The following is a 108263-nucleotide window of genomic DNA, read 5'->3' on the forward strand; positions in this document are numbered from 1 at the left end:
TTCCCTTATTACTTTGGAAAAAATAGCTTGTGGTATACACATTTTCAGATTGGGCATGCTTTTTCAAGAACACATCCCTCAGTAGACATGTGCCCTAAATAGGGCAACTTGGCTGGCCTTCTTGATCCTATATTTGGGTGGGGTTCAAGCTTCTGAACATTATTGTTATTATTATTATTATTTTAGAGATGGGGTTTCACCATGTTGGCCAAGCTGGTCTCGAACTCCTGGTCTCAAGTGATCCACCCACCTCGGCCCCCCAAAGTGCTGGGATTACAGGCGTGAGCCACCACGCCCGGCCGCTTCTGAACATTATTAAGTTCAATCTCAAAATTTCTGCCTTTACCAGAATCCCAAGGAGTCCATGAAGTGCTAACTGAATAGCCTCCTTTGGAGTGCAGTTACCATGGGGGACAAGCACTGACTGAGGCCTCCTGTGGCCCTTCTAGGGAAGCCTGTTCCTTGGTATATTTTAATTTTAGTTTTTTTGGAGACAGAGTCTCCCTCTCTCTCTCTCAGGTTGGAGTGCAATGGTATGATCTCAGCTCACTGCAACTTCTGCCTCCTGGGTTCAAGCTATTCTCCTGCCTCAGCCTCCCAAGTGGCTGGGATTACAGGCACGCACCACCACACCCAGCTAATTTTTGTATTTTTAGTAGAGACGAGGTTTCCCCATGTTGGCCAGGCTGGTCTCCAACCCCTGACCTCAGGTAATCTGGCCTCTCAAAGTGCTGGGATTATAAGCATGAACCACCACACCCATTCCCCTTGGTATATTTTGAAGGTAGCATTTCAAATCCGTGAAAAAAAAAATAGATTAGTCAGTAAAGTTGGCTATCTCCTTGTCTTAGTCTTTTCCTGCTATTGTAACAAAATACCATAGACCAGGTAATTTACAAATAACAGAAATGTATTTCTCACAGTTTTGGGAGCTGGGAAGTTCATGATCGAGGTGCCAGCAGGGTCAGTATCTGCTAAGGACCGCTCTGTGCTTCTTGTTGCAGTGTCCTTCAGGAGACTAATGCTGTCCTCACACGGCAGAAGAGACTGGAGAACGAGGCAGCTCTCTGAGCCTCTTTATAGTGCCATTAATCCCATCCATGAGGGCTAAGCCATCCTGGCCTAATCACCTCCCAAAGGCCCCACCTCTGAATAGTTTGGGGTTTGAGTTCCAACATATGAATTTTGGAGGGACACATGCATTCAAATCATATCACCACCTGAGGAAAAAAAGATTTAAATCATGTGAAAAAAAAAAAGGTCCAGGCATAGGAAAGACATATATTTAAACAAAAATCAAACCCGAGGCTGAGCACAGTGGCTTGGCCGGCTCATGCCTGTAATCCTAGTACTTTCAGAGGCCAAGGTGGGCAGATCACCTCAGGTCAGTAGTCAAGACCAGCCTGGCCAATATGGTCTCTACTAAAAATACAAAAATTAGCTGGGTGTAGTAGTGCATGCCTGTGACCTCAGCTATTCCGGAGGCTGAGGCATGAGAATCACTTGAACCTGGGAGGCAGAGGTGGCAGTGAGCTGAGATCATGACACCACACTCTAGCCTGGGCAACAGAGCAAGACTCCATCTAAAAAAAAAAAAAGGCCGGTCGCAGTGGCTCACGCCTGTAATCCCAGCACTTTGGGAGGCTGAGGCAGGCGGATCACCTGAGGTCAGGAGTTCAAGACCACCCTGGCCAACATGGTGAAACCTCATCTCTATTTAAAAAAAAAAAAAAAAAAATATATATATATATATATATATATATATATATATATAACATAACCCATTTTTTGATAAAAATCCCTTTGTTCCCATAACCCCAAATTATCTAGAGATTTAGTCCATCTGCATGTATAGTCCACAGAAAAAAAGAAGTATAAATGTTTAAATCAAACTGATAATAGTGGTTTTCCTAAAAAACTTCTAACTTTCAGGGTATGGAATTTCTGTATTGTTTATCTGCCATGAACATCTAGTATTTAAGAAAATGAATCGTGGCTAATTTAGGAGAAAGGAAATACATGTTGGAAAAATACTAGCACCTCAAAAAATCAATAGGAACTGGAAGATCAGCCTCACAGAATCAGTAGGCGGAAACCAAAGTAGCTCTGCCAACTTTTGCAAACGCCTCTCTAAGGCTGTGATAAACCATCTTTACTCCTTCATGAGTTGGCAGCCAGGGTGAGTTTTCTCGACTGGCCCAGCATGGGTCCCAGGCCCATCCTCCAGCTTTAGGTAGGTTCAGAACTGGAAGGATCTCTCCACTTCAGATTCCATGTTGGGAGGCAAGCACCTAAATTTGCCTGCTCACTAAAAACTACTTTCATCAGAGGAGATGTAACTCCTGAAAAGTAATCAAAGAGAAGTTAGAAAAGGGACCTAAATTCAGGGCTGGCACCAGGTGACAGATGGGCTACAGTTCACCTCTTGGGCTGCTTGACCTCCACAGCCGCCCTTCTGGAACTACTGGGAGGCAAAGTCACGAAACAAGATTGGCAGATTGGGGCCTGAGACAGGCCACAACTTGGTGCCTGGGAAGGACATTTCTAAATCTCTGGAGTATTTTTCAACCTATGAAGACCACCGTGGCTTCTATTTCCTCTCTTTCCTTCCTCCCTTGTTTTCTCAGCATGGCTTTCCCATGAATCACAAAGACACTCAAGCATCTAGAAATCAGAGCCTTTCTATGTGTGGAAGCAGTAGTTTAAGAGGTAATGGGGCAAATGCCAGGCTCAATGTGAAGCCACTGGCTCTGAAAATAAGGGAAACTGCTCCAGGTTCCAAGCTGGGACCACGGAGAAACACGGTGGTTAGTCTAAGACATCTTATTGAGCAGGATTTGCTTATAATTTTTAAAAATTGTTATTTACTATTTGATACTGTCAAAGGAGTATATGTAACGTCCTCATAAATTCGGATGGGCTGGGTGTGGTGGCTCATTCTTGTAATCTTAGCACTTTGGGAGGCCAAGGTGGGCAGATCATTTAAGGTCAAGAGTTTGAGACCAGCCTGGCCAACATGGCAAAACCCTATCTCTACTAAAAATACAAAAATTAGCTGGGTGTGGTGGCAGGCTCTGGTAGTCCCAGAGATTCGCGACGCTGAGGCAGGATAATCACTTGCAACTGGGAGGTGGAGGTTGCAGGGAGCCAAGATCACGCCATTGCATTCCAGCCTGGGTGACAAGAGCGAGACTCTGCCTCAAAAAAAAAAAAAAAAAAAAAAAGAGTCTGGATAAAAAATGAAATCCAGTATATTCTATTAACTAGAGATTCACATAAAACTTAATAGGAAAGAACAGAAAATAATAGAAAAAGTCATACAAGGCAGACACTGACAGCAACCACAAGCAGCTGGTGTATCCATCTTCATATCAGAAAGTAGAATTTTGGGCAAGCATTACCATGATCAGGGCCTGCTTTGCTTCCAAGGGATCAGAGGTCACCAGATGGAGCCTAGTTTCCACACATCCTTGGCTTCACTGGAGAAGGTGAGCTCCATGCAGAAAGTCACTGCCTGTCCTACACCCTGCTCTGCTGACCACAGATGGAGAGGACTGAGCGTTGTGGAAATCCTTTCCTTCCTCCCCCTTGCTCTAGCCTCCTGTTTCCTCTCAGGAGCCACATCTTCCCACACTACTTCCCATTCCTTTTTGTTTGTTTTTCAGATAGAATTTTGCTCTTTTTGCCAGGGCTGGAGTGCAATGGCACGATCTTGTCTCACTGCAACCTCTGCCTCCTGGGTTTAAGTGATTCTCCTGCCTCAGCTTCCTGAGTACCTGGGATTACAGGTGTGCACCACATTGCCCAGCTAATTTTTGTATTTTTTTGGTAGAGATGAGGGGGTTTCACCACGTTGGCCAGGCTGGTCTTGAACTCCTGACCTCAGATGATCTGCCCGCCTTGGCCTCCCAAAGTGCTGGGATTACAGGCGTGAGCCATTGTGTCTGGTGAGCCTCACTTTCTTAATCTGTAAATTTAGGAAATGAATCCAGTCTCTCAGGGCCATTGTGACTATCTGACAATGACTTGTCTACCCTTGGTGGACCCTAGGGGTTAGCATGGGTGCAGAACCAGACAGGGAACATAGAGCTTACATCTGTCAGGTGACAGACATGAATAAAATAATGACGCAAATAGATTTTCTTTTTTTGAGACGGGGTTTCTCTCTGTGATTCAGGCTGGAGTGCAGTGTTGCAATCTCATTTCACTGCAGCCTTGACTTCCCAAGCTCAAGCAATCCTCCCACCTCAGCCCCCTGAGTAGCTGAGACTACAGATGTGCACCACCGTGAATGGCAGCTAATTTTTTGTATTTTTTTGTAGAGATTGGGTTTCACCATGTTGCCCGGGCTGGTCTCAAACTCCAGAGCTCAAGGGATTCCCCCTCCTGAGCCTCCCAAAGTGCTGGGATTACAGGCATGAGCTACTAAACTGGGCTGCAAATAGATGTTATTGTGATGGACAGTATCATTGACATGAGATGTCTCTCTGCCAGCAGAATCCAGCTCTGTTCCCTCTTCTCCTATTTCCTTTCAAGCAGTCAAAGATAAGCACAGTTGGTCAAAGTGGTGAAAACAAAGGGCCGGGCTCCGTGGCTCACGCCTATACTCCCAGCACTTTGGGAGGCCGAGGCGGGTGGATCACGAGGTCAAGAGATTGAGACCATCCTGGTCAACATGGTGAAACCCTGGCTCTATTAAAAATACAAAAATTGGCCGGGCGCGGTGGCTCAGCCTGTAATCCCAGCACTTTGGGAGGCCGAGGCGGGTGGATCACAAGGTCGAGAGATCAAGACCATCCTGGTCAACAGAGTGAAACCCCGTCTCTACTAAAAATACAAAAAACTAGCTGGGCATGGTGGTGCGTGCCTGTAATCTCAGCTTCTTAGGAGGCTGAGGCAGGAGAATTGCCTGAGCCCAGGAGGCGGAGGTTGCGGTGAGCCGAGATCGCGCCATTGCACTCCAGCCTGGGTAACGAGAGCGAAACTCCGTCTCAAAAAAAAAAAAAAAAAAAATACAAAAATTAGCTGGGCATGGTGGCGTGCGCCTTTAGTCCCAGCTACTCAGGAAGCTGAGGCAGGAGAATTGCCTGAACCCAGGAGGCGGAGGTGGCAGTGAGCCAAGATCGTGCCATTGCACTCCAGCCTGGGTAACAAGAGCGAAACTCCATCTAAAAAAAAACAAAAAAACAAAAAACAAAGTGGTGAAAACAGATTCTATTCAGTGCCTACTGGCGGTACGGGAAAGGATAAGCTCCATTCTGACTTGGGTGGAGATGATCTCAGTATTTAAAAGGGAGAATGAGGGAGGGAGGCAAATGCTCAAGCAGAAGGGTAAAAAATTAGAAAGAGTTGGGCATTGTCAATGCAGCTAGACCAGCTGTGTCTGCTGGTGGCAGTTATCAAAGTTAGGATTCTGTCCTCCCACAGAGACTGGAAAGCCCCATCCTTCCATGATTACATTTCAAAGGAAAGGCTTTCAGGTCTTTGAGAACTTCTGAGCTGTCAGAGATACATATATGTCTCAAAGGGACAGAGGAAGGATTTGTAACTGTAAGTCTTTTTGGCCAGTCCTCTAAGAAAGGGAGGTCTGAGCCGGGCGCGGTGGCTCAAGCCTGTAATCCCAGCACTTTGGGAGGCCGAGGCGGGTGGATCACGAGGTCAAGAGATCAAGACCATCCTGGTCAACATGGTGAAACCCCGTCTCTACTAAAAATACAAAAAATTAGCTGGGCATGGTGGTGCATGCCTGTAATCCCAGCTACTCAGGAGGCTGAGGCAGGAGAATTGCCTGAACCCAGGAGGCGGAGGTTGCGGTGAGCCGAGATTGCGCCATTGCACTCCAGCCTGGGTAACAAAAGCAAAACTCCGTCGCAAAAAAAAAAAAAGAAAAGGAGGTCTGGAGCCTATGGTCAGGTGTCTCCTGGAACAGTCAATTCTCTTGGCGGCCTTGAGCTTTCTCAACAGGCAATTTAATGGGGCACTGGGTTCATCCTAAGGACACAACTTTAGGCTGCCCGAAGCCACGCCAGCCTTTGGTCTTCTCTTTGGGTGGAGTTTAGATGCAGTCTTTGTGTGCTGAGAGTTCTGCAGTTCTCAAGGCCCTTCTCCAACCCCTTTCCTTCTCCCCTCTGCCCCAAGTGGCTCCTCACTGTGTGGAAGGCAGCTGGGGGCAGGGCAGTGTTTCTCTCTGCTCTTGGCATGTAGCCTAACCCCAGGCATAAGCTTCTGCCTTGGGCTGGGTGGTTCTCCTACATTTCAGGAGGTTGGCCCCAGGGGCGCTGTAGAGCCGGGGCCCGGGGCCCTGGCACTAGTTGGGGCAGTACTGGTCCTGCTGCCTCACTCTCATCATGGTGATGCTCCTGCAGCAGGGGGAGTCCACCATCTTTTCCTAGGTTTTCTTTATTCCTGCTGCAAGCCCCAGTTGAAACACCACAGCATATGCTTTCTCAGGACAGGCCACACTGTGCCACCTCTGTGTGCCCATACCTTAGTATCCTCAATTTCCTCACACTGTGTGGTGTTATAGACTGAACTGTGTTTGCCTCAAGTTCCTATGTGGAGGCCCTAACTCCTAGTACCTCAGAATGGGACTATATTTAGAGGTAGGGCCTTTAAAAAGGGAAATATGCTCATGCCTATAATCCCAGCACTTTGGGAGGCCGAGATGGGTGGATCACCTCAGGACTGGAGCTCGAGACCAGCCCGGCCAACATGGGAAACCCCATCTCTACTAAAACTACAAAAAAAGGCTGGGTACAGTGGCTCACATCTGTAACCCCAGCATTTTGGGAGGCCAAGGCAGGCGGATCACCTGAGGTCAGGTGTTTGAGACCAGCCTGGCCAACATGGGAAACCCCATCTCTACTAAAAATACAAAAACATTAGCCAGGGGTGGTGGCACAGGCCTGTAATCCCAGCTACTTGGGAGGCTGAGGCAGGAGAATTGCTTGAACCTGGGAGGCGGAGGTTGCAGTGAGCCTAGATCACACCACTGCACTTCAGCCTGGGCAACAGGAGTGAAACTCCATCTCAAAAAAAATTTAAATTAAAAATTAAATAGCCGGGCGTGGTGGCTCACGCCTGTAATCCCAGCACTTTGGGAGGCTGAGGCGGGTGGATCATGAGGTCGAGAGATCGAGACCATCCTGGTCAACAAGGTGAAACCCCGTCTCTACTAAAAATGCAAAAATTAGCTGGGCCTGGTGGCGCGTGCCTGTAATCCCAGCTACTCAGGAGGCTGAGGCAGAGAATTGCCTGAACCCAGGAGGCGGAGGTTGCGGTGACCTGAGATCGCGCCATTGCACTCCAGCCTGGGTAACAAGAGCGAAACTCCATCCCCCCCAAAAAAAAAAAATTAAATAAAGGGCTAAATATGATAAAAGGAGGCTGTTAGAGTGGGCCCTAATACAATATAACTGGTGTCCTTATAAGAAGTGGCCACCACTTCTTACAGGCCCTATCTTTTTAAAGGCCCTATCTCTAAATATAGTCCCATTTACAGCACGCACGGAGAGACACCAGCGGTGCACACTTGCACAGAGAAAAGGCCACGGAAGGATACATTGAGAAAGCGGCCATCTGCAAGCCGAGGAGGGAGACCACAGGAGAAATCAAAATTGCCAGCACCTTGACCTTGTGATCCTGGCCTTTAGAACTGTGAAAAAATAAAATCTCTGTTGTTTAAGCAACATGGCTTGTGGTATTTCTAATAAACTAACACATACGGTATGTCTCTATTTTCAGAGTGGGGGCGCCCAGGCCAGAGGCTGTGTCTCCCTTTTCTTTGTTCTGCCCTTCCCTACCCCGTGGGGGCCTACAGCCTAGTGGGCCAGGTTAGGCAGTCATCTCCCTACTCCGTGAGAATCTCCTGCAGGGCCCAGTGGCCCTGTCACCACATGATGTCCCCTTGGGTATCCTAGTGTGGCAGGCCAGGTTTCCATTAGTGGCCAGAGCAGCCAAGTTTCCACTAACCCTTTACTGTAATTTTGATGAAGGCGTACGTTAGACATTAAAGAACTGAAGAAACTGGTGCCTGAGTATGAGGGCTGTGTGAAAACACATGCTCTGAATGAAGAGACCCCCAAAGAGGCTTTGTGTGAGCAACAGGGCTGTTTATTCACCTGGGTACAGAAAGGCTGAGGCCGAAAAAGATAGCAGTGAAGCGTGGTGGGATAGGAGTTGATTTTATAGGTTTGGGATGGGCAGTGGAAAGTTACCGAAGTCTTTACAGTTGGTGGTTTTTTGCAAGCTGAGAGGGGGTCCTTGGGTGTAGAGTCACCAGGTTGGCCAAGGTCTGTTAAAGCCCGGTTGCCTTGTCAACTGAGGCTGGAATAAGAAACAATAGAAGAATGTCAGGTTAGTTAGGCGGTGCAGGGATTGATTGTTTCTTCCAGGAACTCATCTGGGGTGTGCCTCCAGGTCACAGAGATTACCATGCTGTTCATGGCGTGGTCAGACCTTACAGGCTACAATGAGAGAACAAACCCATTAAGTCCCCGCCTGGGCTTTCTTAGTTAGTTACTAATGTCTGATAGAATAATAACTTTTTTTTTTTTTTTTTTTTAAGACGGAGTCTTGCTCTGTCACCCAGGCTGGAGTGCAGTGGTGGGATCTCAGCTCACTGCAACTTCTGCCTCCTGGGTTCAAGCGATTCTCCTGCCTCAACCTCCCAAGTAGCTGGGATTACAGGCCTGCACCACCATGTCCAGCTAATTTTTGTATTTTTAGTTGAGATGGGGTTTCCCATGTTGGCCAGGCTGGTCTCAAACTCCTGACTTCTGGTGATCCGCCTGCCTTGGCCTTCCAAAGTGCTGGGGTTACAAACACGAGCCACTGCGCCCAGTCAACAAAGCACTGTTTTTTGAGACAGTTTCGCTCTTGTTACCCAGGCTGGAGTGCATTGGCGCAATCTCGGCTCACCGCAACCTCCGCCTCCTGGGTTCAGGCAATTCTCCTGCCTCAGCCTCCTGAGTACCTGGGATTACAGGCACGCGCCACCATGCCCAGCTAATTTTTTGTATTTTTAGTAGAGACGGGGTTTCACCATGTTGACCAGGATGGTCTCGATCTCCTGACCTCGTGATCCACCCGCCTCAGCCTTCCAAAGTGCTGGGATTACAGGCGCGAGCCACCGCGCCTGGCCCAACAAAGCATTCTTATATGTATTTCTTGTACTAGGGTCCACCTAAGACTAAGAAACTTTCCAAGGCTCGAGAGAAAGCTTTCCGGACCCCAGACCCTACTTCAAAATTAGATACAGACTGAATGAAACATTCTCTTTACAGGTGCACTCCCACAGGTAGGTATGGAGCTTAGGATGTACATAAGCACTGGAGAAAAACTTGTACCTGAGTTGGCGTGATAAGTTACTTTGACCTCCTCGTAACGGGTTGCAAAAATAAACTCCCTTGGGAGGCCAAGCCTGGTGGATTACCTGAGGTCAGGAGTTCGAGACCAGCCCGGCCAACATGGTGAAACTGTGTCTCTACTAAAACTACAAAAATTAGCTGGGCATGGTGGCGCATGCCTATAATCCCAGCTACTCCGGAGCCTGAGGCAGGGGAATCACTTGAATCCAGGAGGCAAAGGTTGCAGTGAGCCTTGGCGACAGAGTGAGAGTCTATCTGAAATAACAAACTAACCCCTTCCCCAGTCTGTCTGCATCTTGTTACTGGACCATGAGAACAAGCAGCCGGACTCCGTTCTTTCTGGAACACAAGAGCAGAGCAGGTTCCTCAGCCTTTTGTTCTCTGTCCTAATCCCTCAAGAAGACCTCAGGCAAGATGTAGACTGAAAAGCAGATGGATCGTGTGGATACAGCAGGGAGGAGGCTGTCTGTGAACTAAGAGGTGGGCCCACAGCAGACATTGAATCTAAGAGCACCTTGATCCTGGACTTCCAAACTCTAGAACTGTGAGAGAGAATTTCTGTTGTTTCAGTCAGCCACTCTACGGTATTGTAGCAGTGGAGCTGATTTAAGACAGGGTCCCCTAAAAAAAAAACAACAAAAAAAACGCCGGGCGTGGTGGCTCATGCCTGTAATCCAAGCACTTTGGAGGCCAAGGCGGGCAGATCACCTGAGGTCGGGAGTTCAAGACCAGCCTGACCAACACAGTGAAACCCTATCTTAAAAAAATAAAATAAAATAAAATAAATAAATAAAAGACAGAGTCCCTTTCCCCATGGCCTGGACCCCCACTTACCCTTCTTGGTGCAGACGAAATGGCAGCATTTGGGAGGCATGTGGGCCAGAGGGTGCTGCCTTTGGGCTGTCTCCACTTCACCTAGGGGGTCAGGGATCCAAGGACCTGCCCAGGAAAGGGAAAAAGGGTAAGAATGAGAAACAGTCAGCCCAGGGTTCTAAACTGAGATGTCTTTCGAGCCACCTTTCTACATTAATCAACAGCCCTTTACCCTCATTGATCCTAAATACCAACTCCCCTCTTGTCTAAGAGACCTGAGGAAAGGGCGCTTACCCTCACAATCTGCAGCCTAAGCGCTGTGTTCCTTGGCATAGGCTCACCAGTCTGTAGGGTAGGAAAGGCTTTTTATAGGAGAGAAGCTGGAATAAGTAACTGGCTGGATTGGGGTTTCAGAAAGGTCATCTGATCCTCAGTAGGCTGTAAAACTGTGGTCCACAGGACCTTATATCCCAGCTTTTGTTGTTGTTGTTTAAAGACAATATGTTGGCCAGGTGCAGTGGCTCATGCCTGTAATCTCAACACTTTGGGAGACCGAGGCAGGTGGATCACTAGGTCAGGAATTCAAGACCAGCCTGGCCAAGATGGTAAAACCCTGCCTCTACTAAAAATAAAAAACTAGCTGGGTATGGTGGCAGGCACTTATAATCTCAGCTACTTGGGGGGCTGAGGGAGAATTGCTTCAACCTGGGAGGCAGAGGTGCAGTGAGCTGAGATTGCACCACTGCACTCCAGGGGCAACAGAGCAAGACTCTAGCTCAGAAAAAGAAAAAAAAAAAAAAAGAAAGAAATCATAAATAGGGTGGCACATGCCTGTAATCCCAGCTACTCAGGAGGCAAGAGGGTCACTTGAATCTAGGAGTTTGAGGCTGTAGTGAGCTATGAGTGCACCTGTGAATAGCCACTACACTCCAGCCCGGGCAACAGAGTAAGACCCTGTCCCAAACAAAAACACAATACTAAAAACATTATTATTATTTTTAGTTATGGGGGCTGGCTCTGTCACCCAGGCTGGTCTTGAACTCCTGACCTTAAAGGATCCTCCTACCTCAGCTGGGATTACAGGTGTGAGCCACCATGTCCGGCTGAAAACATTATTAACACTCCTTTTCCTCCATAACCACACTGTCCCAAAAAAACCTGTTTCAAAGAGGAAACAAAAACTGAAATGTCACCTTCTTTGGAATATAAAGGAAAACACATTTTATATCAATATACTTTGTACCAACTATGTATGAAACTCATACAAGTTACAGTCTAAGCAAAATTCATAGCATTAAGTGCCTTTATTAATAATAATGGCAGGGCTGGGTATGGTGGCTCATGCCTGTAATCCCAGCACTTTGGGAGGCCAAGGCAAGTGGATCACCTGAGGTTAGGCATTTGAGATCAGCCTGGCCGACATGGTGAAACCCCATCTCTACTAAAAATACAAAAATTAGCTGGGCAAGATGGCGTGTAACTGTAATCTCAGCTACTCGGGAGGCTGAGGCAGGAGAACTGCTTGAACCCAGGAGGCACAGTTTGCGGTGAGCTGAGATCGTGCCACTGCACTTCAGCCTGGGCAACAGAGTAAGGCTCTGTCTCCAAAAAAAAAAAAAAAAAGAAAAGAAAAGAAAGAAAGAAAAAAGAAATAATAATAGCAGAACTAAAAGGCTGTTGTGCCTCCCATATTGCCCCTTGAGGACCAAGCTGTCAGGAATGTCTCTCAGCTGGAAGGGGTGTTGGATGCTGATAGCTCACAGCTAAGTTCCTCTCCACAAATTGCCTTCAGCAGACAAGAGCTGGCTATCACAATGTGTTGCTTCCTTGCCAAAACCAGTTTATGTCCAATGGCTAGTCATTCACGGGTACAAAGGCCTGGCCCTCTGACCTTACTTTGGTCTGACTCAGAAGGACCATTCCTCCTCTGGTGCTTATTGTGAGGTTGTCCGAGGCCTCTGTGGTGGGGCAATTAAGGCACTTGTTTGACGTGTAAAATTTAAGGGGGCACTCCAAAACTCATTTTTTTTTGTTTTGTTTTGTAGAGATGGGGTTTCACCATGTGGGCCAGGATGGTCTTGAACTCCTGACCTTGTGATCCACCTGCCTCGGCCTCCCAAAGTGCTGGGATTACAGGCGTGACCCACTGTGCCTGGCAAAACTCAATTTTTTTTTTTTTTTTTGACGGAGTTTCATTCTTGTTACCCAGGCTGGAGTACAATGGCGCGATCTCGGCTCACCGCAACCTCCGCCTCCTGGGTTCAGACAATTCTCCTGCCTCAGCCTCCTGAGTAGCTGGGATTACAGGCACGTGCCACCACGCCCAGCTAATTTTTTGTATTTTTAGTAGAGACGGGGTTTCACCACATTGATCAGGATGGTCTCGATCTCTTGACCTTGTGATCCACCCGCCTCGGCCTCCCAAAGTGCTGGGATTACAGGCGTGAGCCACCGCGCCCGGCTAAAACTCAATATTTTTAAAAGTCAGAATTAAGGCACAAAAGAAGCAATGATGAAAAAAATAAAAATTTAAAATAAGGATAGGACCTATCTGCATTTCATTTTCTTCTGCCTTCCCCTGATCAGCTTTTGATCCATTTTGATTAACTGGATTGTTGAGTTAAACTCAGTGGGCAAATTTGGATTGCAATTAATATAAGCTAATATGTGGATTTGAATATGCTAGGTATTTTGTCTTTATCACTTATAAAATGCACAGTTAACTAGTTTCAAGGTTGTGTACTGTTTTTAGACAATAAGAGAAAGTAATAAAAGAAAGCCTAGGAAGAGAATGAATTATATAGTTCATAAGTTCCTGTGGTTATTTATTGATCAACAATTATTATTGTTATTATTATTTTGAGACAGAGCCTTGCTCTGTCACCAGGGCTGGAATGCAGTGCCGCCATCTCTGCTCACTGCAACCTTCACCTCTCGGGTTCAAGCTATTCTACTGGCTCAGCCTTCCGAGTAGCTGGGATTACAGGCGCCCACCACTACACCCAGCTAATTTTTTTGTGTTTTTAGTAAAGACTGGGTTTCACCGTGTTGGCCAGTCTGGTCTCAAAACTCCTGACCTTGTGATTTGCCTGCCGTGGCCTCCCAAAGTGCTGGGATTACAGGCGTGAGCCACCACACCCAGCCAATCAACAATTATTTATTGAGTATGTACAGGTACAGTGTGCCAAGCACTAATCTACAACACTGGAAACAAAACAGAGTAGGCTCCTTGCCTTCAAGAAGCTATGTTCAAAGAATAGATTAGGCATTCCCTTAAGGTACTAATGAATTGGAGAGAAGCCCACTGTATTCCCATTTTCCTTTCCCTCCTAGCTAAACGTCTTTTGTTCTAGCTCCAGAAAGTTTAGTGTATCCTGGTGCTAAAGATAAATTAAGGCCAGGTGCAGTGGCTCATGCCTGTCATCCTAGCACTCTGGGAGGCCAAGGCAGGCAGATTGCTTGAGTCTAGGAGTTTGAGACTAGCGTAGGCAGCAGAGTGAAACCCTGTCTCTACAAAAGATACAAAAATTAGCCAGGCATGGTGGTACACACCTGCAGTCTCAGCTACTTGGGAGGCTGAGGTGGAAGGATGGCTAGAACCTAGGAGGTAGAGGCTGTAGCGAGCCATGGTAGCACCACTGCACTCCAGCCTGGGTGACAGAGTAAGACGCTGTCTCAAAAAAAAAAAAAAAAAAAAAAAGATAAATTAAGTGCTTAATAAAGTGCTTCTGAGAATTTTCTTTTTCCTCTGACACTGGCCTTTTATCTTCCATCAAAGTTTAATATTGTCTAAGTATAAGAATGGCTGCAAAATCCTCTACAAATAAAAGCAGCCGGGCGCGGTGGCTCAAGCCTGTAATCCCAGCAATTTGGGAGGCTGAGGCGGGTGGATCACGAGGTCGAGAGATCGAGACCATCCTGGTCAACATGGTGAAACCCCGTCTCTACTAAAAATACAAAAAATTAGCTGGGCATGGTGGCACGTGCCTGTAATCCCGGCTACTCAGGAGGCTGAGACAGGAGAATTGCCTGAACCCAGGAGGCGGAGGTTGCGGTGAGCCGAGATCGCGCCATTGCACTCCAGCCTGGGTAACAAGAGCGAAACTCCATCTCAAAAAAAAAAAATAAATAAAAGCAAACCCCATGAGTACACACACGAGATTTCTTTTTCAGTTCTTTTTTTTTTTTTTCTTGAGACGGAGTTTCGCTCTTGTTACCCAGGCGGGAGTGCAATGGCGCGATCTCGGCTCACCGCAACCTCCGCCTCCTGGGTTCAGGCAATTCTCCTGTCTCAGCCTCCTGAGTAGCCGGGATTACAGGCACGTGCCACCATGCCCAGCTAATTTTTTGTATTTTTAGTAGAGACGGGGTTTCACCATGTTGACCAGGATGGTCTCGATCTCTCGACCTCGTGATCCACCCGCCTCAGCCTCCCAAATTGCTGGGATTACAGGCTTGAGCCACCGCGCCCGGCCCCTTTTTCAGTTATATTGTTCATACAGGCATAAGCAAAAAATTTGAGAGATAAGAGTCTCATGATAGTAAATCTTGACCCATGATCTTGAGAAAAAGCTGCCTACAGCTTTCTGATAACTTTAGGATCATATCATTTGGATTAGGTAAGAATTCTCAGAACAGAACTCTAACAAAATGAATGACTGGTTTATAAAATTGCTAACCCAAACAGGACAATAATTAATTGAAGGCCAGGTGCAGTGCCCCATTCCTGTAATCCCAGTACTTTCAGAGGCCAAGGCAGGCAGATTTCTTGAGTCCAAGAGGTTGACGTCTACCTGGGCAACATGGGGAAATCCTGTCTCTACAAAAATTACAAAAATTAGCAGGGCATAGTGATGCATGTCTGTAGTCCCAGCTACTTGGGAGGCTGAGGTGGGAGATGAGGTGGGAGAATTCCTTAAAGCTTCCATTATTAAGCTTTTCAGGAGTCATGGAAGAGATAAAATGTTCCAAATTAAATGTGTGTGTATGTATGTGTGTGAATGGGTGTGTGTGATGACTGTTCTAAATTACTAAGAGTTTATTACCAATGTGTGGTTTGTCAAACCCATAATCCTGGTAAGATGAACACAACTTCAAGTACATTTCTGCTACCTCATAGGTCATTTAAACTTTCCTAGAAGAATTTTATTCAATTGTCATTTTCAGTGCAAGTTTTCTGGTTTAGTGATAAAAGTATTAATACTTGCTTCATTGGACAAGTTGTAAAACAGTTTATTTATTTAATTTATTTATTTGAGTTGGAGTTTCACTCTTATCTCCCAGGCTGGAGTGCAGTGGCATGATCTTGCCTCACCGCAACCTTCGCCTTCCCAGTTCAAGCGATTCTCCTGCCTCAGCCTCCTGAGTAGCTGAGATTACAGGCATGCACCACCATGCCTGGCTAATTTTTGTATTTTTTGTAGCATTTTTGTATTTTTAGTATTTATGCCAAAGTGTATTTTCACCAGGTTAAAAAAAAAACTTTCAGGGCCAGACACGGTGGTTCACGCCTGTAATCCCAGCACTTTGGGAGGCCGAGGGATTGAGGCATGAGACACCGCTCCAGGCCGCAAAAGGCATACTTTATAATAAAGTCCAAGGATAATGGAAAGAGAAGACATTAATGTAGCATGTTTTTGGGCGACAATTGGATATACAAACTATCTTTGACTTGTTTCTGGACCTCTGCTTTCTTCTGCAACCTACAGCCAACTACCATGGTGTCCATCTATTATTAGGGGCCAGTAAATAGCTCATTAATTCACACTTATTCTCTTCGATTGATGTGTCAGACTGTGGGGGCCACTTAATTCCCATTCCAGATTCTTGGGAAAGGAATTTAATTGGGTTCAGCTTAGGTCAGGGGCTTACTGAAAGAGCAATCAACTGGGGCCCGAGGACAGGGTATACTGTGTGAATGAGGCTTCTCTTTCTGCAAATTTGTCAGAGGCGGACCGGACTAGCTACATACAGGTAATTTGCAGAGCCCTGTGCAAAATGAAAATGCTGGGCTCCCTTGTTCAAAAGTTTCATTATTGTTTCCAGAAGTTTGGAATTACGGACAATACTGCAATTAATAACCTTGTGTATATGTATTTTTCCATTGTTGGAGACCTAGCCCGAGCTTCTGCCGTTCTTTCCGTTTTCTGATGAGTCACAGCATTTATAGTAGGAATGTGTTCATATAAAATTTGCTCTTTCGCTGGATACCATCAATCGGACTTCTCTAACTGCTTTGGGTATCTCATCGGAGTTCTTCTGTATGACTGAGCTCCGGGAAACTCCGTCCACCCCTCATTCGAATTATTTTTCACCAGCGTCCCGGTCAACGCTGGGTAAACGGTAAAACCTGACATAATAAGGTTTTTGTTATCCTCACATAAACAGGCCTTAACATATGTTATCATACCTTTCGGTAGGATCAATGGCATATCTTTAGAAATGAGAAATAATTTTCACGAAACTGAAACCCCCTGCAACGCCTCCTACACACAGGGTCAGTACGCGCCTTGACGCAGTCAGCGGCGCTGCACACCCGAGCACTAGGGGACGACCTCCCTGCTTTCCTGCGTTAGTAGGACTGGCCCGGAACCTTTCCTGCTGAATCTGAGGTAGCCCGCCCGGACAACGCCGCTGAACACACAACACAGCAAGGGCTAGTAAGTAGGTTAACTGTATGCCTGGAATTTCTAGCTCACCTACTTGTTCTAGGAGCAAATAGCCTTAAGTTCTCTCGCTATTTAAAGTCACTAGTGACAATAACATTTTTGTAACTCAGCAAAGATCATAATTAATTGTTTCCGAGGGAGTTTACACTTGCTCTTGGTCAGGCATATATTTGGGCAGCCCACCCGAAACGAACAAGGAAGGCGGGGGAAGAAAGCGGAAGCCGCGGGGCCTTCTAAGTCCGAAAGTCTCCGGAGCTTGCGCCAGGCTAGTTGCGGCGCCCACCACTTAGACGCAAGTTGCTGAAGCCGGCCGGGGAGAAGGCGTTGTTGCCGGAGCTAAGACCGGGCGGCCACAGTCCGCAGGGATGAACCTCGAGTTGCTGGGTGAGAAGAGTTATGGCTGCGTTTAAGAGAAGCGTTGGGTACTGGAAAGGAGGGAACCCGGGCGGGAGGGGAGTCAGACTGCAACCTGAGGGACACTGTCCTGCAATGAAACATTGGGCTCATCTGATGTGGAGCAGCAACAGGAGGAAGCCCAGCTTCTGCCCGAGTAGATTGCATTGCCCCTCCCGATGCTACTTTCATATCAATTATGGAGCTATGGGGACAGGCAGTTTGTGACTTAGTTTTCATTATAAGGATCGCAGGTGCTAAAGTAGCCCAGAGCAGGCAGAGCTAGAGTTGTTGGAGATGGAATTTGAAGTGAGGCTTGGGATGAAGCATTGAAGACTTGTCAGGGAATTGGGTTCCTGGACAGGTTAATCTTTTTGTAGAAACGAGATGTCTAAGGAGGAGACTTGGAGATCTTCTGGTAGGAGCATTAAGCAAGTAAATGGCATAGTTGACACTGGAATCCAATAATTCTGACTTCCTGTTTAAGGTCCTTTACTAGGGACCATGTGTAAAACACTTAGGTGCGAAATACGGAGGCAACTGCCTTTTGTCACCCTCACTTTGAGTCATTTCCTCCTTACCTCCTATCCAGATTGTTTAAAAACCGTAGGTCCTTTCTCCTGGACTTCCAATAGGTGACATTTAGCATGGTAAACTAGGGATGTCTGAGGTTTTCAGATATCTCTGCACGACTTGCTGTTCCTTCTAGGTTTCTCTTAAAACAAAAATCAGAAGTTGTGTTAATTGTCAAAAGGGCTACAAAGATACTTAACAAAATGGTCTTTGCCCTTAAAGAGCTTTAAATTAAACAGGGAGTTTAAGGTGATTATGTAAAATAGCTGTAGTATAATGGAGAATGTAGGCAGGCCTGAAAAAGTCATTACCAATTGCTATGAATATTTGGAAGAGAGAGTGAATGTCTTTGGGGCAAAGGAAGAAAGTGAACCAGGAAAAACAAACCCCCAAAACCTGTGGAGGAGTTGGAGTTTTAAGTGGATTTTTTTTTTTTTTTTTTTTTTAAACGACAGTCTTGTTCTGTCACCCAGGCTGCAGTGCAGCAGCGGCACAATCTTGGATCACTGCAACCTCTGTCTCTTGGGTTCAAGTGATTATCATGCCTCAGCCTCCTGAGTAGCTGGTACTACAGGTGCACACTGCCACACCTGGCTAATTCTTGTATTTTTAGTAGAGGTGGGATTTCACTATGTTGGCCAGCCTAGTATTGAACTTCTGGCCTCAAGCAGTCCATCCACCTTGGCCTCCCAAAGTGTCCGGGCTTAAGTGGATTTTTATGGTGGTAAAATATCAACAGGCCGAAGTATGAAGATATGGGGAGGGATGCTCAATAGGAATGTAAGGCATCAGTGAGAGAAGACCTGAAGAATTTTCCTGCTTGGCCAGGTTGTGGATAAAGAGGATGTAGATAAATAGATGGGGTTGGTTGCCATCTATTTTGTGTTGGCCCTTGAATGCCTAGCTGAAAAGTTTGGGCTTTTTAGGGAAGGCAGGGTAGATGCATTGAAGGGTTTTGACTTAGTAAGTAACTCAGTTAGAGCTATGAGTCTGTATGGTTTGTCTGACAGCGATGTGGCGTTGAGTTTTGGAGAACCGGTTTGGAGGACTAGATTACATGAGTGATAAGGAAGGCCTAAGCTAGGACGTAGAAAAGACATTGAGGAGGTAAGGATGACAAATTTGAGAAGAGATTGCATATAGTGGCGATGAGTAAGAGAATGATGTGAAAAATGATGGGAGCAAATAAAGGTGCTGTTGATAAAGTGTTAGGACATTGGGCAAAGACAGCTTTGGATATGTCATGTGTGGTCTAGGGGTCAGGAGATAGGTTTGGATTTATGGGAGAGACCTGTAATCTTACAGATGGGCTCATTGAAACCTTGGCGAATAGAGGACATGATGAAGGGAAAAGTGGGGAGGAACAGAAAAGAAAATTGCCGAGCACACAATCTGTAGTTAGGGGCTAAGAGGAGGGATAAGTGATGATAAGTTAGCTAACAGTTATAAAGTACTTACTCTGAGATAGGCACATTTTCAAGTGCCTTCCCTATATAATTCCACGTAGAGGAAGAAGAGAGTACAGATTGGCGTGGTGTCTTCACAGAAGTCAGTCAAAGCAGTTGAGTTCTGAGGGCTGAGAATGGGTTGCTGTGTTTAGTCCTTTGGCAGCTTGGGACCCCTCAGCAGCTGGAACAGAAGCCAGATTACAATGATTTTAGAATGATGTGGGAGACAGAGCAAAAGGTTGACCCTTAATTTTTAAAAATTGAAGGATGGAAGAAAGGTGATAACGCTACTACTCTGAAAGAGTAGCAGGGTCTTGCAAGCCTTTTCTTGAATGATGCAGAAGATTAATTAGGATGAACTTAGGAAGGAATATTTATTTTTATTTATCTTTTGAGATGGAGTCTTGCTCTATTGCCCAGGCTGGAGTGCAGTGGTGTGATCTCAGCTTACTGCAGCCTCTGCCTCCTGAGTTCAAGTGATTCTCCTGCCTCAGCCTCCTGAGTAGTTGGGATTACAGGTGCCCGCCACCATGCCTGGCTAATTTGTTGTGTTTTTAGTAGAGATGGGGTTTCACTATGTTGGCCAGGATGGTCTAGAACTCCTGATCTCATGGTCCGCCCACCTCAGCCTCCCAAAGTATTGGGATTACAGGCGTGTATTTTTAATGTGGTTACGCAAGTGGCTTCTAGGTAAAATACTAATTTTACTTCTGCAACCACTTTTTGAGCCCCTGATGTGTATTCACCAGCATGCACTGGAGATATAGTTAAATAAGATTGTTTGTCCAGCTTATTTTTATCACAAATCATGGCAAGAAATACATATTCTGTCACAGCTTATTATATATATGTACTTATACCCACACGTGTAAATTTCTCAGAATTATACTTAATCCTTGTTATGTTCAGTGTCCTCTGATATTTTCTAATCTATTGAAAATATCTAATTTTCTAACTCTCTAAATTAATTCTTCCAACTCACTAATTTATCCATTTATGGTGGATTGTATCCTACTGTTTGGAAAACATTGAAATAATATACCGCTTTGCCCTTGTAAATAAATAGAGCTAAGGGGAGAGACAAACAAGTAACTGTGTATAATGTGTAACCACAATAAATGAATGAACTATGAGAATCCAGCTGAAAGCAGTAATGAGCAGTTGAGGCTGGTGTGGTGACTCAAGCCTGTAATCCCAGCACTCTGGGAGGTCGAGGCAAGTGGATCACCTGAGGTCAGCAGTTCAAGACCAGCCTGGCCAACATGGTGAAACTGCCTCTCTACAAAAATACGAAAATTAGCTGGGTGTGGCGGCATGTGCCTATAATCCCAGCTACTCAGGAGGCTGAGGCAGGAGAATCACTTGAACCTGTGAGGCGGAGGTTGCAGTGAGTGGAGATTGCACCATTACACTCCAGCCTGTGGGATGAGCTTGAACTTTGTCTCAAAACAAATAAATAAATAAATACACACATATACATACACACAGAAGAAAGTCTCCCCATCCCATATTTTAAGTGGGGTTTATCCTTGTATACCTTTTTCCTTGCTTACATAAACATGTTTACACAAAAATTTGTATGCACTTGGCTGGGTGTAGTGGCTTATGCCTGTAATGCCAGCACTTTGGGAGGCTGAGGCAGGCGGATCACTTGAGGTCAGAAGTTCGAGACCAGCCTGGCCAACATGGTGAAACCTTGTCTCTACTAAAAATACAAAAAATAGCCAGGCTTGGTGGCACGTTCCCGTAATCCCAGCTGCTTTCAAGGCCGAAGCAGGAGAAGCTCTTGAACCCAGGAAGCAGATGTTGCCATGAGTGAAATCGCACCACTGCATTCCAGCCTGGGCGTCAGAGTGACACTCCATCTCAAGCCAAACCAAAACAAAAAAAGAAATAAAGAGAATTTTGTGTTTAATCAACTACCAGATATTGTTGCAACCTAAGTGCTGTTATTAGGAAGGAGTGTGATTGCTGCTTTTAATGAAGGTATCAGAGAGTAATTGTGATAATTTGACTGATAAGAATTGACTCTTGCCTTTCCTTGCCCTTATATTAGTAAATATGGAAATAAATTGTGAAATGCTCACAAGGTGTGATGGAGAAAGACTATTGCTAACTGGAATATGTCAACAGTTCTCAAACATTTTAGTATCAGATTCCCATTATACTTTTAAGAAGTTGAGGACCCCCAAAGAGATTTTGTTTATGTAGGTGATATCTGCCTACCAGTGTTTACCAATTTAGAAGTTAAAACTGAGATAATATTTTTAAAGTATATTATTTAGAAATAACCATAATAAATCCATTACATGTTTATGTAAGTAGTTATTTTGTTTTCAAAAACAAAAAGCATTTTGTGGGGAAAATGCCATTATCTTGACATTTTTACTAATTTCTTGAATGCCTGAATAGAAGTTGGGGGGCTTCTTTTTTGTTTTGTTTTGTTTTGTTTTGTTTTGTTTTTGAGACGGAGTTTCGCTCTTGTTACCCAGGCTGGAGTGCAATGGCGCAATCTCGGCTCACCACAACCTCCGCCTCCTGGGTTCAGGCAATTCTCCTGCCTCAGCCTCCCGAGTAGCTGGGATTACAGGCACGCGCCACCACGCCCAGCTAATTTTTTGTATTTTCAGTAGAGACGGGGTTTCACCATGTTGACCAGGATGGTCTCGATCTCTTGACCTCGTGATCCACCCGCCTCGGCCTCCCAAAGTGCTGGGATTACAGGCTTGAGCCACCGTGCCCGGCCTAGTTGGGGGGCTTCTTACATCTGTTTCCGCCTTTGCTCTGTTACAATATCACAGGTTATATCCAAGATAATGAGAGTAAACAAGTCATCTTAGCAGGATCTTGAAAATCAGTGTGGCCTTATGGAGTGCCTGAAAGGGCCTCAGATCCCCCTTTCGCTTTGTCAGCCACTGCTGTATACTGTTTGTGAGTTGTATGATCCCTGCTATGTGGCACATGTTCCATCAACTCTTTCTTTGCTTTGTTGCAGAGTCCTTTGGGCAGAACTATCCAGAGGTAAGAGTATTGTTTTGTGGTGATTTTAGGAACATAGTAACTTCTTGGTGTTGATGTTAGAACAGAAAATGCTTTTTGATCCTTATGTTTTGACAAAAAGCATCAAGTGTGATAATATATCTTTTCTTATGATAAGGAACTAGTGTATAATTTTGATCAGGAGGAAATAAGGAATGTGGGCTAGAAACCCTACCATGATGTTGTAATCTTACAGTTCATTTTCCTTTAAATTAAAGAAAAACTTGCGCTGCAGGGTTTTTCACAAACAATACCATCATAGGTTTTTTTTATGTGCTTTTCTTGTTTTTGATCAGTGTTTTTACATAGTAATCAAAATATATGCTCTAAGTGTGCTTTACTTTTTTTTTTTTTTTTTTTTTTTTTTTTATTTGAGACGGAGTTTCGCCCTTGTTACCCAGGCTGGAGTGCAAAGGCGCTATCTTGGCTCACCGCCACCTCCGCCTCCTGGGTTCAGGCAATTCTCCTGCCTCAGCCTCCTGAGTAGCTGGGATTACAGGCACGCGCCACCATGCCCAGCTAATTTTTTGTATTTTTAGTAGAGACGGGGTTTCACCATGTTGACCAGGATGGTCTCGATCTCTTGACCTCGTGATCCGCCCGCCTCGGCCTCCCAAAGTACTGGGATTCCAGGCTTGAGCCACCGCACCCAGCCTGTGCTTTAGTGTAAAACGATTTTGTAACACTTAAATGTTTGAGGATAGACATTGTGGTTATTTTAAACAGCTTGATATTGATATGAAAGAATTTGACTTCTCTGGTGTTATGCATATAGGCGATTCCAGGCTTTTTGGTTGTTGTTTTAAATTCTTTTTCTTGGAATAAATTTTCAGAATTATGGCTGCATCAATAGATGTGACATTTTAAAAACTTGTGTTATATTTTGCCCATTTGCCTTCCAGAAAGTTTATACAAAGTTATAGTAGTGATATAAGGGATTGATCACATCTGTTTCTACAATCTGTGGTTATCTTTAATAAATGTTTCTTCATTTTGGCTATTTTAATAGAAATAAGACACAGAGAAGTTATTTTGGTATACAATATAATTTATATTCAATAAACATATCACAAATGATAATCTTTAGGAAATAATTTGAATACCTGGCTGTTTTTGTCTCTCGTATTTGTTTCAATTTTTAGGAAGCTGATGGAACTTTGGATTGTATCAGCATGGCTTTGACTTGCACCTTTAACAGGTGGGGCACACTGCTTGCGGTTGGCTGTAATGATGGCCGAATTGTCATCTGGGATTTCTTGACAAGAGGCATTGCTAAAATAATTAGTGCACACATCCATCCAGTGTGTTCTTTATGGTAAGAAATTTTTTAATTAATATGTTAAATATGAGTTAGGAGAATGAATAACTATGTATTTGCTAATCTCATCGTAGATATTTTAGTACTTAGATTTTTAAATATTCAGCCATTAGTAATATAGTTTCTCATGGTTTATGTAGATCCTGAGTCCATGGTGTTCTTGAAGCACCTTTCTTGGGATAAATTCATTGTATATGAATCTGTATTAGGTGCTAAGAATATCTCAATACTGAAATGAGATTTTCAGATTGTAATTGTAGTATCATTGTGATACTAACTTTTCATTTAGAGTAAAAAGTCTCGGTTAGGACAGAAGCTTGGAAGTTATTGAGTTCAGCTTTGTCCAGGTTACTGAATTTCAGTAGTTTTAGTGATCACAAGTATGACTATTCCTTCAGTGAAATATAGTTATTAAGGCTTTGTGGCAAATGTAAAAACAGTTGAAATCTACTGTTACATAAATTCCCATTGATTTCACTCTTACTCTCTGAAACCATTTGCTTCAGAAAATTTTATTTTGGGGCAGCATTTTTTTAAAAATGAACTTGGGGCCAAAAAAAAGAACCTAATCAGATCAAGGTTAATTAAATTCTGTCTCCTTTTGTCTAAATGGTATTATAAAGCACTGGTTTGGGAGGAGGCATGAATCATGTAAAGTTTGGCCAGTAATGTATTGGTGGCTTAGGCCACAACTTTTTTCTAATAATCCAGGAAACCCTGGACTGGATGATTCTTTAGGTTCCTTTCACTGCCTTTGTGTTTCTTTTTGGTTGTATTCTTGCAATAAAGATTTAAATAGATACACATATTTTTAACAGTTTAAGAGGGTGTGTGTGTGTGTGTGTGTGTGTGTGTGTGTGTATATATGTATACATATATTTCACGTAACATAAAATTTACCCAAAGTGTACAATTCACAGGTTTTTATATATTCAGAGTTATGCAACCATCATCATAATATAATTTTAGACCTCTGGCTAGATACACTGGCTCATGCCTGTATAATCCCAGTGCTTTGGGAGTCCAAAACGGGAGGATCCCTTGAGCTTAGGAGACCAGCCTGGGCAACATAGTGAGACCTCATCTCTATGAAAAGTAAAAAAAATTTAGCCAGGCGTATGGTGCACATCTGTAATCCTGGCTACTTACGAGGCTGAAGTGGGAGGATCACTTGAGCCCAGAAGTTCTGGCTGAAATGAGCCATGATTGTGCCACTGCAGTCTAGTGCCTGGGCGACTATAAACCTTATCTCTAAAAAAAAAAAAAAAAAACTAAAAAATTCTTACCTATTAAAAATAGGTGTTTTTTTGTTATGTAGTAATATATACTTATTCTAGAAAATCATGGAAAATAAAATAGAAATAACAAGTATTTTCTGTAGTCCTAGTAACCAGATACTATTGCTTTCTACCTACAGCTTTTTTGTTGTTGTTTCTTTGTTTTGCTGTTGTTGAGACAGGGTATTGCTCTGTGGCTCAGACTGGAATGCAGTGGCTAGTCACAGGCATGATCACAGTTCACTGCAACCTTGAAATCCCAGGCTCAAGCGATCCTCTCAAGTAGCTACAGATGTGTGCCACCATGCCTGGCTAATTAAAAAAATTTTTTTTATTTTTAAGAGACAGGGTTTTGCTGTGTTGCTCAGGCTCATCTTGAACTCCTGGTCTCAATCGGTCCTCCCACCTCAGCCTCCCAAAGTGCTGGGAGTACAGGTGTGAGCCACCATGCCTGCCCAGTTTCTAGATAAGATTTTTTTTTTTTTTTTTTTTGAGACAGAGTTTCACTCTTGTTACCCAGGCTGGAGTGCAATGGTGCGATCTCGGCTCACTGCAACCTCCGCCTCCTGGGTTCAAGCAATTCTCCTGCTTCAGCCTCCTGAGTAGCTGGAATTACAGGCATGTGCCACCATGCCCAGCTAATTTTTTGTATTTTTAGTAGAGATGGGGTTTCACCATGTTGACCAGGATGGTCTCGATCTCTTGACCTTGTGATCCACCTGCCTCGGCCTCCCAAAGTGCTGGGATTACAGGTGTGAGCCACTGCACCTGGCCTTCTAGATAAGATTTTTAAAGCATAGTTTGTAATTGTGCTAGATTCTTAGTTTGTTTTTTCCCTCCTAATACTGTCTAGACTTTTTTTTTTTTTTGCTTGAGTAGCTTTTAACAACTTTTTAATGAGTATATATTGTCTGATAGATAAACCATAATTTACTTAACTGTTTTCTGGTTGTTTTCCTTAATTACATAATGTTTAGTGAATGTCTTTGTGCCTAAAGTTTTTCTTACATATTCATTCATTGAGCAGGTGTTGACCATGAGTTATGAACTAGGTGCAATGTTAGGCTCTGGGGACACAGAAACAAATGAGAAATTCTTGATGATTAGTGGGAGGTGCATTTGCATACAGGTACATGTAATAAAGCTTCATACGTCCTGTACATGAACTATAGTTGAGATTTAGTGGAAGTAAAAGCGCAAAGAAAGAAGTTATCAATTGTAATGGAGGGGAATAATGGTAGAAAAGTCACCATAGATGAGATAATTTACAACTTTATTTTATTTTGAGATGGAGTCTTGCTCTGTTGCCCAGGCTGGAGTGCAATGGTGTGATCTCAGCTCACTGCAGCCGCCCTCCATCTCCCGGGTTCAAGCAATTCTCCTGCCTCAGCCTCCCGAGTAGCTGGAATTACAGGTGCACACCACTATGCCCAGCTAATTTTTATATTTCTAGTAGGGATGAGGTTTCACCATGTTGACCAGGGTGATCTCGAACTCCTGACCTTAGGTAATCTACTTGCCTCAGCCTCCCAAAGTGCTAGGACTACAGGCGTGAGCCACTGCGCCTGGACAGATAATTTATAACTTTAAATTTGTAAGATAAGTAGATATTTGCCACACATATTCCAAGCAGAGGGCACTGCACAGGCAAAGGCATATCAGCTTGAAACAAGTATGGTACGATGGGGAACTACAGGTATCAGGATAGCTGGATTGTGGTATGGGAAATATGATATGACTAGAGCCAAGGGAAACCGAGATCCTCATGGAGAACCTCATCGCCATACTCATGAATTTGAACTGTATGTACTGTGAAGTCATTAAAAGATTTTGGCAGGAAAGTAACATGATGGGTTTTTATTTTAGGAGGATCTTCAGAGCAGCAAGTAGAAAAGAGATCGAAGGTGCAACAGTGAGTGAAGATAGAACTGCTGTGGTGTAGGCTAGAGACGATGAATGTTGCAGTAAGAAAGGAGTCAAGTTAGATGTGAGAAATGGTAGAAATAAGAGGACTTAGTCATTAATTAGATTGGGATGTGAGCGAAGTGGAAAAGTTAAGGTGATTCTTAGGTTTCTGGCTTGGTTTAAGAAATGGAAGATTTGAGGGGGAAGAGGTAAGTTGACATTATGGTTGCGTTTCTCCTATTATTTTCATGGTAGTTGATTGCAAATATTTGTGTTAGAGTATCTTCCCTGTAACAAGGTAAGTGCTGTGAGAATATGAACCTTGTGTGCCATTTCACTGCTATGTTCTCAGCTTCTAGCATTGTACCTGATACATAGTAGGCATTCAGATACTTGTTGGATGAATGGGAGATGTTCCAACAAGCATCTGAGATGCCCAGCGGGCATTTGGTCTATGGTTTGTCATTACAGTAGACTTCCAGAAGTGTGTTATTAGTCAGAGGATATAGAGTGAGAGATTTTTCAACCCCTCTCTATACTTGATTATTTAAAAAAAATTTATATATACATTTTTGAGACAGAGTCTTTCTCTGTTGCCCAGGCTGCAGTGCAATGGCGTGATCTTGGCTCTCTGCAACCTCTGCCTCCCAGGTTCAAGCGATTATCCTGCCTCAGCCTCCCAAGTAGCTGGGATTACAGGTGCCCACCACCATGCCTGGCTAATTTTTGTATTTTTAGTAGAGGCAGGATTTCACCATGTTGGCCAGGCTGGTCTTGAACTCCTGACCTCAGGTGATCCGCCTGCCTTGGCCTCCCAAAGTGCTAGGATTACAGGCGTGAGCCACTTCACCCGACCATTTAAAAATATTTTTAAAAATTAAAACAATATATAAATATGCAAAGTAAAAAATGAAATTCTTTTGTCTACTTCGTGGGGTAACTACTGTTACAGAGTATGGAATGATCTATCTATAAGCTATCTGTATCTCTTTCTAGGTAGAAAAAAATTAGTACATATATTCACATTATGTTTTTTTTAAAAATGTGGTTTGTTCTGTAGTTTGCTTTTTCCACTTAGCATATAGTAAATATTTTTCTGTGTCTCATTATTTTAAATAGTTGTGTATATAGAATATTGCATAGTATACATGCATCATAGTTATTTAAATGTTCTTTATTTGAGCATATTAGGGACGAAATTTTACCAAGAGAAGTTCTGGGTAGGTGTGATAGCTGACTTCAACTATTATAGTTGATGTGTGAAAGAGATGAAATAGCCCAGGATATAGAAGCCGAACTGGTGGGTACTGGCTGGGTGCAGTGGCTCATGCTTGTAATCCCAGCACTTTGGGAGGCCAAGGCTCACAGATGACTTGAGGTCAGGAGTTCGAGACCAGCCTGGCCAATATGGTGAAACCCCGTCTCTACTAAAAATACAAAAATTAGCTGGGCGTGGTAATGCGTACCTGTAATCCCAGCTACTCAGGAACCTGAGGTGGGAGAATCACTTGAACCAGTGAGCTGAGATCTGACTGGGTGACAGAGCAAGACCCTATCTCAAAAACAAAAACCCTAAAAAGAAAACAGAACTAGTAGGTAGTGAGCAGAAGTTAGTTAGCTATAGGGAAACAAAAGTTAACTCCGAGTAGAGAAGAGCTGTCAAGCAAAGGTGCCATGGATAGGATTGACTGCCCAGGAGAGAGCTGTCTGAGAGCTGTTCCTGCCTGAGCTTCCCGCCCTGCTTTTTAGGATGCTGCAGAAGAAATCAAAGCGCTGGATGGGGGCCATAGGTGGATCTAAATGATCTTTTAGACTTCACGCGGAATCAGTAGAGACCCATCTGTCTTTGGGAAAGAAGCTGTAAGAAAGTTTGATAATCCCTAATTTTTTTTTTTTTTTTTTTTTGAGACGGAGTTTTGCTCTTGTTACCCAGGCTGGAGTGCAATGGCGCGATCTCGGCTCACCGCAACCTCCGCCTCCTGGGTTCAGGCAATTCTCCTGCCTCAGCCTCCTGAGTAGCTGGGATTACAGGCACATGCCACCATGCCCAGCTAATTTTTTTGTATTTTTAGTAGAGACGGGGTTTCACCATGTTGACCAGGATGGTCTCGATTTCTTGACCTCGTGATCCACCCGCCTCGGCCTCCCAAAGTGCTGGGATTACAGGCTTGAGCCACCGAGCCCAGCCAGTCCCTAATTTTTAAGCTTATGGAATTTGGAGTTGAAGAATAAATTATTTTCTTAGTTTTTACTTTTGTTTATAACTTAATTTTTAGTTAGATTTCCCTCCATTATGACAGAAATACAAGCTTGCTGTGAAAGAAAACAAAACTTATAGTGCAGTAGCAGTAGGTTTTTGTTTTTTTTTTAACCCACCCACCCCCTAGTACAGAAGAGTTTAGAGGGAAAACGGAATCATAGCTAACATTTTGTTCTGTAGTCAAATTGTGCTAAAAGGCTTACAAGAATAGCAACGAAACCTGTTCCTTTTTTCTCCTCACTTCCAGTCTTGTGCTGTTCCCAGTGGACTTCTATTTTTGGGGGTTATTTCTTCTGCTGTTTAGTTTTGTATTTATAATATAACGTGTATTGCTTTTTCTTGGTTTGTTAATTTCAGAAATTGGGTTTCCTGTTACAGTGTATTTGAATTTTAACTTTCCCTTTTATACTCCCATCATCATCATCCATCCAGCTATTGGCATTTTTATCGTGCAGCTTTGCGTGTTAGTGCCTTTAGGCCTCGTTGGAGTTGACATTCTCTGGAAGGATCCGCTATTTGCCTAACTATAGGTATTCTAGAGCCAGTAGAAGAGAGACGCCAGAGTCCTTTTGTGTGCAGGCTTTAACTTAATCCCTCTATATTTACTTCCTCGGTTTAACCCCTGCCTTCCTCTGTTCCTGGAGTCCTAAGTCTGGGAGTATGTTTGTCTTGTCTCTGATATAAATAATATTTTTTGAGCACTTATTATATACGGGCATTGAGTACTTATTATGTGCCAGGCTAAGAATTTTATATGTATTAATTTAAATTCTCTCAACAGCTTTCTGCAGATATTTGTTTTTATTCCTGTGTTATAGAAGAGGAAATGGAAATGCATAAAACTTAAGTAACTTGCCTAAAATCACACAGCTAGGAGGTGGTAATGTCTCGGCTTGAGCAGAAGTCTGACTTTTGAGCCATGTTCTTAACCATGGAGATTATATTGCCTGCTAAGTTTCTCAATAGTTTCTCCTCTTGATTTCAAAATCTGGATAAATTACCGGATTTGGGTTAGGTTTTTCCTTGTTCCATTTGTTTTTTGTTTTTGTTTCCTGCCTACCTGTGGGTTACTTGGACAAGTTTGTAGAATTTCCTTTTATCTGTAGTGTTTATGAGTGTATATCCTTGTGTAGCATTAGTGGTTACTAGGTTTTACATCATACATTTATAACTTACTACAGTCTACTGGTGATAAGTTGTATTGGTGAATATTTTACCAGTTTAAGTGAAGTGTAGAAACCTTACCTTCCTGTCATCCCCTTGTCCTTTCTTGTGTATAATAGTCTTAAATGTTTGCTCTACGTACGTTGAGACCCACATAAGACAGTGTTAAAATGTATGTTTCAAACATCAAAATTCAAAAAGAGAAAAATTAATTTTTTTTTCTTTTTCTTTGAGGTGGAGTTTTGCTCTTGTTGCCCAGGCTGGAGTGCAATGGTGCAATCTTGGTTTACTGCAACCTCTGCCTCCGGGGTTCAAGTGATTCTCCTGCCTCAGCCTCCTGAGTAGCTGGGATTCCCGTGCCATCACACCCGGCTAATTTTGTATTTTTATTAGAGATGGGATTTCACCATGTTGGCCAAGCTGGTCTCAAACTCCTGACCTCAGGTGATCCACCTGTCTTGGCCTTCCAAAGTGCTGGGATTACAGACATAAGCCACTGTGCCCGGCCGAGAAAAAGTAATTTTATCTACCCATATTTTTATACTCTTTTCATTGTTCATTTTTCCTTCCTGATATTCTAAACTCTTCGTTTAATCTTTTCCAGACACGATTTAGCCATTCTTTAGAGTGTGTCTGCTGGCAGCAAATGTTTCAGTTTACGCATTTATTCGTAGGATGACAGTTCTTTTCTTTCAGCACTTGAAAAATGTGCCACTTCTTTCTGGCCTCCATGGTTTCTGATGAGAAATCACCTGTCATTCACTTTGTTGTTCCCCTATAGGTAAGGCATGATTTTTCTCTTGCAGATTTCAAGATTTTTATGTATTGTCTTTAGTTTTCAGAAGTTTGCCTGTATTTCTTGGAGTGGATTTCTTTGGGCTCATCTTAGTTGATGTTTTTGAATCTGTAGGTTTTATATCTCTTGCCACATTTAGGAAAATTTCAGCCATTATTTCTTCAAGTACCTTAACATTCCAGTCTGTATTCTGTCCTTCCAGGACTCTGATGACATGAATATTAGATCTTTTGTTATAGTTCTACAGGCCCTGTATGTGTATATGTGTGTGTGTGTATATGTATGTGTGTGTGTATATGTATCTGTGTGTGACTGTGTATATATATGTTATTTTATATATAATTATATATGTTACTCTGTGTGTGTGTGTGTGTGTGTGTGTGTTTGTGTATGTATATTAGTCTATTTTCTCTCTATTAAGATTGGGTAGTTTTTATTCCATCTTCCAGTTTGCTGATTCTTTCCCTTTTTTAACTCCATTGGCTGCTGAATTCAGCTATTGAGTTTATTTCTCTTACTATATTTTTCAGTTCCAAAATTCACATTTGGGTCTTCTCTGTATCTTCTATTTCTTTGCTGAGATTTTTTTGAGTTTTTTTTTTCCAGTGTTTGAGGATGTTAATAATTGTTTGTTGAAGCATTTTTATGATGGCTGCATTGTAATTTTTGTCAGGTAATTCTAACATGTCATCTCTGTATTAGTGTCTGTTGACTGTCTTTTCTTTTCTTATTCAAATTGATATTTTCTTTGTTCTTGAGTGGTTTTCAGTTGAAACCTGAGCACTTTGGATATTACGAGACTGTAGATCTTATTTATTTTTTATTTTTTCTTGAGACTAAGTCTCACCGTATCACCCAGGCTGGAGCTCAGTGGCACCATCTTGACTCACTGCAGTTTTTGCCTCCCAGGTTCAAGTGGTTTTCCTGCCTCCGCCTCCTGAGTAGCTGGGACTACAGGCACACACCATCCTGCCCAGTTAATTTTTTGTATTTTTAGTAGACATGGGGTTTTACCATGTTGGTCAGGCTAGTCTTGAACTCTTGGCCTCAGGTGATTCGCCCACCATGGCCTCCCAAAGTGCTACAGTGTTACAGGTGTGAGCCACTGCGCCCTGCCTATAGATTTTATGTAAATCTTCTAGATGAGCAGACGTCCTCTGATACTGCACAGGGGAATGGAGTCTCACTATTATTGCCAGAGAGAGTGAAAGTCCAGGTTTCTTCTTACTTGGCCTCATTACTGCTGGGCGGGATTGGAAGTTTAGGTTCTCCACTAGGTCTCTGCTGATACCAGCCTGTCTGGGAAGGATAGGAATTCCTTGTTTCTTCTCTCTAGATGGCCTCCTCTGACACCATGGTGGTGTGACCTCATCACTGCAAGTCTGATTCCCTACTGAGCCTTCTCTGACACCGCTCCAGTGAGGGGGGGAGGGTGCCTCGTTATACCTGGATAAAGGGGAAGTCTAGGCTATCTGCTTGAACCTGGCTAAGAGGGGAATTTGCAGTTCTTTTCTGTGATGTTTGGCGGGAGTAGATTGGTTATTGTCTTAAAGTTTTCCGTCTTGCCAGGCTGTCCTTTCCTGGTTCCTCAGCTGGAGAAAGCAAGCTCTTCTTGGAGCTTTTTGTGTGTGCCCACTGGTATTACCAGGTTGTTGGTTTCTCCTTCACCCAGAATGGGGTACATGAGGCAAAAACAAAATTTGAGAATTTCACTCCTGTGTCATCCTTCAGATTCTGCAGTCTCTGGCTTGCCTGCCCTTTTGTCTACCTTTCAGAACCTTTTTTGTCTGTTTTATATATGATGTCCAACGTGTTTAACTGTGCTTAGCAGGAGGAATTAATTCTTTCTCAGTTCCTTTTCAAATTGTTTTAAATAACAGGTACTTACCCCTTTTTTTGTTTTGTTTATACCATGATGGTACTACTTCTGAGATAATTTCAGAAAGTTCAAATATATCAACCCTGAAAGGCCAGCTGATTTTAGACCCTTCTAAGATGTTTTTTATTTCACTGAGTCACTTTATAGTTTTATCTTGAAATATTATGAGCTTCTATTACTACTAGGTAAGAAAATATAATGAAAACATTCTTATTTATTGCCTAGTTGGAAAAGCTTGTGGATTTGAGTATATGTAGAACAAAATCAAAAACATTGTTGATCTGTGCAGTTGTAGCAATGCGTGTGACTTACACAGTTTATGCAGGAGAGTGGTATGATATACTTAGAAAATGTGCTAAACTACCGCTTTTTTCTTCTCAGCTGGAGTCGAGATGGTCATAAACTCGTGAGTGCTTCCACTGATAACATAGTGTCACAGTGGGATGTTCTTTCAGGCGACTGCGACCAGAGATTTCGATTCCCTTCACCCATCTTAAAAGTCCAATATCATCCACGAGATCAGTATGTTTAAGCTATTTCTCCCTGGGGTGGGATCTAATTCTATATGGATTAGCTCTGGGCTCGTGACAGTTTTAGTTTATGGTTTTAGAAGGCAAATATACATCTCTTCAAACCTTCTACATAAAATAACCTTGCTGTCTAGGTTGGCTCTGCTGTATACATTTTTTTTTTTTTTTGAGACAGGGTCCCCACTCTGTCACTTCAGGCTGGAGTGCAGTGGTGTATTCTTGGCTCACTGCAACCTCTGCCTCCTGGGTTCAAGCGGTTCTTCTGCCTCAGTCTCTCGAGTAGCTAGGACTACAGGTGCATGCCACCTTGCCTGGCTAATTTTTGTATTTTTAGTAGAGATGGAGTTTCCCCATGTTGGCAAGGCTAGTCTTACCTGACCTCGTGATCCACCTGCCTTGGCTGCCTCCCAAAGTGCTGGGATTACAAGTGTGAGCCATGGTGCCTGGCTCTGAACACATTTTTTTTTTTTTTTTTTTTTTTTACATTCTAACTTTTTTGATATGGAGTCTCATTGCAATGCTCAGGCTGGAGTACAGTGGCGCAGTCTGGGCTCACTGAGGCCTCCGCCACCTGGGTTCAAGTGATTGTCCTGCTTCAGTCTCCCGAGCAACTAGGATTACAGGCAGCTGCTGCTACACCTGGCCGATTTTTGTATTTTTAGTAGACACAGGGTTTCGCCATGTTGGCCAGTCTGGTCAACTCCTGACCTCAAGTGACCCACCTGCCTCAGCCTCCCAAAGTGCTGGGATGACAGGCATGAGCCACCATGCCTGGCCTACTGAATACATTTTAAGGAGAGTATATTATATAATTAAAAACTGACCAATGTTAAGACTTTAAGAATGGGCAAAGGTGGGCATAAGAATAATTGGGCCGGCCGGGCGCGGTGGCTCACGCCTGTAATCCCAGCACTTTGGGAGGCCGAGGTGGGTGGATCACGAGGTCAAGAGAGCGAGACCATCCTGGTGAAACCCCGTCTCTACTAAAAAAAAAATACAAAAAAAAAATTAGCTGGGCATGGTGGCGCATCCCTGTAATCCCAGCTACTCAGGAGGCTGAGGCAGGCGAATTGCCTGAACCCAGGAGGCGGAGGTTGTGGTGAGCCGAGATTGCGCCATTGCACTCCAGCCTGGGTAACAAGAGTGAAACTCTGTCTCAAAAAAAAAATAAAATAAAATAATTGGGCCTTGCTGTGGGAGGGACTTTTTCCTCCTTCATTATTTGGATTTCTTTAGTGGAGGAAACAGTTCAATATTAAAACTGCATTTTAAAAAAAGAGTTACTCACCATTCCGTCACCTAGGCATAACTGTTCATTTCTCTGGATTCTTTCTTAGTTGAGTTCTCTTTAAGTATACATCTTATTAAATAGTGCCTCATAGTTGAATACATACTAAATGTACATAAATATGCATTTATAATCAGTATTTTACTTTTCCCCTCTATTTCATATTTTAGTCGTTTATTACTTTTTATTATTATTATTTTTAATGATTACGTTGTATTTCATCAGGACTAATTTTACTCAGTCTTTGCCCTGTTATAGATATGTGGATTTTATGGTTTTTCACTGTTTCAAATTTGCTTGGGCTGGGAGAGATGTTGAGGGCATGGAAGGGGTTCAGGAGAAAGGACAGGGAATCAGCCTGCTGATACCAAAGCAACAGCCAACGTACTGTTCGTATTTTTAAACAGGAACAAGGTTCTCGTGTGTCCCATGAAATCTGCTCCTGTCATGTTGACCCTTTCAGATTCCAAACATGTTGTTCTGCCGGTGGACGATGACTCCGATTTGAACGTGGTGGCATCTTTTGATAGGCGAGGGGAATATATTTATACGGGAAACGCAAAAGGCAAGGTAGGTCTAGAAGCTGAGAAATCGGGCATCTTCTGCGTTGGCCCATGTAATGTTTACTTGTTTTGTTTCCTTTGAAATTTTTTTGTATTCTTGGACTAACCATGGCTCCTTTCTGCAGCAAATATGGTCTTATTTTTTTCCATCCCTTAATAAGAATGTTTGTTCTTTGGATTTAGAGTGGTCAGAGATTATTTGACCTGGAAAACCATGGAAAGACCTTTACTGGATGCTAGTAATGAAGGGCCATTATGAAATTATAAAATTTAAATGTCATGTAATCAACTGGAGCACTGCTAATCAAAATGTCTTAATACCTGGTTTTATGAAAGATTGTATAATTGGCCAGGCGCAGTGGCTCACGCCTGTAATCCCAGCACTTTGGGAGGCCAAGGCAAGTGGATCACGAGTTCAGGAGTTCAAAACCAGCCTGGCCAAGGTAGTGAAACGCCATCTCTACTAAAAATACAAAAATTAGGCGTGGTGGCATGTTCCTGTAATCCCAGCTACTTGGGAGGCTGAGGCAGAGAATTGCCTGAACCCAGGAGGCAGAGGTTGCAGTGAGCTGAGATTGTGTTATTGCACTCCAGTCTGGGTGACAGAGCAAGACTCCATCTCAAAAAAAAAAAAAAAAAAGATTGTATATTTCAGGCCTGCTTAACTTACAGTACTTACTGAGACTTATTATCCTCCTTTTCCCTTTTTTGTTAAACTTCTTCCCTTGCCTTTTGGAATGTGTAGGCCTTTTCTCTGGAATACGTTGTAGTAGAAGGTGTTTGTTCTGTGGAATAAGAAGTCAGGTGATCTTTAAAGGTTCTTTTCATGCTTAGAATAGTTCCGTTGAGCATCTTGATTTATTTTCATTTTTTGACAAGGGCACATGAGCTAGTATAATTTTATGCCTGTTTTGGAAAGGCAATTTTTTTGTTTGTTTGTTTTTTATTTTTATTTTTTGTTTTGTTTTGTTTTGAGACGGAGTCTCACTCTTGCCCAGGCTGGAGTGCAATGCATGATCTCAGCTCACTACTACCTCCACCTCCCAGGTTTAAGAGATTCTCCTGCCTCAGCCTCCCGAGTAGCTGGGATTACTCCTGATCTCAAGTGATCCACCCACCTCAGCCTCTCAAAGTGCTGGGATTACAGGTGTGAACTGCCATACCTAGCCTTAGAAAGGCAGTTTTTAAAAAATTGTGATAATACACACACAGCCTACATTTTTTTGTGTGTGATAAAATACACACAAATTTTACCATTTCAGCCGTATTTAACCAAACAATTCAGTGGCATTAAAGTACTTTCACTTGATTGTGCAATATTCACCACCATCTATCTTTAGAACTCTTTTCATCTTGTAAAACTGGAATTCTGTACCTATTGAATAATAATTTCCCATTTCCCTTCTACCCTATCTATGTCTTTATGAATTTCACTACTCTAAGTACCTCATATAAGGGGAATCATATAGTATTTGCCCTTTTGTGACTGGCTTATTGCACTTAGTTTAATGTCCTCAAGTTTCATCCATGTCAGAATGTCCCTCCTTTTAATATTATTGAGTATTATAGGTTCAATAATACTCCATTATATATCTATATATGTAACTTCTGTGTATACGGCTCATCTGTCAGTGGATGCTCAGGTTGCTTCTACATTTTGGCTCTTGTGAATAATGCTAAGCATCATATTTTAAGAATAGATTTTCTTTAAGGAAGCAAAACAGCAATCTCAGTTAATCAGGTTAAATATATGGGAATAGAGACATTTGCATTTTTATCCAGTCTCCATGTAATTTTAGAAACAAGCCAGATCTAATTACTGTTAGTTATTGAAACACTTACTTACTTCCCCCCTCCTTTAAACTTTAGATTTTGGTCCTAAAAACAGACTCTCAGGATCTCGTTGCTTCCTTCAGAGTAACAACTGGAACAAGCAATACCACAGCCATTAAGTCGATTGAGTTTGCCCGGAAGGGGAGGTGAGTGAAGTCTTGCCTTTTTAGGGACAGTTTTAAGAGTGAGTAGAGTGCAAAAATACATGGAGATGTGCAGTTTACATGTATATTAAACTTAAAAAAAAAAATATGTACTTAAAGTTGTTAGAAACTCACAATATCTGGTTTTTGAGTTCATAACATTTCCTGCAGTAGTTACATCCTCCTTATCTGGAGGTCATCAGGCAGTTACTTTATAGAAAAGGTAAGTAAATGGTCAGTGCTTAGAACCAAAATGCCTGGCATGTAGTAAGCACTGGGTATATATTAACTATTAATATCATCAGAACTTATGTCATCGAATTCACATTTGATGACATGAGTTCTGAATTGACTGAATTTACCCTTTTAATTTTGGATGTTATTCTGGTAAGTTTGGTTACCTAGTTCAAAGTAGAATATATCAACAGAAATAAGAAATAAGTTGTCAGTAAGAGGTAATAGGCCTCCTATTTTGTTTTGGGACACCCATGCATGACTTAGAGCAGGGGACCCCAGCCCCTGGGCCACGGACCAGTACTGGCCTGTTAGGAACTGTGCTGCACATGAGAAGGTGAGCACTACCACGTGGGCTCCACCTCCTTTCGGATCAGCCGCAATATTAGATTCTCATAGGAGCGAGAACCCTATTTTGAACTGCATATTTGAGGGATCTATGTTGTACGCTTCTTACGAGAATCTAATGCTTGATGATCTGAGGTGGAACAGTTTCATACGAAACCATAACCCTCCTGCCAGCCTGGTCCATGGAAAAATTGTCTTCCACAAAACCAGTCCCTGGTACCAAAAATGCTGGGGACAGCTGACATAGAGGATATTAACGTTCAGAATTCTCTTGAATTAAGAAAAAGCTACAGTCAGTGAAGTCTAAGAAAGTGAAATAACTAATATATAGATTTTTAAGATTTCTAATGTCATAGTAAAAATGATGTTTTAAAATGACATATTTAGCTTATTACCTCATTTAGAAGAATAAAACAGATCAGAGAAATGAAGTATTTGTATCTGTTTTATAATAAACTTGTGAATATAGCAAGATGGTTTCAGTAGAGAGGTCTTGGAACTTAGTTAATAGTGACAGTTTGTGTATTTTGGGTTCAGGGACACACAGGAAGTATGAAACATACTCTCACTTCAAATTATATTTTGGTTTGGAAGATGGCAAGTAGATATGTAAATATTCTAGTCTGTTACTTAGATTTTTTTCTCAGTTCTTCCCCAGTTTATTAGTTGTTTTGTGGTACTAAGAAACAGATTTCTGACCTCTGGTGTTGATATTTTTATTCTTCCTGTAGTTGCTTTTTAATAAACACAGCAGATCGAATAATCAGAGTTTATGATGGCAGAGAAATCTTAACATGTGGAAGAGATGGAGAGCCTGAACCTATGCAGAAATTACAGGATTTGGTGAATAGGTACGTATCCCAGTCTAGAAGAGTATGTGATCATTTATGACCTGGGCTTGAGTTCCAGCTCTCCTTGGTACTTTCCTTGTCTTTTAGGACCCCATGGAAGAAATGTTGTTTCTCTGGGGATGGAGAATATATAGTGGCAGGTTCTGCCCGGCAGCATGCCTTATACATCTGGGAGAAGAGCATCGGCAACCTGGTGAAGATTCTCCATGGGACTAGAGGAGAACTCCTCTTGGATGTCGCTGTAAGCACATTAGGACATTGCTTGTTAGTCACAGAATCCAGAAAATCTGGAATCTGTTCTTAAAACCTATTTTTCTTTTTTTCACTAAAATTTAGTGGCATCCTGTTCGACCCATAATAGCATCCATTTCTAGTGGAGTGGTATCTATCTGGGCACAGAATCAAGTAGTAAGTATTCTAGTTTACTTGCTTTGAAACTAGATACCCCTTCTTTTTATCAAAGAACCTTATACGTAGGAAGCTAAAAACTACCTTGTTTATTTTCTTTTGCATATGAATCACACAACCTGATTAAATAGGTTCAGTGCATCTAGTTGCACTTTATTTTGGTGGGAAGGTCTTGGTCCCAAGTTGGTTTTTTTTTTGAGACGGATTTTTGCTCTTGTTACCCAGGCTGGAGTGCAATGGCGCGATCTTGGCTCACCGCAACCTCCGCCTCCTGGGTTCAGGCAGTTCTCCTGCCTCAGCCTCCTGAGTAGCTGGGATTACAGGCATGTGCCACCATGCCCAGCTAATTTTTTGTATTTTTAGTAGAGACAGGGTTTCACCATGTTGACCAGGATGGTCTCGATCTCTTGACCTCGGGATCCACCCGCCTCAGCCTCCCAAAGTGCTGGGATTACGGGTGTGAGCCACCGTGCCTGGCCCCCAAGTTGATTTTCTAGCTCTTTTCCGGGAGAAACTCTAGTGAACTTTCTTTTTTTTTTTTGAGACAGAGTCTCACTCTTTCACCAGGCTGGAGTGCAGTGATGCGATCTCGGATCCCTGCAACCTCCGCCTCGGGTTCAGGTGATTCTTCTCCCTCAGCCTCCTGAGTAGCTGGGACTACAGGTGTACGCCACCACGCCGAGTTATTTTTGTATATTTAGTAGAGACAGGGTTTCACCATGTTGGCCAGGATGGTCTCAATCTCTTGATCTCGTGATCCATCCACCTTGGCCTCCCACCTTGACCTCCCAAGGTGGGCGGATCACAAGGGATTGTGGGGGTAAGCCACCACGCCCAGCCTCTAGTGAACTTTCTGTTGCATTTTTCTGTTGCTTATTTGAGATATGTTTTTCTTTTGCTTTTCTTACTTTCAGCTCAGTTTCTGTTTTACATCTTAATTTTACTTTGAACACCTTTAAACTATGTTTATAATCAGTGTACTTATAAGAAAATTTAACATTTTACCTCAGAATTCCTAAAGCAAGTAAAGAAGGCAGTGAATCAAAAGAGCTACAGTGAATAACTTAGAATGTTTAAGATAGGAAATACCTAAGCTAGTAAAACCTGTGGATACTCATTTTTTTCTTACCTGCGAAATTTAAGAATTGTGAATTCCTTTCATGCTCAGATGTTTCATTTTATCATTAATGTGTAGATTACAGATTATTGCTTTCACATATGGTTAAGCAGTATATTTTGTTGTATAGGAAAACTGGAGTGCATTTGCTCCAGACTTCAAAGAATTGGATGAAAATGTAGAATATGAAGAAAGAGAATCAGAATTTGATATTGAAGATGAAGATAAGAGCGAGCCTGAGCAGACAGGTAATATTTCTCAATTGCAGATAGGATTTCTTAAAGGGAAAATGATTGCTTTACTTAATATTCTTCATTTGTATTGTAAATTTATTTCAGCACTTTGTCTAAAATGGCCACCTGCCTCGCTTTTTTTTTTTTTTTTGAGATGGAGTTTTGCTCTTGTTGCCTAGGCTGGAGTGCAATGGCGCAATCTTAGCTCACTGCAACCTCCACCTCCCGGGTTCAAGTGATTCTCCTGCCTGAGTAGCTGGGATTACAGGTGCCTGCCACCACACCTGGCTAATTTTTTTTTACATTTTTAGTAGAGACAGGGTTTCACCATGTTGGCCAGGCTGGTCTGGAACTCCTGACCTCGGGTAATCTGCCCGCCTTGGCCTCCCAAAGTGCTGGCATTACAGATGTGAGCCACTGTGCCTAGCCTATGAATCACTGTGTCTGGCCCCTGTTTTTCTTTAAGCTTATACAGTCTTCGCAGTATTTAGAGAGCCTTAATTTATAAGGTGTTAACTAATGGCTTATATGGGTATTACCAGGGCTCAAGCAGCTCTTTTAACATATCATTGTATATTTCCTGATTAATTGCAGATGACTAAGTGAGGATGTACATGCAGCACCTAGCAAAGAAGTCACTGTGCTAAGAGTGCTCAGCTTGTCTCGTGTATGCTGTCACTCCTTTGTCAGTAAGAGAAGGGTTAAGAGCCTGGGCTCTGAAGTCAGACTGCCTTGGGCATAATACTACTTAAACTGAATTTCCTCATGTGTAAGATAGGGATAATAATGGTACCTGCTTTTTAGGGTTGTGGGAGTAAGTGAAATAATTCATGTAAAGCACTTAGTATATACCTGGGCCATAATAAGCACTAAGATGTTAATTTCTATTATGATTATGACTGTGATTTTATCTCTTCTGAATTTCTAGATAGGAGCTCCTTGAAAATTCAGATTTGCCTTTTTTTTTTTTTTTTTTTTTTTTTTTGAGACGGAGTTTCGCTCTTGTTACCCAGGCTGGAGTGCAATGGCGCGATCTCGGCTCACCGCAACCTCCGCCTCCTGGGTTCAGGCAATTCTCCTGCTTCAGCCTCCTGAGTAGCTGGGATTACAGGCACGTGCCACCATGCCCAGCTAATTTTTTGTATTTTTAGTAGAGACGGGGTTTCACCATGTTGACCAGGATGGTCTCGATCTCTCGACCTCGTGATCCACCCGCCTCAGCCTCCCAAAGTGCTGGGATTACAAGCTTGAGCCACTGCGCCCGGCCAGATTTGACTTTTTATCCCCATATTGTCTAACATAGGGCTTTATAACATAGTAAGGTTTGTGTGGGTGAATGCTTAAGATGCCCAATTGTCAGTGAGTAGTTACTAACTTCTGAGTCACTTGATGGTGCCAGGAACCAGGGGAATGGAAGTGAGGTTGGTTCTCTTTAGTTTGAAAGTGCTAGTCGTCACTTTTGTGATATTAGATAACCTGCATGCCTAATGTGTTTAGGAGGACCTCCAGGGAAGCACAGTGTTCTAGATTATAGGGTTATGTTCTGTCAAACCTTCCCAGATTTCCACATAAATTGTTCCTCCTTCCCATATGCTGAGTACATTAGGTATACCATTACTGTATTAAATTGAAACTGTGTCTGTCTTCCCAGTTAGACTATGAAGCTTTTACTGAAAAGCTGTTCCCGACTTTTTCTGGGTCATTGCACTATTTTCACTGCCTAGCATAGGATGGAAATCCAACACATAGTTGTTAAATGATTAAAGTGAACTGTTTGGTTTTCCTGTTTCTCTGGTACTTCCGCTTTTGAAAATCTTTAAGCTGCAAATAAAAAGCAGTTTTTCACTTCTCAAACACCTCCTGTGTTTTTTTCCTGCAGGGGCTGATGCTGCAGAAGATGAAGAAGTGGATGTCACCAGCGTGGACCCTATCGCTGCCTTCTGTAGCAGGTGAGCCGGTCTGGAAGGCTGGGCACCTTGGCTACTGCTGCCCCTGGTCTCTTGGGGAGTACTCCACAGTTCCACTGGCTATCCCTTTGGTTTCGTCTGCTTATTAACTAAAAGAGATAGCTCATTTGATGTATAAGAAATATAATATAGTCTTTCTTCTCTAGTCCTATTTTCCCTTCACTTCTCCCTGATAGAGAATTTTAAGGAACCAAAATAATCATTTATCCTGTTTATTTTTATCATCAATTTTATCAATTACATTGTCTGATTCCCTTTTATTCATCTTGGGTTTCTTAAAGTTCTAGATCCATATCTGTTGCTTATGCTTAAGGTGATAGAGGAAGGGCTCATGGTTTAAGCAACTATCTCCTCTTTTTTCCAATCCCTTGTCTGCTCCTGCTCCAAATAGTGATGAAGAGCTGGAAGATTCAAAGGCTCTATTGTATTTACCCATTGCTCCTGAGGTAGAAGACCCAGAAGAAAATCCTTACGGCCCCCCACCGGATGCAGTCCAAACCTCCTTGATGGATGAAGGGGCTAGTTCAGAGAAGAAGAGGCAGTCCTCAGCCGATGGGTCCCAGCCACCTAAGAAGAAACCCAAAACAACCAACATAGAACTTCAAGGAGTACCAAATGATGGTAAGAGCTGTGTCTTGTTCCTCTGGCCTGGCAGATGCCACTCTGTACTCCCCAGCTCAATCTGGTAATTTCCTGTTTGAGTGATTTTACCTTAAAGAAATCTTCCCATGAGTCTATTTTATAGTGCTTTACCACTTTGTAATTGCATCTGTGTTCACTTCTCTCTTAACATGGAGAAATTCTGCCCTTCAGTACTTTTGCCTAAGATGCTGCATTTAATTCTTCTGACCGTAGGCTGAGTTTATTATACCATTCTTTTAAATTTTTCCCCAAAGAGTGGTTTTACTAGGTGTAAAGTACTGTTTAGACTTGGACAATCCTTTCATTCTTCTTGGCAAAAAAAAATTTTTTTTTTTGACACGGAATCTTGCTCTGCCACCAGGCTGGAGTGCAGTGGTGCAGTCTTGGCTCACTGCAACCTCCGCATCCTGGGTTCAAGCAGTTCTTCCGCCTCAGCCTCCCGAGTAGCTGGGACCACAGGTGTGTGCTACCATGCCCGGCTACTTTTTTGTATTTTTAGTAGAGACGGGGTTTCACCATGTTGGCCAGGATGGTCTCGATCTCTTGACCTCGTGATCCGCCTACCTTGGCCTCCCAAAGTGCTGGGATTACAGGCGTGAGCTGCTGTGCCCGGCCTCAGCAAAATTTTATAGTCTAACTTGGGAAGTCTTTATTATCACGTTTTAGGATAGGTAGAGATAGATGGAGGTGTGGTGTGTTTACTATTGAGCATCCTCCTTCCCCTGCCCCCCCCCAGGTTTTTTTTTTTTTTTGAGACAGGGTCTCGCTCTGTTGCCCAAGCTGCAGTGCAGTGACATGATCTCGGCTCACTGCAACCTCTGCCTCCTAGGTTCAATCAGTTCTCCTGCCTCAGCCTCCTGAGTAGCTGGGACTACAGGTACCACCACACCCAGCTAATTTTTGTATTTTTAGTAGAGACGGGGTTTTGCCATATTGGCCAGGCTGGTCTCAAACTCCTGACCTCAGGTCATCTGCCCACCTCGACCTCCCAAAGTGCTGGGATTACAGGTGTGAACCACTGCGCCTAGCCCTTCCTCTTCTCTTTTAGCCAACTGCAGATCACATTTTGCAACTACTTATTTTCCTGATGCTATTGATTCGTGTGTCTGTTCTGTTTCAGACACTGTTGGGTTTATATTACCATTGCTGACTCTTATATCAACTGCACATTGTTTTACCTGCTTTTTTTTTTTTTTCTCTATCTTAAAAGTCTCTAGTGGAATTATCTGCTTTTTAAAGGAGAAAATTTAAACTTAGGTTATGTGTAAAAGGTTCTGTAACAGGCCCAAAGTCTCACAGCAAGTGGTGGAGTCAGGATTCTCACTCTAGTCTGTCTGGTTCCAAAGCCCATTCTCTCTCTGCTGTCACATGCCTCTCTGTGTATGTGTGTGTGTGTGTGCACGTGTGTGTGTTTTCCTTCTTATTCTGGCTTGATTTGATAGTATCAGTGCATATTTCAATTTCTTGTTCAATTTAGAGTTACTGTGGTTGGCATGAACATATAAGCCAGGAATGTTCAGTCTTTTGACTTCCCTGGGCCACATTGGAAGAATTATCTTGGGCCACATATAAAATACACTAACTAATGATACCTGATGAGAATTTTTAAAAATAAAAAAAAAAATTCATAATGTTTTAAGAAAATTTATGAATTTGTGCTGGGCTGCATTCAAAGCCCTCCTGGGCCCCACATGTAGCCTGTGGGCCACAGGTTGGACAAGCTTGATAAAGGCCGTGTTTGCCTTTGGCCAAGCAACTACTTCTCATTTAATGGCCATTCTTTCGTAGTTACAGAAATAAGACAGACCTTTCTCTTTATTGATTAACCTGGGACACAAAGCAACATTCTTTGCTCAACAAAGTTGTGGTTGGGGTGATGGGACTGGTGTCATGTGGGTTCCTTTCCATGCCTGTCTGTCCTACAGAAGTCCATCCATTACTGGGTGTGAAGGGGGATGGCAAATCCAAGAAGAAGCAAGCAGGCCGGCCTAAAGGATCAAAAGGTAAAGAGAAAGATTCTCCATTTAAACCGAAACTCTACAAAGGGGACAGAGGTTTACCTCTGGAAGGATCAGCGAAGGGTAAAGTGCAGGCGGAACTCAGCCAGCCCTTGACAGGTAAGGACACACTGAGAGCACTGTCTGGCTTGCTTCGTGGCCTTGCTTTGTATAGCCCTTGACTTCATTTAACTGCAGCCTTTTTTCCCCTTCCCTTCCCTCCTTTTTCCCAGCGGCAGATCATCTCAGAATTTTAAGCTGCTGCTAAGGGCAGGCTAAACCAGATTGGGCTTAATTCAGTGGCTCTTTACCTTGGGTCTGTAAATAGTTTTCAAGAAATCTACATTCCCCTGATGTTACATGCAAAATATTATGTGAATATTTTTCTGGGGAAGATGTCCATACCTTTTCTCAGATTCCTATAGGAATTCATCACCCAAAAAAGGGTAAGAACCCCTGGTTTAATTCATTTCTTCGTCCATATTTTCTCTTAGATTTTTTTGTTTGTTTTGTCTCAAATGAAAGAGGCAGACAAGTAGCCAGAAATACTAGTTTGTTTTATGTAGCCCTTGACTGGTTCACTGTAGCATCTTTTCTCTCCCTCTTCAAATTGTTCAAATCCCATAGGTATTGTCTTTCTCTCTCCCAGTAGTCCAGAAGCAATAATGAAGTTGTTGGTAGTACCATCATGTTAAGAAAGGAAATGCGGTTTGTTTTGGTTTTTGCTTTTTTTTCCCCCAATATCTGAAAATAGGAGTAGATTACCAAAAAGAGAGAAACTACAGTATCTGTGTAGCTTTTTAACTTCTAAGCCTTTTGATACATACGATTTGGGTTTTTTCACTTTTGTATTACTGAGGGATTTTTATTGGGGGACAGAAAACAATTTCAATTTCTTACCAAATATCTGTGAACCTAGGCCAAATGGTCTCTTGTTTAGAAAATGTTAATCAAATTAGAGTGTAAACATTGGGCTTTGGAAATTTTTTTTTTTTTTCTTTATATAGAAACACTGCTTTAGTTAATACAGTATTCTCAATTTTCTTGTGGCTAGTTTGGTAGACTCAAAGATAGGATTGATACAACCACGTGTCTGGTTGTATTCAGGCTCCCCCTGACTTTAAAATTTTAATCTAAGTGTGTTCAAATGTGATAAGGACTATAGTGCAAAACAGAATTCTTTTGTTTAATTTTCAACTTATGTCAGTTAATCATTGTCTATAAACATGAATTCTCTTGCAGAAAAGCTGAAATAGACTCAGTTACTCATCATTTTGAGCATTCCACCTCAAGCTTACTAGATTAAGACTTTAGTTTTTCATAGCTCAGTACTATACCACTGAGTACCAATATTTTTTTCTCAACATTTATAACCTTAAGTGATCCACCTGCTTTGGCTTCCCAGAGTGCTGAGATTACAGGCATGAGCCACCACACCTGGCCTGTTTGTACATATTGCAAAGTATCCTGGAGCAGTCATGTGGGCATTGCCAGCAAAGATTACAGATTGGCTGGGCGCGGTGGCTCATGCCTGTAATCCCAGCACTTTGGGAGGCTGAGGTGGGCAGATCACAGGGTTGGGAGATCAAGACCATCCTGGCTAACATGGTGAAACCTCGTCGTCTTTATTTAAAAAAAAGATTGCAGATTGACTAGATATAAATAAAAACAATCCTTCCAAACCCACTTCTTGCACAAACTGATGCCACTACAGAAGAAACACAATGTAAAGTTTAAATAGGTTTCCCTGGCCCAGAGAGCTAAAATGTGGCCAAACTTAATTAATTAAAACGCTTTTTAGGACATAGTCTCCTAGCTTCTTAAAACCTATGTATCCTAATTATGTGTTTTTCAAAAGGAAATGTATGGTAAATAAACCATTTCACTTTTTTAAAAAACTTCAGCTGGGTCTTGGTGCAGTGGCTCATGTCTGTAATTCTGGCACTTTGGGAGGTTGAGGCAGGAGGATTTCTTGAGCCCAGGAATTCAAGACCAGCCTGGGCAACATGGTGAGACCTAATCTGTATAAACGCCAACCAGGCCGGGCACAGTGGCTCACGGCTGTAATCCTAGCACTTTGGGAGGCCGAGGTGGGTGAATCACCTGAGGTCAGGAGTTCAAGACCAGCCTGGCCACCAAGGTGAAACCCCATCTTATAAACAAACAAATAAATAAATAAATAAATAGCAAGCCAGCCAAACAAACAAAAAACCTTGAGCTGGGTGCAGTGGCTCATGCCTATAATCCCAACACTTTGAGAGGCCAAGACAGGAGGATTGCTTGAACCCAGGAGTTTGAAACCAGACTGGGAAACAAAATAATCAAAACATTAGTCAGGTGTGCTGCACACTGGTGGTGCACCTAGTAACATAGGAGGCTGAGGCAGGAGGATTGCTTGAGCCCAGGAGTTTGATATTGCAGTGAGCTATGCTCACGCCATCGCACTCCAGCCTGGGCAACAAAGTGAGACCCTGTCTCGAAGAATAAAACCAGACAGGTGCAGTGGCTCATGCCTATAATCCCAGCACTTTGGGAGGCTGAGGTGGTCATGTTGCTTGAGCTCAGTAGTTTGAGACCAGCCTGTGCAACATAGACCCTGTCTCTACAAAATAAAAAAGAAAAATTAAAAAAAAAAAAAACCAAAAAACTCCAAAAACCTCAAGAGGATATTGAGGGGTAGTTTCAAGACTTCCACAGAAGGACTACATTCGGTTTTATTGACCAGCTGCAGTGTGGTTTGGATCTTTGTGAAGGTTGAACATTTTGGGGAGAGTGATGAAACTTGGTATCACAGAGAATTCCATCAAAAGTCTGTTTTAGGACAACCTACCATGTTTTTATGTGGGATTGTTTGGGTCAGGATAGGGCCTCACCCAAACATGGTCATCTTGGAGGGCCCTGAGCAAGCCAAGTCAGACTGGTACCTGCTGCTGCTTTGCATATGGCCCATCAAGACCACTGAAGAAAACTCTGGCATTTGGATCTCATATTCTTCCATACCTTGGAGATTTTCAGTAAAAGGCATTATATAGTAATTGGGTAGATTTTCCACTGGGTATTAAGAAAGGAAACCTGATCCAGAACGTCTGAGGCCAAACCATCTTCAAAAATCACACCAGTCTGAGGGTTGTATTTGTAGATGAAAGGTTTTAGCCCCCTGCCCCATGGACAACTTTTACATTTGAGCCAGATTATTCAAAGGCAGGATTATAGTTTGTAGGCCATGTTACTACCCAAGTTAGATGAGTGACATCTGTTTGTTAATATCCACAGTTGACCAGTTATTATAGAAACGGTTGCATAAACTGATTCGCCCTAACAAAGCTACCGTAGTCTGTTGTATGTTGCAACTGGAGAATATGCTTTTCTGTGTTGAGTGAGGACCCAGAGTGGAGCTTGGTGAGGGTAACCCCGAGCTTGGGACTTTTTGGAAGGACCAGGGTGACATAGTCTGCACCATCTATCAAATGCTCCTCAATTACTTCAGATACTCTCTAGAGGACAGTCCTGAGACCAGAAACTCGAGATGCGAGCAGAATCAGCAGTTTCCTAGTTGCCTGTGATCGCTCAAGGATGGCCCAAGAGCTAGGGCTCCTTGGCAGTAAACATCAGTAGTAAAGTGGGATGAAGGTGTGGTCGGTTACATACATGTTCTAAAGGCCTCATAAGATGGTAGACTTGGAGGGGTTGGTGCATGCCTGGGTCTGTTGGAGATGGCAAGGGCCAAAGTGAGCAGAAGTGACACTTTGGGAAGTGGACGGCACCATGTAGATTTCCCTGTCTTGGGCTGCGCCACACCACTGCCCTGGTGCCAGGCCCATCGCCCCAGAGCTCTGAACCACCTCCAAGCCACTTACTGAATCTGTGACTTTTTCTTTTTTAATGCTTGGTAGTTTAGTTTTCTTTCTTTTTCTCCTTCCTTCCTCCCCTCTCTTCCCTCCCTCCCTCCTTTCCTTGTGAAGACTAGTTGATGAATTCCTGCTAGAATCAGGGTAGTCTTTCTTACTCTATGGGATCTTATTAGCTAACTAAGGTAGGGTTGGAAATCATGGTCCCGTGTTCTCTTAGGCCACCCTTGATTGGGCTGCTACTGGAAAGTACCAGTAATGGCAGGTCATTTTGAGCTGAGTTTTCGTACCTGTTATATTCTTGGAGATTTCCTTTTCGTTGCAGCTAAATCATGTGTTTCCTTGGGGGCAGTTCCTGCTTCAGGTCTTTAAATTGGCTGGAGTCTTCTGTATTGTTATTTCTGTGTGTCTCATCTTGCTCATGGTACTGCTTGCTCTGGTTTTGATTTGTTGCCTGATGCCTCAACAAGCTTTTGTTTTGTTTGACTTTTGTTTATTTGTTTTGTCTATTCAGAAGAATAAAGACTGTATAGAAACATGAGCTGCCCTCAGCTAACCAGTATAAGGTCATCTTGAGTGCCCATTACTAATGCTGTTGATTAGTGATCAAACCACTTTCTCCTATTATAATTTAGGTTTGAAATGGCAATGTTGTATTCATTTTTACACCATTAAAACTAAATTGGTCAAGGTACCTGTGGGAACAGTTGGTGGAAATTGCCTTAAAGTGGTAAAGGCATAATATTGAATCTTGTGGAGTGGATTTTTCTATCTCAAGAGGTTTTTAAAAAATCAATGCAAGGAATTCATTGTGATTTATATTGAGAGAAATCTGAAAAACAGATGCTAACTAAGCTTTTAATCTGACTGAACTATGAAAAGTTTAAATTTGATTTTTTTTTTTTTTTTTTTTTTTTTTTGAGATGAAATCTCACTCTGTTGCCCAAGCTGGAGTGTAGTGCTGAGATCTCGGCTCACCACAACCTCCACCTCCTGGATTCAAGCTATTCTCCTGCCTTAGCTTCCCAAGTAGCTGAGACTTCAGGCATGTACCACCATGCCTGGCTAATTTTTTTGTATTTTTAGTAGATAGGGTTTCACTATGTTGGCCAGGCTGGTCTTGAACTCCTGACCTCGTGATCTGCCCTCCTTGGCCTCCCAAAGTACCAGGATTACAGGTGTGAGCCACCAGGCCTGGCTAAGTTTGATTTTTAACAACGTAACATTCAGTAGAGAGTTTGTATCTCATTGTAACTTCAATCTGTTCTCAGGCACATGTGAATATATTTTTATTGCCAGTTTTCATTTGTGCAGGAACTTTAAAAATCATGTTAAAAGCAAAGTTATATAAATGGGTACTTTTCTTTCATAATTTGGTGATTATTTTTTAACCATTTTACCTTCAAGTGGCATGCTCTCTGCCATTCCAAATGACATCTGGGAGGATTTTCTTCACTTTGTTCTCTTTTTACACTTCCTAGTTAATATTTCACAGCGGTTCATTTAAGGATGCCTCTTAGAGGTTGAGCAGTTTCTATGGAATAATCAGGGAAGTGTTCATTTCATTTTACTATTCAGGATATTATTTATTGATCATCGTTATTGATCATCGTTGGTGTGTCGAAATGTGTAGCTGAACATTTCACCGTATTTGGGATTCTAAGGTGATAAGTATGTCACTTAAGGAACTGTGGTGCTGGGAAGAGGGTGTCTTGCTCATCTGTTAATCACTTGGTGTAGTACCCTAAAATTTCTTCTCCTCTACTTTTTGCACGTTTTGGAATGTTAAGCATTATTTGTTAGCACCTTAGAGAATGATTAGCAGCTTAGAAAAAATGTAGAACTCTGATCATTTTGCTTTTCCCCCCCACCCTTTGGGACAGTACTGAGGAAAGTATTGGTGGGTGGTGGGGTTGGATTTGGATTGTTTGTTGTTCAGTAAAGAGTAACTGGGAGTTGGAGTTGGTTATGACTTTTCTTAAAAAGGGGAAATTCTTGGTCCATGTGTGCTTGTAATGTATCATCCAGCGTTCAGTATTTCTGTTCTTACAAGTAAATGGTCTAAATTGAAGCTAAAAGAAGTCTTTTTGTGTCTGATCTCTTTAGCAGGAGGAGCAATCTCAGAACTGTTATGAAGACCCTCGAAGTTCTTCATTCTTTCCCACTTTGCCATCATGTGGTATCTGGACACTGTGGTCAGTCATTTGAAAATTGACTTTAATTTAAAACAAAGGCCTGTGCCTCCCACCCAGGAGGTGGAAGGAGTGAATTTTATGTTTAAATGAAGAAGTGAATTATTGAAGAAGAGTATACGTCCCTTCCCTTCCCTTTCAAGCATCAGTCCAAATAGGCTCTCAGGAATGAAGATTTGTGAAGACATCAGATAGGAATTTTGACTCATTTAAACTTTGATGCTTAGTTATGTTGCTGGAGGAAAGATACCTATGTTTTGCTCATCTAACTTTATTGTACCCAGCGTCATTTTGACATGCCATTTCCTGTCTCCCATTTGCCTTCTGTCCTCAGTGCATGTCCTCGAGTGACTTCGTATCTGAAATTTTGCTATTGGTATCCTAGGAAAACTTTTGTTGCATACTTTCATTTTAAACTTATCCTCTCCCCAGATACTTCCTCTGTTTCCATATTGTGTGCAAAGGATGGGCAGAAAAGAAAGTGCTTCAAAGATTTCGAATTTTCAGAAAGGGAACAATGAAGGCCCTCTCTTCCTACTATACCACATTTTGCGCAAGAAGCTGGGCTGTAACAATTCAGGATTTTCCCTTGTTTTCCTCTCGTTGCCTCTTTCCCTCCAATATTGGTTGACTGTCATTAATCATGGTTTTTGAAGATAGCTAGTTTGATCCATCTCCAGCAAAGAATCATCAGTAGTTTATATTGCTTTACCTGTGCTGGCTTCCAGAGATGGATACAAACCAAGGTGTCTCTCAACAAGCTACTTTTTTACTGGGGTTGGGGTATCTATGCAAGGAGTAAAGTAAAGCCGTCCAGAATCAAAGCAGCAACAGCATAGTTCAAATCAAAGATCAAGGTGAATTTTTTTTATCACTTCCTGTGGAAATCTGTCCTCATCAGTCATTGTATTTTTCCCTTCCTATACCTATGCTCCTTTTTCTTACTGTGTTTTCAGTCACTTCCTTTCTGTGAAAGGTTGCTTAGCTTTTTTTTTTTTTTTTTTTTTTGACATTTGTTGTTCTTTATATAAAAATAGCAGATTAGATAGATGTATACATTAGGTGTTTGAAATTCCCTGAAAATCCTGTCAGGAAACCAGGTGTGGAAAGGGCTCAGTAGCTTCTCTGAGTGGAGTTTATAGCTGACTGGAAGTGCTTAACCTGGATTGTTTTTTTTTTTTATTTTATTTTTTTCCAGTATTTTAAGAGGAGAATTTAAATACTGTGCTTACTGTGAAACATATCAGTCGGTGGGCCGGGCGCGGTGGCTCACGCCTGTAATCCCAGCACTTTGGGAGGCTGAGGTGGGTGGATCACTTGAGGTCAGGAGTTTGAGACCAGCCTGGCCAACTTGGTGAAACCCCGTCTCTACTAAAAATATAAAAATCAGCCGGGTGTGGTGGCGTATACCTGTAGTCCCAGCTACTTAGGAGGCTGAGGCAGGAGAATCACTTGAACCTGGGAGGCAGAGGTTGCAGTGAGCCGAGATCACACCACTGCCCTCTAGTCTAGGTGATAGAATGAGACTCCATCTCTAAATAAATAAATAAATAAATAAATAAATAAATAAGTTGGTGGATGCTCCTATAGGTGGCCAAACACATTGATTACCTTTTAGATTTTAGCATAGAAATCAAAGTAGAGCACATCAGTAAGAGCCTCTTTGTCCTACTCCGTCATTTAGAACCAGTATATTCAGTAGTTGAAGAGAGAGCTCTTCCTCAGTCAGTTGCAAAATGTCTATATTTTTAGATGCTGCTACTTTTTTTCTTAAATACCCATTTTGAGACTGTCATGAGTCAGGCTAGTGGTTGAGATTGGTAGGGGGTTCACTAGACATGTTTTTGTTTTACAGACATTGTATCCATTCCAGTCCTCTGCACTGTACACTGCAGCAGTGTGCAAACTATGGGACTTAGAGGGTTTCTGCCATATTTCCACGTGTGAAGTAGCTTGGTTTCCTCTGCCTGTGCATTTGGATGTTTGTGCTCTGTCCACTTCCTAAACTGGCTACCGAGAAAATCTTCAGCCCTGTCAAATTGTCTTTGACAGTAGCTCCTAATAATTATTTATGCTTTCGGAATTTTTTTCAACTTTTGAAGCCTTCTATCCATTTCAGTTTGAATTTCTTGATTTGTACAATATATGTATATTCTCTTCTTCCTTTTTGTCATCCCTGCCCTGCCACTCCCAACATTTTGTTTTTAAAAATACTCTGGGCTGTGCGCGGTGGCTCACGCCTGTAGTCCCAGCACTTTGGGAAGCCGAGGCAGGTGGATCACCTGAGGTCAGGTGTTCGAGATCAGCCTGGTCAGCATGGTGAAAACCCATCTGTACTAAAAATACAAAAATTAGCTGGGTGTGGTGGTGGGTACCTGTAATCCCAGCTACTCGGGAGGGTGAAGCAGGAGAATTGCTTGAACCCGGGAGGCAGAGATTGCAGTGAGCTGAGATCATGCCACTGCACTCCAGCCTGGGCGGCAGAGCAAGACTCCATCTGGAAAAAAAAAAAAAAAAAAAAAAAAAATCTGTAGTTTTGTACAAGATGAGACTTAGCCTTGGGTACTTCTTGCTGAAGCTTTAATGCTTTGTAAATAAAATTGGATGTTTATTAAAGAACAGGTGTAGATGTTTATTTGTAAACACTGCTCACTTCTGAAACTCACTGGCTACTTTGCTTTAGTACAAAGGAAAATGTGCTTTCCTGTGCTGATATTAGATCTTTCGGTGTGGAAAGATAGATGTAGAAAGAGTAGGGAGTGGAGGATAGGTCCATTTCTGCCTCTCGATGAGATTATAAATAAATAATGCAAGCAGAAAAGTTGTTGTTCGAAGAGATCGTCTAGGAATGATCTCTCTTCCTTCCAATTCTATAACTCAGTAGAGTTTTGTAATTACTCTGAAGAGCCCGTAGGGCTAGGCATTATGGAGGTTACAAAAATGCATGCTAGGAAGTTCCTGCCTTCCAAGGATCTTTCTTCAAGTCTAAGTAAGTACGGTTAAATTCTTATTAGCCTTTTTCTTTTTTTTAATGAAGTAGCTTTAAAATTCATTAAATGCTTATTGTCTCCTAAAGATAAGAAGTTTCACAAAGTCTATTTAAATCTTTAATGTCAAACTTGAGTGTCTACTTATTAATCTTTTATGTGATTGAGAACTCCATCTTTGACATCATAGCTGTTTCATAGCAACCTTAACCTAAGTGAGTGATGAGCTCTGTTCTGTAAGGGTAGAGGGAGTAGTAGACCAAGAGTCAGGGAGCATCGTGCATCCTCTCACCCAAAATACATCTTCAGTATCCTTGGGAAGGAAGAGTGCCTAAAAGGGGGAGAGGAGCTGCCTTTAACATAACCTTAAACATTCTGATTTGAAAAGGTCATCCTGGCCCTTGTCTTTATGAATTTCCATTTCTGTTTAAAATTCCTTACCCATTGAACTGTGTTTCACACTTTACAAAGTGTTTTCACATACAGTATATCATTCAATGCTCTAAGTGACCTTCCTCAGATAGGCAAGGAAGTCTTAAGTTACAAAGGAGGAAACAGAAATTCAGGAAGGGTAAGTTACTTGCCTCCCAGTCCAGAGTTCTTAATCCTTTTTATAGGAGGTTTAGGAGCATTAAAGTCAATAATTCAAGTTAACCTTCCTTTTTGTAGACTTAATATTTGTTTTATTTAGTGACATTTAACTGGAGCTTTTGAAACCCTTAATTTAGATCCTAGTTTATACAGGGCAAGGGTAATGGGTGAGGAAGAGTAACTTCACTGTACATTTGAGGTAATTTGGAAATTTCCCTCTGTTTCTGAAGTCTTTTCTTCTTGTCTTCCCAAGAGGTGGATTTAAAGTCATTAAACGAACATAGAAAGGGCCAGGTGCAGTGGCTCATGCCTGTAATCCCAACACTTTGGGAGGCTGAAGTGGCTGAAATTGCTTGAGCCCAGGAGTTGGAGACAAGGCTGGGCAACATGGTGAAACCCCGTATCTATAAAAAATACAAAAATTAGCTGGGCGTGGTAGGCTACACTTGTAGTCCCAGCTACCCAGGAGGCTGAGGTTGGAGGATCGCTTGAGCCTAGGAGGTTGAGGCTGCAGTGAGCTTTGATCATGCCACTGCACTCCAGCCTGGGTTGACAGAGTGTGATCCTGTCTCGAAAAAAAAAAGTGAAAAGAATGAAGACTTGTCAGGTGGTTATTCATAACGATAGATAGTAAAGCACCACCAGTGCGATTTTTTTCCTGCGTTGTGGCCTCACCTGTTAATAACAGGTGAGGACTGGACTTTTATTTATTAAATTGTCTTGTTTTATTGACAATACATGCATCCTATCTTTTGACTTTGAAGGATATCTCATGTCAAGGGAATCAACTTACGATACTGTAGAGGATTCAGCGGGAATACCTTGGGGGCACTAGCTGCGGGTGGCACAATGGCTACCGAGACATGAAGGCTTTGGCCACTAGTTTCGCCCTTGGGAGCCTGGGGTTGGCCTTCTACCTGCCTTTGGTGGCTACTACACCTAAAACACTGGCCATCCCTGAGAAGCTTCAAGAAGCTGTGGGGAAAGTTATCATCAATGCCACAACCTGTACTGTCACCTGTGGCCTAGGCTATAAGGAGGAGACTGTCTGTGAGGTGGGCCCTGATGGAGTGAGAAGGAAATGTCAGACTCAGCGCTTGGAATGTCTGACCAACTGGATCTGTGGGATGCTTCATTTCACCATTCTCATTGGCAAGGAATTTGAGCTTAGCTGTCTGAGTTCAGACATCCTAGAGATTGGACAGGAAGCTTTCCGGTTCACCTGGAGACTTGCTCGAGGTATCATCTCAACTGACGATGAGGTCTTCAAACCTTTCCGAGCCAACTCCCACTTTTTGAAGTTTAAATATGCTCAGGAGTATGACTCTGGGACATATCGATGTGATGTGCAGCTGTTAAAAAACTTAAGACTTGTCAAGAGGCTCTATTTTGGGCTGAGGGTCCTTCCTCCTAACTTGGTGAACCTGAATTTCCATCAGTCACTTACTGAGGATCAGAAGTTAATAGATGTGGGATTGGAAGTTAATCTGGACAACTACTACAAGCCTCACCGCCCAGAGTGGAAAAAGAAGGTGGCGTCAGCCTTGGGAATAGGAATTGCCAGTGGAGTGGTTGGTGGTGTGTTGGTGAGGATTGTCCTCTGTGTGCTGAGGGGGGACCTGCAGCAGTGACACCCTCAAGAGTTTAACAGCCTTGCCCCTGAAGGACTGGCTGCCCAGGAAGCCAAGCTAGCTTTTTAGGGGAGTGTTCCAGCTGTTATTAGTGGATCAGCTAAGAGTCAAGTCTCCCACAGCCAAAAGAAGGAGTGGGAGAAGTAGAGGGGACATCTTGGCTGTTACGGGCAGTAATCCAACTTCCTTACATCCTGTGGATCTCTTCCTGATCTTCCCTGCCCATTGGGTACCCAGGAAACTGCGAGCATTGCCTGTGTTCCTGGGAAGAGTTCTGAGAAGCTTGCATTCATTTTCTACCCTTTATAACTTGGATGGCTCCCCACCTCCATTTCCCCTCTTCTGAGTTCTGTATTCATGTAGAGGGATGTATTCAGCTTTTCTAGTGAACATTTGTTTCTTCAATAAAAGTAATTCACAGTAGCTGTATGGAAACCTCACTTTTTCTTTTCTGGTTTTTAGTTTCTTGTATTTGTTTAAATTGTCCCATCATCAGTCTGGCTTCATTTTTCCTCAGGTTTCTTAGAACAGACATTAAACCAACTGTCTGCTCTTGGGGACGGAGGATGCAATGCTTAAGCCTATGGCAGGGGTTGTTAGTAGTGACATCCATCTCAGGTGTGTAACAGTCACTAAATGTTAACAAATTGCCTGTTCTGCCCAGATAAATCCCGTTTGGTATTAAATTGAATTTCTTGGCAAAACGCTGGATCCCTCACCAGGTGGGTTTCCCCTTACCAACCTGACAGCACCTTGGCTTGCCTCCGCTCTAATCAGGGCTTTCATTGCCCCGAAGCTTGTATTTCTGGGAAGGTCAGAGGTTGGTTTCTTACAGCAGCCAAGGCCCCCAGGGTAGGATTAGTACTTTGATTCCTCCATAGGAAATCTAGTCTTAAGACTCTGAGGCCATTCGGACTATGTCTGAGATAATTGGCTTGTGGAATCATCAGGGAAAAGGCTCTTGGCCACCAGCCGAGCCAATTCTACTGAGAGAATTACAGCATTTCTTCGTCTCACTTTTCTCTGGCTACAGAAGGATGTAGCAGAAACCAAAGACCAATGATCCTCTAGATATGTGTCAGAATCATCTGGATGACCTTGTGAAAAATAAAGGTTCTTGAGCTCTAATCCAGAAAATGCTAATTCAGTTGAAATTATAGTCAAAGGATCTCTATTGTTTCCTTTACTTTTAACTTGTAAAAATTTCAGACCCATAGAAAAGCCGAAAGAAGTATTTGGTTGCCATCCATAGATCCTTTACCAAAATTCACCAGGTAATAACATTTTGTCACAGTTACCTTTCTCATTATAGATTGATTTTGCTAAACCACTTGAAAGCTAGTCACAGACATTGCAATTCTTTACTCTTTTTTTTTTTTTTTTTTTTTCTGAGATGGAGTTTGGCTCTTGTTGCCCAGGCTGTAGTGCAATGGCATGATCTTGGCACTCTGCAGCCTCTGCCTCCTGGGTTGAAGCAATTCTCCTGTCTCAGCTTCCCAAGTAGCTGGGATTACAGGCACGCACCACCATGCCCAGTTAATTTTGTATTTTTAGTAGAGACAGGGTTTCACCACGTTGGCCAGGATGGTCTCAATCTAACATCGTGATCTGCCTGCCTCGGCCTCCCAAAATGCTGGGATTACAGGCGTGAGCCACCACACCTGGCCTGCAACTCTTTCCTCCTAAACCGTGTATGATATTCTCTGTAATCACAATATCTTTATCACACTAAGAAAATTAATTTTTTTTTTTTTTATGAAGTTTTGCTCTTGTCGCACAGGTTGGAGTGCAGTGGTACGGTCTCAACTCACTGCAGCCTCCACCTTCCAGGTTCAAGTGATCTTCCTGCTTCAGCCTCCTGGGTAGCTAGGATTACAGGCACCAGCCACCACGCCCAGATAATTTTAAAAATATTTTTAGTAGAGACAGGGTTTTGTCATATTGTCCAGGCTGACCTCAAACTCTGAGCTCAGATGATCCGCCTGCCTCAACCTCCCAAAGTGCTGGGATTACAGGCGTGAGTCACTGCACCCAGCCAAAATTAACAATTTCTTAATCTTATATATAGCTTAAACAAGTTGAGCATTCCGAATATGAAAACCTGAAATCTCTAATGCTCCAAAACTTGAAACTTTCTGAGTACCAACATGGTGCTCAAAGGAATTGCTTATTGGAGGAGCTTAGATTTTGGATTTCTTAGATTTGGGATGCTCAACCTGTAAGTATAATGCAAAGACGCAAAAATCTGAAATATTTCTGGTCCTACACATTTTGGATAAAGGATACTCAACCTGTATTCAGTTTTCCCCCATATCCAAAATCTTAACAGCATTTTAATTTTTTTTTTTTTTTTGAGACGGAGTTTCGCTCTTGTTACCCAGGCTGGAGTGCCATGGCACGATCTCGGCTCACCGCAACCTCCGACTCCTGGGCTCAGGCAATTCTCCTGCCTCAGCCTCCTGAGTAGCTGGGATTACAGGCACGTGCCACCACGCCCAGCTAGTTTTTTTGTATTTTTAGTAGAGACGGGGTTTCACCATGTTGACCAGGATGGTCTCGATCTCTCGACCTCATGATCCACCCGCCTCGGCCTCCCAAAGTACTGGGATTACAGGCTTGAGCCACCGCGCCCGGCAGCATTTTAATTTTTTTGATCCAGAGTCAAAGGTTCACGTGTTAACATTTCTCTTAAGGGTCTTATTTTACAACAGACCCCATCCCTCCACACACATTCCTTTGTCTTTCATGACATTGATTTTATTGAATAATTTAGCTAGAACAGTTGTCTTGGATAAAGTTCCATAATTTATATTTACCATTTCCTCATGATTCATAAGGAATGCCTCTTAAATTTGACAAGAGCCCTATGTAGATATATACTTACTGCATCACATTACAAGGCTCATGTTAAAGGCCCACATTTTTCTTTTTAGAGACAAGAGTCTCATTGTTGCCCAGGCTGGAGTGCAGTGGCTCAGTCTCAGCTCACTGTAACCTCTGCCTCCTGGGTTCAAGTGATTCTCGTGCCTCAGCCTCTTGAGTAGCTGGGACTACAGGTGTGCCACCATGCCTGGCTAATTTTTATATTTTTAATAGAGGCAGGGTTTTGCCACGTTTGCCTGACTGGTTTCGAACTCCTGATCTCAGGTGATCCATCTGCCTTGGCCCCTCAAAGTTCTGAAATTACAGGTATGAGCCCCTGTGTCCAGCCAAGGTTGACCCACTATTGATAATAAGCTTGATCATTTGGTTAAGGTGGTGATGGCCAGATCTCTCCACAATGTGTGTGTGTATTTTCCCATTTGTAATTCATAGTCTGTGGGCTAATACTTTATATGGCTCTCCAAAAACTGTTCACTTATTTCGGCATCCATTGTTTTTGCCTTGTTCATCGTTACATGTTGGGGACTGCAAACTAGCAATTCTTTATGTCTGTCTTATCTATATTAGCCTGCATTTCTCTCTTTCTGTCTCTCTCTCTTTTTAATCATCAGCAGTGTGAAATAGCCTGCATTTCTCTAAAGGAGAGCTTGCCTTTTTTGTCTTCTTTTTATTTTGAGGTCTCAATAGATTCTTTTTATTCAGTGAACTATATATAATCCATTATTTCTCTTTAACTTTTTAGGTTTAGGAGTACATGTGCAGGATTGTTGCATAGGTAAACGGTATGTCATGGGGGTTTTGTGTACAGATTATCATTTTTTTGATGTTCAAATTGTCCCCAATTTTGGCCAGTAGGAGTCCCCTCAGGCAAACTCTTTTGCCCTTTTGCTGTGGTTCTAGTACAACACATTATCTCAGGTTCACATTTGGACTCTCCTTACCCCACCCCTGAATCCGCTGTTTCTCCAAGGAGCCCTGGTTCTTCTTAGTGTGGGGAGTAGCATTGAGAAACCAAGATCTGCAATGTTGGGTGTGCTCATTGCTATTGGGAGTCATTGCGCCTAGGCTCTCGGTGTCCTAGATGTGTATCAATCATGAGTTCAGAGCATCTATGTTGTTTAAGGTTGTTAGGTGGTTCTGATACATAGCTAAGGTTGAGAACCACTGACCGAAGCCCACCCAGGCATAGGGAGTAATTTTAATATTGCTCTTACTGTTTTGAGACAGAATCTCACTCTGTTGCCCAGGCTGGAGTGCAGTGGTGCGATCTCGGCTCACTGCAACCTCTGCCTCTGGGTTCAAGCGATTCTCCTGCCTCAGCCTCCCAAGTAGCTGGGACTACAGGCGCGTGCCACCACGCCCGGCTAATTTTTTGTATTTTAGTAGAGATGGGGTTTCACCACATTGGCCAGGATGGTCTTGATCTCCTGACCTTGTGATCCATCTGCCTTAGCCTCCAAAAAGTGCTGGGATTACAGGCATGAGCCACTGCGCCTGGCCCTGTTGCTCTTATTTTAAAAAAATATCTTAAATTTTACACACACCCTTTTCCCCATTCTATCTACCTCAGAGGGGATGGATTTCAGAAGATCTGGGTTCAGGTCCTGGTTCTGCTATTGATGGTGTAAGGGAGCAAGCTACCTGACATCATCATTGAAATAGGTGATTGTGAGGATCCAGTGAGATCCTGTGAAGTAAAGTGAAGTACTGGACATGAATTCAGGAGTATACTGATGATGCATTCAGTATGGGACAGCTTGCTGAGACATTCAGGAGATAGCTTGTGTACTTGAAGCAAGCAATCTTGACATTAGAAGACCATAAAACAATGTCCTACTTTATATGTAATGAATTCAGCATGACATCGCTGAGGAGAGAGGAGGACTGAGGGTTACTATGTCCCATTTTCCAGATGGAGAGACTGAGACCCAAGAAGAGCTAAATAACTTTTCGTTGCAGCCAGCAGTCAAGCATGGAATGGACTATTGCACAGCTGTGGCATTATAACTCTCTGTGCATTGGACTCTTGAGTTTTGACTCTAAGGATGTGAAGGGATTGAGCAGAGAAGAGAACAAAAGATGTCCAGTTGTGTTAGCAAAGCAAAACCTGTTGAATTCTGTGCAAGTATTCTACCTCTGCAGGGTCAGGAGATGCTGACTGGACTAATATTTGGGTTTTAGATTGGCCAGTGTTCCCACATGCCCTCTGGGGGCAAAGTGGAAGGGATGACCCTTTTGCGGTATCATTCTGGTGTCCGTATGGATCCCTTCCGGAGGCTTGCTGTCAGCCTGGGCTTCCAGGCACACAGCTAAGCACTGAGTACTGGGGCCTCCAATCACCATCTCCCTCTTCCCTGAAAAAAGCTGGGGGCATAGCCAGCATGGGGCCCTACCTGCTTTGCACTGAAAGACAAAACCCAGAGCTGTGGAAGTGTGTCCCCACACACATCTTCATCTATAATAAAAGTTTGATAGGCCAGGCACGGTGGGTCATGCCTGTAATCCCAGCACTTTGAGAGGCCGAGGTGGGTAGATCACCCGAGGTCAGGAGTTTGAGACCAGCCTGACAAACATGGTAAAACCTTGTCTCTACTAAAAAATACAAAAATTAGCTAGGTGTTATGGCATGTGCCTGTAATCCCAACTATTCTGGAGGCTGAGGCAGGAGAATCTCTTGAACCCAGGAGATGGAGGTTGCAGTGAGCTAAGAGCATGCCATTGCACTCCAGCCATTGCACTCCATTGCAGTGAGCTAAGATTGTGCCATTGCACTCCAAGAACGAAACTCTGTCTCAAAAAAAAAAAAAAAGTTTGATAAACGGTTACTGAATGTGTGAGAAAGTGTGGCTGGAAACCGACTAGTAACTCAAACCTTGTGGCTGCCATGAGCCAAGAGTAGAGGCAGCAGCCTCTTCTCACCAGCTATCATTAATATCTCTGCAGGGAGGCTTTCCTTTGGGACCATTGAGTCGGCACCTCAGAGATGTCTTAAAAATTGGGGAACCCCGGGCCGGGCGCGGTGGCTCAAGCCTTTAATCTCAGCACTTTGGGAGGCCAAGGCAGGTGGATCACGAGGTCAAGAGATCGAGACCATCCTGGCCAACATGGTGAAATCCCGTCTCTACTAAAAATACAAAAAATTAGCTGGGCATGGTGGCGCGTGCCTGTAATCCCAGCTACTCAGGAGGCTGAGGCAGGAGAATTGCCTGAACCCAGGAGGCGGAGGTTGCGGTGAGCTGAGTTTGCGCCATTGCGCTCCAGCCTGGGTAACAAGAGCGAAACTCTGTCTCACAAAAAAAAAAAAAAAAAAGAAAAAAATTGGGGAACCCTGAAACAGTACCATCACATAAGCATTGTTTACTGCCAATTCTAGCCAAGTGCCTGCTTGTGCTCTGCTTAGACCTGCCTTAAGATCTTGGCCTAATTTTTTCCCCCTCCTGGGACCGAGTGAAGCAGTACAGACTGTATGTTGTAACTTCCTTACATTTCACTGTGTGGTGATAAAAGCCTCTGGAGTGACAGAACAGGACAGGGAGGTGTGCTTTAGCCTGATGATAAAAACACCCACACCTGGTGCCACCTGCCTCAACAGGTTGAGAAACCATCTTTATTTAAGAACTGCCTGCTACCAGAGTCAATAAATAACTATCATTACAAGAAGTACAAGAGAGAAACAGTAGACCACTGGGAATGGTTCCATTTTAACCAACACTGAGTCAAGCCGAAGAAGCCCTAGCCTTTGCCAAGCTGTGCAGGCCCTGGCTGGGACAGGTAAGTTGGAGGCGTCTTAGGGCCGAGGCAAGATGTATCCCATCTAAGGGCACTGTCATAGGTCCCACAGGCTGTCTGGGGCTCTGGCCAAAGCTATCTGACCCATTTTGTTTCTCTTGTTTTCCTTCATGTCCTGTCTTCCCAAAGCCTATGACCATAGACACAAGTCCACAGGTGTCCCACAGCTACCAGGTACCTGTTTCCATGGAGCTTTTTGGAGGCACATAGAAAAATGTCCATCTAATCCATTTTATGTTAAGGGCCTCTCCGGCAACCTCCATCACATCCAGGAGGAAGCCTAGGGTAGGTCTCACCCAGGGAGACAGAGCACCACTGTCATGCCCGTGGCCACAGGTTTGAGGATACTGCGTCTCCGACGGATGAGCCAGTTGGCAGTCCCGTTCTGACACTAGGCAGAGAAAAGATTCCTCTATAGCTGGGGGAGAGGTAGAGGGAGTCAAACATTCTTAGCCATCTTGGGCTCTTGCCCAGAGTACAGGCTGGCTGGTCCTTGGGGTGCCCTAAAGAGGCAGCATATGCTGGGCTAAGCACTGGGCTGTAACCAGAATTCCTGGGTGAGTCCCCTTAATGGCCTCCTCTAAGGTGCAGGGCCACAGCAGATGGGATCTCCAAGACCCTTCCTGGGCCAAACACTTTGATTCTAAGAGTCTCATCTCTGGATGGACACTTGGAGCATCTCCTATCCCTCCAATCACAGTTTCACCTATCCTAGACCCCTTGTCAACAGCTGTCAAAATTCCTCAAACGTCCCTAAAAAAGAAGCGTCTTATTCCAGGGCCTCCTGGAATGTGGAAGGTCATTCCAGAAGCTTTTTCTGATGCCTAACCTCAGTCTCTCCTGTTGTTATTTTATGAAAAGAAAAAGACACCCCCACCTACCCCCATGGCCTTGCCACTCCCTGGCACCATTTGTATCATTTACTGCCCTGAATGAAAGCAGATCACCTGACCTTGCTGGGCCCTGAAAATCTGGAGAGAGATGCCCTCCCTCTGAGGCTGGGTATATACCTGGACCTGTTAGAGCAGCAAGGACCTCGGAGCCAGGGCAAAGGGTTCTGTAAGGGGAGCCCAAATGTATGCAGAACACAGGGCACTTGTCTCCCTGGGCCCTGAAGACGTCCTTACGGGTTGTTCCTGCACCTAGTCCCCAAGGCGTTTGCTGGCCACTAAGTTGTGCGGTAAAATACTTGTTTGTGGCTGTCCGTCTTGCTGCCTCGCTGGGGCTTGATGTGTGAGAGGAGATAACTCAGAACCGTGGTCTCATGACCACGGCGAAAATGAGCCACCCTCTCAACTCCCCCAGGCCATCTGAGCAGAGAACACAAAAATCAGAGAACCCCTGGGCAGGAGGGGACTCTGAAAAGCATCTAATCTAGGCTTCTGCAAGCGAGTTCATGTGCATCTCACTCTAGCAAGAGGTTGTTGCCTTTTACAAGCTTGCATGTTCTTAGGTCACCTACTGTTTTATTAAACCTTATTTAGTACTCTACCTGAACTCTCAGTTTGCAGGAACATCTATTTTACTGCAGTTTTAGCCCCCAAACAAATTCTACCTGCACAGTGGTTTGGTTTTCCTGGGGCTCAGTTTTCCCTGGATAAAACCCCTTCGTGGGTCTCCCAGCAGGTCTGCCTTCCTCCCCCTTTTAGTGGACCTCATTAGCATTAAGGTACTTAGTCGTGAGTTAAGTATCGTTGGCCTCAAGCAAGCTTAGGGGCTGCAGGCTCCGGCTTCACTGGTTAGGTCCTATGCCAAACCAGCTCCTCCCTCAGCCCAGCAACTGGACACCTGTCCCCTGCTTCCTGTGATGCAGCCTGAGGCAATAAAGAATGAATTGGCTAAAGCTTGGAAGGAAGTTTTGTTCAGCAATCCCTTTCTGATAGAGAACCAGGCACAGGCCACGTCATGGCCAGAGGGGGACCAGGAGGGATGCTAGGCCAAGTTTGGGCTCCCTATCGGGAAGAATGGTCGCATAGCTGAGCCCCTAGCACCCTTGCTTGGGAAGAGGTGAGGAAGATTTGATTAGCCAGCTCCAGGAAAGCGGACCTGGGCTGGGGGGTGTGTGGGTAGGGTGCAGTGGGGGTTTGGTAGTGGCAGGCAGGGAAAAGGCATGTGAGCTTATATTTCTTAAAAATTGTAGTGGATAAACATCAACATAAACCTGCCCAGGAAAATAGAGCAGGACTTAAAAGTTTAAAAAACCATAACAAAATAGAGCTCTAACTGTAAACTACAGAAAACAGGCTCAGAGCTTCCGGGGCCACGTGCCCTTCAAGACGCCTGTCCCGCTGCTCCCTGCGAAGGGCCACCTGTCAGAGCACGGGCTATGGGGTTTCCTGGTTGTGCTGCTCTTGCCTAGGGAATCTGCCCTTGCTTTGGCCTCTTTTCTTGGGGCAAGAGTGAGGGGGACAGGGGCTTTAAGTCAGCACTGCATGCTGAAGTTCGGCAGAAGCTAGGCTCTGAAGGCCAAGAAGGACTGGATGCCTCCTGGAATCTGCCCACACCTTGGACTGGAACCCAGCCATGCCAGTCCCCATGATCACCAATCCACCCTTGAAGTAGAATTTTCATACCCCACTGACTGACCACCTTCTTAGCCAGGCTGTAGCCATTCAGCACTGCCTCCTTCCTCTGGGTAGACAAAGAGCCTTGAACAAAAAGGTGGGAGACTCGAGTTCTTAACCCAGCCCCATCTCTTCCGGGCTGTGTGACCTTGGGAATCCCAGACCCTCTCTGGACCACCTCCATTTCCTCGTCTGTGAAGTGAGGGTCTTGGAGAAGTTGAACGCTAAGGTCTCTTCCAGCTCCGACATTCTGTGATGGGTAGTATGCCCAGAGCTCAAGAAAGGATGGCCCATTTACTAACCCCTTTTCCTCTGGGGAAATGCAGGCAGTCCAAGGCTCCCTGGAGTGGATCTGGCCAGGTGGTCCTAGGTACACCTGGGAGCAGGCAGGGCCACATGTATCCTCTGTCCCTCCCAGAAGCCTGCCATTCCAGGACACACGGCATGAATGCTGCGTTCCCCTCCCAGGCAGGAGTGAGTCCGTGCTGGGAGAGCAGAGTCAAGGCTGCAGGTTGGGGAGGCTGAGCTCACTGCAGGCAGAGCTGGAGGGAGAGGCGGGTGCATGACTGGCCATCTCCTGCCAACCCTGGAGGGACTGTGCAGGATGGGTCTTGGAGGGGTGGGGGACCCCAACAAGACAAGCCCTTTAGTCGCTCAGCCACCTGAAGTGGCTCTGTCACTCTGGGGATGACAGGGTCAGGTTGGCAGTGTTGGCTTAGAGGGCAATGTCACCTGGATTGTGACTCTCTCAGACCGAGGCTGGTGCCCCTTTCTACCAAGGGCCCCAGCCTCTCAACTCTTTTTAGCTCCCACCCCAAGCAGCCTGGAGTATCACCCCCTCAAAGCTGAAGGGGCTCAGGCTCCCAGACTCAGGCATCGGGACACTGGTCCTCAGCCACCTGGGCAGGCAGGAGCCCCTAGGGCGTCATTGGGGACAGCGTCAGGGTCCTTGCTGCTGCTCAAGAGGAGAAGGTAGGAGAGTCCTTGGGTCCAGGGCTTGCCCTTCTCCTTAGACTGAAGGATGATGAGGTGTGCCCTTCACCCCAGCTCTTCAGCCTGTTTTGTCTGGTGTTCCCGCCGGGCCTAGGACTGCTCTCAAGTGGTGGAGTCCACATAGGGTCCCAGAGAGCCATCTCTGCTGAGTTGAAGACACTTTTAGAACCCCCTTCTTCCCATGGGCCTGTTCCTTCCCTCAGGCAGCCTAGAGGCTCAGGCATCGGCGCCAGTGTCATGGAAGTTACTGCCTGGTGCCTCTTGATTTAAAGGAAATCCTTGCATGGGTTCTATCCTGTGGCAGAATATAAAATATTGTACCTCCTACTAAAAGGGCACTGTTTAAAGTAGGTATTTAAAAGCAGCCACTCTCTGGCACAGTGTCAGGCCACCTTGGCAGCAGGAAGAGGCCGCTGGCTGTGTCCATCAGAGGTGGCCTCCAGCTGCGGCACAGAGGGTGGGGTGCCAACATCAGAGCTCCAGGGAGCCTATGAGGATGAGCATCGCCACGGAGTGGGAAACAATGGTGCCGGGGTGCGCTGCTGGGCGGACTGCTGCGTTCTCCACCATCATGCTTGTGCCTGAAACCAGGACAAGGTGAGTCAGCTGGGCCTGGGTCTATCCTAACCCCACCCTTGCGACAAGATTGAGACCTTTCCTAAGGAGACTCACAGGGCCAGCTGCAGGTCTGGGAGCCGATGGCTGGGCGGTCTCAGCCCTACCCCTACGGTGTTTTGTTGGCCCTTTGCTTTTGCTGGTTGGTGTTCAGCCTCCCTCGGCACCTGCTCCCTTCCCTGGCCCTCGGGGATGTTTTGGGGGGTGTGTAGAAAGGTGGTAGTGAGGCAGTTCTAGGACCACTTTGCCCTTGCTTCCTGCCTGCCTTCCACTTTCCCTTGGGGATCGAGATTGGAGTTGGCCTGGGAGGGAATGATCCCTTCAGGCATCTGGGTGGACCCTGACACTCTCAGGAGGTTAAGGACAGGGGAGGGGTGGCACCTCCATTCCTCACGATGTGGACTTCTGCTGGGATCCCATCCCCTCCGGGCCCTGTGGTCCGAATCTGTACCAAGGCATGGCCAATGTCTTCGGGGACTGGGATTTCTATCCAGTTCTTGCCCGTGAGGTGGAGCGTGGGAGTCAGATGTAAATCATTCTGATACAGCATCTGTTGGAAGGAGGTTTCCAGGTGGAGTTTCCTGACACCAGGGCTGATCATTGTGTCCTCCCAGCTTTAGGTACTGGGAAGAGCCCCAGTGGTTCTGGGCCCATAAGGTCCAGCCTCCTCGCCCCTCCTCCCCGTTGACAAAGCTCCTCATTGGTGGGAGGAAAACTTGCAGGCCACTGAACTGTTTCTGTAGACTCCTTAAGCTAGAAGGACCCCGATACTCCACACCCGAGTCCCTCACTGCCCCTGGGAACTCTGCCTTTCTGCAGTGAGACCGTCTGCCTGTTTTTATTAGTTCCTACTGCAAGTTACCAAGAGAATCGTTCGTGAATTTCATTCCTCTCACAGTCACAAACCCTTTGCTTATGTCTCACTCAGATGCCTCTTGCTATAAATTGCTGCTTCCTATGTTCACTGGAAGCACAGAAGAGCTGTTCCTTCCCATTCTGGGCCTGGCTGATCCCTTCCTCACCTTATAGCCGGTGACTGCAGACTCATTTCGGAGTGGGACTACAGGGTCCCACTTAATGCTAAGACTGGAGCTTGAGAAAGTCCAGGAGATGTTGCCGGGAGGTCGCCGCGGAGCTGCCAGAGAGGGAGAATTGGGGGGATGTCCCAACATTTCCCTGGCACCCCGCCCCCCCTCACCTTTAGCTAGCCCTTCTCTGGATGTTTGCCTCTAGCAGTTATACCTAGAACATTCTGTTGCCCTGCCCATGAAACAAAGCCCGTGAAAATCCAAAGGTTGGAGAAGAACAAGACGCTTCAGAGGCCTTGAATCCCATTCCCCTATTTCCATTAGGTTCGCTGCCTAATTTCTGTCCACCCCGAGGCTGGTGGGCTAGAGCATTTGTCTTATCACTGGGGAAAGAGTGATCCCAAAGGCACCCACCCTCCAACACGTTCCCCTATCCCCACCCCAGGCAGACAGACTCACGGGGCTTCATGGTCGTGGCGTTGGCAGAGGGGCTGGCAGGCCCAGTGCCGGCCCGGTTGTAGGCCCTCACTGTCACATGGTACTTGGTGTTGGGGTGCAGGCCGCTGACTCGGGCACTGGTGTCCAGCCCTGCTGTCCTAACCCGGTCCGCAGCTGCTTCTTTGTCCCCAGCTCTCCAGTATCGGATCTGAAGGAGGCAGCGACACCCAAGGGGCAGTAGTCAAGCCAAGGAACTCAGGGCTGCCCTGGCCCCCCACATTCTGTTCCTCTCTTGCTCATCTGGTCCCTGTGACTCAGTCTCAGGCCTCAGAACACTAGATCATGAGCACCCAGACAGCAGGACCATGTGGGTGTGAGTCCCTGCTGTCTGTTAGTGCCTAGTTCAAGGAAGGTGCTCAATACATGGGCCAGGGAGGCAGCAGGTGGCAGAGGCTCAACATAGCATTGGCCTGCTGGAACCACCTCATTTCATTAACTTGAGGGGTGACCGTGGGCATTCTGCTAAGGGATAGGAAACGCTTATTTGTACTGCAAAGTAGTCCCCCGCCCAAAGCAAGCATCTGAAGGCTGTCTAATAAACGCTAACCCATATTAATGATAATCGTAGCATGAAGGCCTGCTAAATATGCTTTCAAATCAAGGGCAGAGTTTGGAATTATCTCCACACTGTGGCTTGCCTAAGCTATTGTGCTCAAATCTAGAGTACTCTACTGGAATAAACTTGTGCCATCACTAGTAGGCCCAGCCTGATGGTTCTTTTTTTTTTTTTTTTTTTTTTTTTTTTTTTTTTTTTTGAGACAGAATTTCACTCTTGTTGCCCAGGCTGGAGTGCAATGGTGCAATCTCAGCTCACCACAACCTCTGCCTCCTGGGTTCAAGTGATTCTCTTGCCTCAGCCTCCTGAGTAGCTGGGATTACAAGCATGAACCATCACGCCCGGCTAATTCTGTATTTTTAGTAGACACGGGGTTTCTCCATGTGGGTCAGGTTGATCTCAAACTCTCAACCCAGCCTGATGGTTCTGTTCTTCCTTGCTTGTCCTTCTTTCTCTTCCTCTTGCTTCTTCTCACTTTCCATCTGCTCTACAGGTACCCCTGTGTGGAGTCCTCAGTGGGCCCAGGACTCAGGCCAGGCCGCTGGGCCCAAGTTCCCTCCAGACAGAATGATCAGCTATACATACAGCAGCTCAGGCTGTTCTCTGCAGCCCTGGACAAGCCAGCTGGAATGGTTCTGGCATGAAAGCGGCAGGCCACGCCCCTTCCCAGAACCGTTCCTCCTTCCCTGGCCTCCCAGCTTCCAGTGCTGGTTCTAGCCAAGCATTTACTTCAAGGCTGCCTCTGGGGTCTGGCTTCCCCCAGTGGTTATAAGCCATGGGGTCTTTTATTTATTTATTTATTTTTAGACGGAGTCTCGCTCTGTCTCCCAGGCTGGAGGCTGGAGCAGTGGTACAATCTACTCACTGCAACCTCCACCTCCTGGACTCAAGTGATTCTCCTGCCTCAGCCTCCTGAGTAGCTGGGACTACAGGCACGTGCCCCACACCCAGCTAATTTGTGTATTTTTAGTAGAGGCAGGATTTCACTATGTTGGCCAGGCTGGTGTATTCCTGACCTCAGGCGATCCACCACCTCCGCCTCCCAAGGTGCTGGGATTACAGGCGTGAGCCATCGAGCCCAGGCTGCCGTGGGTCTTAGTGAAGTTTGCATCCACAGCTCTGCATAGACTAGATGCTCAGTTTGCCATGTCAGTGAACCAGGGACGCCAGGAGGAACGATTAGTGAGCTGTGAGTTGTCCCCAGCACCCCTTCCTCTCCCAAGCCCCAGGTTCATGCTCACCTCGTAGCCCAGGAGGATACCATTCATGTCCTGCTGCACGGGCTCCCAGGTCACGTTCATCTCTGAGGATGAGACCGCTTTGGCCCAGACCTTGGTAGGGGCCACCTTGGGCTCTGGGGACAGATACAGAATGGGTTTGGATTCCCAGGGCCCCCCTGTGTCCTGCAGAGCAGCCCCGGGACCAGGATTGCCTTTGCTTAAGATTTTGGAGGAGAGTCCAGGGTCCAGGACGAAGGCTGAGCGGGAGCCCCACAGGCAATGCTCCAGGGCCCACTTCTCTTCCCAGAGAGCCTCCCTTTTCCTTCCCCCGACCCCGAAGGGAGACAAGGTAGCAAGGCCTGGAAGTGAGGCCAGCGGTGTGGAACCCAGGTGTCCTCTGACCTCCTATGGAATTGAACCGGGGGATGAGTAGCGTTCCCCCACCCCACACCCCTGTGGATGAGCGGCTGGGAAAGGGATGAACAGTGGACCTGCGGGCAGCCCACCTTCCTCAGCAGAGCACACCAGTGCAGTGAGGCTCTCAGGCCCATCCCCGCGGCGGTTGTAGCTGCGGATCTTGACCTCAAAGGGCATGTAGGGCCGGACACTCTCGTTGCTGTAGACGAAGTACTGGGCATCGGCGCCGGGCACCCGGGCGGTCTGCCAGTGAGTGCTGCCCTGCCTGCGGAAGGACAGCAGGTAGCCGAAGCCGTCTCCGTTCTGGTACTCCCGTGACATGGGCTAAGGGGCAAGAGCGTGGCATGGGCGAGAGTCCGAGGCACGTGTCCCTGCCCATTTCCTGGCCCCACCCAACCTTTGCCAAGAGTGACAGCCCTGGATGGCTGTGCCTGCAGCATGGATTCGAGTGAACGGCAGTGGGTGCATGGAAGAGGGGAGAGGAAGTTGTCTGCTTGTGAGTCAGAGCTGTGCAGTGGTCTGTTTGGGAGCTGCTCAAGGAGGAGGAAGAGGACATCTGACCCTGCCAGCTTACCGTCCAGTTGACGATGAGCTCTCCAGGGGCTCCACCTCCTCCGCTGAGTCCTGAGGGTGCCACCGAGGGGACTGTCAGGCACCGAAGGACACAGATAGGGCTTGTTAATGAGCAAGGAAGAAATGAAAGACCCGAGCCTGCACCTGTAGAGCATCGTAAGATGGGGAGCCCCTTCAACTGGGCCCTGGGTTTGTCCTCCAGTGGTGCCTCTGAACATAGGCTCTGGAGTCACGCAGTCCTGAGATCAAATCCCACCTCTGCCATTTACTAGCTGTGTTTCCCTGGGCAAGTTACTTAACCTTTCTGAGTCTCTGATTCTCTTCCCCATGAAGATAATCGTGTTTCTCTCAGAGGCCATAATGAGAATGAAATTGAACAAGACGGTGGCTAGCATAGAGCGGAGGATGCACACCTAATCACTGCCCTCCTCTCTCCATCAGCTTAAACCAAATCACAGAGAACAACTCCCATTTGCTTTCAAATAAGTGGGAAAAATAACCCAGAACTGCAGTTAATGCAAACAAAGAAACACAACGAACTACTTTTGGGCTCCGGGGTGATATATTACTATTCTTCTTTTTGTTGCAGATTTAATCTCCTAATTGTCTCTAGTATTAAACAAGGCTGATATTAAAACAAGAGTTTATTTCATCAGCTCCTGCAGCTTGGCAGAGAGTAACTTGGCTGGGGGTCAAAATATTTCCTCAGAGAATCCAGCAGTTGGAGATTTTTCACTTGTTTCTGATAATAGTTTAGGTCCCTGTAATTTGCAGGACACTTAAACACATTGGCCATTTGAGGCCAGGACTGGGGGCTCACACTTGTAATCCCAGCACTATGGGAGACTGAGGTGGGTGGATCACACGATCAGGAGTTCAAGACCAGCCTGGCCAACATGGGGAAACCCCATCTCTACTAAAGATACAAAAAATTAGCTGGGTGTGGTGGTACATGCCTGTGATCCCAGCTACTCAGGAGGCTGAGGCAGGAGAATTGCTTGAACCTGGGAGGCGGAGGTTGCAGTGAGCCGAGATCATGCCACTGCACTGCAGCCTTGGTGACAGAGCAAGACTCTGTCTCAGGAAAAAAAAAAAAAACAAAAAAACAAAACAAAACAAACAAACAAACAAAAAACACACATTGGCCATTTGATCCTGTGAAGTGGGTGCTATTATTGCCCTTTTCAGGGTGGAAGGGCTGAGGCCCAGAGCAGTTAATCAACCTGCCTAAGGTCACACAGCTAATACATGGCACAGGAGAATCTGAACTCAGCCCTTCTGATTTTAAAGCCCATCATCCTTCCTTTGCATCACAGCTATCTTTGTGCTCCTCAGCTCCAGGGCTACTATTAATAGAATAAAGGAGTCCCCTCTCTTCTCCCCATTTGACTCTCCAAGAAGTTCAGGATCAATCTAAGAAAGTGCTTCCTCTGAATTTCTTACTCAGGAGAAGTACCAGCTAAACATGTTGAGTGATTCCAGAAAAAGGGCCTAGAGAGTCAGTCAGGGGCATATAGGAGAACATGTTTCAGGGAGACAAGAAGGTGGACCCTCACTACACATCCAGTGTGACTGATCTGGGAAGGTGAGAGGAGGAGAGGCAGGGTTCTGATTCTATGCTGCCCGTCCCAGGATCCCAGGGCTTTCATTTCAGGCCTTCCCCTGTGAATGGCATGGAGATGGGCAGGAGCCTCCCAGCAGATGCTGACTGGGGCCTGTACCTCCCCATTCTCTCCTGTGTTCTCTTCTGCCGCTCCTTCCCCACCCAGGTTCTGACACCCACATGCTTTTTGCTGGGGGTTGTGGGCAGATTATTCATTCCTTCTGCTGCCAAAAAAACCAAAGGGTTTAGAGCTAAAGGGCTTGGAGACCCTGGCTGCTTCCCTAGCCCGCTGCATTGAAAACATACACACACATACACACCCATGCACACACACACACACACACACACACACACACACATCTTCCGCATCAACTGATTCCTTTTTTTTTTTTTTTGAGATGGAGTCTCACTCTGTCACCCAGGCTGGAGTGCAGTGGTGTGATTTTGGCTCACTGCAACCTCCACCTCCCAGATTCAACCCATTCTCCTGCCTCAGGCTCCTGAGTAGCTGGGATTATAAGTGTGCATCACCATGCCCCGCTAATTGTATTTTTAATAGAGACAGGGTTTCACCATGTTGGCCAGGCTGGTCTCAAACTCCTGACCCCAGTAATCCACCTGCCTTGGCCTCCCAAAGTGCTGGGATTACAGGCATGAGCCACCACGCCCGGCCAGCATTAACCGATTTCTGTAGTGTGTACTCTTCTAGGAGGACATCTGTCTACCACCCCATGGTCGTGGGTTCAAGTCCAAGCTCGGCCAATGTGACTCTTCCTTTCTCCGAACTTTGGTTTTTCCACTTTTAAAAATTAAACTTAAAAAAATTATAGATTCACATGCAGTTGTAAGGGTGGCCAGTTTTTAAATGAGGAGTTTGGACTAGATGGTCTGTCCATGCTGTAGCCCTGGGGCCAACTTGGTGTTCCCTCGTCGTCTGTTTTGTGAGAGTCTGAAGCCTGTGAGCAGCGTTGGAATCCAGCATAATTGCAGCTGGCTTGGTGCTTCCTATAGGTGGGGCCAGGGTCTCTGCCCTGATGATAGTTCTTTGGGACACCCAGGACTCTTACCTGCTTCCTTGGTCCGGATTTTGCTGGAGGGCCCGCTAGGCTCCCCAGTGCCCAGAATGTTGCTGGCTATGACCCGGAACTCATAGTCCATCCAGGGGGTGAGGCCCAGCACCTGCGCAGTCTCAGCATTGCCCTCGATGTTTGCAGGATCTGCAAGGCACCAGGGAGTCCAGCATTCGCTTGTTCATCCGGATGCAGAGGGCAGGCATTGGCCTGAATCACCACTTTCTACCCAGCCCTCACTTCGGTACTTGCCATATACTAAGCTCTCAATATCTCTTTCAGAAATGATTGAAAATCGAGTCAATTTCCCTATCTTGGTGCCTCTGCTAATGCTGTGTGCACCCCCATGCCCCCACGAATATTTTCAGTGTTCCAGTAACAATCCTACCAATTCTTCAAGGGCGCAGACCGAGCGCCTCCTCCTCCAACTCTCTCCCCACTCTCCTACTTTCTATGTGACTGTCTTCCTGTTTGTCTGCGTGCTCCCTGCTGGCAGAGGGCAAAGCATGTCCCTCTTGGAAGCTACAGGCTCAGCCCTGGCCCTCAGACCCCCGATCCCCAACCCTTGACCCTTCCCACCTCCTACACCCAGCTAGGCCTAATCAGCACTGAGCGGGATGGGGCTCACACTTACTGGTCCGAACCTGCTTCCACTTCCCTGCAGGCGGAGTGCGAGCTTGCAGGATGTACTTAGCGATGGGGCTGTGGTTGTCAAAGCCACGGCTCCAGCTGAGCTGGATGGTGGTGTCGCCAATGTCCCTCACCACCACGCCTCCTGGGGGTCCTGGTGGACCTGCACCAAGAGGTCAGAGCACAACGGGTCAGAATTGGGCAGCTTCCAATTTGAGCCAACCTCCACCGGGCCAGGTTTGGGCTGGTACAGTACCAAGACAGGACAGCAGAGGGCGCAGTGAACACACACCCAGGCGGGAGGGCAGGCAAGGGATGTGGGCAGCCAGGGCGAGTGCCAGTTGGAGGGTGGAAGGGATGTGTCTCAAGGGTGGAGGGCTCACATGGAGAGGTACATAGATTTCTCAGCACGAGTCTTTGAAAACTTCAGGTCTCAGTCAAACACTCCTGCCTTGGGATGCGTTTAGGAGTGGATTTTTTTCTTTTCTTTTTTTGAGATGGAGTCTCGCTCTGTCGCCAGGCTGGAATGTGGTGGTGCGATCTCCGCTCACTGCAACCTCCACCTCCCGGGTTCCAGCGATTCTCCTGCCTCAGCCTCCCAAGTAGCTGGGACACCAGGCATGCACCACCACGCCCAGCTCATTTTTGTATTTATTAGTAGAGACAGGGTTTTGCCATATTGCCCAAGCTGATCTCAAACTCCTGACCTCATGATCCACCCGCCTGGGCCTCCCAAAGTGCTGGGATTACAGGTATGAGCCACCGCACCCGACTGGGTGGGTTTTTTAAATGTTGGCTTTGGAAGAAAAATGTCCTACTCATTTAGGACCTGTGAACATCCACGGGATATGTCCAGCTCACAGGACTTCCGCCAGAAGCCCTTCCCACAGCTTTGAGGGAGAGGAGGGGAGAGGAGATGAGCAGGTCAGAACAGCCCAGCTGGACTTCAAGGGACTTGGGATGGGGCGAAGATGGGAAACCCCTCACCTCGGACCAGGACTGTGGCCTCTTTGGATGCGCTGTCCACTACTGTCTGGGCCATGCACGCGTACTTCCCTCCATGGCGCAGCTGGGCATTCAGGATGGTCAGGTCCCCAATGGTCTCCTTCTGCACACGGGGACAGTTAGGGGCAGCAGGTCAGAGCACTGGCCCTGACCCGGGCAGCAGGCCATGAGACACGAGTCCCCTGCTCCATGACATCCGTGGGCCCCGCTGCTTCTCAGTTTTCCTGCCTGTTCAATGGGAGGAATCACTACTCATCACTCTGAACCACTGGGGGCTAAACAATAAAGTTTGTTTCAGGAGACGGTCAATGACTGTCCAAATTAATAATGTCATTTGCCCCTGGGGTTAGGCTAACAAGAGCAGTAGTGGGAGTGTCTTGGTGGATGCCCACGATTCCCAAATGCACGGTTCCTGGGTGGAACCCATGAAGGATGGCTATTCATCCAAGGGTGAGCTTGCCATGCATGTGCCTGAGGGAACGGGGAAACTTAGGCTGTGGAGGACTTAACAGTGGTGATGGCTGAGGACATTTTGGGGCTCTTGTCTGTCTGGAAGGAGGGAGAAGCCATTGGGCTCTGGCCATAGGCCTCACCACACTGGTTCTCCGGTAGTGCCCTCCGGGCTTATCAAAGTCAATGGGGAAGTCATCCAGGGTCCAGGTGAAGGTGAGGTCCATGGTGGGGTCGTGGGAGGCATGGCACTGTAGGGTCAGGTTGTCACCCACGTTGATGTCAGCACTCGAAGGGGCTAGAGTGATCTTGGTTGCATCTGCCAAGAAAAACAAAGTCCCTGGGTGGATGGGGGAGGAAAAGGGCCCAGGCACAGGCTGCAGGGCAGGCTGAGAGGCTCTGTCCTATGGCCAGGCAAAGAGGAGAGGTGGTGTGAACCACAGATGTCCCAACCACCCAGGACTGCAGGAGTGTGTGGCAGGCTGGGAGGCATGATCAGAGTCTCAAAGGTGGCCAGGGGGTGGTCTCAAGCCAAACTAAATCCTGGGGTGGCCTTGACACCAAACTGGAAGCAATGTGGGACACAGGAGCAGGATGATGGGGAGGATGGCACCCTGAGGAGGCTGAGCCCCCCGCCTCCCCACGCGGCAGCCCTCACCTCGCACAGACAGGATTCCAGTGCTGTTGGCTTTGCCCATGAAATTCTCGGCAAAGCACGTGTATTTGCCTTCATCTGACCGACTGATGTTTCTTATGACCAAGGTGCCATCTGGAGTTACAGTCACTCTGTGGCAAGGACAAAGCAGATGTGGACAACTCAGGGACTGTTGTCCCCTGGGACTGGCCAAGTCCCGTGGCTGTTATCACAGGAGGGGAACTAGCTTCCATGGAGAATGAGGAGGAGCAGGAACTGCGCAGGGTGGGGTGTGGGGCGGTACCTGCTGCTGTTGACCAAAATCTCCGTGCCTTTGCTCCAGAGCACCACAGCCTTTGGAGCTGCACGTGGCTGGCAGGGGATGACGATCTCTCCCCCACGGGCTGCAGGGATCAGACGCCTCACGGGATTCAGCCTAAAGTCAGGGGCAAGTGCTGGAAGGAAAAGGGCAGAGCTAGAGAAAAGTACTGTCACCCTTGATTAAGACGTCACCTGGCCTGCCCTTTGAGGCCACCCCATGAGTGAATCCTACCAGCACTTCTTCCAGAACCAAACCCCCCTTTCTCTGGCCTCAGCCATCAAATCTGGCTGGACTATTGACAACACCCCCCTCCCCCACAATCCCCGACACCTTGCATCTGTCTTCCTGTTTCTGCACGTTCCTCATACACTCTCGTCTCCACCCAGCTGGGGGACCTCACACTCAGTGAAATCTGGCTCTTCACAAATAAGTCTCCACCTTTCCAATCACATCTTGCTCCACTCTCTCCCCCATTCATTATGTTCCAATCACCTAGCTTTTTTTCTCTCTCTTTCGTAGTTGTGAAGTCTTTTCCTGGCCCTGCCGCCAGACCTTTGCACTCACTGTAAATATTGCCTGGAAATTCCCCCATCTTCACGCAGCTGGCTCCTTAACATTCAGGTCACAGCCCAAATGGGACTTCCGCAGAGAGGTCTTCTCCAACCACCCCATCTAACAGGCCCATCTCACGCCCATCACTCTACTGGATTTTCTTTTCTTTTTTTTAAGACTGGGTCTTTCTCTGTTGTCCAGGCTGGAGTGCAATGGCATAATCTCAGCTCACTGCAGCCTCTGCCTCCAGGGCTCAAGTGATTCTCTTGCCTCAGTCTCCCATGTAGCTGGGACTACAAGTGTGTGCCACCACACCTGGCTGATTTTTGTATTTTTCATAGAGACGGGATTTCATCATGTTGCTCAGGCTGGTCTTGAACCTCGAAGCTCAAGGTGATCCACCCGCCCCAGCCTCCCGAAGTGCTGGGACTACAGGCGTGAGCCACTGCATGCTGCCTGGATTTTCTTTATACTGTATTTGATGGCTAGCTGAAATTATTTAATTGTTTGATTTTGGGTTTATGTGTCCCATTCCCTCTACTGGATTGTAAGCTACTGAAAGGCAGAGACTGTATCTTTTGTATTCATTCCCTATGAGGGGTTGCATAAATATTGGTTGAATGGATTCAGGAATGAATGAATGCTTCTTAGCAAGGCTTCACTAAAACTTGATTCGGTAGGTAGCATTGTGTCTGTGTAATGGATGAGGAAATGGAGGCTCAGTGAGCTCAAGTCACACAACTAAATATTAGCACTGGCTGACATTTCCCAGGCACCTGTCGTATGATGGGCAGGCCCTTTATGCTGTACCTGTCTCATTTCATTTTCCACACAGCAGCCCAGGATGGCAGGACCATTATTGCCCATATTTTATAATCAAGAAACTGGAGCACAGAAACACTAAGAACTTGCCAAAGCTCACATGGCTGAAGGGGTTGCGTTAAACAGATCCGATTTGGTTTGCATTTTTTTCACTGCAGCAAACATTTACTGTGTGCCAGACATGGAACAAGTCAGAGACCCTGCTCTCTGGCAGCTCTCAGCCCTGTGTCCTGTGTCTCATCATCTTCTTTTTTTTTTTTTTTTTTTTGAGATGGAGTCTTACTCAGTCACCAGACTGGAGTGCAGTGGTGCAATCTGGGCTCAGTACCACCTCTGCCTCCCAGGTTCAAGCAATTCTCTCACCTCAGCCTCCCGAGTAGTTGGGACTACAGGCGTGAGCCACCACACCCACCTAATTTTTTCTGTATTTTTAGTAGATACGGGGTTTCACCATATTGGCGAGGATGGCTTCGATCTCGAATTCGAGATCCGCCCACCTCTGCCTCTCAAAGTGCTGGGATTAGAGGCTTGAGCCACCGCGCCTGGCTCATCTCCTTTCTTAAATCTCTGAGTTCTCTTACTTAGCAGCTGTTGGACAACCAAGGAAAACTGCCACAGTGTATGTGTGTGTGTGTGTGTGTTTGGAAACACCTAAACTCAAGAGCTCCGAAAGTCACCCTACGCATGTCCTTGGGACCTCCCTGGGCCCCTTACCTTGCACAGCCAGCTCCGCGCTGGCGTAGATGGTACCGTGCTTATTCTCTGCCACACACTGGTACATGCCTGAGTCTTCCAGGCTCAGCTTGGAGAACCGCAGGTCCCCCGCCAGCACCTCCACCCGGTTCTGTGCAGAAGAGCCCAGAGCCCAGGGGATCAGGAACACTGGAGCCCCAGGGAGGAGGAGTTGGTAGGGATGGGGGCAGTGGACACTCTAGGCTGATAATCCCTAGAGGATGTGGCTTGTATGTCCAGTCCTAACCCAGGACCACCTGGAACCTGAGGATGCAGATTACCCAGGCCTCCCCAAAGCTGGAAGGGTGAGGTGACCGACTCAGGACCTCATCACTTATTTTGTGGCTGAATTGTGCCTGGCCTGTGGTCATGGGACTGGGATGGGAAGAAGCACCTAGGACCACCATGTGGCACCCTACTTAGCCCAGAGGGGCTACCAGTGGTGCAGGGGGAGTTCTGGGGGGTGAGGGAAGCAGGTGAGCAGAGTTGTGATGTGTGGGAGGAAGCCCCATGTCTCCTACCTGGGAGGCCAGAGGCTCCCCGTTCCGCAGCCAGCGCACTGTGGGCCGGGGCTTGCCGGCGGCCGCGCAGCCCCAACGCAGGTTGGAGCCAATGTCAGCCTCTGTGTCCGAGATCACTTTGAGCCACTCAGGCTGAGCTGTGGGAGCCGGGGAAAGAAAACCTGGCATGAGCTAGGAGGAGCTTCCCGCTCATTAAAAGAAACAGAAAATCAGGGCAGCAGTACCTGTGCCAGACAGCAGAGGGCGCCATCAGCATTCCGGGACGGAGAGGACAAAGAGGACAGGGCAGGAAGAAGGAGGCGCAAGAAAGCTGGCACTCTGTGGTTGTGCCAGTGGCTGCTTTACCAACTTAAATCATCCTGGAGCCTCCTGTGTGCTTTCTGCCCCCCTGACACTGCAGCTCTGAGCTGACCACAGCACTAGCCTCTTCTGGTCCCAGGCTCAGTGCAGTCCTAGGGCAAGCGGGCTCATGCAGGGGGCCTCCCGGTCTCCTCCCTGACTTTTGGGTCTGTTTCCCTGGGGACCGGGATGAGTGCGGGAAGGGGGGTTCGGGAGGGGTGGAGAAGGTGTCCCCAGCTCTGTACCCTGCACGATGATGCGGCCCTGCACAGTGTCTCGGCCCTTGGTGTTCTCCGCCTCACACTCGTAGGTGCCCTCATCCTCAAAGCTGACGCTGGGGATCTGCAGGGTGGGTTCAGCCGTGGCCCACTGCGGGGACAGGGAGCCGTCCACTTTGCGCCACTTGATCCGGGGGACAGGGCTGGGAGGAGAGACAGATCCAGAAGGTGTGGGCTGAGCCGGGCCTACCCCTCCAGTGCCCGCAGCTCCTCATACCCAGACACTCAGACCCTGCTGAGATGCTGGGGCTGGGAGGAACCGAGGGAGGGAAGGTGCCTTCTGGCTGATCCTCATGCTGTTCTTCCAAGTAGGCTCAGCGCACATGCAGGGAAGGGGCCCTGGAGCCACTGAAGCTGCACCCTGAAGCTGCCTGCCCTCCCCTGCACTGGTCTCCATGCCTCTGGGTCTGCCCTCCGCCACTGTGGCCTGTGACCTGGGTCTTTATGAGTTCCCTTTTCGATTGCCTCGACAGGGCAGGTCTTGCCCCTATTTTCAAAGGGACTTTCGTTATTAGTAATCTAATAATTAGTGCAGTAAAATGGACTGAGGTGTCAGTTTTAATGGTTTCATATATTCCCCTCCCATGTCGTTTTCATGTGGATTTTCTGGCAGCCCAAAACTTCCCACAAGGCAAAGGTTATCCCAGGTAACCACGGGAGACAGTTGAGGGAGGAGGGGGCCAAAGTACAATTCACATTCTTTCTTTCATTCTACAAACATTTATTGAGCATCTACTATTTGCTTAGCCCTGTTCCAGCGAATCCTTTTTCTGGGAGCACAAGAAAGAGAACGCTTTCTGTTGTGATTCTCAAATAGATCACTCTTAACATTCATGGAACACTTAACTAAATTCCAGGCACTGTTTTAAGCACCTCACATATATGAATTCATTTAATCCTCATAATAACCTGTGAAGTGGGTACTATTATCGCCACCATAAAGAAACTGAGGCACAGAGAGGTTAGGCAGTTTACCCAACATCTCCCAGCCGACGCGTGGCAGAACTGGGATTTGAACAAGGCAGACTGGGGTGGAGGCTGTACACTGTGCTGCCTGCCTCCAGCCCTGGGTGTTACTCAAGCTGTTTGAGTCTGCCATGCACTGCTGGAGGACCAAGTAATCCAGGACATGGAAGGCCCCTGGCACACACCAGGCCTCACCCAGAGAGTTAGTGTCCAGTGAGTGCTGGTCGATACCCACTGTGCACCCAATACTTTGCTAGACCCTATGAGGGACACCAAGATGAGTGAGCCCCGACTCTGCCTGCCCTCACCCTTGGGTCACTGGTGCCCCCAAGAGGCTGTGCCCTGGCCCACCTCCCTCTTCCCACTCACTTCCCAAAGGCGAAGCACTCCAGGGTGACCTGCTGGCCCACCAGCGCGTAGGTCTCTGCTGGGAACCGGGCCTTGATGCTGGGTGCAAAGAGCCGGGTGTCTGGGGAGAGAGGGGTTTTACAGGTCAGATGAGGCTGGCTGACTCCAGGTCAGATGCTCCTATGCTTGAGATTTCGGTACCTTTCGGAGCCCACTCTGTCTGGACAGCTGTGTGGAGTCTCAGAAGACTCCCTTTCCCCTTGCAGCCTGGGGCAAGGGCCTGAGGATTTGAAGCAGGAGGATCGGGGAGTCCAGGCCCTAGAATCGGTGCTCTGCCCACTGATCTTCCAATTTCCAAGGGAAAAACCCTTTTCTCAACGCCCGCGGACCCTTCCCGCTCCCCCCCTCCAGCCACGCCTGGCCGGGCCTGACCTTCAGCAGCCAGGTTGAGCTGAGCAAACTTGCTGAAGACGCTTTTGGTGGAGAAATCCATGTGGCTGGTGGCCAAACAGGAGTAATTGCCCAGGTCTGAGGCATTGGTTCGGGCAATGTACAGGTTCCCTGTGGTCTGGGACACGAAGTGGCGCCCGTCCGTCGGGATGAAGTTGGGGAACTCGTTGAGGAGCCAGCGGTAGGACAAGCCTAGGATGTGAGGAGTTGGAGAAAACCAGGGGGTGGTGGGCTAACAGGGCCACGCTGGATGGGGCCCCAGCATGCTGGTGGCTTCTGCAAGCCCTGTCCTGAGAGCCCCCCACCATGCTCTGAACGGGGGCTAAGGGGAGACCTAGCGGGAAGAAGTGACCTTATTCCTGTCCTCAGGGGGCATTAAGTCTGCCAGGAATGGTAGCCCTCAGGGACCACCTAGTTTGGAGGCAGAAGCAGGGCACAGAGATGGAAAATGACAGACTCATAAAGGAAACACAGAGCACTGAAAATTAGGGCCCCAGGGACGGGTGCTTCTAAGGGTCATCTCCAGGGGTCACCGTTTATTCCATCCTTCCTCTGCCAAGCATCTGGAAGCCTTTCCTGTGCCCTTTCTAACCCTGGCCCAAGGTCTGGACTCACCTGGGTAGTGGGCAGGTGGGTTACAGGGTAACATCACCCCCCAGCCTTCATGAGTTTTCACCGGGTCTCGCTCCTCCTTGGAGAATTCCTGCAGAACTGGAGGCAGAGACCAGGGGCTCAGGCACCGTCCCCCTGGCCGAGGAGCCCCCTTCCCGACTCATCCTTCACAGAGAAGCAGCAGTTCACTGTGGCATGTCACGTGAGGCCAGGAAGGCCTGGCCTGAGGGTGTCACTTGTTCTTTCTGGGTTCTTTCTCCTAGCCCTCTCTCCCCCTCTCCCAAAGTGTCTTGGTCCCCCACGGGTCTCACAGCCAAAGCGGAGGACAGCCTCCCTGCTGACGACGGTGCCCACTGGGTTGGAGGCCAGGCACTGGTAGACACCCGCATCCTGGGCCTTGGTGGGGTTCATGATGACGAGGTTGCCCCCCACCAGCTGGTGACGGGAACCTGGCTCCAGCTTCATCTCGGTGCCATTCATCTTCCACCTGCAGCAGCGGATGGAGGAAGGGGACCTCTGAGTCCTGCCTGGTGGCAGGCCTGATGTGGGGGAATGCTCAGTGGCCGCCCGGGGCCTCCCAGCACCCACTGCAAAGGCCTTACCGATAGGTGGCTGGAGGGCTGGCCCGGGCGCGGCACGCCAGCAACACCTGCTCCTCCGTGGACTCCTCTGGGAATAGCACACTAAGGGGCTGGTCTTCAAAGACAGGCCCGAAGGTGGCTGGGGATCCCAGGGCTGAACTCCAAGCTGCAGGTGACGACACCACCAGAGGCCTCAGAGCCTGGGCCTGGCTGGATCCTGGCCTCTTGGACTGTGCTGTCCAGTAAAACTTTCTGTGATGCTGGAATGTTCCATTTTCTGCACTGTTTGGTGCGGTAACCACTCGCCACGTGGGGTTGCTGAGAACTTGACATGTGGCTATTGCGGCAGAGGGACGACATTTTACATTTTATCTGATTTGACTTAATTTGAAATTGAATGTAAATAGGCTGGGCAGGCCCCGTCTGGTCCTGCAGTTTAGTCCAGCGCCCACCCTACACTCAGGTATTGAGCACCCGCTCTGACCCCAGCACTGGCTAGAGACTGGCTTGTAAAAATGATGGAGACACAGCCCCTCTTCTTCAAGGGGCTTGCAGTCCTGGGAGGGAGACAAGAATCTGACCATGCAAGGTGGCAAACGCCTTAAGAGCAACTAATGTTCAAGATGCTGGGCCTTAGCATGGAGGCAGCCCTACCTCCCAAGGGGCTTTCAAGGGAGCTTTCCAGAAAAACTGATCTGCGGGGTGTGAGGTGCAGACGTCACCAAGCACAAACATACAGAGATGATGTGTGTCCCTGGAGTCTAACAGCCCTACTGGGGCGATGAGAACCAATGAGGCCTGGACTTGGGGACTAGGCTGGCCCTCTATTAGACGTGGGACCTTAGAAAACTATAGCACCTTTCTGACCCTCAATGTCTTCACCTGTAAAATGACCCTCCCAGGGTCTGTGTGAGGATTCGGCCAGATAAACCCTCGGAAGGTGGCAGGCACGGAGAGTGTGCTCCGCTGATGTCTGCTGGAGCCACGTGTGGGGTAGGGTGGGGACTTGGAGGAGAAAGATGGCCTTATGGTGGGTGGAGGGTGGGCAGTTTGCTTCGGTGGCAGTTTCATGCAATTCCAGTATCACAATTCGAGAAATGTCCAGAGAAGGAAGTGACTTGCCCATGGTCACCCAGTCTGTCTGTGGCACAGACAGATCGGTTCCTCCTGAGCTTGCTGGACCAATGGGTGCCACACAGGCAAATGGGGCAGACTCCCTCTCTTCATGCACCATTGTGCTGACAGGGCTGGGTGGGCTTTCCGCTGACCGGTGGGGCCGGTCTGTTTTGCGTCTGCAATGTCAGGTGGGAGCCAGGCCATCCCTAATTGGCTTCTACCTCTTAACACAGCTGACTTCGGGCCTTCCTCGGCGGGTCCTGGGGAAAGGGATCCCCATTAACCAATTAGCTCCTTTCCCAGTGTGCATCCAGCCGTCAGTCCTCTTCCAGGGGCAGGGGGTGGCCCCATGCTGCAGCTGAGGCCCAGCCCTGGCCCCCTGGGAGAGAGGGCAGCTGCTAAGCAGCTCTCAGAATGAGGTAGGAGGCAGGGCTCCCAGAAATGGCCCGGTGCAGGCATCCCTCGTGCCATTCTCCCTCACTGCCGCCCCAGGCCTCGGAGGTGGAGGCAGCGGGCGATGATGGTTTCATCTCGGCTGCAGAGCTTGGCTTAATCCCAAGCTAATGATGGTGGTGTAGGGTAGGAACCCCTGCCCCAGCTGGCACTGCTGGGAGGGGAGGCCAAGGAGGGGCTGGGGGGCAGCCGGGCTACTGGGAACCACCTAGTACAATAGCAGCTTCCAGGAACTCTGGGTGATGGGGGTGGCTGAGTGGGCTCAGGACATGCTGATGCATTCAGACTTTTTCTTCCCAAGAAACCTTTCTCCTCTGCTCTCAGCCTTCCACTCAGCCAAATGCTCACATACTCACCTCTCCCGTCTCTCACTGCCATACATTTTCTTACATGTACACTCATATCACACACACATTCGTACATATGCATCTCCCTAAGCTCCGCAAGCGGCCAGATACACACATTTACGCACACATTCATCCCCCCGACCCCACACAGCTATAGATGGCCATGGAGACATTTACATACAATTCCTGCATTCATAAGAATAAAAATAGGTGCTGTTGATGGAGTGCGGTTTATCCAACACCAAGTTCCATATTTCCTTCTCATAACCTCTTTACAAGATAGGTAGTACCATTTTCTTATTGTCCTGATGTGGAAACAGAGCTAGAAAGCTTTGATAACTTGCCCCGGATCCCTCAGCGAGAAAGAGCAGATCTGGGGGTTTAGACTTTGGCCAGGCTGACCGCAGCACCGGCATTCTTAACCCCAGTGTCCCTGACTCTTGATTTCTGTTTCCCATCGGAACCAGCAGAGGCCCTGCTCCATCTCACAGATAGGGAGTCAGAATCTCTTGGAGTGAGGCTCTGGAATCCAAGGCTTAGAAAATGCCTCTGGGCCAGGTGCGGTGGCTCACACCTGTAATCCCAGCACTTTGGGAGGCTGAGGTGGGCACATCACCTGAGGTCAGGAGTTCGAGACCAGCCTGGGCAACATGGTGAAACCCCATCTCTACTAAAAATACAAAAATAAGCCGGGCATGGTAGCGGGTGCCTGTGGTCTCAGCTACTCAGGAGGCTGGGGCTGAGGCAGGAGAATTGCTTGAACCTGGGAGGTGGAGGTTGAAGTGAGCTGAGACTATGCCACTGCACTCCAGCCTGGGCAACAGAGCAAGACTTTATCTCAAAGAAAAGAAAAGAAATGAAATGAAATGAAAAGAAAATGCCTCTGGGCATTCTGCAGGGTAGCTGGGGTATGAGAGCTGCTCGCACTGTGCTTCGAGAATTTCTAGATACATTCATGATCCCTGGGGTAGCGGCACCCCCGTGCAGACACTTCACTCATACCTCTAGCCTCTCTGCCATCCACATCCACACACACACCCTCACACTCCACACTTGCTTCCTCAGCTATGTACACACCCACCCACACATGTGCCTTCCCGTGTGTGTGCTTACACATGCACATGCAAAAACACACTCTGCCTGTAATCCCAGCACTTTGGGAGGCTGAGGCAGGCAGATAACCTGAGGTCAGGAGTTGAGACCAGCCTGGCCAACATGGTGAAACCCCATCTCTACTAAAAATTCAAAAATTAGCCAGGTGTTGTGGTGGGTGCCTATAATCCCAGGCTGAGGCAGGTGACTTGCTTGAACCAAGGAAGTGGAGGTTGCAGTGAACTGAGATCGCACCATTGCACTCCAGCCTGGGGACAGAGTGAGACTCTGTCTCAAAAACAAACAAACAAACAAACAAGCAACAACAACAAAACAGGCTCTCCCGGCAAGGCCAGCCCTTCCTTATTCTTGCTCTGCATGCTCTCTGACTTTTTCTGATGCCCTTCCTGCAAACACCGGTGTCAGAAACCTTGCAGAGGACGGGAGGTAGAGTGATGAGAAGGTGGAGGGGGAGCCTTGATGTCTCTCCTTGCACCGGAGTGCCAGGAATCCAAAGCTATATCCCAAGGATATCGCTTTTTCTTTTCAGTGAGAAAAACCCAGAGCTGAGACCCTTCCCGGGAGGTGTGGGGGCCAGCGATGGGATTTGCCACTCCCGTCTCTCTCCCTGGAGCTCTGGGAGGTGGCAGACCAGATTCCAGCCCCTTGGCCACTGGCCTCGTGTGTCTCTGGGTCAGGGGACTTGCAGGCTGTCCAAACCCCTTGCTTTAGATGGTGTGGATCCAGCATGGAGGTGTCCCTGAGGGAGGGGATGCTAGGATCCCGGGCGCCTCCCCTCTGCTCCTTCTTGGATGGGCGTCTCCGCTCTGTGCAGTTGAGGCTGCCCACCCCAGCAGCTCTTCCCAGTCTGGTGGACCCTGGGAAAGGTATCGAGGCCTGCGGGCCCCCCTCCTACTCAGAGTGAGCCCTGTTTCCCATCAGCCTCACTGACTTAGCTGCAGGATTGGGAAGCAGTTAGGACAGAATAAGAACGTTGGGAAGTATGCCAGTGGAGTCCTTCCCTCTTGAGACAAAGGACCTGAAATGTACCAGCTGTAGCCTTGCAGGGGGCGTGGGGTGGGGAAGGTGGAACCTGAGGTGCTTAGAACTCCAGAAGGACCATGGATGGTCCCACAGAGGTGTTTAAGGAGAAAAGAAGCATCTATTGATCTGAACTGACAGTCAGGGCAGAAGCCAAGCAGTGTGTCCAGCAGACCCCTTACAGCAGGAGGCGGCTGGCGACCTCCTTCCTGCCCTAAGACAGGCCAGCTGCCCGGCTTCTCTGGCCTGCCATGCTCTCCAGAGTCCAGCTGGCCTGCACCTCTCTGCCTGCCCTCCTTACCCTCTCTTTCCCCTTTTGCCAGCCTCCCCCTGCCTCTTCTCCAAGCTGGACCCTCCCTACTGGAGGAGACCCTGGGCTCCCTCCTCTGCAGCATCTTTTCCCACAACCTGTTCTACACTCGGTCCGTTTGCTGGGCTGCAGGGTTGCCTTAAGAAACCCTTAGAGGGTTTTGTGGGATTGACCACTATCTGCTCATGTCAGGGGACTACAGAGCCCTGACTGGGAGAACGCCCTGCAATGATGGAAATGTGCTATGCTCTGTGCTATCCAATATGGCTATCGAACATTTGAAGTGTGGCCAGTGCACATTTCATCCCACACCTGAGGTAATTATTTTTATTTTTTATTTTATTTATTTATTTATTTTGAGACAGAGTTTCACTCTTGTTGCCCAGGCCAGAGTGCAATGGCATGATCTTGGCTCACCACAACCTCTGCCTCCTGGGTTCAAGCGATTCTCCCGCCTCAGCTTCCCGAGTAGCTGGGACGACAGCCGTGCACCACCACACCCAGCCGATTTTGTATTTTTAGTAGAGACAGGATTTCTCCATGTTGGTCAGGCTGGTCTCAAACTCCCAACCTCAGGTGATCTGCCCACCTTGGCCTCCCAAAGTGCTGGGATTTACAGGCACAAGCCACTGCGCTGGCCGGAAATTATTTTTAAAATGGAATTGAATCTGAGTTGTAGTAGTCCCATGTGGCTACGGCCTTCCATATAGGACAGTGCAGCCTTTGGGGCTACAACTCTGGGTGATATCGTGGAGCTCTGCCATGCCATCATCTTGCTGTGTGACCCAAGGCAAGCCACGTACCCTCTCTGGGTTATTCTTCTTTCATCTATAATATGGCAAAGACATTCCCTCTCCTCCTAAATTCAGAGGGAAGGTAAGATCTATACAAGGGAAATTTTAGCAAGGAAACGGCCTCGGAAATCTAGTTGCTCCCACAAGGCAGAGCCAATGATTTCTGTAATCGTCACCCAAATCATAGCAAGGATATAACGCTATAATCATGCCTGCTGGGCTGCAAAGCCCAGATGAGTCCTCTTACCTGAAGAGAAGACAAGGGCCACAGCAGCTACCAGCAGCAGGTGTGGCTTCCTCCTGGCGGCTGTCCCCATGGCGGGTGTCCGGGTGGAGGTGGGGGTCAGAAGAGAAGAGCCTCAGCCCAGCTTGGAGACAGGCCAGCTGGAGGCTGAGAAGGATCTGGGGAGGCAGACAGACAGGAGGGCTCTGAGCCGAGGAGCACCCCTCCCAGCTCCAGGCACATCTGGGTCCGTAATGCTTTTACCTCGGCCTGGGGAGCTGCCGGAATTGCCCAAGCACTAATCCTCCCCAGGGCCCCAGAGGAAGGGGCTTGGCTATTACCAAGAAGCTCTTCCTGGGGCTGAGTGCCTCCGACTGGTCCCCTGGGAGTCTGGCTCAGCCTTGTCCCCTCACCTCCCCCCATTCCAGCCAGCGGGGTGCCGCTCAGGAAGTGAAAGCAGTGATTAATTGGGAGGCAAGAACCCACCTGCCCTCTTGCTCACCCGCCCGCCCGTCAGCTCTTGAGGCAGGGTCTGGAAGAGAACAGGACCCATTCCTGGGTAGGAAGTCAGTACCGTCTTCCTCTGGCAGTTGGGCTTGGGGCCGTTTCCCCTGCCCCTTCCCCTCAACTGTCTGGGTGGGGGCTAATAAGCCCCTCTGGGAGCTGCCTGAAGTCTCCCAGCCTTGTTTTCCTAGCATGGAGGAGGGGTCTCACTGATCTGTCCACACCCTCCTACCAGTGGAATTATGACCTTGGCTCCATTAGCAATGCCCCCAACCAGATGGGTGAAGGGGTCCAGCAGGCCTTCGGGGCCAAAAGAGTTAATGCAGCTCCCAGGGGGGCCTCCCACTTGCACGGTGATGAGCTGAGACTTGGTTCAGTCCTTGCATCAGGAGGCCTGTTTCAGTCTGAGAGATGGGACCTCCGCTTGGGAGGCGAGGGCAGGGCAGAGCCAGCCTCCCCCTCGCTCCCAGTCCCTGGGAGGACTTTCTTAGTTCAGAATGTCAGGAGCCTGGCTTTCCAGTTATCCACACGGGTTGAGAAAGAAGGCTGCAGAGGATCTAAGACTGCTGCTCCAGCCTGTGCAGGGACTGAAGGCCAGAGCAAGCCCAGGATCTGCCCTGTCTCACATCACACTATTCCCTCAGGAAGAGCGCTCCCAAACCCTCTTCACCTTCCACATCTGATCACCCCACAACCTTTTCCTGCCTCTTTCACAACCACAGCTGGCACCCAAAGTGGGGAGAGAAGGGAGAGGTGGCCCCAGGGCCGTCAGGAAGGATATAGGAAAGGGAGCTGAGAAGCTGGGTGTTTTGCCGGCAGTGGGGGGAACCCATGGCACCCCCTTCACCCCGACTGCAGCCTCATATCCACTTTCTATTAACAGGCAGAGTGCCCAGGTGCCTCCCCAACCACCTGCCTCTCCCTGTCCTTGCCACTCTCAGTTCCAGACTTGAACTCAGACAATCCGCACTGGCAGCCTCTCCGACATTCCCCCAGCACACCCACCTCCATTCTCCTATAATGCCTTTCCCAGGCAAGGCAGCCTCTCCTGCAAGGCTGTCCATGTCTCACTCCTGCCGGGAAGTGCCTAAGATGCCCCTGTCTGCACAGAGAATTCACTCTGTTCTTGATATGAATCCACTTTTGATATGCTGCCTATAGAACTGTGTCTGTCTCCATTAGAAGGTTCTGAGCTGCCCAGGGAAGTGATTGTGTTGCGTTCATCTTGATATTACCTGTGCCTAGCAAAGTACCTGGCACGTCATGGTTGTTGCTTGTATGTGCATTTAACTGATTGAGAACAACTGTGATTATATGCCTCCAGGAGCCAGCGAACACATGCGGGGGCCCACGGGATGGGGCTCACACAGATGCTCCGTGACTTACGACGGGCTTACATCCTGATAAACCCACCAAAAGTTGAAAATATTGTAAGTCAAAAATGCATTTAATATACCTGATCTACTGAACATCATAGCTTAGCCAAGTCCACCTTAAATGTACTCAGAAGTCCAGGTGCCATGGCTCACGCCTGTAATCCCAGCACTTTGGGAGGCCGAGGCAAGCGGATCACCCAAGGCCAGGAGTTCTAGTCCAGCCTGGCCAACATGGTGAAACCCCTTATCTAGTAAGAATACAAAAATTAGCTGGGTGTGGTGGTGAGTACCTATAATCCCAGCTATTCAGGAGGCTGAGGCATGAGAATCGCTTGATCCCGGGAGGCAGAAGTTGTAGTGAACCAACATCTCACCATTGGGTGACAAGCGTGCACCTCTGTCTCAAAAAAAAAAAAGTACTCAGAACACTTATATTCACCTGAAGTTGGGCAAAGTCACCAAATCTAAAGCCTATTTTCTAATGAAGTGTTGAGTATCTCATGTAACGTATTAAAAACTGTACTGAAAGTGCGAAACAAATTAGTTGTTGGATACTCAAAGCATGGTTTCCATTGGGTGTGTATTGCTTTTGCACCACCGTAAATTTGAAAAATGGCAAGACAAGCCCCTATAAGTCAGGGACAATCTGTACATATCTGACAGGGCTGACCAGTGTCCAGTGCTTCCTGGGGGCAACATTAAGGTCAGATTCTCTCTCTCTCTCTCTCTCATACACACACACTCTCTCACACACACACACTCTCACACACACACTCACACATACACACACACATACACACACATACAAACACACACACACATACACCCACTCACTCACACTCTCTCACACATACACTCTCACTCAGAGCTCTAGGATCATCAGGGTATCTGGTCAGGGGAGATCACAGATGTATGCCCCTGGATGCTATACAAATGCAGGGAGTTATCCTCAGAATAGAGAGGTGTTGGGACTGTCCAGGGTTTGAAATCTGATGAACAGGGGTTGGTAATATTGACTTCATCTCTAAACAGCTTTGTGAGCTTGGACAAGTTAATGCCCCTTGTGAAGGCTCAGTTTTCCCATCTGCAAAGTGGAGATTTAACGCGCACTTTACAGAGTTCTTTGGAGGGTTCTGTGAGGTGCTGGAGTGCCCTACAGTGGTTTTCGAACTGCTGCGAAGCCTTGGGATGTTTGGACCTGTCTCAGAGCCACCGTGGGAGGCTAGGGAGAGAGGATGGGGCTCCAGGCTCCTTCCCCACTCCAGCCAGAGCAGCTCCACTTGTATCTGCTTAACTACTAGACTTTCTTATGAAGTTCCCTTTAAACAAAGGGCTCCATGGCTCCAAAAAGTTGAAAAATCACCCCGCTGGCACTGGTGTGCTGCGTCCTGGTGCCTGGCACAGAGAAGGTGCTCAATCATCGTTTGCTCCCTGCTCTTTGCCGGCCTGTCAGTCCTGGGAGCTCACTGGGGGCAGGGTGCTGGCCAGGGGAGGAGCCTGGGCTCCAGGCACTTGTACTGAACGTGCCAGAGCAAGGCAGAGACAGATGACCAGGGCTGGAGACTCCGGGATAGCCTCTGGGCAGATTCCTACCTGGAGTCCCCAGCTCCCACAGCAGTGCTGGTGAGAGCAGGGGGTGTGTGTGCATGTCTGTGTCCCAGTGTGAGTGGATGTGATGCTTGTGGGTGTCTGTCATGTCTGTATGTCCCTGTGTATATGTGTGATCTGATCTGTGTGTCTGCATGTATGCATGTGTCTATGTGTCTGTGAATGAAGATGTCTGGTCTCTGTGTGTGTGTCTCTGTGTGTATGTGTGCGTGTGTGTCTGTATGTATGTGTGTGTGTGTGTGTGTGTGTGTGTGTGTGTGTGTGTCGGGTGTGAGGACACAGCCCCTTGCCTTGTTTCCCTGCAACCCACCAGGAAGTCTGCATCTTAGATCCTTCCCCTCCCCCTCCAGTGGTCAGAATTGTCTGTTGTCTCTATTACCATAAGTAATTACCATGGGCAATCACGAATAATCCAGCCCAAGGACCCTGGGTACCCTCCAGGGATCTAGACGCACAGCCTTTGAGGAGATTGCAGGGGAGGGGCCGGGATCCAGGAGCACATGGGGTTGCCCTCGGGAAGTACCGGAGACCCATCAGCTCATCAGATGTATATTAAGTTCTATTGTGTGCCACAGCCTTGGTTGAAAAAACTCTCTCTCTCTCTCTCTCTCTCTCCTCTCTCTCTCTCTCTCTCTCTCTCTCTCTCCTCTCTCTCTCTCTCTCTCTCTCTCTCTCTCTCTCTCTTTCAGAGTCTGGGCTAAATGTTGGAGCTCCATGCCTCCCTAAACATGAGGCAGCTGGCGTCCAGTCCTGCCCACATTCACTTCCATCACAGTATTTATTGACCATGTGCCGGGCACTGCACTAAGCACAGGGGAGACAGTAATAAAGTGACCGCCGCTACGGGGCTCCCTGATCAACAGAGTGCAGCCTGAGATGCGCTTGTGAGTTCACCGATCAGTCACCTCCCCAAACCATCTGCCCTATTATGTGCTCTAGAATGCCCAGGATGGAGGAGGCCTTTTTGTCAGGAGCAAGCCCGGAGTGGAGCTATGCCAGGCCCTGTGAGCCCTGAGCCAGCCAAGCCTCGCCCAGGCCAGCTGCCCTGGTGCAGGGGTACAGGGACAGGCTGGCACAGGCGAGCACAGGCTGTCACCAGCAGGAGCTGGTCCTTCGAGGCACCAGCACATGGGGGAATGGACCATTGGGGGTTCAGGGGCACCAGGGGAGCTGGCTGAATTGTCGGGGCCCAGGAAACAAAGGGCCAGGGGGACAGCTGGGGGACAGCAGGCTGTGAGTGGGGCTCCGGCACACGGCAGGGTGTTCTGGGCTAAGGCCCCTGCATGGAGCTAGTCAGAAAATGAAAGGTATACACCCCCACCCCAGAGTGCTGCCTATTGGGATGCCCAGCTCTTGGCCCTGAATCTCTCCCCTTCTCCCCAGTAATGGCGATTGGAGAGCAATGAGAGATTTGGCAACTGCCGACGGATGGTGGCAGCGAAGGGGAGTTCGGAGCCCAGCTGTGGGCAGAGACTAAGTGATTTATTATTAGCCTATGTACAAAGTACTCGAGGAGCCCCACAGGTCCCTGCTTGGCCTGTATCCTACAGCACAGCACACTGGTTAATAGGGCAGGCTATTGGGTCAACCTGCCTTGTGCTGTCTAGCTAATATAACCCTAGTAGAACTAACTGGTATAACCCTGGTTATCACAGTCATTACTTAACCTCTCTGAGCCTCATTCCCCCATCTGAAAGATGGGGATGAGAAGGGTAGGACCCGCCTCACTGGACTGCTGTGAGGTCAGCACCATCACAGCCCACGGTGAGTGCTCAGGAGAGATCAGATCTTAGAACTGAGAAATCTCACGGCCCTCCTGTGCCCGTGGCCACTGTGCCCGTCTGGCTTACTTCTATACAGCCACAACTGCGAGGCTGCACTCATGTATTTAAGAGACTGGCAGACCCACAATCTCCTGGGCAGGCGCCCCCCTCCTCTCACACCCCACAGGTGCAATGGTCGTAGGTAAGCACTAGCACACCACCCCAGACTAGGGCACAAGGACACAGCCCCCATGACAGAGTTATACCTGGTATAATGTGCTCGGGGGGGGCACGTGGCCGGGACGGACACTCCCAAGCAGGTACTTCTTCTCAACCGCCCTCACCTCCCGCCTGGCGGGATCTAAGATCAGCACCCTTTCCTTTGCCTAGGACGGGAATTCCCTCCTGGGACAGCCCCATCGTCCTTTAGGAAGGTCTGGACCATCCCCGTGCCTCTTTGGTCAGGACAGGGCTCTGTGGTGGCGTGAGTGGGGGCTGCTAGGATCTCAGTATGCCAGGCCAGGCAGCAGCTGGCAGGGGCAGGCTGAAGGATTGTCACTGAGGGGTCTCTGTGGTACCCTGAACTAGAGACATCCTTAGGGCAAATATGGAGGCATAAGGACCTCATCAGCTGCAGTGGGGACCAGGGGAGCTGTGCAGCCCCGTCCCTCCGTAGCCCTCTCTGTGTGCTGCTCAGCTCTCTCTGCAGGCTCTTTGTGATTGCAGCTGCTTCCCCGAGGCCCAGCCTTGGTGCTGACGTGCCCGCTGGGGAGAGCTGTGGCTCCCAGGCTCATGGGTTTGTCTGAGCTTCCAGCATTGGGCAGGGGGGAATCTGGCCCTTGATCTGAGCCTAGAGTCTCTGCCCCTGCAGGAGAGACCCACTCCAACAGACCGGCCCTTTAAAGAAAGGGGTGGACAGAAGGGGAGAGGCTTCCATCCTCCTGGGAAGCTCAGGATCAGGAGCCTAGGTTTTCCTGCTTGCCTGCCCTGCTGTGTGTGGGGTGTGGGGCAGTGAGTGAGGGCTTTGGAAGAAGGATCCCTTGTTGAGATGCCAGGCATAAAAACAATGGTTTCAACTTGTTTCTGAAGAAGCAAATCAGGAAAAATTTCCTCACGCATTAGCAGAGCAATTTCTGCATGTCCTCCCAACTCTGGTAAGAGGAGGCTCCTCCAGTTCCTAGACAGCTTCCTGCAGGGTGGTTCACAGCTTAGAGGGGGGTGTGTGAGGAGCTGGGGTTGACTTCCCCATCTAAGTAGGGAACCAAATGGCTCATTAGGTAAGAAGGACGCGGAGATGTGTTTGGGCCTCAGTGTGTCCTGGGATAGAAGGTGTTCAGGTTTTGCGTGAGACATCACGCACCTTGCTTTTGTTTGCATCCTCTTTGGTAAACAAAGAAACACAATCTAATCTTCTAGCAAGGAATCATCGAACTGAAGAAAGGATTTCTTTACTCCAGGATGGTTACCATCGGGACACAGAGCCCACAGAAACTCCCATAAATGTTCCAGGTTATCAGCAGCTCCTGGGGTTGGTCTAGATTAGGGATTGTAGTCCTGAAGGATGGGGGGTGGCTAGCATGCATGTGGGAATGAAAAGGACATCTGTCTTCTTATGGATTCCTGAGTCACATCCACACTTTACATTTGAAAGAGGATTACTAGAAGTTGGAAGAAATTTCCAGGGTCAATCAGCGCAACCTTTGCCTCTAGGCAGGACTCTCTAACCTTGAACTAGACCCCAGTTCTCCACAGCATCCTTAGAGTCATCTGAAAGGAGATCGCCCCATCTCCCTATGGCTCATCCTTCTAGCCAGGAAGTAACTCCTGCAGTCTGACTTAAGTCCCTCTGGCTTCTTGGCATATTCTTTGCTCTGGTTCTTCCTCCCCTGTGTATCAACCACCTCTTCTCCAACCCCCTGGCTCTGCCCTAGGAATCCCTCCAATAATACAAATACTACCCACACTCAGGCTTAGAGATTGTCTTTGAAATACGCTTTCTCACCAACGTTTGGCTTGAGGAGGTTTCTGAAGAGGGGACCATGTATTCTCCAAACCACCCCAAATGCATTGCTTCCCTGGTGGCTTCAGAGGCAGAAAGGATGCCTTGGGGTGCACCCATCTATGTACGTGCTCCTAAGGAGTAAGCGTGGTCAGCCAGAGAGGAGATGCGCAACCACCCATTGAGCACCGTTCCTCGGAGGCCCATCCCACATGCGTCTCTATTTGAACAACTGCTGGTAGAGAAGGTGCTGGAATGGAGTTGCATAAGGAGTGAAATCTGGCATGGGAAATGGTGTGGGGGACGGCTGAGGGCTGAAGCCGGTGGAATACACGCGAACAGAGAAGGGAGTGCGAAGAACAAGGGAGTAGAGGAAGGGAGGAGAATGAGAGAGAGAGAGCCGGGAGCGAGAGCGGGCTCCTGGAGTCTGGGGCGTTCATCTCCACGAGCACGGTGCCTCTGCTTCCCTCACTCATGGTGTGAGCACAGTGGTCTCTGCACCTGTGAGGCAGGTGGACCTTGGGTGACTTTGACATCATTGGCTCGGGGACTCCTTCCCGTCTGTCTCACCTCCTGTCTCTCTCTTACTGGCTAAGGACTCCCATGGGATATTAGGAAGGACTTTGACCTTGTGGCAAAAGCCCTGTCAGTGGCTCTGCAGCTTGGCTAGGAAGGGGTTAACTGGTGGGCACCCTGGGGAGGGGCTTGGATGCTGCTGTCTTTAAGGGGAGAGTTCCGTTCTTCTGAGGTCAGGAGTGAGGGCACCTGTTGTGACCTCCAGGCTGTCTCTCTGCCCCACCCCCGGGAGGTGTGGTCACAGCAGCCTCTCCCACAGGTGGCCCACCTTTTGCTGCACTGGCTCTCCAGTGGTTCATCCGGCCCCTCTGAGTGGGACCAGGAGGCTAAGTGAGCTGAAGGGTCTCTGGCCAGAGGGTTGGAAGAGGAGGCCGAAACTGTTGCCTAGACGAGACCAGGACATCACCTGTGCACTGGGTTACTTGGGCTGTTCCTCCTCCCACCTCCTTCTGAGCAGAGAGAAAAGATGCTGAAACCCACCTTTCTCCAGGTCTGGGCCATGGCATGCACACCCCACTCCCTCCTGGTCTCACTGCATCCTCCCACCATCACCCCAGGACACAGGCTTAGCCCCCAGCGGTCTGGGACTAAAGGGTCCCCGAGTAGCCCAGGACTCTCTCCTTCCACAGGCACTGCCTCCTCCACGCCCCGCCGCTTCCCAGACCTGAGAGCCCCTCTTGGAGAAGGTGACAGGATTCAGCTCTGGACACTCACTGGCTGGGGCTGCCCCCACCTTTAACCCATTATGTAAGCCCCATGGGGCTGGGCCGAAGGCCTGCCCTCTCTCCAGAACTCCCCAGCGCTGTCCCTCCCCCTGTCATACCACTCTGACCCCAGCCCCTTTCCTTACTGAAAAGCCAAACTTTGTGCAAATCCTTCCCTCCCACTAGTGAGGATAGAGGTGAGGGATCTAAGGAGAAGCTAAGGTTGGGAGGGGGAAGGGAAGAAAAGGAATTTCAGCCGGTGGCCCCAGCCTCTCATCCTTTGGGATGTGGCTGGCCTCAGGACTCTCCTCCCTGCATCCCAATTCCTGGACAGGCCTTTGCCCAAACTTGTGCTCCACTCTCTCCTCTCTTTCCCGCAGCCACCCCCTCCGTCCAACTGAAGCAAGACTTTGCAAAGAGGTCACCCTGCAGAGGTAGACCCTGGCTGACCTCAAATCTGGGGACTCCGGCTCAATTCCATGCAGGGATTCTGGGGCAGGCCAGGGCCCAGGGCCTGGCCGTGTGGACTGTTCCTGTCCTGGACCAGGAGCCCGGGGCTGGCCTAGGAGAAACTGCCCTCTCCGCAGGCAGCTGCCCCTGCCCGCTGGTCAACTCGAATTCCTGGACACACTCCTGGGGTCCCGCTTTTCGGCCAGGCTCGGCCTGAGAGAGCCATGCGGGATGCCGCCCACGTAGACAGGGCGGAGGGGAACCCCAGCAGCCACCCTGCAGCCGAGGGGAGAAGTCAGAATGGCCCCAGCCGCCCGGTGTTCCCGTCCCTCCCCCCTCCCAAGTTGCAAGGGGGATATTTACAGGAACTGAGCCGGGAGCTCTGGCCCATAACAGCGCGCCGGGAAGCCCCTGGGCTGGAGGAGACAAAAGCGGTTGGCACCTACCTGGGCGAGAGAAGGGTGTTGGCTGGAGCAGGTGGACGTTGCCCGAGTGGGTGAGCCAGGGCCGGCCGGGCCGCCAGCCCCTGGGCCGCCCTGCTCTGGGCCCTGCCGGCCTCAGCCGCTCGCTGTCCGGGTGCGGCGGCGGCCGCGGCGGCGGTGGCGGGTGAGGGCGCGTGTGTGTGAGCGCGCCCGGAGCCACTGCAGCATCTCTGCATCAAGATGTGCTCCTCCCTCTCCCAGGCTCCGCTCACTGGCTGGCTCCGGTCCTCAGCCAACGCTCGGGGGCCCTGGAGATGGCTTCCTTCTGCCCCCCTCCCACCTCCCTTCCGTCCCCACCCTCCTGGCTTTACCTCATTTGCTGTCATTTAAGGACCAGGGAGCGAGCCCAGCGCGCGTCTTCCATAATGCATGGGCGGCTCAGGACAGGCCCCGGGGCGCTGTCTGGCCCGCCTGCCCTCCCCGGCCTCGCCCAGCCCCACTTCTCGTCCCCATGTCCAGGGCTGAAGGGACAGGAGAGGGGCGGGGTGAGGTGGGGAAAAGAAAGTGGCTGTGACTCCTCAAACCCTGGAGACCCATGAAGCCAAAACTCCCTGTTTCCCCAGAAATCCGCTATTCGAGGAAGAGATCCAAATCAGAAATCCCAGCTTGCTGTGTGGGGCAAGTGGGAGGGAGGGGCTGTCTCTGCTGCCCAGCCCACCCTACCCCGTTCCTCTTTACTGTTTCCCTTGTTCAAAAGTAGCTGGAGCTTTTTGTCAAAATATCCAAATAGAGGACATTTAAAAACACATGGTGAAAGTCCCTCAACCACTACTTTTAATACATTTAAGTACATGCCCCCAGGTTTATTATTTTCACGTATACAATTACATGGGTTGTTAGGGTTATTTCATGCAAATAGGATTACCCGAAACAGTAGGACGGGCAAAACACTTTTGACTGTGTAACTGAGCTTGGACACTTTTGCACATCAGTACGTTTGGATCCAATCCCATTTTTAAGCAACCAGCAGTGTGATGTCATGAAAAACTCCCTGGATTAGGGGTCTGGATGTCTGAAGTGTATTCTGGGCTCTGCAACTGACTGGCTATGTGTACTTGGCTGGGTGCCCTGCCCTCTCTGAGCCTCACTGGTACCCAAAGGGATTAAAAATGGATACAGTCTTGCCAGCTCTGAAATTCTAAGTGCTCATCCTGGTCAGCGATACATTTCTCCTGCCCTGCTCCTGTCACACGGGGGAGTGCCCAGGAAGGCTGTGGCCCGGAGGCAGAGGGACCAGCCATCTGCACCACCAGTCGGCCCTGTCAGGCTGTCACTCTTGTCTCACCCCCCTCTGATCTGCCTGCTGTCCAGCTTGCACAGGCAATACCGGTGAGCAGTCCAGATGCCGCAGCAGCTGGCGGGGCCAGGCCAGCCTCCCAGTTTTAAATGACTATACCTGTCAAATGTGGATCACGGCTCTGTGTCTTCCTGAGTGGATCAGGTCCTAGGGACCTGGGCCAGAATGAGAGGGTCTGGAAAAGGCGAAAAAGTCGGGGAGGTTCAGCTGCTCAGCCTCCAAGGCTGGAATGTCTGCCCAGGTCCCACATGCGCTCGTCTCCCTTCATTTTGCACCCCTCCAAAGGGCTTGCCTAACTTGGGAGACAGTCTTCTTTGTTCCTGATGGGGAGGACTTTGATTTTGCTAATGATGTTTCTTAGATAACTTTGAATGCTGCTATGCAGACAGACACATCAACCCCTTGCTAGGATAGCCTTCCCTTTCTGCCCCTGCCCACACTGTCCTGGTCTGTCTGTCTGTCTGTCTGTCTGAGGGCTGGCACCTTGCCTCTGAGCTCCTGAGGTGAACCTTTGACACCACTCAAGTCAGTCTGTGCTCCAAAGAGAGCAGACCTCCAAGCAGAAAACAGCAGAAACAGGTCCCTGCCAGGGAAAGGATGCTATGTCTGCTGCAGGGGGCTGACGGGCCAGGAAATTGGCTGGCCCAGGAGCCAACGGTCTGGAAATGGTTGCAAGGATTGCTTTAGATGGAGACAGCTGTCTTTGTGACTCGATTTTAGGAGAGCTGCTGCCCTGTGGTGGATGCTGGACCCTTGGGGAGGATCATCAGCATAGGTGACTTGGGTCCCAAAGACTCCCAGATCTCAGTGTAACCAGCATGCTCCATGTGGACTCCGACAGACACAATAAATGAAAGCAAGAGCATTTGCCAAGCCTAGACTTGGATGGGAGACTTCCCAAAGTCTCATCTTCTCACTTGTCTGAAGCTCTCAGCTAAGTCTGGTATGAATGAGTTTGGGAGGATTAGGGATCTACACTGCCAGTCTCTGAGATGCCCCTGTTCCCGAGGAGGTAGTGGGGTGGGCATTTTGGGGGTGCAGGCTGAGTTTTGCTTGTGGGACCCATTAGTTTGATAATAACAGAAATAATATCTGTTTTGAATGCCTCCTGTATGCCAGGAGCTGTGCTAAATGCTTTACCTGAACTACTTGCCCAAGAGGTCCATGTTATTATCCTCATTTTTCAGATGCTGCTCAGTAAGAGTAAGGAACTTGCTCAAAGGAAACAGTAAACAAATGGAAGCCTGGGCAATGTGACAAAACCCCCCGTCTCTACAAACACACACACACGCACACACACGCACACAAATTAGCCGGTGGAACCTGTAATCCCAGCTACCTGGGAGGCTGAAGTGGGAAGTCCACCTGAGCCTGCAGTGAGCTTTGATTGTGCCATGGCACTCCAGCTTAGATGACAGAGTGAGGCCCGCGGTCAGCCTCCAGCATCCTGGCTTAACTACTGTGCTGCGGACTCAGATATCTATTGTCTGTTATTTTGGGGTGGGCAAAATAGGGCACAGAACAGTGTCCCCTCCTTTGGTGACAGCCAGAGTCCAGAATCTTCAATGCAGTTGACCATAAGGGCCCCCTCTCCTTTCTGTGGCTGATCGATATGGCTCCATGTTGTCCAGAGCTGGGACCCCATATCTCAAAGTTGAGTCACCAGAGACTTTCAAACAGGACAAGAAAGGGCCAGCTGAAGATAATCAGATGGCTAATAAAATGGCTTACAAATTTGTCTGCAAACACGTGGTGCTCCCTTGGTGGTAGTGGGAAGGGGTCAGAAGGCATTTCGAGGGCCACCCAACCCTGCCTAGACCATCTGCGTCTTCCTACTGTAGCTGCACAAGATTGATAGCAATGGAGTCCAGTGGGTCGCCAGCCAATCAAGAAGGGACCTCCAGGCCCTGTCCCTGGGGACAAGTGGGGAAGAGATGAGACCCTGCCATGGCCCCAAGATGCTGCAGCTTTGCTGTCTCTTTCCTCACCAGTCCCCCGCCTCACCTCTCCTTTCCTGGCCTCGCCAGCCACCAGCATCTTTGCCTCTGCTTCCAGACCCCAGACACTTTTCCCAGGAGGCCACGTATTTACGGAGCAGCTCCTCTGCCTGGAATGCAGGGATCCGAGAGCCAGGGGATGCAGTCTTCAAAGTGCCAGTGACCGTTTTGGAAGCAGTGATAGTGCTAACAGGACTGTCCATGCACAGCTCTGGGGAAGACTGATATGACCATGAGGAAGAGCTCTGCAGACAGACCCGTTTGACACCCAGTCTTGCTACTGAGGAGCTGTGAGGCCATGGGTGAGCCACATACCTCTTCACACAGAATACCGGGATTAAAACACATGCCTCACTGAGCTGATGTGAGCATTGAATTACATGTGAAGTATCTAGCACAGCAGGTGCTCGATAAATGTCAGTATTTCCCTTTTGGGATTTAGCCTCCCCCATCTGTAAAACAAGGATATGAGGCAGAGCAGGAGGGGCTGCAAGTGGTTGGGGTGGCTGTGGATTTGTAGTCAAGAGAACAGGACTCTGTCCCAGCTCTGTCACTCCTACCTGGATGACACTGGGCAGGTAACAGAATGATGCTTAATTGCCCTGAGAATTCATTTATTCAGTAAAATGGGAATAATCCTACTCCTATTTAGTATGGTAGTGAAGATATGTGAATTAAACAACAGTTTTTCAGAGCACTTTGAATTGCCAGGTGCCATATCAAATACTAATGGTCATTCCCTCAGCTATACAGTCTAGAAGGTAGGGATTATCTCATCAGCCCATATTCTCCCCATCCCCCACCCTCCTGCTTAGCACAGTGCCTGGTGTGTAGTGGAGACTCAACAAATACCGTTGACTGGGTGACTGAATGAAAAAGACTAGCTACAGTAACCATTCAGAGGATGGGGAGAGAGGGAGGTAGGGTGTGGGTGAAGGTTTCAGTTGGGGTGTGTGGGTGGGTGCATCTTGAATTGAGCCTGGATGGACAGAGAGGAGGTAGGGAATGCGTTTCTGGCATGGGGGCACGTGGTGTGGCAGGAGTCAAGACGTGGGGCCTGGGAAGAGCCCGGAGGAGCCACGTTGACCTAGCAGGGGTGCTGGAAGGAAGATCTCAAAGCCCTGTCTGCATTTGCCTTTCTAATTTCACGTGAGGGTCCAGAGGGGTCTGTGGCCCGGAGGGGCCTAATTATTCTCTTTGCCATAGGAACCCAGGGCTCTTGGAGCTCCTTTTTCAGGCTTATAATAGACGATGCTAATGTCATTATTAATATTTAATGGTAATGATGCTAATAATGCCCTGCATTTATGTGGTCTCTCTCCAAAGAGCTCAAAGAACCCTGAGTTCTTTTTTTATGAAACAATTTGGCTAGTGTGGAAGGTGGGAGGGTGGGAGGGCAGGGGAGTAGAGAGAGATTGAGTCACAGGGAAACCAAAGCCAGAAAGGTGAAATGATCAGGCCAAGGTCACAGAGCAGTGGGGGTAGGAGTGGGTGTGTGGGTTCCCTACCTGGAGCCCTGTCTCTGACTCCCCCAGGTCATCTGGGTCTAAGGTGGATGTTCCTGGTGGGATATCTTTTGGTCCTGGTAAGAGCCGTGCCATCCAGAGGGCATGAGAGAACAGTCTTGGGGGCAGCTGTGAGCCTGGAAGTGGGCTGGGCTGAAGAGCAGCTAACCTCTGGGTGTGTCTGTTCTTTACTAAGCCTGCCCAGGTGGCTAATAGGTAGCCATGGAACATGGGAGGTAGAAGGGGCAGGCGGGGACACTGGAGTCCTTTACTAGATTCTGCAGGTCTCCCTGAGCCTTAGGCCAGATCCCTTTTTTCCAGGATCTCTGTGTGTCTGATATACAACCTCTTGGAAGCAGTTTCAATCAGCCCATGGCAGTCAGTGTGGAATCTTAGGGCTGCTGTGTAGCGTTACACAGAGAACTCCTTTATGGAAGAACAGTGTCAGTGGTGGCCCCAGGAAGGAGACAGTGCAGAGTGGTGTGGAAGGCCTTGGAGTCAGACAGAGCTTGATTCCAGTGCCACCCATTTTATTGATAGGCTGTACGACCATAGACTTCTAAGACTCAGTTTCATCATCTGTAAGGTGGAGCTCTGCTTCCGAGGGCTGTGTGGGTCAGCCAAGGTGAGGTAAACATGTTGTACAGTAGTGAAGGGGACAGCAGGCATTTCAAGCTTCTGGCATCAGGGGAGGGAGTGTCTAGTGTGGGTGGACAGTAGTTGCATCCTGGCTGGACGTTGCCCAGATGTGACCTCAGCCTGTCTCTGCTGGCTGGCCTGCGTTGGCTCCTGCCCATTCCTCAGTTGACTTCTTAAGTCTTTCCGTTGATTCTGTGATCGACTTGATAGCCTTCTGGTGACTTCCATTTCTGTTTACAATGGCCAAAGTCTATTGATGCTGCCTGCAACCGAGAACCTAGACAGACTCAGGACTGAAAGCTTCTCGCGCGGCGTTCGGTATGAAAGATGTGCTCAATAAACGGTAACCAGAAATTGTTAGAAAATACTGTGTTCATCTATCCCTCCACCTATACCTACATACGTCCATTTAACAAGCAAATGCCAAGTACCTCTTGTATCAGATATTGCACCAAGTGCTGAGGAGAATAAGGTACAGTGAGTGCTCATGAGGAGCTCATAGTCTCATGGTGGGATTGACATGTAAAAATAATCAGAATCTAATCCTGTGACTGCTATAACCCAAGTTGGCACAAAGTATCACAGAGGGGTATCTGCTTTGGCCTAGTGAGGCTCAGGAACGAGAAAAGATTTTAACGGTGTCTTGAAGGAAGACTCTGAGTTTACCGTGTAGACCAGTTGTCTGAGGTACGAGCTGGAGGAGGCAGGGAAGAGACGGTGCCAGGAAGAAGCAACAGCCTGTGCAACGGTGACGGCATGGCAGGTTTGGAAGGGAGTTGGTCAGCATGTCTGGAGTTGAGGGTGCAAGGAAGGGGTGAGGCCGGAGGAATAGGCTGGGGCCAGTCCACGATGAGCATTAAGCCCCTGGGGGCTTTATCAAGGGCAATGGGGGACTGTTGGAAGGATCTGAGCATGTAAGCAACACGTTCAAGGCTGAGACTTGTGCTTTGAGGAGTCTACTGTGGGATGGCAGGGAGGGTGGGGTGCACAGAGCAGACACCTACCTGGAGGTGGGGAGGCTGGCAAGTCAGGCATTGCAGCAGGTCATAGATGAGGTGACAAGGACCTGGAAGGGTCCTTCAACACGGAGTTCAGACCTGTGCTGGCCCAGACACAGGTCTTCACTTGGATGCCCATGGCCTCTCATGTCATCACAGGGGATTTGAACCCCCACCTGTGATGGTCAATTTTATGGGTCAACATGGCAAGGCTATCACACTCAGTCATTTAATCAAACACAAATCTAGGTGTTGCTGTGAAGGCATTTTGCAGACATGGTTGATATCTTCAATCAGTTGGCTTTAAGTAAGATTATTCTCAATAATGGGGGTAGTCTTCATTCCATCAGTTGAAAGGCCTAAGGAGCACAAACCGAGGTTTCCCTGAGAAATAAGCAATTCTGCCCCAAGCCTGCAGCATCAGTTTGTGCCTGAGAGTTTCAAGGCTGCTGGCTTGCCCTACACAAAACTGACTTGTCAGCCCTCAAACTAAGTCAATTTCTTGAAATAAACTTAATAAACCCAATCATAAACCCTGATGATACACACTTTTGCTCTCTCTAGCTGCTCCTTCTGGGTTCTTTGCTGTCTTTGTAACTTGGGCTGCTAACAGAATACCACAGACTAGGGGGCCGAAACAATGGAATTGTGTTGCTCACAGTTCTAGAGGCCAAAAGGTCCAGGATGAAGGCATTGGCAGATGTGTCTGGTGAGGGCTCCCTTCCTGGTGTGCAGATGGCCGTCTTCTTACTGGATCATCACACGGCGGACAGCAACAGAGCAAGCTCTCTTGTCTCTTCTTACAAGGGCACGGACTCCATTCATGGGAGCCCCACCCTCACGACCTAATTACCTGCTAAAGGCCCCACCTCCTAATGGTATCACAATGGTGATTTAGGTTTTAACATATGATATTGGGGGGGACATCTGCCTCCATGAATGGTACCCTCCAGACTTCTCCATCTTCTGTGCTTCCTCTCTCCTCAACCTCACCCCCAAGTCCCGCCAACCACTCAGGCCTGCTGACTCTCCTGCCCCTAAAAGGCCTCTCCTATGCATCTTCTGCCTTCCCAGCCTTCCTCCCAGTCCTAGCTCTGGCCCTCCCTAGTTTTCACCTGCGTTTTCATGTCCTCACTAGGCCTTCCAGTCTTACCCCTCCCATTCACTTTCCAGATTCGCAGTCAGAGTAAGCTACCAAAAATGCAAATCTGATCAAGTTACTCTCCTGCTAAAAATTCTCCAGCATCTCTTGCCTCCAGGTGAGATTTCAGGCTCCTTCCCATGCCACACAGGGCTCATAGGGATCGTGTAGTCTGATCCTTCTTCGGTCCACCCTCTTCTCTTGCCTTCTCCGGACTTACTCCAGCCTGATTGACCCACTTGCTTTCTCTGGAAGGGGCTGGACTCTCTCATTTCACTCTCTTTGTGCTGTTCCTTGCTTGTAATAGCACTTTTCCCTCTGTGTGTACCTGGTTAAACCCCATCGCTCTCAAGAGTCAGGCCAGCAGTCACTCCAGACCTGCTCTGGGCTCTCCCTGTAGGTGGTAGGTGACCCTCTGCAGTGCCCTTATCCTTCATAGGCATCCTGCCTACTAATCTCTATGCAGGTGGAGTGTCTCCATCACTAAATCTTATATCTTTGTACCCTGAGCATAGTGGCAAAGGCCCAATATGTATTTTGTTTTGTTTTGTTTTTTGAGAGAGGGTCTGGCTCTGTTGCCCAGGCTGGAGTGCAGTGGCTCGATCTCAGCTCACTGCAACCTCTGCCTCCTGGGGTCAAGCCATCTTCCCACCTCAGCTTCCCAAGTAGCTGGGACTATAGGCAGGCACGGCCACACCTGGCTGATTATTTTTGTTTTTTTACAAAGGCAGGGTTTCACCATGTTGCCCAGGCCGGTCTTGAACTCCTGCGCTCAAGTGATCCACCCACCTCAGCTTCTGAAAGTGCTGGGACTATAGGCATGAGCCACTGTACCCTGCCCACTAATATATATTTGTTAAATGGATCGATGATTGGGTCATTCCATTCCACTCTGGGGGTCCAGAATGGGGGTAAACAGTCCCTACTGGGGCACAGTTGGCTACTTCTCTCAAGGCAGGACCAGTTGATTGGTACTGGAGGCAGGACCAGTACCAACCTGGGTAGTGCAGATTACCCAAAGCAGATATAGAATTGCTCCAGGGCACACAGCATGGGGAGGGGAGCATGAGCCAGGTTTAACTCTCTATTCACCGCCTCAGCCAGGTGTCATTGTGCAGGGTCCATGGGAGAAGCTGTCCATCAGGGTCAGAGAATGAGCCTGAGCTGGCAGAGGCTGTGAAGTGGGTACAGACCTCCCTGGGAGGTAGACTCGGGTCCAGGGCCACCTTCTTGGACCCATAGCCTGTGTGTAGAGCCTGTGCTCAGAAGGGCCCGTTGCTTGCTATAATATCCTTCTGCTGCTGTTTTGGAATGTAGAATAACTTTCAAACAAGAGGTCTAGCATTCCCATTTTCCACTAGGCACTGCAAGTTATGTTGCTGGTCCTGCTGAGGTCAGTGGGGTTGTCCCACTAAAAACGGTACCTGTAGTTACTGGGCCAAAGGGAACTGGGGGTGCATGATCCTCCTCCCTGTGCTAGGGGAGCAGGACTCCATTCACAACTTCACACCCTGCCCTTGTCTTTGTTAATTTCTTAGGAGCAGGTCAACAGGGCCCCAGGTGTTTTGATCGCTGAGATCCTGTAAGCCAGGGGCATACAGTGTGCTAAGGATGCATTTTACATTTTTAAATAAAAAAATCAGAAGAAGACGTCATGACACATGAAAATCATATGAAATTCAAATTTCAGTGTTCATAAATAAAGATTAATTGGAACACAGCCACGCTCATTCACTGATGTATTGTCTGTGGCTGCTTTTATGCCACACCAGCAGTCGAGTAGCTGCAACAGGGGCCATATGAAGATACTCATTCAACAAAGCTGAAGATATTTACTATCTGGTTCTTTACAGAAAATGTTTGCTGATCCCTGGTTTAAGCCATCCCTCTGTCACCTGCAGCCTAGGAATCAGAAAGAAGGGGGATTCAGTCACTGACACTCAGGTGTTGGGTTTCTTTTTTGCCTTATCTCAGTGGTTCTTAACCAGGGATCCATCTGGCACGGTCTGGAGGCATTTGTAGTTATCACAATGGAAGTGCGTGTGAGGGGTAGAAGGTGTGTTGTTGGCATCCAGTAGGTAGAGGTGAGGACACTGCTAAGCACTCTGCAGTGCACAGGACAGTCCCCACCACCTAAGAATTACCCAACCCGAAGTGTCAATAGTGCTGAGGTCAAGAAGCCTGGTGCTAAAGCTTAGGGCAGGGCCAGGCTGGACTCCCAGTGGGTCTTATGGGCTGGGGGACCAGCCAGAGCGTCACTGCTTTGGAACCAATTGAGCATTCCAAAGACTGCGTGTACTGAGGGAGGGGCCTGGAAAGGACCGACGTGAGTCTTCTCCCTTTCTTGGCACCTGTGGCTCCTATACCTGCTAGTGGCCTTGGGCAGGCCTCCAATGGAAAACAGCCACTTTCCCTGCAGTCCCCTAAGGGACAGGATAGGTGCCCATCTGCTCGGCCAGGTAAGCTTGACCCCGGGAGGTGGGATGGTTATCG

General features: G+C 47.4%; 3 protein-coding genes across 9 annotated transcripts; 2 read left to right on the forward strand and 1 right to left on the reverse strand.

Annotated features, from left to right (window-relative positions):
• The first annotated feature begins 17061 nt into the window (after positions 1-17061).
• Positions 17062-53714, forward strand: RBBP5 (RB binding protein 5, histone lysine methyltransferase complex subunit). Of its 3 annotated transcripts, none has more exons than XM_039466894.2 (14): positions 17062-17233; positions 22259-22284; positions 23445-23617; positions 33283-33423; positions 35127-35289; positions 37152-37261; positions 38572-38691; positions 38779-38932; positions 39028-39099; positions 40347-40464; positions 42329-42398; positions 42808-43037; positions 44984-45175; positions 51013-53714. In XM_039466894.2, the coding sequence occupies exons 1-14, from the start codon at positions 17215-17217 to the stop codon at positions 51036-51038; spliced, it is 1614 nt and encodes a 537-aa protein (XP_039322828.1). In that variant the 5' UTR covers positions 17062-17214; the 3' UTR covers positions 51039-53714. The 3 variants fall into 3 exon arrangements, with proteins under 3 accessions (XP_039322828.1, XP_039322829.1, XP_039322827.1); XM_039466895.2 differs by having other exon boundaries at positions 44984-45061; positions 51010-53714; XM_039466893.2 differs by having other exon boundaries at positions 17063-17233; positions 51010-53714.
• Positions 53715-53855: 141 nt separating this feature from the next.
• TMEM81 (transmembrane protein 81) lies at positions 53856-56744 on the forward strand. Its single transcript, XM_003938325.3, has one exon. It carries the CDS (start codon positions 55537-55539, stop codon positions 56302-56304), a length of 768 nt encoding a protein of 255 aa, XP_003938374.1. The 5' UTR covers positions 53856-55536; the 3' UTR covers positions 56305-56744.
• Positions 56745-62756: 6012 nt separating this feature from the next.
• On the reverse strand, positions 62757-98474 carry CNTN2 (contactin 2). 5 transcript variants are annotated; one of them, XM_074384939.1, is made up of 24 exons: positions 98158-98474; positions 89218-89263; positions 88756-88910; positions 83377-83521; positions 83086-83261; positions 82778-82873; positions 82145-82354; positions 81734-81833; positions 80366-80541; positions 79782-79918; positions 79243-79372; positions 77137-77287; positions 76857-76984; positions 76342-76517; positions 75731-75851; positions 74748-74906; positions 74111-74260; positions 71442-71512; positions 70957-71191; positions 70472-70584; positions 68636-68822; positions 68171-68283; positions 67530-67698; positions 62757-67114 (listed from the first exon to the last, which is right to left on the reverse strand). In XM_074384939.1, exons 3-24 carry the CDS (start codon positions 88823-88825, stop codon positions 67005-67007), a joined length of 3123 nt encoding a protein of 1040 aa, XP_074241040.1. In that variant the 5' UTR covers positions 88826-88910; positions 89218-89263; positions 98158-98474; the 3' UTR covers positions 62757-67004. The 5 variants fall into 5 exon arrangements, with proteins under 5 accessions (XP_074241040.1, XP_074241038.1, XP_074241039.1 ...); XM_074384937.1 differs by lacking the exon at positions 89218-89263 and adding an exon at positions 97712-97987; XM_074384938.1 differs by lacking the exons at positions 89218-89263; positions 98158-98474 and adding exons at positions 89468-96482; positions 96826-97705.
• Positions 98475-108263: the final 9789 nt, after the last annotated feature.

The sequence above is a fragment of the Saimiri boliviensis genome, chromosome 14 (assembly GCF_048565385.1).
Source record: "Saimiri boliviensis isolate mSaiBol1 chromosome 14, mSaiBol1.pri, whole genome shotgun sequence".
Lineage (NCBI taxonomy): Eukaryota > Metazoa > Chordata > Mammalia > Primates > Cebidae > Saimiri > Saimiri boliviensis.

Excerpts from the sequence above, each read along its gene's own strand:
- RBBP5 (XM_039466893.2), top strand. Across the intron at positions 23,618-33,282 it reads CATCCAGTGTGTTCTTTATG|CTGGAGTCGAGATGGTCATA; the intron begins GTAAGAAATTTT and ends TTTTCTTCTCAG. Across the intron at positions 38,933-39,027 it reads AACTCCTCTTGGATGTCGCT|TGGCATCCTGTTCGACCCAT; the intron begins GTAAGCACATTA and ends ACTAAAATTTAG.
- TMEM81 (XM_003938325.3), top strand. The coding sequence starts at position 55,537 with ATGAAGGCTTTGGCCACTAGTTTCGCCCTTGGGAGCCTGGGGTTGGCC.
- CNTN2 (XM_003938323.4), bottom strand. The coding sequence starts at position 88,825 with ATGGGGACAGCCGCCAGGAGGAAGCCACACCTGCTGCTGGTAGCTGCT. Across the intron at positions 82,874-83,085 it reads GGCTGTCCTCCGCTTTGGCT|TTCTGCAGGAATTCTCCAAG; the intron begins GTGAGACCCGTG and ends CTCTGCCTCCAG. Across the intron at positions 68,284-68,635 it reads CGCCACGACCATGAAGCCCC|CTCCGCGGCGACCTCCCGGC; the intron begins GTGAGTCTGTCT and ends CCTCTCTGGCAG.